Source organism: Aquila chrysaetos, chromosome 18, assembly GCF_900496995.4.
Source record: "Aquila chrysaetos chrysaetos chromosome 18, bAquChr1.4, whole genome shotgun sequence".
NCBI classification, from domain to species: domain Eukaryota; kingdom Metazoa; phylum Chordata; class Aves; order Accipitriformes; family Accipitridae; genus Aquila; species Aquila chrysaetos.
In genome coordinates, this window is record NC_044021.1 from 28,416,007 (window position 1) to 28,555,659 (window position 139,653).

At 41.5% G+C, this 139,653-nt stretch overlaps 1 protein-coding gene and 1 long non-coding RNA gene across 6 annotated transcripts; one reads left to right on the top strand and one right to left on the bottom strand.

The window, feature by feature from the left end:
• The first annotated feature begins 25,280 nt into the window (after positions 1-25,280).
• LOC115353002 lies at positions 25,281-26,347 on the top strand. The gene is made up of 2 exons (XR_003927368.2): positions 25,281-25,327; positions 25,876-26,347. It is a non-coding gene; the product is annotated as an uncharacterized LOC115353002 (long non-coding RNA).
• Positions 26,348-53,989: 27,642 nt separating this feature from the next.
• Positions 53,990-110,227, bottom strand: RAMP3 (receptor activity modifying protein 3). Of its 5 annotated transcripts, none has more exons than XM_030042120.2 (4): positions 110,200-110,227; positions 90,936-90,965; positions 88,098-88,230; positions 53,990-55,520 (listed from the first exon to the last, which is right to left on the bottom strand). In XM_030042120.2, exons 1-4 carry the CDS (start codon positions 110,210-110,212, stop codon positions 55,265-55,267), a joined length of 432 nt encoding a protein of 143 aa, XP_029897980.1. In that variant the 5' UTR covers positions 110,213-110,227; the 3' UTR covers positions 53,990-55,264. The 5 variants fall into 5 exon arrangements, with proteins under 5 accessions (XP_029897980.1, XP_029897983.1, XP_029897981.1 ...); XM_030042123.2 differs by lacking the exon at positions 110,200-110,227 and adding an exon at positions 109,467-109,750; XM_030042121.2 differs by lacking the exon at positions 110,200-110,227 and adding an exon at positions 108,776-108,856.
• Positions 110,228-139,653: the final 29,426 nt, after the last annotated feature.

Genomic DNA, 139,653 nt, shown 5'->3' on the forward strand with positions numbered 1-139,653 from the left:
TTCCACAGCCTTGCTTAGCAGTCATGACCCCTCAGCCATTCCAGCTGGAGAGGTTTTTTTCAAGGGAACTAGTCTGCACATTTCTGCTAACAGTTTCTGGCCAATTAAGTGCATTTTCCAAAAGAAAGCAGTTTTAGCTGGAAGTGCCAACTATCTATCATCTCTGTTCATTTCATTACTAGAATTTCTTAACTGTTCAACAGATACATCAGAATCAGCAATTTATAAAGTTTCTGGAAAGACTTCCCAAGTACATTGGGCTGCAGCAATGTCAGCAAGGCAATGCATAATACACCAATTCATAAGTATGAAATGAAACATGTTAAATTTGAAAAGAACATCCTAGCAGCTGTGAAAGGGCAGCTGCATTTCAAGAGTTCCCTGAAAGACAAAAGTGGCTGAACGAGAGCTAGGAAAATGTAGTCAACAGATTTGGTAATTTGAAAGTCCTATTACATCATTCTCTTTGGCTGTTTACAGTCTCTGACAGGCAAGAGACTTCATGTTAAACTATTAAAAAAGTTAATAAATCTTACCGTAAGGAACGTTAACATGATGATCAAACTAATTTTTTAGTTTATTAATGCCATCCCACAGCTATTAATGACAAGTCCTCCAGGTACCCTCAGTCATTTATTTGTGTTTTTATCTTTCCTACAAATAGTTTTTATATCTTCACTTAATCATGACTAAGTCAACAGTATAAACTCATTCCTTTTAATATGCTTCATCAAACAATCTCTCCAATCTTCAGTGATTGCATGAGACTAGAATGGGGGGAGAAAAACTGTTTTTCTGTCCGACAGAAATGTTAAAAACTTTCCATCTTAATTTGGAAGGGGAAACCAAAATCTCAGCAAAAAATACTAATGGTGAAATATCTCTTAATTTTTTTGATGTGTTTCTACTTTGCAAAACTAAACAGTAAAAATCAATTTGAATGTTTAAACTAAAACTTCAGTTCAAAGTTATCTGCATGGTCTTTTCCTGTATTTGAACATTAAACAAACAGTTGTTGAAACTAAACTTTTCCAACAGGAAATTGAGTTCGACAGATCAGCAGTTCCAAATGAAAAAAAGCTTTACCCAGGCCTGTCTCAGGTCAACATTTACCCTCTAAATGAAACCTCCTTTCTCGGATGTACACTGATGTAGAGAAGCAGACATGAAATGACATCAGGAAACAGTGTCAGTGTGGCTCCCACTAGTGTTGAATGGACTGTGAAGTCTGAGCTGGTAACTTTGGCAGATAAGTGAAACGCACTTAGAATTAATTGAAATAGGATTTGTCACAATATAAATGATGCAACTTTCTTCAAAGACTTTCAGTACAACTTCTAGTTACACAGCTAACAAAAACAAATCTCAAAAATCATTGTCACTCTAAATATGAAGGCTGTAGAAAGTAATCATAGGAGTCAAATAAAGCTGTTGAAATGTGTATAAAAGTGTGGCAGGTACACCCGCCCTGACAGAGAGCGAAACTTCTTGGCCATGCAAAAGAGGAAAAAAGCCCTAGAAGCTGTGGTTTGGGGGTCAAGCTGCCTCGCCGGTGCAAGCCTATCACCCGGTATTTTTACATGCCAATGATTAGGAAAGTTTGTGTCACCTGAAAGCAGTAATTTAAACAAAGATCCTGTTTATACTTTCAAGTGCCTTTTCTTTACGGTCCCTTTCTTATTTAATTTTTTCTCCTTTATGATGGCTTTGACCATGAAACCTGATCCACCCTCAAGCCTGTAGGTTTTGTGAAATGATTAGCTATTGTGTAGAGCTATACTTTTTGGACCTGTAGCAGGTCTGATTACATGCCCACTGGTCTGCAGTGGAACTGACATATAGATGATTCATGTAGCTTATTATTTCATTTTTAACTCACCTACTAAGTCAGCCTCTGTAGAGACATATGCAAACAGAAAGAAAAATACACCACACCCTTTTTAAGGATCCCTTCTGGGAAGCAAAGGTTTTCTCTGCTCAAGACAACTCTTGTAATATGACTAGGTTCATGCAATCCTAGCGGAAATGTACAACTAAGAAAACAGGCCAGTCTATACAGGAAATGTTATCAAACTGAAGCCAGCGGAGTTCACCCTGTCTTTGGTCTTTCCTCATTTTGATTTAAAGGGAACCACAAGTGCAGTGCTTTAATTGCCAGAAGTTTTGAGGGAGCCAGGCAAATGGAAAGGGAAGTACACAACAGAGCCTTTTGTTTGCTGTTTACACTCCCTTTGTCAGGCGCATCCCAAGAAGGAATAAGCAAAAACAATGGGCTTTCCAGCTCACTTTGGTTTGCCTATTGCTCTTTTTTGTCCATGTATATATGAATAACACTTTTTATACAGAATGAATAACAATTTCTGGCCTATATTCTAATCTTAAAAAGCTAATGCTGTTCTACTGTTACCCACAGAAGTAATTCTCTGCCTCCCTTTTGGAGAGATATTACAGAATTATACTGTACCACACACTTATTTCAGGAGTGCTACACACCTCCCCAAGGTGCCTGGAATCAAACAGCCTACTGCAAAGCACTTTTACAGTACCTTTGATTCAAAGAGAACAAAACTTTGTACAAAAATAAGTACAATCCCATGATTTGGATAGTTAAGAACAACATCCAATATTTAAATCCTCCAGAGTTTGATACAGAGCCACTTCCTTCCAAAGCCTGTGACTGTTATTAATGACTCATCCTCACTTCTTGAGGAAGGAAATAGATTTTTAGTTGGCAACACCACTTGAGTCAGAGATTTTACACTCTCCTGTAGAAAGTAAATTGAGAATGTCAGCTGAGACATCTTCACACAGACAGTGCTATCTTTCCTCCTTTTCAGAACAAGGACTGATAATTGTGTTGGGACTTAGTCCTTTGCCTTGTCCATGGATGACATGACTTTCTAAATAACATACGTCTCTCTGTGTGTGGAAAGAGTATCAGTTCCCATGCAGGAAAACATGTTCAGTAAAGATGGTGATGGACATATTCCTGGAACACATAAGAAACTGGGAAAACTCATTGCTTCCTACACGGGCTAGGAGGTAGGTACCAAAGAAGCCTGTTAGCTGGAGGAAAAAGGAAGGATAATCTGGGTATGTGTGGAGAGAACACAAAGGGATGAACTAGCATTTATTTAAGAAGTGACACAAAGAAAGTGATCTGACAGCCTCGGAAAGAAAGGAAGAACAAGCCCAACAGCAATCCTCCTGCCCTTCCTCATATCTCACCTTTCCAAACCACATCAGTTTTGCTTAGCATAGCTTTTCTTTTTCCCTTCCTTCCTTCCTGCTCCTTGCAGTTTGATCCCCAGTGCTTCCCATGTACCTTTTCATTCTAGCCCTCTTTTCCATTGCTCACCTGCCTCCCTTTGTTTCATTTGCTTCCCACAAACACTCATCACTGCAGATTTCCCAACAGCCCTGCAGAACTGCGTGACTGTGAGATGCCCTGGTTTTGGGTGGTCTCACACTCTCTGGAGCAGACTGCCTGCAGGCAACCCTGCATGAGCCTTATGCAGTGACTGGTTGCTTTTCTGCCATGGCTCTCCCAAGTCATTCCCACAGATTCACTCCGGAAGCATTTCTTAACTCATGGTTTCTATTTCCTTGGTTCCTTCCTTCCTTCAGAGAATTTTTCTTGTCATATTAACACCATAAAATACCTTAAGACCTTTAACTTGTGGACGTACTGGTGCTGCCAGTGTTGCCATACTGTACCTGCTAGCTGAAAAGCAGGACACATACAGGCACACATCTTAGCTTGGATGCCAGTCAGCTCTTACTACACATAAACCTCAGTGAGGCTGGTCCCACTATACTGACCCCACAGGGAGCAAGCCAGTCGCTTCAGGACCCTGGGTGTTCATGGCCTGGTTTAAGGTCTTCATAATAAGGAAATAAGACAGATGAGGCTTAACACACAATTTAAGTGCATTCTTAAGTCAACAGTTACTCTACCTCCTTTTTCACTGAGCTTTCTGTCACCTCCATAAAACTTTTGCAGTGTATTCAAAGTCTGACTGCCTGATTGTTCATCCACTCTTATACCATGAACCTTTTTACTTCTGTATTAAAAGGCTTTATCACTTTCTCTTGAAAGCATCTCACCTAAAGGGATTTCACTAGCTTTATAAAGAGGCTTTTTTAAAAGAAAGATTCATAAGTGACAACACCCATTCTGTGCTTTATAAAAGCATCTGCAGTATTGTTGACCTCAAGTTTTAAACTATCACATGCAAGACCTTAGAAAATGTGACTTAAAAATAAAATTAATCTGTCATTCTCATTTGCCTGCTTCTGAGCTCATAGGCTAGAGTAAGACCAAACAGGGAAGCTTTTTCTTCAGAGCAGCAGCAGCAGAAAGGGTTAGACTCTTTTTTTTTCCTAGGGACTATTAGGTTCTCATGCATTCACATAAGATCAGTAGATCGTTAATTTAGCTGTATGAAAAATCAGGAACTGGGAACTCTGCCCTTTCCTGTTACTGTACATGTTTTTCCTCTCTCCTACTTGTATGTGAAGTACCCAATAAACCAAGAGGTGGCTTTCATCATACTAGGGAAAACATTATCGTAGCTATATTTAGCCAGCTTGAATGCATAAGGAATCCTACCCTGCACCCCCCCCTCCAAAGACTGCAGTGTCTCTTTTCCCTCTAGTTCTCCTCAAAGCAATCTTAGAGCCTCCTTAAGATTTAAGTCTTTCTTTTCAAGCTGATTCCCAATACCTTTCCACTCCTTTCTTCCTTTTATCCCTGTCTGCCATGCACTACTTGGGATGGCTTTTTTTCTTCCTAGCATCACAAATATTTTGCTTCCACACAGGACATATGGTCTCCACAGAAGAAAAGAAGAGGGAATATTTTCAGAAGGAGCTTCTTGTGGGTCACTGGAGACTCAGGACTGTAAACATTCTTTCCATGTGAAAAGAGCTTTCCACATACTGCTGAAACCTCAGCCAGTTAATGAAATTTTCGCTAAAAGTCTTGTGTCTTTGACTAATCTCTTCACACTAATGAAACCAGCCAGATACAGAACAAGACCTTATCAAGCTGTACACTCAGGCTGGAGGAAAGCGTACAGCTCTGGCTCTTGAAGGATGAATTGCAGATCTCTTTTTGAAGGATTTATTTTATTTTCGTGTAGTGAAACTCTGATCCAATCCCAAGGAATGGGGAGCAGTTCAGAGCCCAAGATGTCATGGAGCAATGGAGAGAAAAATAGAAAGGACAAGTGGACAGCCCTAAACCAGTTGTTTTACATGTGTATTGCTGCTATAATTAAATAGCTCTGTGAAGGATGGAGTTATGTTATAAAGTAGAGGGAGTTTACAATTTTACAAAAACCTAAGTCCATTCTGTCTTCCTGGAGTGAGTTGTCCCAATTGGGTTTGGCAAATAGCATCTGGGTGTAAAGACTAGAACTTGGGGAGGGGAAAAGATCTGGAGGAAAAGTTGGAGGTTTGCCTTGCAAGAGATCCATGTGCAAAGTTCAGTTCTCAGCATTATACTTCTAAATGTAACAAAGTGTAAGAGTTGAGATAATAAGATTTCTTAACTTAGCTAAAGTTACTGGAAGCAGCAAGGACAATGAGGAATGAATTGCAGCCAACAGAAAGTAGTTCAGTCCAACAGTTAAACACAGCTGAAATCAGACTTTGCTACCCAGTAAGACTGACTCTGAAACAGCAACTGATCTGCAGGAGAGAATAAGCAATCAGATGATCTAGCAGCTGCCTTTCCAGAAAGTAGTGATATTGTTATTTGTTACACTTTAGGAATAATAGTTTATCTATCCTAGAGTTTTCTTTCTTCCCTTCTGTAAAAACATTGCTTGTTAGCAATTTGATTCATATATTAAAGCAGTAAAAATTATCCTGTGGAGCCCCAGAAAGATTATTACAATGTCCCCAGGTTTCTGGGTAACACCTGTTTTCCCTCATGACCCTTTCAGTTTTCATTCCAACCCTTGCTGCTGCTCATCAAATCATGGCATTATACAGATAACTGTAAGGAGGTTAACCTTGACTAAATATCCTGGTGTTCAGCCTTTGGAAGCCATCAGGACAGCAACATTTTGATATAAGCATCAGCTCCATGAGTTCACAGAAAGAAAGAAAAAGAAATGAAGTAAGAGAGAATGGCAAAATATACCTGGAGCATGCATGGAGAAGGTTGATTTACAAGAGACTTCAGGTACAAAAGAGCTTTAAGTTCTTGTACATTAAGTGGTATCAACCTGAAAAAAACAAAAACAAGTCAGTATGAAACTCTGATGGGAACTCGAATGTTGCCCAGTCAGGCCCACAGCAGTTTGAATTTAATAACGTAGGTTACAGTAGTAAACACAGAATTTGCTGCTGAAAGAAAATCCTGCCAGAGATTAATAGGTAGATTTTGCTGAAGTGTATGCTTTTGTGACTTCTATGTGTGCTAAATAGATGTCTTCCTATGTAAGATCACACGTTCAGCCTTAGCAAAGCATAACTAAACAGAGTGTGAGAAACCATGCAACACAGAGAGCTGGGCTCTCTTACCAGACATCCAGGCTGTGCAGAGCCACCTTAACCAAATGAACCTTTGTCTATTTGCTTTTCTTAAAGCAAAAAAAGTGCCTCTACACCAGAAGAAAATAAATGTGAAGAAAGCATTAGATACTCTTTGAAATTCGGACGGGACCATCAAATCAAAGAAATTCTGGGAAGTGTGAGGCCCATGTGAAGAGCACAGTAGGTAGTTCAGTAATCTGCAGAAATGTTTGTAGAGCTAGTAAGTGCCTGTAGTGATATACTTGAGAACATGGATCGTCTGTGTCTTATTCACTGCTTTATGAAAGATGTTTTTTGCTATTAAATAAAGGTTTTCTAAGTAGAAAAAGAAAATCAGAGCATGAACATAATCAGTGTCAGAATAATCATTCAGGGCACACAATCCTTTAATGGTCATGCTTTGTGCTGGTCCAGCTAAAACAAACAAGCCAGGAAAAGAAAACTTGCAATGTGGAAATTTTCAGTTAAAAATTACAATAGAGATATCTACCTACGCAAATATTGATTGCTATCTGTAAATTTCTCAATTCACAAATTCTCAGTCTAGTAAAAAAAACCCATATTATTCACATATGAATGCCAGAACTTCTTGTTTTCAGCCAACTCTTTTACACAGTTATCAAAAAAATGGCACCTCAAATATGCTTATACTTTTAGAAAGTATAAGTCCTGAAACAGTATTATATTTTCCTGAATGCCCTTAAGTATGTGCATACCTTTCTGAAGTTCTGGTATGACAAACAATCCATTTGATCATCGTACATATGAGCTAATTTCAAACAGAAAATTCTGCTTAGCAATTTGTTTTCATTCTGAACTGGAACAAAGAAAATATATGAAGAAAAGTTTTAAGAAAAAAGTTCTTCAGATGGATTGAAATACTTGCTTTGTTCCATTCTCGTTTTTCCTTATTTTACACAATGTTGTAATCTGTAATAAAAGTGTGAAGTGAAAGTCATTTTTCAAAAAAAAATAAAAAATCTTTTGATATGGTTGAAAACTGTTTTTTTCCCTAAATATAATGCTGTCATGCTGATATGGGAAAACTTATTTCAGATGAACAGCAGAATAATTCTGAGCAGAAAAATAGTCCATCAGAAATATTTTGATTGCTGCAGAGCTCCACCAAACCAGCTCACCCCTTGTCAGAGTCTATGGGAACAGTGAGTTGGGTACCATATTGTCTGGCTCTTTTGGAACACAGGATGGAACCACCCATACCTTCATTAACAATTAAAAACTGGTAATGAGCAGAACAGCAATACATTTTTCCTGAAAGAAACTGACTGCACAGAACTGAGATCATTTCTCAAAGAAGAAAAAACAGGAAACAAATAATTGAATACAAGAAAGGTGCCCATACCATGGCAGCATAATTAAGGATGAAAGCCTACAGGAAAGGAGTGACTCAAAGAAAGAACAAATGTGCAAATATTTGTTACTCACAAAAACGTGACCACCCAGACTGTAAAAATTCTTAGTGAATTACACCCCTGATCCTTCAGATATGTACTGCATGTTCTTAATTTTACGTGGACATGCAGATTTTCAAGGAAATAATTCAAACGTATTGATTTAGTTACTTATTTAATTGCTTAGAGGACTATTGCCTGAGTTTGGGATTTTTCATGAAGCCAAGGGATTTGTTAGCTCAAATCCCATTTATGACTTTGGGTTCTTTTAAAAAACTCGTCCTAAATATATACTTCAATTAGAACTCAAGTGACTCTGAGAAGTGTGAGAGGTTGAGAGCTTTGTTGAAAGTCCAAAATCAGACAGCTAACCTCTGACTCCAGAAATGGTATGGTAATAGTGGGACCAGAGTATTCCCATGAGAGTCTTTCATTTGGGAATGAAACCAAGAAATGCAAAAGAGGTGGAGGTTCAGATGATTCAGAAGTGATGCCTGATTTGATCCCATACTTTCTTCCAAAAACATCAAGTATTTGGTCATTTCATCTATGTGTGTCATCTATCATCTCATCTATATGTATTTCATCCATATGCAGGACACTATTCCCTTTATATAGCTATGAAAGTAATTTAAAACATTTTCTTGATACAATCATCTACAAAAATTAGAGGAATTGCCTGATCCAGTTTTCCAGTTTGCTAAATACCTACTCAGCTGCCTAGTGTGGCTTTTCACTAAGATTTTACAAAAAAAGAAAAAAAAAAAAAAAAAAAGTAATCCTTAGCTGGTTTCATTATAGTATCTTTCCTGGCCCCAAATTCTAGTCTCAAGAAATATTATTCCTGCAATGGATTTTTGCTCTAGACCCAGAGGGCATAATAAGTCTCAGCTGAAACTTTAAACAGGCTCTTGTATGTCCAACTACCTGCAACTGCCTACATCTATTTGAAGCAATACTTAGATCTGCCAGAAAAGCAGTATTACTGACGAGCCCCCACTGGATTTTTCCTCTATCATCTGCACTGTTGTGACAAAACAAAATTACTTTTACAAACCATATCATCTGGCAACCACACTAAGTATTTTATTACTATAACATTGAACATTTTAATACTTTCAGACTTTGCTGCTGAAAATGTGATACAGCATCCAGCATCTGGAAGGGAAATAAGGGTGTTACCTGGAGGCAGTAACTTCTTAATGCCTACAGCCAGGTCTGCGAAGGGTACCATGCCAGCACTGCAGGGCACCAAGGCAACACCCATACTAGTAAATTGTTCGGAGCTGCACATAAAAAGTGTGTCAGATTAGGCAAGATTTTAGCTACACATACCAGAGCTGAGGAGTGACAGGGAAATATTTCTTTAATTTATTTCTGTCCTGGGTTGAAGCCAGCCTTAAAGAACTGCTGAGGTAAGCGAGACTTTGACTGCATCTGCCCAGCTCTAGCTAGATGAACTAGTAGCAGCTAGAAAACAGAAGCAATAGATGAACTTTGCAAAGTCAGCAACAGCTATATAACAATTTCCTGATACATTTGAAGTGGGAGACCAGAAAGTGATTGAAACTTCAAGTGACACTGCTGATTGGCCTAGTATATAGAGAAAATCAAAGACACTGTCCTGGATCTATGTAGTTAGCAAGGCAATTTGCAGTTTGTGTCAACGAAATAATAAACAGTGGAGAGAGTAGCCCCATGGGGAGGGGCAGGAGGAAGAGGGGAAACACACATGCATGGGTACTTGACAGCATGTGAAAGGCTGAGTGCAAAGTAGAACTGCTATGCACAGGGGACAACCTACCAGCCAGGACTTTGCCACATCAAGTGCTTAGAGTAGGTGTCCTGTCCTTCAGGGTCCATGCTGCCAGGCTGAACTGGACCAGAGGGGTTGAAGCCTGATTTCTGCGACTGAGTGAAAATGTTACAGGACAGAAATCACTGTTTGCCTGCATACCCATCCCAATTAAAAAACAAACTTTGAATTTTATCTTACTTGGTGTTGGTTCTGTTCTTGTGTCTACTCCACCTAAATTCCCTTTAGCAACTTCTCCACAGAAGAAAGTATCATTTTTTTCAGACTATGAGAAATAATAAGCTTAATGGTTAACTCTGGAGGGCATTGACTAACATCCTTTGACAAAGGAAAACCTTAAATCTTAGCATGCTTGTTAGGAGAAGCAGGTATTGATATTCCTGATAGAGCTAGTTAGAAAATGTCTTTTCCCTGGATAAATTTCAATATGTCCTTCCATCTGCTTTTGCTTTTCTTCCAAAATACCTCTAGAATAGGCTGGGAGGGGGAGCGGGGGGGAGAGTTCAGCAATTAGTTTTCCACTTAGATATTTTCACTTTCCTACCTTTCCAGAAGCAAAAAGGCTAGACAATTCTCCCATCTGTCCCACTAGCTAGTGCTGCCCAACCGTTGCCACCCAGGTGTAATGGTACACACACCTCATCTGGGAGGTCAAGGTCCAAGATGACTCACATGTGCTAGGCTGTTGCTGTTTCCATTCAAACTGGATCATTACTGAGGCTCTGCAGCTTATTGACAAAAACTTGCCCTACTATTAGTCAGGAAACCAAGTTCCCTAGGGAACTCGGGAACCATAAATCAGTTTATAACAGCCTATCTTTTGCTTACACCAGTTTTAGATGTCTTTGTTAGGTTAATATGTTCCAGTGTTTTATTTTACATAATTCAGTTCATTTTGTGACACACACCTCCCCCCAAAAAAACTATTGGAGGAAAAAGAGGCTTTGTTTCCTTAATTTCATGGGAACCCCCACAGCTTCCAGTTCCCAAAACACAATGAGCGCGGGACATTGCCATTGTTGTGTGTTAGTATTCTTGCTGGACTGTAAATCCCAAGGGAGTGAATTCCCCTATTTCAGGGGAACCTGGAATAGCAGAGGAAATTGCAGCTTTTTTTCCTCACTTCTTTCACAAGCCTGCCCATACTTTGGTAACTACTGGAAAGGATTTTTTCTACTTTTTTTAGTATCTTTCCCTTTGGTGTTGTAATAATGGTGAAGCCTTTTCTGTCAGTGTTAAGTACCCTCCTGTGCAACGAGGGACATAATATGATCAGACACAGTCCTTTACCATCTCAGAAGATAAATCAGTGTTCTCAACCTTGTAACTTTGGTCTTCTTACCCCTGTATCCACAGAAACCAGACAAGTAGCTCCTGTGGCTGACATCAAAACAACAAACATTGCAGTGGATTTGTTCCCTGTTGTGACTGGACCACACCTGATGGTAACATTCAACTTGTGTTGTCAGATCTGAGGAGAGGCTTTCCTATCTTAAAGTGTTCGTTTACCTGTTTGTAGTCTTTGCTTTAAGTTTCGTTGATGACTAGGATGTTTATCCTTTAGTGGTGAAATTTGCGTGCAATTTAAAGGGGTACATGCAGTGTTCACATGTCAGAAATTAAGCTATAATTTGCTCACTTGTAGATCAAAATGTTTGTAAGTAAGTGGCTTGTCTTTACTTTTAGATGGGATTGAGTTTCAAGAAGGCAGAGTTTCATTATTAAGAACCTGAAAACGTACTAAATCTGTAGAAACAGTAGAAAGAGCAATCACATAATTTCATCAACTGACAATAGCAATAGACCACTTAAGCCCAATTTAGTTCTCTTCCCCAAATTCTTCAACATTTAAAAAAAAAAAAAAAAAATCACAAAGTTAAGTTGCTCATTCTTAAGCCTCACACTAAATGTTTCATTTTCAAGTAATTAAATTAATCACTTATTGTTTTAGAAAACTATTTTTCAGCCTGGGAATGTTGTTTTCTAAAGTGGATCACTAACATGATTAGCCAAATAACTTCTGTGTAAAAACACAGAAAGTTCACTCTTTCCAATAAGTACATACACTGAGGTGATCTTTGTATGAGCTTTGAAATAGTTCTATTCAAGCCAGCAGAGTGGTAGCAACATAAGACTAATGCAATTCAAAGCCCTCAGACCTCAGCTACCATATCAAAATTGATGTGGATTTCTTTCTTTCCTCCCTGCCTCCTGCAACCTTTTCTTCAGACAGGTACAGTACTAGTCACTTAGTGAGTGTGAGGCCACTGAGTACCTCACTACCTGGGCGACTGAGTGACACCATACCAATAGTAGCTGTTTATAGTTATACTTCCTAGCCCCAGACCACCTGCCTTTAGAGAATGCTAGATGTTTTCTATCAGCTTTACCACATCCAGTTAAACTTTTATTCTCCTTAAGTTGACAAATCGAATTGATTTGCATCACCCATCTTATAAGTCTTTTTAATCAAAACCTGTTTGGGACAGTTCATTATTTCATTTGGAAACCACAACAGCTTTACTTGTCTTTAATTTCTGGGTAGTTCTATGTAGAAGCTGAGATAACACTAATTCTAGTTTTATGAAAATTCCCCAACACTTCAAGACTCCTGTGGATAAGGTACAATTTAAGTCCTTCCTGAGTAACTTCACTGATGTTTAGATCATTCCATATGCTTACTGCGCTCAGGGCATCAGTCAAGTGTATATAGGAATTATGCACAATCTACTCATCTAGGACAATGAGATGCTTCTCTCCCAAAAAAAGGCTGTCCTATGCAGTGACCTACACTTTACGTAGATCCTCTGCTCAGAGGTAAATCTCCAGCTACACCAGTAAGGATGAAACGAAGTTTTCCTGACACTATATTGGAATTCTATCAGAGGGAGTGTCACATGACTGCTTCTTTCCTCCCACCTGAAAAAGCGACCGTTGTTTGACTAGAGTGCAAAAGGCTAGGTAGCACCTATCCATTTCAGCTCCAGAAAAAAAAGGTGGTTTCTGCAAAATAGAAGTATAGATTTTGAAAACACACACTGCTTTGCAACAAACCCTTAGACATGGCAGAGTCTGCATTACAAATTCAAACATTCAGAGTGCAGACTACAAAACACTGGATCAAATAATTTCCTTATATCCTGAAGTATCAGCTTTATACCAGGAGCTCTGGTTTTATTTAACTGTTTTCGTTAAAGCAATACTAACTTCAAAGGAGTGATTCAAAGTAGGTTACCTGAATTAACTCTTCAGTGCCTTTGGATGAGGAGCAATATGAAGACTTACCCAGTCTGCAACGGATCAATAATGTTTTCTTGTCATTCTTTTACAGCTCTAGCAAAGATTAAAAAAAAAGCAGCAACAAAAAAAAAAGAACAAAAAACTCCCATGCACTCTTAGAAGCTTTCATAAGCCAACATCAACAAAAATTACAAATCCCATCTTTGGGACATGATCATTCTTTAAGCTTTGATTTTTTTCTTTTTTTCTGGCTTTCATTTTTATTTTAAAATAAGGTTGCGTTTTGTTGGTTTTTTTTTTTTAAAAAAAGAATTTAGAACAATTTTTATCTATTAAAATGACCTATAACAAGACATTTCTTGTCTAAAATTATCTATCCAGCCTTAAGTAAGGCAAATGCTCAAGTATAGGAAAGGAAACCAAGCAAAAAAAAGAAGGAACAGTAGAAAATGTGGACTACACTATTTCATATTGTCCTGGTTTCAGCTGTGATAGAGTTGATTGTCTTCCTAGTAGCTGGTGCATTGCTATGTTTCGAGTTCAGTATGAGAAGAATGTTGATAACACTGATGTTTTCAGTTGTTGCCAAGTAATGTTTACTCTAAAGTCAAGGATTTTTCAGCTTCTCCTGCCCAGCCAGAAAGAAAGCTGGAGGGGCACAAGAAGTTGGGAGGGGACACAGCCAGGGCAGCTGACCCAAAGTGGCCAAAGGGTATTCTGTACCATGTGACATCACATCTCGTATATAAACTGAGGGAGTGGGGGCGGGGGAATCACCACTCGGGGATTAACCGGGCATCGATCGGCGGGTGGTGAGCAATTGCATTGCGCATCATTTGTACATTCCAATCCGTTTATCATCACTGCTGTCACTTTATTAGTGTTATCATTATCATTATTAGTTTCTTCTTTTTATATTCTATTAAAGCGTTCTTATCTCAACCCACAAGTTTTATTTCTTTTCCCGATTTTCTCCCCAATCCCACTGGGGGGGGGGGAAGTGAGTGAGTGGCTGCGTGGTGCTTAGTTGCTGGCTGGGGTGAAACCACGACACGTATATTGAAAGCAAAGAACACACCCATGCTGACACCAACAAGTTAATACAGCTTACATGAGGTTTCTCTAGCTTTAAGATGAGCAGGGACACGTGAAAAACAAGGCATCTACTGATTGTAAATCAATTTAGAAAGTTCTCTTTTTTTATTAAGAAACATTTCCCTATAGGTGTGACAAGGCTTGCCAATTTGTATCAGCCAGACCATAAATAACGACTCATCTGCAGTGTCTGACCTTTACAAGTCCCTGCTCCCAGTCCATCAAATGAATTTGAGGGCTGATTTTGAATAAAGACCAAAACTTTTTAATTTACCCTTCCTTCTCCCTATAGCCTTATGAGATTCCCCTGTGCTAGAGCCAATATCGCTTTTTGACTCGTAATTTATACTGGCTTCTTACTAGATCAGAACAGTAACGAAATTGTACGCAGTGCATCTCTTAATGTGAGAATTAATTTTCTTAAGAAGTGCTACAGCTGGGCAGTATTTCTTTACTTCATAGTTGCAGAATAAGAAGTGTCAAGCTAAAGAACCTGAGGGATGGTTACTGCAACTCCTAGGTAGAAATGGTGGTACTACAATTACATGCTTAAGGTTATAGCTCCTAAACATCTCCTTGGAGTACCACTCCCAACTTTGGTCTTTGGGAGGGCTGCCATTAATACTGGTGGTGCTAGGATTTCTCACCTAGCAGTTAAAGGATTAGAAACTTTTCCAGGTACAGACCTTCAAACAAATTTTGAAAAAAAAAAAATTAAAAGCAGAGGCCTGGCCAGTATAAACTGGTGTTCAGTTTACTGAAAACAAAGCAAGCTACATCAGCTGAGGTAATAGCACGTAATTCTTAGTGCATCATTCTGACTCATATCATACTTGTATAAGTAAGATTTACTGAAGCAAGCAAACCAGCCAGGAAGACTTCCATGACCATGTCTTACATGATCAGAGCCTATGAGGACTCTCTGTTTAGAGTGATTCTACCTTGATTTTACAAGCTGCAGATTAAGCTAATCTCAGGACAAAGTCCTCAGAAAGGCTGGCAGGGAGCTGCTAGACAGCTGATTTTCTCATCTTCAAATGAATCCATTTACAGAAACAGGAGAGAGGGGGAGACACACAAAGCCCAGCATGGAGGTTAAACAATACCCATGGAAGGACACAATGTGATACTGCTTCTAAGTCTTAGCCATTTGACAAAGGAGAACATACGTGTCAGATTATAGTCCCAGGTTCCTATTGTTTTCTAGTGCTGTCTAGTTCTCATTAAAACATGAGGCTCAGAGTTTACATCTGGTACAGCATAGCTGGCTGAAGAGAATGGTTAAACTTATAAATAAACACTAGGTTTCATGTATAAGTGAATCGTGTAAGTTGGTACCTGGTTGTAACAGCTTTGCAATGATACTTACACATTTTATAGTGGAAAGAGAAAAGTCAGAGATGTGTAAGGAAAATGGTTAGAGGGCTAGAATGACTCCATATGAGGAGAGACTAAAGGCAGAGACTGTACAGTTTTAGGATGAAATAACTAAGAACAGACACAGCAAATACAATAGCTGTTACTGGGATGGTAAATGATTCACTGAGGATCATTCTTTCTTATAGTTCAGAGCCAAAGACATACAGTAGAAATCAATGTGTAGGGAAAATGTGTTGCACGTTGTATGTTAATTATGTGAAATTTATTGCCTCAAGATATCACCATATATAGATTTGGGGAGGTCTGTAAAAAGAGCTAAATATTCAGGTAGGTCTTACTCAGGCAGATTATAACAGCATTTGCATTTAGCTGTATTAAAAAGACAATAAAACTTCATCCTTAAAGTAATAAATTAACCTAACTTCCTCCGTTCCCGTTATTCCCTAACACTGTACACTTCCCTCCAGCTGATGTCTGACTGTGTTAACATCACTTACTTCTGATCTCTATACATAGGAAAGCACTTTCAAGTTCCTGAAATCCAAACTGGTTAAACTACTTCAAAAACTATTTGTTTGAAGGTGCATTTGGATCTCATCCCAATCCATTTTCAAGTTAAGTCTATTAATTGACTGTACAATCACAAACCTTAGTGATGTTTAGGAAGTCTTGCTTTACAGCCCAGTTTCAGGTGGCTTTCTGTGGTTGTTTGGAGAGATATGCTAAGTTTTTACTTACCCAAATGGAATTGTTCATACCTGAAACTTATTCAGCATCAAGTTTGGGTTTGTTTCCTAATTCTAAGACTCTGTCTTTGCTCAATCAGAAACAGAATTCCAGTATTTTTCTAGCTGACTTGTATATAAGGAGTTCCAAACAGTTGAAAACAGATTTCTGCCTGGTTTTAGCACAACTTGTTCCAAGGTTCCCAAAGAATTTAATTACCAGTCTTTGATATTTCAGAAGTTTCTCATATAGCATGTGTCGTACCTCACATCCATGACGTGCTTTCATCCAGGAGATGTGATGGATTTTACAATGTCTGAATCTTCATGCCAGATGCTGGAGCTGATTTTTAGCCTCCTTTTCCTCATATTTTAGATAGTTTTGACTAATCATTTACTAGAGGAGCAAAAGGAATTTTGGCAGACATTTTTCCTTCTGTCATTCTGAGACATATAAATGGAATATATATAAAGAATACAGATGCAAAAGAACAACGATATTGTGTGCAGCAAATGGTACAAGTAGTCATGCCACTTAGGTAACTTGTGAAGCTGGGATTTCCAATTGCAAGTTTCTTCTAAATTGCCTGGCACTGAGCCACAGAAGACAAAATCTTTTAGAGGTGTTAAACAGGATCCACCAAATGCAATACTCAGGGATACTAGCTACTTTTGAAAATCCTAGGTGTTAATTGCTGCAGTGATGGTCTTGTGATTTCAGTTTGTTCCAACGTCAGATTTGAATATGTCTTTTCATGACGATGGAGTTCTATTTTTGAATGCCACATGTTTATTTATTGGGGGATGGAGGCTAATTTCTAACATTCACGCTTCAAATTCAAGCAAGGTCTGTGGATGTAACATCAAGACTAATACAGACTGTGGCTGTAACATCAAGACTAATATGGACTGTGGTTATCACTAATTTTCATTTGGAAATCTGTACTAAAATCAAAAGGTAGCAAATAGATAGCCAGTATTTATCATTTGAGAGCAAGTAATGCAGTAAACCAAGTATCTGATACCCTAAATAGAGAAGACAGCATGGTTAATTAATGTACCTGATGAACATGGAGCTCTATTTAATATTTCCCACATACCAAACACCAGAGTTGTCATGACACACTAAGACAACATCTGTCCCACATTGAAGTACTGACACTTCTACTTTATTCCTCTATGATTTTAAAAGACATTCAGGAGAAAAATATGGAGGAGCATCTGTAATATTTTTTATGTCCTTGCTAAAATTTGTATGGATTTAAGTGTACTGGATGCAAGCATAGGAGGTAAAGAAAACAATGGACTATGCCATCGTAAATTGCAGATTTTGTACCAAGGAAAAGCTGTGGAGCAGAATAACTGATACAAAACTGCTCAACTGTAGGAAAAAAAAAATCATTATCTCTTGCTACTGAGGAATACAGCAGCAGTAAGGTTACTATCTACTCTTCCCTGCAATAAGACAAATGCAACTCTTTTGAAATCAGTGGCTACTTGTGCATGTGGCACAGCTATAATTTTTCAGAATTACGATGGCTTCATTCATTCATTAATCCTGTAATAATTTCACCATTAGTAGTTAACAAAAAAAAAGTAGCTATCAGAATTGTAGACTACTGAATTTTAAAATAAGCTAACCCCACACTGAACTTCCATTGGCAAATAATACCTAACCATGGTTACCAGCTAGCCCAAACTGTGGATTTTTTTGCCTATTTACATAAAGGAAACAAAGAATTAAATATAAATTAAATACAAATGCAAGTGTATTAATCTCATTACTTGTTCTTGCCAAATCCCAGTTCTCCCTATCCACTAAAAAGGTAACACAAATAGAAAAGCTGCACACCAGAGGGCAGTAAAGAGGCAAACAATACGGAGAATTGTATGGAATATTGAAGTCCCAAAACATAGACTGTCCAGAACAGTATATCACCAACAAATGGTTGTATGTGTAAATAGATGAGAAAAGTTTGACTGCAGCAAAGAAAGGGTACAAGGTGCATATACAGTCATTGCCAGTTGCTATACAGGTTTGACTAAACTTTGCTGGGGAAATGGAACTCCAGAAAGGTCCAAATGAATAGAAGATAGATGCTTTAACATAATCGTGACAAAACTGCAACAGGCACAAATTATTTTGCTTGTAGGAGTTTTGGCACATTTTAGAGGACCACTTATGTGAGTGTCACATGAAACTCATTTCAAAAACGTGGGAGTAAAGTACATGCTTCCACTGGCAGGATAGCATACAGATTGTGTCCTGGAAAAGTCTGAAGCCTGCATGAAGGAGCCCATAGATTTTTTGCCAGTTTGTCCTTTATTTTCTAAAAGTACAAAATGTCAGAAGTAATCTAGCAGCTCAGTGAATCAGAGAGCAGCACAGAGTACAAACTGTTCCAGTTTGAAGAGTTACATAAATACTGCAAAGGATATATTTTGTTGCTATTCATCCACCTCATCCATCCACTTCAGTGATTAAAGTATTACCTACTGCACACTGATACAAGAAAACATGAGAAATTATAACTCCTTGTTAAAGCCCTTATGAACTTTTCATAGGCAATGAAGAGGCACACACAACTACACTAAGTCACCAGCTGTGGAACTTGTCCCTTTCTGTAAGCCTCTCACAACTTGATTTCATCAGATCTTGAAAGTCTCATCACCTTGCAAGACTGGACCACAAGATCTAGATTTTCTCATCCTGTTTAGTGGAAAAGGGACAAAAAGACACCTAATTTCCCTTTCTTTCCATTTCAAAGCCAGTTTTCTATATGTATAACTTTGATTCAATATGACGTAAACACAGTCAGCTGAACAAACTGAATCCTTCATATCCCAAACGGCCTACAAAATAGAAACAGATGAAACAGGAAAAATACACCACCTGAATGGCTGCAGACACTACAGTCCTGCTGACACCCTTGAGACCTAATCACTGGCAAATTATTCCTTATAAACATTTTCTCCTTACATCAGTAAGAAAAATGAAGCCAACTGGGCTCCCATATATGCAATCAATAGGCAGCACACACCCTCAGGTTATTCATTTGATAAAAGCACAGCACTGATACTATAACGTGATACAATTTATTTGCTTAGTGTATTTATATATATCCACTTACCCAATACATGGAGCTCAGAATTATGTTCACTGTACAAGCTGGCTATTGCAGGCAAAGATGTATTTGGATTAAAATATATCAATATTGGTGGGAGCATTTTCCTGAGATTTGCTCACATCAAAGAGCTGAGAGCACCAGGTAGATCTCTGGAAATCCCATAGAACAGTCCTGGGAGGGTAGGCTTTAGGGGAGAACATGGAGGAGAGCTACAGCATGTTTCTATGCTTGAAATAAGGTACAAAAACTCCACTGAGTGTCAAAGCCAGCTGAAGTCCACAGGGATCAGTGAACTGAGCTCAAAGGGGTTTGGATCAGGCCCAAAATGGCTACTCACACCAGTGTGACATTTCATAGAAGATTTGTCTGTCAGCTTCTATTTTTCAAAAGAAAGAGCTTATAAGCACTTTGGAAATGTTGGGAATCTTCCTGTAGATATTAGTAATGTACTTACTAGGCACATCACTTTTTACCTGTATTAAGCCCATGAGGTCTAACATGTATGAATCTGTTTAGAGTAACACTGCTGATTGGGACTGTATTTCAGATTCTTTAGTCAGGCAATGACATTATTCACTTCATAAATATATAAGGTCTCATGTCAAACTGCTATTCTTTTACTAATGAGAATAACTAACAAAATATTGAAAACTTTTTGGAAAGGAACTCAGACCTTACTGAAGGAAAGTCTTACTTCTTAACTGATATATAACGTTACATCCTAAGTCTGCTCCAAAACAATTCTGAAAGAGAAATCTTTATAAAGTGAAGTAGATATGAGGTAAAATATCATGCTTTGCTTTGGGATTTGCTAGGCTTCATGTCTTTGAGCTTTCATTCTTATTATAATTTGTGAATCACTGGAAGGAAGCCAGGATTGCAAGTGTTTCAAATTATGTAAAAACAAATACGTAAATATGCAGTTCCAGTATAACCTGAAGATTACAAGGACTATCTCCAGTTTGGCCCCTTTCTTGTTAAGACTGCAATTTCTTATATCTCTACTTGATAAAAACGTTCTTCAAAATGGTTTTTAGTTTTTCATGCTATCAAGGTAAATAAATTTAAGACTTATGGTACTAGCAGAAAAAGCCACCAGTCCTAAAGCCAACTGTAGACAACTAAGCACACTCAGACAGAGCACTAGTCAAAACAAGAGCTGTTCAAAACTCAGCATTGTGATTTGGGACAGGTCATCAGCAGTTGTGAATCATTGCCATCCTTGGACGTAATTTATATCACCTAAGAGCCTGGCTGGAAACATTGATCAGTTTGTGTTTAAAACCTTTCCCTCTGTCTTTGGGTTATGAAGCAAAGCACAAACTCTAAGCAGCAAAATACCCTGTTGTTCACATTATAAGCTTCTGATATCAGTGCCTTCCAGTGGCTTCCATCCAGAAATAGAGCTCGGGATGTGTTCATGTAAAACACAGCCCTCATTTGTCAACCACAGTTTCAGTGCTTAGGACTATTAGCAATAAATGATACCCAGTTTGTGGGCAGAAACCTGAGAATCTGCAAACAAGATGCATGTTGAAAGTTTCAGTGGGAGATAGTTGAAGAGTTAGAAATAGAACATGAGTACTTTCTAAGACAAGAACCTCTTCACCTTGATGTTAAGTTGCTTAATGTCTGTAAAGCAATTTGAGATGCTAAGACTGTAACATATTGCCAAAAAAGCTATTACTATTTTCATCATACTATGAACTTTGAGCTTTTCTTTTACTTTCCTTCTGTGGTTCTTTGTGTCCTTTAATTGTCTTTGTCTTTCACTGTTTTTGTCTCCTTAAGACTGTAACATCTTCAAGACAGGAACCATTACTTAACACTTCACAGCTTCAATGCTTACCACACTGTGGCCCTGACCACTACCTACAATTATGTATGTTACACATATTATATAACGTCAAGACTAACTCTCCAAGCAGTTTCTCTTTAAAATATATACATGGATAATTTTTCAGCTAATGTAAAATACTTGCTTGTCTCTATCAAGGTGTCATGGTTTCAGCCCAGCTGGTAACGAAGCACCACACAGCCGCTCGCTCACTCCTCCCCCACGGCCCCAGTGGGATGGGGAGGAGAAAATATGAAGGCAGGCTTGTGGGTCGAGACAAGGACAGGGAGGGATCACTCCCCACTTACTTATGGTGACGGGCAGAAGACAGGCTCAGCTTGGGGAAGAAACAAAATCAATTTCATTTGCTACCAGTCGAATCAAACCAAGGATAATGGGGAGTAAACCCCAACCCGAGAGCAGCTTCCCCCCCGCCCTCCCTCCCGCCTTCCCGCCTTCCCGCCTCAGCCCCACTCCCGGTTCTCTCTCCCCAGGGGAGCAGGGGACGGGGGCTGGGGTCGGTTCCTCACCCCTTGTCTCTGCCGCTCCTTCCTCCTCGGGGGGAGGAGGACTCCGCGCTCGGCCCCTGCTCCGCCGTGGGGTGTCTCCCGCGGGAGGCAGCCCTTCACCAACTGCTCCAGCGCGGGTCCTTCCCGCGGGCTGCAGTTCCTCACCAACTGCTCCAGCGCGGGTCCCTTCCGCAGACAGGGTGCAGTCCTTCAGTCACAGACTGCCTCAGCCACGGAGGCGCGGCCATTTTGGGCGGCCTCCGCTCCCCCGCTCCCCTCCACGGGCTGGGGGGGACAGCCTGCCGCCTCACCGCGTCCTCCCCCGCTCCTCCTCCTTCCCTGACCTCGGTATCCGCAGAGGGGTTCCTCTCACATCCCACTCCCCTCTCCACGGCAGGTTTCCCAGCAGGTGGGTTTTCTTGGTGTTTTTTTTCCCTTCTGAAATCTGTTCTCCCAGAGGCGCGACCGCCGTCGCGGAGGGGCTCGGCCTGGGCCAGCGGCGAGTCTGGCTCCAAGCCGGGGGAGCTTCCAGCGGCTTCCAGCAGGAGCCGGCCCTGCGCACCCTCACCCAGTAACCAAAAAAACGGCCGTTCCACACAAACCCAAAACACAAGGTTACAGAAACATAAAACTTTTTACATTAATCTGCAACTCCAGAGCACAAGTTTCATCCTATGAGCATGACCTGCATTTACCTTAGGGTTCATTTTCAGCTGAATTGCTCGTAAGTACAGCTAGAGAGACAGGTAGCTTCTCTATATGCTAGCAAAGATCACAGCATGAGTCTTCTGCCAGTTTTGCCATTTCCAAAACTCAGAAAGGGTGTGAGTGTTTAAGAGGACAGGTACTTTGGATTTGGTGCTTGCTACTTGAAGAACAGTGGTTACTACTCCACACCACATCTTTCCACCATGGCAGTGAGACCACCACGTTTACCTCTTCAAGAAGTTTGGCCAGGTTTCCATTTTAGCTCTGGCTGTTCCTCTTCCTGCAACAAGGGCAACCATGCCAGACCCACACTGTAGTCCAACATCCTTCACACTGAAAAATTTGGTTTTGCTTGCACTGCAGACAAGTTTTAACTAGCCTTTCATCTCATTATCTTTCTTCCACTTTTGCTGTCATATCTCAACACCTGTAGGTGCAATGACTTCTTATGCTGGCACATGTATGCAGGGACAATAGACTCCCAGGTCCTGCAGCATTTGAGATAGGTCGCCCTGTCTCTGAGGAGGACTTGTTGCCAATGAATGAACATGATTTTATGAGGAATCTGACTGACTATGAATATCTCCTGAAAGCATCAAAATGGAAATAGTGCTTACCTTCTATGTTTTGAAGTTTCAGCTGGTGTCAAATATTCTCAAGGGGAAATAACCACAATGTTACCTTCGGATACAACTTTTCTGAAGGGAAAACATTTTACTGGATCAAGACCACAAAAAGGGAGTTAAATCTGGACTGCAAATATGAAATATGCCATACAGATGCAAATGTTGTTGTAGTTCTCAAACATACTTTAAAAGTATGTGAATGATTTGACTATGTTGTTCTAATAAGACTGATTCTGGGTTTGTGTGCAATTGCAGAGCATTTTTCACTCAGTTCTAACACTTCCTAGACTAATCCAGTCATTTCTGCTCATAGAAAATTATGAAAATTGTGAAATTTATTAAATTGTGCCTTGAGCAACATACAGTGATGTGGCCCAGGAGGAAGGTATTAAATGAGAAATCCTCTTACCAGAGCAAAGGAGTTAATTTCTAGAAAAATACAAATGAGCAAGCAACTAAGAAAATTCTCAGACATAGAACATAGCTAATTTAGAGGTAGATTAAGGAATAATCTGTCCACACTACATCTGAAATAGTTTCATTTGGTATAGCTAGAATATCAACACCAATTTCTTAAATGACATCATTTGCTTTCTTTTCTTAAATAACCCTTCTTTCCTACATAGTTGAAGACCTCTTTTTTGTATAGTTCCATAAACCAAGTCCGAAAGAAAGGTAAATAAAATTAACCAAATAATTTCGTCCAAGATTTTTCCTAAACTAATCTAATTTTGGGATACCTAAATCATTTGGATATATCTGTGAAATTAAGTGAAAGCTTACACTTGAAGTGAGGACTAGAGTCACAGAATCAGAGCATCACCATGGTTGGAAGGTTCCTCTGGATATTGTCTAGTCCAACCCTCTTGCTCAAAACTCAGTCACCTAGAGCAGGTTGCCCAGGACCAAATACACAATCACATTGTTAGATAACTTAACAGTTTAGATGTAGTTACTTGAAAGTCTTGTTTGACAACAGATCAGAATTTACAGCTAAAAAGCATGAACTTTTCTAAAAAGTTAAATTCTGGATTTAAAATATCGATGCTGAAAATAGGTATTTGTTTTAGTTTTAATAGTCACTGCAATTCTTAAACAGAATACATTTAATGAATGTTCAAGAACTACTAATTAGAAAGCACAAAGTAATTGGTCAAGATTCCTTTGATTTTAAAATTAGGCTTCCATATTAAAAACAGCTTCTAATGTGGCCATGCTTTTGTTTTGCCAGGCCCATGAGAAAATTTTCAAGCTGCAAGCAGAAGGGAATTCATACTTCTTTTCACAGTCAAGATTCTATACCTGCACTTACAGATTTGTTGACGGTTAAGCCACGAAGCAATTCTCACCACAGAATCCAAAGGCTAAATTAATCCATTAATCCATAAAGTATTCTTCTCCTTTAATGGGATAACATGCATAAACATTTTCTATGTCAAAAAACCAGTGATTATGTTGTATTTCATACCATGTATATCTGGACTATGGCAATAGCAGGAGTTCCCTACTTGTGAACAGAGCTGCCTATAAGCACTCTGCATGCACTACTGAAAGTGCAAGTATTAATTACAGTAGCTGTTCAATACAGATATGTGTTCCCTACAGAGGAGCAGGAAGACAGTGTTTCTAATTTTAAAGACTGGAAATTTGGAGCAATAAACAATAAATGCAACATGTCTGGCCAAATCCTTGAATAGGAGAGTATATGTAATTTAGACAGGACATACACTTGCATTCAAAGAGAAGGTGTGTTATGGGTTTGTGTGGCACAGCGGTTTTTTTGGTACTGAGTGAGGGTGCGCAGGGCTGGCTCCTGCTGGAAGCCGCTGGAAGCTCCCCCGGCTCGGAGCCGGACCCGCCGCTGGCCCAGGCCGAGCCCCTCCGCGACGGCGGTCGCGCCTCTGGGAGAGCAGATTCCAGAGGGGAACGGCCCGTGAGTCGGGGGAGTGGGATGTGAGAGGAACCCCTCTGCGGATACCGAGGTCAGGGAAGGAGGAGGAGCGGGGGAGGACGCGGTGAGGCGGCAGGCTGTCCCCCCCAGCCCGTGGAGGGGAGCGGGGGAGCGGAGGCCGCCCAAAATGGCCGCGCCTCCGTGGCTGAGGCAGTCTGTGACTGAAGGACCGCACCCTGTCTGTGGAAGGGACCCGCGCTGGAGCAGTTGGTGAGGAACTGCAGCCCGCGGGAAGGACCCGCGCTGGAGCAGTTGGTGAAGGGCTGCCTCCCGCGGGAGACACCCCACGGCGGAGCAGGGGCCGAGCGCGGAGTCCTCCTCCCCCCGAGGAGGAAGGAGCGGCAGAGACAAGGGGTGAGGAACCGACCCCAGCCCCCGTCCCCTGCTCCCCTGGGGAGAGAGAACCGGGAGTGGGGCTGAGGCGGGAAGGCGGGAAGGCGGGAGGGAGGGCGGGGGGGAAGCTGCTCTCGGGTTGGGGTTTACTCCCCATTATCCTTGGTTTGATTCGACTGGTAGCAAATGAAATTGATTTTGTTTCTTCCCCAAGCTGAGCCTGTCTTCTGCCCGTGACCATAAGTAAGTGGGGAGTGATCCCTCCCTGTCCTTGTCTCGACCCACGAGCCTGCCTTTATATTTTCTCCTCCCCATCCCACTGGGGCCGTGGGGGAGGAGTGAGCGAGCGGCTGTGTGGTGCTTCGTTACCGGCAGGGCTGAAACCATGACAAGGTGCTACTCAGGAAAAGAGGATTCCTCCTATGCTAATTCAATTTCTGTACTAATCTTAAGTAATAATGTTCAACAGAGATGTGGATATAGAGACAATCTTCCATTCTCTTCAGTGAAAAATTTAGATCGAATCTAAATAAGATGACCTCAAAATAGCCTTGTTTTGAATGCCATAGGTCTTGATACAGACAGCTGACTTCATATACCGCTCAAAGGAGGCGAACCAGATTTCCACCACAGCACGAAAGGTCAATCAAGTTGGAGCGGCTACAGACTCTAACTATATCCTGGAACATCCACGTTTACTGTAAATTCAGTTCTTACGTACAGCAAAGTAATCACTTTATGGTGTCACAGTTCTACTGGAAAAAGGAAAAAGAGAAAAAGGACTGCAAGTGTAGCCATATGAAAACATGCCACCTAGGAAGAAACATGATGGAAACCTCTAGAGATGTAGCTGAAAGTATATGCTTTTGTACTGTAAGAAAGTGAATTGAATGTTTTCTTACACAGTCTGCTTCTCGCATAACCCAGAATAAGTCAGCTTGTTCTGAGGGTCTGGGCCAAATTATCAGAATGTAATTTGGTCTTTTGCATAGTCTTCTTTGCTGGTCACCTCCTGTAAAATAAAGTCAACACAAAGGGAAAGCCCTTTTGTCTCCAGTTAGTATTTTTTTTTCACTAGTTCCCCTCTCCAACACAATTTCACCTTCTGTTTTGCAAGGAGCTTCATTTTGTGTTTAAAGAGAGACACAGAATACATATTTGCATGGTGTTGCCTTGCTTCCAGCAGTAAAAACAATTATAATTCACTGTCATACATTACAGCAGGAATATAGTAATTTCATTATTCCATATCAGGTGATGCCTGATTAAGAATTATTTTACCCAGTCTATGATTTAAACATGGTTTTAGTTCAGAAGACTTTGTTCTTGTTCGCATGTTTGTTGAAACAGAACAACGGCATGGCAAATGCTTATCTTTGCAGTATTTGTTCAAGAGAACAATGGCCTTGGAGGTAATGCACTATCTGTCAAACTTGGTTATACTGCAGGGAGCAATAAAAAAAGAAAGTAGTTGTTTGAGTCTGATGAGGGAGATAATATATTGAAATAATGGTTCTTTTGTTTCCTTACTTCCCTACTAATTCCATTAGGACACAAACTTCCCCCTTGTGGTAAACAAGCATAGGCCTCTGTGGGTAGCCCAGTACCAACAGCAAGTTTGGCTTTTTGAGGAGATCACACTATCAGACATGTGGAAGAATGAATGAGTATTTCAAATAGCGATTCAATCATATGGGATGTTGCTATCCTTATCTGTAGGAGAACTATAGTTAAAACACCAAATAAAGCTGAAATGATTCAATTTTACTGGAGGTTTAAACCCTTTAGAGTTAGTTTTCATACTGAGATAAGGGCCTTATTTCCTTTCTAATTTTGTGCTAAAAGAAAATGAGTAAGTTTGTTACTATCCTTTGTAAGTATTGATTTTCTTTTCGTTTTGACATGTTTCCTTACAGCCACAGAGCTGTCCTTTCCATTTTAATGAAAGCCATTGGAAATTTTATTGTGGCAATGCCATTGTACGCATAAGATTTTTTTGGTGCTTTTGTTCTGAACCTCCTGGGATTTATAGGTCAGCTATAAACATTTGTTGTGCAACCCCCACATTCCCTAAAGTGACTGAATAACTATGGGATACTGCCTGTGCATGTGCTGGAGTTAAGTGCATTCAGAAAGCCTGGAAGGTTCACAATGGACACATATATGAGCATGTTTCCTTTTTGGAACAAAAAAAACCAATTCAAGTAGACTCAAGCTCAGAGGGATCAGAGATCACCCCTTTTCATCTACATATCCAAACCCACATATTAACCATGCAATAAAGACTAAGTATTTTGTTACAAGCAAGTTCTTCAGTCATTTAAAAATACTTTTGTCAGTTACGTTAGGGGAATCTAAAGCAGAATTTGTCTCATTCAGGATCACACAGTCATTGAGAGACCTTCCTGCAAACTACTGAGCCAAGCTGTTACTTCTTTACATAAATTGCAATATTTCCCCTTTCTTCTTTAATATCTTTTTCCATTGCTTTTATGTTGTTGTCATATGATCTCATACTCCATAATGAGATGGCATGTTCTACGTTCTTTATTACCTCTGTAATCTAACGGGTTTGATATGGATTTCTCTCGGTGTTCTTAACTCAGGCTCTTTCCATGGCTGCTCTTCTAATCTGACAATGTTCTTTGTATGTATATTTACTATAACAATGTCATCACTTACACCCATACTCTTGCAATGCAACCAAACATTCCCCATTCCTTATAGGTTGCTGAATCCTTTCCCTAGCAAACTTTATTCTAAAGCAGAGAGAGACAGCAATTTATGATAAGTGTACAGAGGTCCGTGGCCTCCTCATCTATTCTGACTTAATATCTATCCCTCTCATATTCTCAGGGAACCACAAAGGTAATCACTTCTGAAAACTGGCCTGTAGATTAGATAATGGTATAGAAATACAGTGAGAAAGCTAGAGCAAAAAGACATTCTTCTGGAACATCTGAGTATCACTTAACCAAAAAACCCCTGTGATTTTTAATGACTGATACAATCAGGTATTTTTTATTCCTACAATGGCTTGAAGTTACTAATGCTTTAGATCTTTTTCCAAGCTTCACCCTGTAAAATGCTGAATGTGTTTTAATAGATGCCAAATAATAGAATGTTATTCTAAAGTCAGATGAAAGTGAGATAACTCATCACTTCACAGAACTGATTTTTAAGACAGATCTTACCCTAAACTGGTACTACGATTCATGCATTCAGCCTTCGACTATGAATTAAAAAATTAAATTAACCCAGTGTACAAGTAAAGATATTTTTTCCTGTTTCTGAAAACTCAGCATGTGATTCATAAATAAAAATGCAACATTTCCTCTCCCTATGTGATGGCTAAGAACTGTGAGTATACTGAGGCTCTTCAGTTCCACGTAAGAATGAGCAGACCACAAAGCCATACATCGTGCTTGGATCCATCTACTCAGCAGCCACTGAAAAGCTTTCTAGAACGTAATATTTAAAGGCATGTGTTGCTCTTTGCAGACTCTGTGACAGAATAACAGTTGATCTATACTGCAGTTTTGCTATCCTCATGCAGCAGAGTACAGGATTTAAAGCTTAGCTTTACAGCTACTTCTGCTCAACTATGGACTGAAAAATATAAGACAGCTGTTTTGTCACATTTTCAAAAAAAGAATGGATTCCAAAGCAAAGATACTATAAACTCCCTGAGAACAGTGAAATATAGTCAAATTACATTTGGATCCAGCTTTTCCATTACAAATCCCATAGGAAATTTTAGTTTGCAGATGGGAGGTAAATGTCTCAATGAGATGTGATCTAAGTGGTCCAGCAAGAGGTTTTTATGAAAAGAGCAACTAAAAAAAATAACAAAGATTTTATTGCTTTTCTCTTCATTCCTGTTTCTCTCACACGCACATTCAAAGTCATACTCTAATTCATCAAAGAACCATTACTTTACAGAGATATTTCAATTACTATTGTACGGAAGAAATGCCGTATTTTTTATTAACATGATGTCTTCTGGACTTACCAAATAATACATTTATTAATCATTTAATGAACCAAAATCCAGATATGGAACTTACCTTTTCAAAGATTGCTCTACTGCTGTCTTCACAGATTCAGAGAAATCATCTTTTGTTATAGAATTCACTGTGCACACCCATTCATAGCAGTCAGCTAAGTCATATGCTAGAACCCCTAGTACTGAGAAGCTGTCAAAGAGTTTCATCAAAAATACCTCAGGACTATTTTAAGTGGAAGACCTCAGACCCCTGCAAAGAACTACTTTATTCAGAGTCTTTTAAATGTTCTTGCTTATGAATACCTTAACTTGCTTCGGGTTGGTATCACCAGTGATAAGCAGTGGCAGCGACAGCTTCTCTTTCCTCAACTATGCTCTTCAACTTTCTAATTCCTCAAACCAGCAGCTCAGCTTCAGTTGTCAATCCTTGTATTACATCTCCAAACTTTCCAAACAAGGACTCCAACCCCATGCCCTTATCTGCAGTCTCCACTGTCCTACCACATACAGCATTTCAGAAGAGCTGAATATCAACCCATAACATAGGCCACTAATGACATATATCTCCCCACCATATGCATAGGAAAAGCCATCCCACTAGGGGATGGGATAGGACTCCATTTCCCTTGAAGTCAACACCTGTACATAAGGATTACATAAGATAAATGCTGTTCATCAGGCCAAAGGTCCATCTGCTTATTCCTCCCGGGACCCATAAACTCCTGAGGAAAGTAGAAGAACTCAAGTAAGTGCAGAACATAGTTCTACAAGCTCCTCCCAGATTCCAGCAATCACTGGCTTGGTGACACTCAGAAGGTTTGCAGCAGACTACAGTATTTAATAATCTTTGATGAATATGCCTTCTATAAATTTGTCTTTTTGCTTCTTTGATCTTCATTTTTTCTGAGTAATGATAACCGATTCAAAGCATAAAGTTATTATGGTATGTAGCAAGTCAGAGCCAGCAATTTTAAGTGGCTAATCCAAGGTTACTCACAGTTTTTCATCAGATGAGCTACTGATTGGGCTTTTGACATCTCTGCTAAATCAACATTTCAACTAGTTGATAAACTACTGCCCTGTCTTTGTTCATCACTTACCTTCCCTTGACTATTGCAGCAACTTCTTACAGACTAAATACGCACAGGAGAGTATTGGGTGCATATTCATTTGGGGGGGGGGGGGGGGGGGGGGGGAGGATAGAGCAAGCATATGTTTTTCCATGTAATTACTCAAGTTTATAATTCAAGCACCATTCTAGGTATGAAACAAAGATGTATTCATGACCCTTCCAAGGAAACAAATGAGGTCAGGCAGATACAGATAGAGAATGCATCTCAGAAGCTATGTAAGACCCGACACATCCCTATTACAGAAAAAACATTGCCTTGTTTTGATGCAAGAGGAAGAGAGCATATGGAAGACTATAGCATAGAGTAATCTGTCTGTAAATAGCATACTATACTCACAATCCCCTACACAGGATTTGTCTGATGCAGGAAAAAGTCATAGTCTGTGTCAAGAAAAATAGACTTTTCCAAAGTCCAAATAAATTTTAGATTATATGTCTATCATGATGTAGAAGCTGACAATGTCTTTACAATTGTCAGGAAAAGGCCTGCATCCTGAAACACTTCCTCCCAGGGAAAAGACATAGTTAAGTTCTGCAGCAGACCCCAAACTGTGAATACCAGAATTCTGGACCACACACAGGTATAAAATGCTGAAGACAGATTTCTCAACAGGCAAATAATACGCTGTGAAGAACTGGCACATGAACAAACCTATAAAAGTCTTCAGCATGCCACAGAAGGGGACATGTTTTAGCCTAAAGCCTAATGGAAAAATGGGATGTATGCCCTGTAAGATTTCCACTTTAATTTTTGACAGAAGTGACTAATATTTTTTCTCTTGTACAGTTTGCAACATATATGTGGATATTAGCAGTTCCATGTATAGCAGTGAAAAATATCAAAGTGCCCATCACAGTCATTGTAACTGTTGTTATCTGTACATAACACTTATTATTAGTTATCTAGCACTGTTAGCTTGACTTAAGTTGTCATACCTTTACTGATTCCGAGAAGACCACATTGGTGAAGTAAGACATCACAGGGTTCTTTCTCATACATTGCAAAGAAGAGAATGTTTCATTAAAACTGTCATTTGGTCCCACTTAAATATTACTTTTTTTTTTTAAATTTTGAATTTTTTATCATCGATTTTGAACAGTCCAAGGGAAGTTTTATGTTCCTTACATAACTGTCTGAATCCATACAGCCGACTAGTAAAATACAACTGTTCCACAGTGCAGACCACCTCAGTAGACAGGCCTACAGAATCACAGTGTGGTCTTTGGGTAAGCAGAGCAGAAACCAAATGAGTGCGGCAGTTATTAGAAACATAAAGTCAGCAAGACCAAATCGCCTGAAGTTTGTTTGCAAAATTAAAAACCAATTAACAAGAGGAAGCTGAATTAGAACATAAAGAACGTATCTGTATTCAAGATGGAATGAAAGCATTGGAACTAGTAGAACAGGGGAAAAATTTGCAAAGTTGAAAGTTTAGTTGGAATATGCAATGAATACCCAAGGGAAGGTGGTCCTGGGAATAGGGCACCAGAGCTAGGCTCAGGAGGCTTGATTCCACCATTAACCTTAAAGGACCCTAGTTTTAGGAAGTACTGAGTATCCAAACTCTGAGAAGCTGGCCAATTTAAGGTAATAGGAAATCACAGACCACAGTGGTTGATTCTGGAAGGTCCCTCTTTGCTTATGGGAACAAATATACCCAAGCTAGAGTTCTGAATTCATTTAATTATAATCACTTCCCTAGCTCTGCTTCATGTGCCTCTTTCCCAAGAGATATATTCATTTATTTCCAAAGGGGTCCTGAAAGAAGCAAGAATGTCAACAGCAGTACCGCAAAGCAAATAATTCACTGAGCTATCCAATCCAACCCTCTACACTCTAATACTTTTCTTTTAACTGCTGCCAAGTTTGCATCTTTAATATTCAGGAAAAGTATGTTTCTCCTCATAGCTACTCTGTGAGGAGCGACCAGTATTTACTATATAACTTTAAAATTCAGAAAGAAAAATACCAAAGGCATAATTCATCACCACTAAGCTTTACTTCAGGGTTGCTCGGTTGAATCAGCAGAATTACAGCAGAATAAAACTGGAGTAACTTGATGAATCAAACTCGCAGTTGCTGGAAATTTCAGGTAACTTGTGGTGTATGAAATAGCAGCCACTTACAAAATCACTGTCACAATCAATTTTTTTATCTTGGTTTCCCTATGATTTACAGCATGAATAGATTTATAGGAAAGATCACAAGGAAATTTAGGAAAGTATAAATATAACAGGAACTGAGGATCATGTAGATTAGGTTATGCAAGCAAGCCTGTGACTAGGCAATAAAGAAATGATTTTCACAATCCATGACAAAAACAAATCAGTTTTCTTACTGAGAAGTTTTCAAAATGGTGAAGAAAAAGCTTTTAAGGTCAATACCTGATCCACAGTCATACAGGTTTTACATTTTTGTAAAGTCTTAAGTATGTTACCTTTCTAAACATTGTTTCATGTAACAAAATGTCAGCATAAATATCTTGGAGAAGTTGGGGGTCTGTTTAAGCCAACACAGTCCAGCAACACAAATATTAAATCATCAAAACCTTTGATCAACAAAAATATGTATTTTTTTTAAATTAAAAAAAAGAATTAAGCCAGAAAAGTCATAGAAACATAGAATCACAGAATGGTTTGGATTGGAAGGGACCATCAAAGTTCATCTTGTCCAATCCCCCTGCCATGTGCAGAGATATCTTGCACTAGATCTGGTTGCTTAAAGCCCCGTCCAACTGGACGTTAAACACTTCCAATGATGGAGCACCCACAACTTCTCTGGGAAACCTCTTCCAGGGTCCCCCCACCCTCATGATAAAAAATCTCTTCTTTATATCCTTAAACCTACCCTCTTTCAGTTTAAAACTGTTGCCCCTTGTCCTGTCACTACACGCGTTGGTAAAAAGTGTTTCCCTGTCTTTCTTATAAGTCCCCTTTATATATTGAAGGGCCACAATAAGGTTTCCCCTCTTCTGTTCTTGAGGCTGAACAACCCCAATTGTCTCAGCCTTTCTTTACAGGAGAGGTGTTCCAGCCCTTTGACCATTTTTGTGGCCCTTCTCCAGACCCACTCTAACAGGTCCATGTCTTTCTTGTACAATCATCTGTATCAACATAGTCCTGAGCATTGAGGCAACCAATCCCTTCTTAGCAAAACAAGCAAGCAAACATCAACTATTTTTTCTCCAAAGTGGCACAATTAATAGTGAGCCAAAGCCTAGGAAAGGGTAAGGAATACCAAACACCAAAAAGTGTTGCTTCATGTGGAAAATTCCTTCTCTGTATTCGGGGCCTAATCTCATTCACACTCTGTTTGTAAAATTTCTATCAGTGTCAAAGCCAATTCCTTGTGAGAACATGAAAGGCAAGATGAGATCTGAAAGGCTTTCCAAAAGCTCTGAAAAGACTTTTGATAAGGCCTGTGGGATGGTCCTGGCTGAAGCACTATAGAAAATAAAGAGGTGACTATTAGAATAAGCACTTTCAAAATTTTGTAGCCCAAATTCAGGGCTTGACTAGTGATATTGCAATCACACATAAATAATTTCAAGCCTATTAAAAGAGGTTTGACAACTTGCTCATAATTCTAGGTGCCAGATATGTTGTCACCTTAAAAGAAATGCTTGTTCTTTTTAATACTTTAATTTGTATTAGAATTTAATTTACAAGTCCCACTGAAAGTAATCATCTGAATAACAAGCAGATGCACTTTCCCTTTACAAATGTCCATGACAGATGGGATGACAAAACCCTGAGCTGCTCAGTAAATTACCTACAGTACAACATGTAGTAATTCACCCACCCTACCATTTGCTGTTCTTCATTTTTAACTAGGCTGCGCCAATCCCTTACTTACATGTTCAATATTGTTTACACTTTTGCAGCTAGGTATATCATTTCTAATCATGCCGAGTTTGCAAAGAACAAAGCACATTGCTTAATGCAGAAAGTACTTAAGAGTAGTTAGAGGTCTAAGTAAGTAGTAGCTACTTAATGGTAGTTAGCAGTCACCAGAGCCATCCAATTCCCCTTCTAGGATCGCTGGCACCTCAGTTATACTGCAAACATAACAAAGCTTTTTGGAAATTAGCTGACTTGCAACCTGCTCAGTGTGTAGGAACAAACTTCAAACTGAGTTGGCAAAGCTGACTTACATTGTTAACCTGTGAACAGCTCTGCACTGGGAAGATATCTATTCTCCTAATATGCTTCAGCTAGCTACTTCACAGCTACTTCACAGGAGACAGACTTTTTTTGCTGTCAGTAGCTTTATCTTTGGAAGAGTAGGGGAATGTTGGAGGCTGTACTTGCTAAGAATTCTTCTCCCCTTCTCTAATCTTTCTTTTCCCCCTCACAGAAATCACTTGGAGGCTCGGCTATGGCCAATGAGACAAACCAGCCCCTTCAGGGAAAATTTCACTTCAGTTTGAACAATCGTCTCCGGGCTAAATGGCAACTTGTTGTTTCCTACTCCAAGGTCATACTCAGCAAAGCTAGTACTTCTCCTGAAATTCCTTGTCAATCTCCAGCCAGCAATATGTGGATTCAAGAAACCAAATGAAAGTTGAAAGTTATACATCAAGAACAAGAAGCATACACACAATTATCTGCTGCTCCTCCAAAGCCACTCTCTGAATTATATATTTTTTAATTTCAATTTCAAGGCAGAAACCTATACTGTCTCCAAAACTGTCAGGGACTCCTGTATGCTTTAATATCATTAATAATCTTGACTTCCATACAGTTTACTCTCACTAAAATCTTGATATCAACAAATTCCTGGGGCAATAAGTCCACAATTTGACCATATTTCATGTGAAGAAGTTCACTAGATTTTGTAGAATTATAATTTTGTACCTATTAAATCTACCTAATATTTCCAGCTCCTGTGTTACACACCAGAGAAAATGTGGTTAATAAATCTAATTAGAAAACCCAAGACTTCTCAGAGCATCTACTGTATTTCATACAAAACCTGTGATGTATTCTTTGGCATAGCTCTCTCATCAGTGGTTTAAAAACCTTGGGCAGAAATATGAATGGAGATTTTCCTAACAACAATGTGAATATACTTCCTTCTAACTGAAAGGAACTGTATTTTGAATGAAATATAGCAAATTATGACTATTTTAATTACTGCCAAATCTACTGTGTGCTTTTGTTTCCGTTAACATTACTGACATCCTCAGAACTCGTAAAGACCAACTCCCAAAAAGTATCGCTGCATAATTTTTATCTTTTGATCACTAATAAACATCCCCCATTAAAATGAATTTATTGTTGGTGTCATTGTACTGTACAACTATCTGGTGCTGTGGCTTACTTACCTGGTAAGTGACAAAAATCTTACATTCCTTCTGCAGACATTTATTTTGAAATAATAATAATAGACACACAAATAATTAATTGCTTATTTTACTTTTTTGTGCAAATTTCCATCCCGTCACAGATGTGTTTGGCTAATGCATGACCTTTGTTCACAAACGTCTCAAAATTCTACAGTATTCATAACTGTGAGTTTGTTGTATGTATATATATACACACACATATATATAGCACACCAGAACTCTAATTTCTGACTGTGGTTTCTAGCTGGATAATAGTAGATCATGCTTCCTGGTGGCCATTCCAGTTTACATGAATGATGTGGAAGCAGGTGAGCGTGATAAATGTAGCCACTTTTTTTTTCCTTTATATAAGAAATAATACTGAAAGAGTACTCAGGGATATAATCAGATATCTTCACAGACCATTTAAGAGAATTTGTATGCCTCTAATAACATCTGCACTCATGAGTGACTCCTACTCTCCAGACCTGTAAAGTCAACAGAAAGTGGTATGCTGCCCTATTCAGATTATTTGCCATGGTTCTATAACCTGGGTGTCATCCTTAATGCCCTCTGTATTGACTGTATTGGCAGAGATCCAAAACATGGCACCTTTCTGCGGGAGGATCAACTCCTGAGTTTATCATTGTATTACACACATTAAAGAAAAGTAGCTTTCAGGCAACACAGTGATTAATGGCGCAAATATATCCACCAGACCAGCTCTCCATCCTGGCCCATATGGACAAACTGGTGCATAGGAAACCTGGGGAGTGCCTGGTTTGCACTTCAACATCAGTGCAAAGAGCCAAACCAGGGTAGAGGCAAAGCACATTCACATTGGGTGCCAGCAGAGTGATTTGAATGTTTATAAGAAATCAACCTAAAAAAGCCTAGGCTAGGGCATGGTAGAGTGAACTCTCCTGGGATTCTGCAGTTTCTTTGGACCCCCACAAAAATACAAGCCAGTTGAAGTAAAGATGACCTAACTTTCCTATGAATTACATTATAAACCAGCTGAAGTAAAAATGACCCTATACCATCAAGGAGGTTTCTTATGTATTGCATTGTCCTTGTCAACTGCTTAGATGACTCCTTCTCAACCTAATGCTAACCTCAAAGAGGAATATAAACAGAGCAGGGTAATCACTGCATGCTTCTGATCCACTGCAGCAGCCAGAAACCCTGCTAACTACTTAAGAGAGAAACATGAAACACAATGCTATAAATATTTCCATTTTCTTCTTTTCTCAGGCACTTTTTTCATCCCAGAGAGTGGAAATAAGACTGAGGAGGCTGATCATATGACCCTGGCAGTTACTGAAATGATTGCTCTGATATGAACAGTCTCTGGTGGGATCCTAATAACAGTATGTGTTGGTGACATAAGCAGCAATCATTCACTTTTGGCCTAGATCATGTCTCAGGAAGTGTGTGGCTTGCAGCATACTTCATAGTTACTGCTGTTGTTCTCATATATGTGTTACTACTAAAAATGGTCTTCCATTTTGTAAGACTTGTGCCTGTCTCAGCTACATCATGTTTAGTGGGGAGGAATGTAACAGGAACATATAGTCTGTATTTTCTCTTACTATCTGTAAAGCTGTAAGATAAGATACTGTAAGGGACAATAAACTGAGATTCAGTTTCAGATAATGTTTTCAGCCCTCCCTTTTCTTTGACTTCTAAATCCCATGTATTTCATTCTTCAAAACCAAAACTTTCCAAGAGGCTAGTGTCTAGCTAATGACTGCTAGCATACACATTAATCATTTCCACAATGACAAAGAGTGGTGCAAGAAACATGTATCTGGTTTGAAAGTTCTTCTGCAGCTGGCAATATCCACTTGCCTTTTAATGACCTTCACCCACCAAAAAGGGCAAAACTTCACCACAGTATTTGAGGCTTGATTTGTGATGGCACTCAAAAGTCTGAATTGGGGTTATTATGACTTTGACTGATGTTGCATTTTTGATTCAGCATTAATAACGTACTGAATCAAAAATGCAACATCAGTCAAAGTCAAACTTTATTTTGGCATTGCTCTTTCTCCTCCATCAGTTCCAGAGCTGGATCCAATTTTTGCTTTGTATAAATGTCATGGTTCTGGCATGATCCAGCCAAAGCCAGGTCAGTGGGTCAAAACGTCCATTGAGTTCACTAGGGTGTGAGTAGTGCCTTAAGTCATTTAAGAACAAGTCAGGAAAGAACCATGGAAATGTACAAGCTTAGAAGCTCATACAGCAAGCAACTGAAGACATTGAAGACACTGAAATTTTGAGCCAAAATGAACAAACTTCCCAGGTCAGGGGGTTACCTGCAACCTTAGGAATACTGACTGGTAGATTGCATTTTGATAGATGTGCACTTTAACTCAAGTTTGTTCTCTGGCTTCAATCAATTAAAACATTCCCAAATTAACCAAGTGATTTACCTCTACTGTTATTATTGCCATTAACTTACAAACATCAAGTGACATTTGCCCTGGAGATTGCTCTTAAGTCACATCTTGGTAATGCAACCCTTCACCCAGATTTGTAGTGGTTTATTTAATGTAATGGGAATGGGACGGAAGCACCTCGCGGTTGTCAGTAATGACAGGCTCGTGAAAATAATAACTCCATGTGATGTCCTTTTGAGGTATGGAAGTGTGTATAAGTTGATCAGCGTTCCCCTAGTGTCCAGGTGTCAGGGAGCAAGGCAGCAGGCCTTCATCCCTGCTGCACCCAGACAGGTGAGGTGGCATGGGGCCCAGTTGCAGCCCGGAGGCCGTAGGGACAAGCCCAGGACAAGGCCTGGCAGGGAAGCCATGCTGGCAGGAAGGACGTTGCTGGGCACGGCACGACCATGACGTGATGTGGGCTGAAACCGAGGACTGGGATTAAAGCAGCCCCCAAGCAAGCAGGCAGGCCCCAAGGCGAGTCCTCGCATCCCGCACCCACACAAGTCCTTCCAAGCCATCCTGTTGCAGCCCCATGGCTGCCCCCAGCAAGTCTGGCTGGGCACCGTCCCCAGGGTCCCCAGGGCAGGAGGGACAAGGCCACAGAGCCCCAGGAGACAACATCGATCACTCTCAGCTACTCATTTTCAGGTTACATCAGTAGCAACAAAATTTTTTTCGGAGCTTGTGTGTGCTGAATTCACTACCTTCTCTTCTTTAAAAGGCTGCCTCCCAAAACCCTGTGTGCTTCCCTGAGTAAGTGGTCAGACGACACAGCTTCGCTGAGGGAACGGCAACGCCAATACCTCGCGTGCCACCTTGGGGCCAGGGTTTCCGCACGGCCCACGTGTCTCCTCCGCTTTGCAGTAAATGAGAAGCAGCTCACATCTGATGGTAGGAGTCTTCCTCCGGGCTGGACCAAAAAAATTTGGAAGGACCTTCCAGAGAAGCTTTTACTCTTAATGCCATACTCAGTTTTGGTCAAGGATATTTACTGTCTGGGCTGATTGTCAGTGAAATGCAACACTTTACAGAAGTCAGACATAAAAAGATGACTTGGAAACCCTGGCACATGAATTACAAGTGATAATGATCTACCATAAGTGGCAGATTCATTCTCCATGTCAATAAAGTACATTGCATAAGTGTGAAATAGAGCCAATTTTTGTTGGATGCTCACCACACTGAAAAAATGCTTCATAAGAGACACCACGAGTTGTATTTTTTTTTATTCCAAGTCTTTTTTTCTGGATAGTACATTACAGAAGGGGAAAAAGAAATGAAGCATTCCATTTATAATAAATATTTGGAAGATCAACAACCACGTTTTTCCCTCTAATTAAGTATCCCCATGAGCTAGAATAGCATATATTCAACAAAGAGAATGATTCTTCTATTTTTGCCTGTGAGCTGGGTGGTCCAATTGGTTAGTGCATTGGCCTTTGTCCTCTGAACACTTTGGTTTTAATAATAGCTTTGGGCACAACAGAATATGACTATGACAAATTCATCCTACTTGTCCCTACTTGTACAGCCTCTGTACAATATTTACTTTAATACCCTGGGGGAATTTGGAAACCAAGGGAAAACATAGGTGTATAACTAACTTTGCATAAATTAATTTTACCAATATAAAGAAAATTTAAATGAATGCTTACATTGATCATATGATTTTTGACACCACACTTGTTACAGCTGCCATAAAACTTCCATCGAGTTTTACATAAGCTAGCAATTCTCTGATCATTTTTTTTCTCAAGAAAATGTGTGACTGTTTCTTTTTACTTCTCCTTATATACACCTTTCTAACCTATCTAGAAGTCAAGATAAAGGTGGATAGATAATATTTTCTCTCTGCTAACATGTTATTAATACCAGCAACTTTTTAAAAGAACCTTTAGTGCTGATTGGTATATTCTGGAGGCCAAAAGCTTTTAAGACTCAGTAGTCTGCACTGAGAGTGGAGAAATGCAGTGGTGGAGCTAATGTTTGACTGACATTTGTTTAAAGCCGTTGAGCTAAAATGAAGGTTAACCTCTTTAAAAGAGTGTGTTAAGACAGTCACACACTGAGGTTCAAACGGAGAGTTCTTGTTCTTTGAATTCTCCAGGCTGCAGAGTATCTCCATCACTGGACTCAAAGGCATTTGAGCCGAACAGAAAGTGTACTGGAGGACCAGGAAGGATCAGATCCAGAAGTGTATTTCTTTGGCTGTTCATGAGAAGACAATGTAAAATGACTGCCAAAGGATACGCTTCTCTCCTTCTTACCACGCTTCTCCCAGAACCTTCTCATCATGACCATGGGGGTGATATCAATCTGCACACTTAACATCCAGAGGAGGAAAACTTTAGAAAGCACCTTGTGTCTCCAGCCAGAGAGCTGGTCCTCCCTGTTACTGCCCTGAAAGCAAAGGAGTCCAACTCTGATCTCTTACCACGAAGTACATTGGGAGAAAATTAATATTTTCATAACACTCCATAAATACCATACACTTGAACCTGCACAATTATCCCATGTCTAACCCAGTGAAATTAAAACTTTCACATTTGAGAGCTTAAAGTGAGATACCCAAGTTAAAGGTAACTTGATTTTCAAGTATAGAGCAACTGCAATTCTTAACCAACCTCTGTTTCAACTGTCTGCTTTCAAGAAGTACTATGCAGATGATGTTGTACTCCAGCCACAAAAAATGCATCATCTCTCAATCATACTACTCTAGACCTTCAAAAAAAAAAAAGGAAAACACCAAACTTGTTCAGTATGGGGGCACAGGACTTTGCAAAGAGACTGCACAGTAAAGAAAGAACAAACTAGAATTCAGATAAATTGCTTTGACTATTGTAAGTATTTTTAAGAAGATAAATTAACAGTTTAAAAAAAACCAAACAAACCCACAACCCTCACTTACTGCATCACTGCAATGTCTTACTAGGTAGAATTTTGGAGAATTTTCAGAAGGATGGACCACAGCCAACTATATGAAGATGCATGCAGAAAACACTTATGGAACGATTATGCTTTGTTGATTTTATATGACAAACTTCTTATACCGTGGAAGATTTCGGGGTTTCATTATAGTCCCATATCATGACAAGTTTCCAATACTGTATATTGTTTTGGAGCAATGGTCTTCAGTAATATGGATGATATTCATTCACTGCACAGAAATTCATATATTAGCTACACAAATCACTACTTGAGGAGAGATTTACGGATAGATCTCAGGATCCCTATTGTACATTATTAATTTATATGCAACATGCTGTGAGCACATTTATGCCTCCTGTTAACAATTTTTTTAAATTTATCAATCTGGGAGAAGCAGGTCTCAATGTATTCTTTCTTTACCGTGACTTTTCAACTTCAGTTGTATTACATACAACTTGCAATAAATCTTTCCGTTTTAACCATGAAATATTACACAGTGTACTGTTTAAGCAAGATCCAAACCTTTATTTGCAAGTTTTTCATGCTCCTTGGAGAAGTTTGAGACATTTTTAATTAGATTTTCAAAAGGCTGTTGGTACATGTTTACTAGGATTCAAGTGTTTTCAGTGAGACACAGATTGTTTCATTCCACAATCATCTTTTCATGCTGAGTTAACACCAGTCAGACATTTTATCTAAGTTCTCAGTGTCTACAACTTTGGATTCATCTGGATACTTTTTACCCACTTCTTTCTATTGTTTCTTTCAGCTAACCAATCACATAGATTTTTTAAAATAGAATTACTGTCAGCAGAAAATTATAATGACTGACATATATTTTGGTCTAATTATACAAGTTCATTACAGAGAATAAAGGAATTATTATTATTATCATTGTCATTCAGTAGAACCTAATGTCTAAGTACTGATAAAAGAGATATTGTAATTCCGCCATGTACTTTCCACAGTGGCTGATATATTCAGATAATTTGATTTGAAAGGCTAGATGAATGTTGATCCTTTTCCAGTGTGTATCTAACTCTGGCACTTTTATGGACTGAGCAGCAGTATAATTGAAGAGTATTATCACATTTAGATACAATGTCTTCCAAGTAAATGTTGCCATTATGGTGGTTACTTACCTAAAGACTCAGATCTTCAGCTAAAGTCAGATCCTTTGGCTTTCAGATTTCACTTCAAATCAACATACATTCAGTGGCTAAAACTGTAATACAATAGATAACACTAGGAGAATGTGAGCAGGGATATTTGTGAAAAAAGAAAAAACAACCCAAGATAAGCAATGTGTTTTTTTTAATGCAGAATTCACTGCATTATGGTCTCTGGAATCCACGTTACTTAATCTGCACCCTGTTTTATAAATTTTAATTGATTAGCTGTGTTTGCTGTCTTGAATTTAATGTTCTTAAAACTTCTGGAAACCAGGACTACTAGTCGTGGTAATCCACAGCATGGCAAAAACATTTGACGGACTCAAATCAAACACTGTTTATATTTAGAAAAATTCAGAAGCTCATGCAGATCTTGGTCTTTGCTCTTTCAAGCATTCATCTAACTGTATTCTTGCATTTTACCAGGGTTTAGCTTGTGTTTATTTTTAATAAAAGCCTCAGCTGGCATAAACTATCATACTGGATCCTTGATGTATCTAAGCAAATATTGAAACGTTGTTTTTTTCCTCAGAAAAACCCTCCAGTTTCATTAGTATACTTTTGCAGTATCTGAAATATTTGTGGCCTATTACTGTCCTTTATTTCTATTTCTAAACTGTCACCCTACAGCATAAATTGACAGTACTGCATGTTACACAAAACACTGTATCTTTCAGTCTTACAATCTGCCAAATTCACTGTATGTAGCCAAAGCCATTTTCCTTCATTTTTTGCAGTTAAATCCAAATTATTCAACCTTATTTTATAATTATTTCAGATTATTGTCATGGTTTAACCCCAGCCAGCAACTCAGCACCATGCAGCCACTCACTCACTCCCCGCCACCCAGTGGGATGGGGGAGAGAATTAGGAAAGGAAAAAAAGTAAAACTCATGGGTTGAGAGAAGAATAATTTAATGGAACAGAAAGGAAGAAAATGATAATGACAATGATAATGATAATAATAATAAAAGGATTGGAATATACAAAACAAGTGATGCACAATGCTATTGCTCACCACTCACTGACCGATACCCAGTTAGTTCCCGAGCAGCAATCCCCTCAGGCCAACTCCCCCCAGTTTATATATTGGGCATGATGTCACATGGTGTGGAATACCCTTTGGCCAGTTTGGGTCAGGTGCCCTGGCTGTGTCTGCTCCCAACTCCTTGTGCCCCTCCAGCCTTCTTGCTGGCTGAGCATGAGAAGCTGAAAAATCCTTGACTTAGTCTAAACACTACTTAGCAACAACTGAAAACACCAGTGTGTTATCAACATTCTTCTCATACTGAATCCAAAACATAACACTATACCAGCTTCTAGAAAGAAAATCAATTCTATCCCAGCCAAAACCAGGACAATTATATACAGCATGCAGATGGAGAGGATCCAGTGATCAATCACCACAGTTGAAGTGCTAAAATTATGCAGCATATTGACTTTCTTATACTCATTTCAGGAAAAGAAAGTTTATATAGTAAATTTATCAGAGTATTTTGCATTAATTATTACAGCTTTAGTTATTAGAAAGGTGTTTTTAAATTTGGACTGCCAGTTCTGCTACTCTGCTAAAGAAAGTACTCCTAAAATACACTATTTTTGCTAGCAAAATCAAATTGTTGAAAGACAGAAAAAAATGGGGAGTCTGCAATTATACTGCCAATATGATTGTCAAATAGTGGTGTTTCTCCAAAGATTTTTTAAAAGTAGTTTTAATGCCCAGATTCATTGCTAAAAAGGGTAAAATTTTCTGGCAGAGCTTTTCACTTTAAAATAATCTGGGACAAATTAGGCAGTTCAAAAGAGCTGGGTTTCACTCACTGCTGACAGGAAAATTCATTGCAACAGCCTCATAAATATACTCTAAGCAAATATCTCTCCTTAGAGACTCAGGCTCATGGGAATCCACTTATTCAAAATCCCAGCGAAGGTACATAGGTCTCTAAGATGCTGATCCTATAAAATTTCCATAAACTGGGACCTCGATTATTAATAGTTATCCTTAGAAATTATTCTCTTTGGCAAAACCCAGCAAACTTGAGTCTTCCCAAGTGAGGCTTTTAAGTCTGCAGACTGTCTCCAGATAGCCCCAAGCTGAACGAAGCACTCTATTACAGTGCCCCATTAGGACTAATAAGATTTCCTTTAAAATTTGACCCAGCTGTTCCTTCAGTTCTGCTGGCTGAGAGACCATGACCCTGCCACAGCTGTCTCCAACATCTTCATCTAGACATGTCCGAGAACACTAACCAGCAAACAACAGTGACATCTCACCATTTACTAAATAGAAAGCAAGGCACCTACATTTCCAAAGCTGGGTGGGTTAATAGCTTCATGCCTTTGAAAGAGTACACTTGCTTGACCTTAAAGAAAGTAATGTACTTTTACACAAAGTCTACATGGCAGAGTAAACCAAAACAATAATAAATAAATAATTTATTTAAATAAACAAATAAAATTCTTGCTACTTCATAGAATATTTTGGCATTTTTATTTCTCTTTCTTCTTTACCCTTCTCTCTTCATTCCCGCTAAAGTTCATGGAAGTGGTGAAGAATCACTTAAAAATCAATGTGTAACTTTGCATGCATCATTTTATTTAGAAGTGAATATTTAGTTTAATTAAATTTCTACAGCTCTCTCAAATCCAAGCCTCTTTCCAGTCATTTGGAATAGGAATGATTTAATGTGACATTGCCTTCAAAATTGTTTCCCAATCAAGTTCCTAACAAAACCACTTGTTTGTTCAATTCTGATAAAGTACCTATCTTTGCTTTTACAGCAGTTGACTGAATATAAAAATCCTAGCAGCTGTCTCCAGCTCTATCTGACAAGACTGGTAAGCCGTAGGTAACGGCTTTATAGGAGTCTGATCAGACACAGGCATGCTTCAAGACTTGTATCAGTTGGTCCCCCCTGAGTATTTTGGTTGTAACGATGCTTGGCTCTGTGTTCTTGCTAGTGGCTGAAACACGCTGAAATAGCACATGTGCCTCCAACAGCTTATCACACAGATAAACTGGTGGGATTTCCTCTTTGCAGTGACAAGCACACACACAACCCTGACTGTTTTGTACAGAGTTTTTTTGTGCATCAAATATTGAGCAGATATACCATTCACACACAATTGTACACACACAATCGTACACACACACAATCACAGAAAGGAGTCTCCATAAGGTATACACAAACTATTAGCCCAGCTGGAAAATAGCAGCTCATCCCCTTGCAGCTATGTTACAGCCCTGTTAAAGGGAAGGGAGAAATAAGGTAGTCTCTTACATACATGACGGAGATGGTTAGGCTTTCTTCAGTTGTTTTTGAATGACTAAGCTGAGGTGTTTATATGACGTGAGCAATTAAATGTATCATAACTTCCTAGGATTTAAAGTAAAGTTGTGCAAGTGGAATTATCTGTGTGTTCCCACTCACTGTCTGTATATACACATACGCAGTCCCCTGGTGTGCTCTCCAACACTTCAGTTGGTTTCCAAGTCAGTCAACACATTTCAGTTTTAAGCATCTATGTGCGAAAAAGCTTTCACTGTTGTCATTCTGCATCTTTAGTGATACTGAAACTGTCAGACAAAAATTGCTGCTCAGAGCAGCAGGAGAATGAAAATGACGATAGACCCATGCTAATGTTAATCATAGAGGGGAAATACAATGGCATTTTTCAAATATATAGGGCTGTGCTTTAACAGGAATAGGCTCTTATTTCTCCCTTCTAGTCCATTTATTGTTTAAAAAGAATAACTGCAAATCAAAGAAAAATAACAGCAAAGAAAAAAAATTAGCCAAATGGACTGAATCCTGAAAATTCTCCCTGCAGGTATTTCCCATTCATTTTTTAAATTGCTGTTGTTTTGAATTGTTAGATTGTTGTAAATATGTTCTACGTACTCAGTATTCTTTAAGTAATTTGTGATCATTCCCATTTTTATCCTCATAACACCCCTCTAAGATTATTCCCTTTTCAGACAGGGCACTGAAGAATAGAGGACTAAGGTGCTTAGGAGCATGATTAACATCCTCTATGTTTTAGATGTCTACTTTGTAGCTGAGGCTACCATGAGACTGTCACTAGGATCCATTTGATGGTTCCTAGAGAGCATTTCTGACCATTAATCTGACCAAAACCAGGTGTCTCCCTTAGAATGTGATGAAAGTGAGATTAGAGAGCCTGCTCTCTTGTAGGTACCTACACTCTAGATATAAAAATTTACAAAGAAAAAAATATCCCACCCAGAAGGATTCAGACAGAATTCAGATATCTCTGAATGGCAAATCTTAAGGAGTAATTCCAGCTACACTGCTGCCAGCCCTGCAGGTTCGCCAAAAAAGTTAGTAATGTGCCTGGTAGTCTTGTCTGCATACACATACTCTCAGGAAACTCTACAAAGGCACATCTTCTCCAGCCCCATGTTTCAAGCTGTCTCCAGTCCAGCAGTCAGGTCATTGCATTAGTAAGGCTCCATGCATAAGGCAATACAACAGGGCACATCTCTCAAAGCCATTTACAGTACCACGTTAATGTGGTTCCAGACACTTTAGAGCAGAGTTAGCTTTCACAGCGAGCTCTAAGTAGATTGGTGACTATATGTTGCCTGTGACCACCCAGGATCCAGAAACATGGCATTTTCTGCCTCCATTCCCTGAGTGTCTTGGCCCAGTTGGTGTTGACAGAATATGCCCATTATGCACCTATACTATTTTTTCTCCTTTCCAAATGTTCTGCTGAGAGTTTACCTAAAGACAAGGTAGTAGCCTCAGTGCTCCAGAGCCTCTAGTATTCTCTAGCTCTTAGTACCTCAGATTTCCTATTTTGCAGAAAATCTGCTTTTCTTATCAAATTCACAGAGCTATCTTGGGGTCTCAGCTCATTCTTGCAAAGTTCTATTTTAAGTAGCAGAAACACAGATTCTCTAACTGAAATTAAATAGCTTGTGATATGTCCTGAAGTACTTCTCAGTATTAAGGTAACACTGCATGCTTCAGGTAGTTCTAAGCACCTACAGAGCTTCATGCTTCTTATATTCAGAAGCAATGGCAGTCATTAATTGCCCTTATCCTCCCAACACACCCATGAGGTAAAAAAATGGAACTTTTTTTGTTTTCCCTTTGGAACTCAGACACTGCAAATTCAGGTCAAGATCTTTCATTCTCTGGGAATGAAGTACCCTTTTGCATAAGCAAAATGATGTCCAGCATTGTAGCATTGACTACATGTTGTCTTGCTGCCTTGCAAAATTCATACTTCACATCGGGTTCCAAAAGATCCAAACAATGTATTGGAGCAGGTAGACACCTGCTGCCAGGATCCACAGATGACATTTAGATAGGCAGAGACACCACCTACACCAGCCAAAGAAGGGGATGATCCTAGGTCTCATTCCCCAAGGTAGTAAATGACAATCTGTCAGGCAGAGATGTTCTTGGCCACAACTGACCTGCAGAAGTTACTAAGCCAGGCCAGCCTGAAACAGAGGCTCTTCCCAATTCAAAAAGCTCTGTAAAGACTAAGTAAGGCCTATTTTCAAATCTCTACTTAGTCTTACCAGGATTGCAGATTCAATACAGGGTTCAATAAAGCACTGCTGGATTTTGTACCTGGGACAGAGTAAGGCCAGGCACAAGTCTAAATTAGGAGAGGAGTGGCTGGAGAGCTGCCCTGCAGAAAGGAGTCTGGGGGGTGTGTCGACGGGGAAGTCACGGACACTGCACACAATCAATGTGATTAAGCAGATGCCACTTTATTGCCCAAATAGCTTGGTTTAAGTAGTAGTTCTAGTTCCTGCTCATGTGCAAGCCATTTGTTGATTGGTTAGCATGTGCTGTCCACGCGCCTAAAGCAATAGATTGTTGGATAAGGTCTTTTGATCACGCGAATGGTTCCCTCCGTCTGTGTCCTGTCTTGAATCCTGCTTTCAGTCACGTATACCCGACCTTGTTCTACTTTTTGTGCTTGTTTCATCAAACTTGTAGCAACAGTTGACCTTCACTACATCCTTGAGGCCTGCTGCCTGCAGAGGCCTCTGGCTCACAGATGAATCAGTTCCATTGTGTCTGGATTGTTCACTATGTGTCCATTGCTTTCCAGATATCCCACAGGGGTGCTGGTCGACAGCAGGCTCAATAGGTCAGAAGCGTGTGCCCAGGCGGCCAAGAGGGCAAACCACATCCTGGGGTGCATCAAACACAGCATAACCAGCCGGTCCAAAGAGGTGATTATCCCACTGTATTTAGCACTGGTGCAGCCTCACCTTGAGTATTGTGTGTGGTTCTGGGCCTCACCATTTAAAAAGGATGTTAAGATACATGAATGCATCCCAAGAGGGGCAACAAAGCTGGGGAAGGGGCTGGAAGGCATGTCCTGTGAGGAGCGGCTGGGGACACTAGGTTTGTCTAGTTTGGAGAGAAGGAGGCTGAGGGGCGACCTCATTGCTCCCTACAGCGTCCTGAGGACTGAGGAAGGGGAGAGGGAGGTGCTGAGCTCTTCTCCCTGGCACCCAGTGCCAGGACGTGTGGGAATGGATCAAAGCTGTGTCCGTCAGGGAAGGTTTGGACTTGACATGAGTCCAAACATTTCTTTACCAAAAGGGTGGCTGAAACCTGGAACAGGTTTTCTAGAGGGGTGCTTGATCTTTGGTCAGTCCTAAAGTGGTCAGGTAGTTGGACTACATGGTCATTGTAGGTCCCTTCCAACTCAACTCTTTATTCTATTATATTCTGTTCTGTTCTGTTCTAGTCTAGCCTAGTCTAGTCTAGTCTATTCTTCTTCCTACCTCCTTCTTTCCCTAACAGTACATGCTGAAGAAATGTCTGATGACATCTCATCCCAGCCCTGCACTAGCAGAAGGGATTGCAAGGGCAGTCATGTCCGTCCTAGGCACTGGCTGTCACATTGTGGGAAGGAGGCATGTACCTTCTGATGGGGGTGAGAGCTGCGGATAGCCTTGAGATAATTTGACCATCTGAACAAATTTGAAAAAAGCACGCATGAAGTGCAGTTTTTGAAAGTCTTCTGTGTTCATCCAGTTTCGCAGGGTTTCCACAGGATGTCAAAACTCCACATCTCTGACCCTAGAGAGGCTCAAAGATCAAGACCTGTGTGAAGCAGGACGGGCTCCTGAACTAAATGGTTGCAAATCTTTTTGAGATGAGCAATACCTGTTCATTTCCCCACGGATTTTTTTTCTCCTTGTACTCATTTTTAGAAATGCCTGAGCTGTTTCCCTTGGAAAAACATACTAAAACACAAGAGCCTGAGAATAACAGTACTCCCTCAGAGCAAAGGTCCATCTGGCCAAACACTCTGTCTCCAATGTGGCCCAGTGCTTGTCTAAAGGAGAACATATGAGCAGTACAGGTCTACTTCTACCAGGGTCCTGGGGTGCTCATAGGCCTCAATGGCTGGGATCGGCCTCCACTGGGACCCCCACCCTCACCATCTCCTGCCAAGGGCCTGGGGGACAAGGTGTCTCAGCTCAGCCTCAGGCCTTCAGTCCCTGCCTGAGCCATGTTGTAGGTGTGCACGTCTCTGCCCCTGTCTCCTGGATGGGCCTGGGACCTGCACTGCAGAGAGCTGCTCTCCTGGATGGAGCCCACAGACCTGGGTCAGAGCTTTTCATGCAGAAATATAGGCATAACATAGCATAACTATTCTCTTCTCTTCTCTTCTCTTCTCTTCTCTTCTCTTCTCTTCTCTTCTCTTCTCTATTCTACTCCCTGTGCTCACCGTGAGTCAAATGACGAGACTGTTATTTGCCTGAAATGCCAGGGTTTTTCAACTCCAAAAACACTTTCAAGGACACCTATCACAGAGGTTACAAGATTTGATTTTATTTTTCTGAATCCATTTCATAGCCGATGCTCACAAGCATGAACACTACATGCATGTGTAGCCAGGAGCATGATGCATTCTTCAGTTGAGCTTGAAAAAAACATCCCTTGCAGTCTAGCAAAGGAAAGCCACAGAGACACAGAAAGCAGCGGCACGAATACAGGCCAAGCAGTCCCTGTTTCCTGAAGAGTGAGAACCTGAAGAATGAGCATTGGTACCGACCACACACAAATGTAGAAGAAGATGTGTGTGGTGCTGTAGGGTATTTTCAAAACTATGTCACATATCGATGACAAGCATACTTTTTGCCTTCCAAAACTTGCTCCGCTGTGCTTCTTGGCCAGGACAGCTTGCATGCAGGGAGAGGTGAAAAGTGGCAGCTCCTGATGGGGCAGTGAGCCTGGAGCCCTTCCAAGCGCAGGCTGTTTTGCCCAAGCCAGAACCCCTGGGGAAATGGAGCTAAGGGAGGAGCAGAGCTCGCTCCCGCTCCAGACTTGCACTGGGCAAGAGAGCCCGAGAGAGCCAGGGCACGAGCGGTGCCTTGGAGGGAGGTGCAAGAGCAGCAGGCAAGGACCTAGGCGAAAGGGCCCGGGGAGCCCTGCCAAGGGGCTGTGCTCAGTGCTACAGAGGACAAGAAGCAACCCCCCGGGAGCATCCCTTGGAGCCCGCTGTGGGAGTGAGAAAGCTTCCTCCCCCCGGATGCGGGGCACGAGGGCCACCTTCGTGGAGCACGAGCAGCGGGCACCTAGCCACAACGGCCCAACGGAGCCCTGGCGAGGGGCCGTGCTCAGTGCTGCAGAGGAAGGCAAAAAACCCCCGGGGACGCTTGCTAGCCCACCGTGGGGGAAAAAAAGCCTTCCTCCCCCCAGCTGCAGGGCACGAGAGGCCATCTTCGTGGTGCACGAGCAGCAGGCAGTAACCTAGCCCCAACGGACCGGAGGAGCCCTGACAAGCGGTCCTGCTCAGTGCTGCAGAGGAAGGCAAAAAACCCCCGGGGCCCAGTGCCAATCTGCCCCGGGGGAAAATTCCTTCCTGACCCCAGAGCCGGCGATCGGCTATTCCCTGAGCACGTGAGCAAGACCTGCCTCCCGGTCCCACAGGCTGGTCACGCCTCCCAGAAGATGCCCGAGCCCTGTTCTCCCTCAACCTGGAGCCATCTCAGGGGCTTCCGAGAGTGGCCAAATGCCCGCGGCCTGATCGACCTTGGGGGCAAGAATCCTTCCCGCGCCTTCGGGCCACCAGCGGGTGCTCGACGGCACTGGGACCCCGGCAGCATCTCTGCATCCCGCTTCTTACGGCTGCTGCCACTGGTTCCGCAGGGAGTGAGGACGGCGAGCTCCGCGGTGCTCCTTAAGAAGGCATTCCCTTGGTCTTGCCACAGCTCTCCATCCAAAAAAGCCCGATGGCCTGGGGCACCTCCAGGGCTTGGTGGTTCTTCTCGTCTCCAGCAGCCTGGTGCAGCCTCCGGTGGTCCTCCCTCAGCCCCCTCCAACTCATTCCAGCGGCTCCTCGCGGACTTGGTCTCGGATGTCTCTGGGCCGCCTGCCAGGCAGACTGGCGGTGGGACAGGGGAGGCTGCCCCTTTTATACTGCCCCGGGGCATTGTGACTGCTGCGTTGCCGGGTGGTGGCACTGCGACACGGGGGTGAGGGGGCCCCCGTGCGCAGCCCTGCCCGCCGCCCCTCGGCCCAGCATCCTTCAGAGCAAGGCCTTTGGGGCGCTGGCTTCGAGGCAGTCCCTGTGCCCAGGAGGGGTGGGGGTCTCTCCCTGCCCTTGGTGGCCATGCCCTGGTCCCAGCTGCTGGGCATCCCTGTAAATTCATCTGGATGTCCAGACTATGTAAATAAGGGCATTTATACCATATACATGCATTTGGTTGTGGGGGTGCCAGAGGTGAAGGAAAGGCTTTTGGTTCCCTCTGCATGAACTTTGCAGATGTAGAGAGCGTGCAGGATTTCCTCGCTATTCCTTACCAATGCACCAAGGGATAGTTGCTACTACCCTGCTTATGGTGAGGTCATCCTCTTGGAAAGAAGTCCTGAATTGTTTAGTGTTCTTGACCATCTTTTTCCCTGCACGTCAGTAGCTCTTTTCCTCCTTTGTCCTTTCCCCTTGCTATCTTTCTTGAAAGAGATGGCAGCCCTCTCAGCTCTTCTCTTGCTCCTGCTAGTCATCGTCTTCTGTCAACTCTTTGCTGAAGCTCTTATACTCCATGGAAATACACACTTTCCCTTTTTTTCCTGAATGCAAAAAATCCCACAACTCCCAGCAACTAAGCAATGTCAGCTAGCTGCTTAGCAAGCCTGTCACTTTTCTTCTGGTCTACTCATTGCGTGGGATCAACCACTGTTCCAATTCTGGGAAGGATTTTGAACCAGTTATTTTCTTTCTGTTTGAATCTCTGCCTATTTTCCTCTCAGACTCTGTTGTAACATAGAATTAATTCGCAATTACAAAACAAGCCAGATTCTTGGTCCCAGATGTGATTTTCTTGGCAATGGAAACAGGCTTTGAGGGAAAGGTAGCAAGCTCTATGCAGTAGAAAATAACCGCTAACTCTCACTAACACATAGTAAAAGTTATGTCAAAAGATCCAACAGTTACCATTCTGGTTCCCTATTAATGTACACAGCTGTTAAGAACTGGACACTGTGGTTGCTTTTTTCCTTAAAAACACTATAAATGTTTCTCCAGATTTAACTACTGAGGCTGCATTTAATTAGCAGTGTCATTTCCCATGCACTGCTTCAACTTCTCTGCCCTTCTATCAAGTATATAAGAAGAAGATTACACTTTGGATGGGGAAGACACACAAAAAAAGATTGAATTTTCACATCCAAAGCACCCAGCAATGACAGAACCCTTCCCCCTCCCCCACAGCACATGAAGGAAGATCCACTATCTTTTATTCTTTGAATCTTACATTTCTTAGACCCTTTGAAAATAAAATCTCGTGTGAACTTTTCAAATTAAACAGAAACTGTTTAAACATGACATCTGTTTAAAGACCACAATACATATCTAGTAGTATGATGTCATCAAGGTGACAGTTTCTTCTCCATTTAGTGCCCAGGCCAATCTGGTTTATATTACATTAAGCTGGCTGATATCTCTCAGATGACCTGTTGATCAGGTGAACACAGTTTCAAAGGAGCCAGAACTGGTCAAGAATTTGCACCAAATATGGCAATTATATTGAAATGAACATGTTTTTGAGAAAGTAAAAATTTTTGCTATGTGGTTTCCAAACTAAAGTTTTGAAACTTGCTTTGAAGCTTGTTGAAATTTAATGTAAAATGAGGATTAAAATGAAACACCATGCAGAAAATAAAATTATTTGGTTTTGGCCACACAAAATGCATAACAAAATAATCTTTCGGATCGAATGAATGGGTTGGTTTTTTTAATTCACCACTAGTTTTGGTGAAACAAAACATTTTAATGCAGAAAATAATAGTCAAGTAGAAAACTAAACCAAAATCCTCAGTACAGATGTCATCATTCCTTTACAAAGAGCAATTTTCTGCTAGCATCTAGAGAATGAAAAAGTATCTTTAGAAAAACACACAGGAAACACCTTAGAAAAAGAATCATTCAAACATTAGGGTAATGAAAAAACAAGCCGGTGCCTTCAAGCTTTGTGAAAGGATGTGAAAACAAACCAGTACAGCTACAGGTGTTCTTTATCTACATACAAACAATTCTAGTAAAGGGGGCACTTCTAATTTGATTCAAGCCTGGAAACGCTTCTCATACACACAGACCTAAGTCTCAAACACTGGGCCAGAATCTTAGAGAAAATTTAACTAGCAGAGATATGAAACACCATTACTTGGCCATTCAACCTGTATTTTATTTGTGTGCATAAGGTATGGAAAAACAAAGAGTCAGATATTGCTCACTTACAATAGAAGAGCATTCAACTGAAAGGCATTTTGTGAAATGACAGAAAAGAAAGGTTTACAGCACAAATTTATTGTTTTATTTTGGGTATATGATCTTTATTTAAACTGTTACATAGGAATAGCTTTATAGAATAAGATTTCTGAGCAGAATTTTTTCTCTTTCCTCCTAGTCTGTTCCAAGCTTTGATGCTCATACTTTACTTCCCACACTCTTCACGGGATGAAGAATTATTTATGTACAAAACTATACTCTGAAAGGCACCTCAAGCAACATGACACTTTTATATTTATTTGTAGGATATCACTTACACGAACTGAAGTGAGAGCAGGGAGAATACAGTGAACAAAAGTTGTCAAGAATAATAATTATAAAAGAGGAAAAATAAAGAGTCTGGCATATGAAAGTTTCTTCATTACTCCTTAGTATATTTATAATCAACCAATTTCCTCCCACGTTTTCCAGCTCTGTAAAATAAGACTTGTATATCTTCACAGAGTTTGTTTGTAAGCCATACAATTCCAAGTAGCCATGCTTAAAGGCATTTTATAAACTATTTTATAACGTGGCATGATAATTTCCCCATGGGGATAGTCACTGGACACTTAAATTTTCCTTTGCCAGGACAATACTTCCAGTTCTTGCTAATGATGTTTTTGATTAGCTTCCAGGAAAAGCTGCCACTTGGTTACATCCATGTTCAGTTCCTTTGCCAGTGATCTTCTATACAAGTCACAGGGTTCACAGATGAAAACCTCAAGTGTCCTGCACAAAAACTCAAGAGATATCATCTCCCCTGCAGTCAAGGTTACACCATGTGTACATACACTTACATACAGTTTTGCAAAACTTAGTTCACCAACCAGCTTTACCCATGGGAAAGTAACTTTGCCCTTTTTGCAGCTAAGGGGTCCATTTGCCTGGGGACTTTCCTGTTTCTGGAAGCCACCTGTGAATTCCATGATAATGAGGCCTGATGGAAGTAGAGAGCTTTGCACCAGCAACACCAATGGCCAAGCTCAGAAGGAGTGACTTTTGGCAGCAGCAGCAGGCAGCAATTTGTTCACCGGAGCATTGTCTCTGTCTCAGTATCTCACAGGTTCCATTTCAGTAGATCTGAAAACTTTGAGTTTCTCTTGTTATCGTCCTTTCTCAGTGTTTTTGGAAGAAGGAAATGGAGAAAAAGAAAGCCCAGAGGAACAACTTACACCAGGATATCACTTCTCTTGCTGCACCATACTACCAGTGTTATCATGGCACACGTCAACATGACTGGGATCAAGATCAGAGTTATGAGAATTTCATCTGGTGGATCTTCCCAGTGAACCTTTTCTGAAGTACAGTTTGAAAAGAATTGTTTATGAATTCCAGTGATAAAGCCCTCTGCGAGGGGGTTTGGCCAAAAGCAACTCGCGTTGTTGGCTTCACGTTCTGTGCACTGGGTAAAGTTGTCATAATACCTAGGAGAAGAAGAAAATGAAGAGAAGTTTAAATAGAACACATATGCATATTACACTTAGAGAAAGCTACATAGGGTGCCATATAGAATCTACAGGAGTGGGTCTATCATGTAGATAGTCTGCTGAAGGACCTTTCATGGAAGCTGTGGGTACCAAATACTACATAGTGAGCCAGAAGAACTGACTCATGCAACTGAGAGACTGCATGTGAAATCCTGAGATCCCAGATGGACAGTGGTCAAAAACCTGTCTTTTGGGTGCTGTTACCACAGCCGGGACCTCCTAATGCCACTTAAGTAGAATTAGAATTCCCTCACTAGAGACATCTACAGTATCTTTAAAAAAACATACACACAAATGTGCCAAGAACAGAACAGTTTGAGCAAAATATGGATAATTTGTGCCTCATCTGTCATCGGACCTGATGTTGTGGCAAAAATGAAGATGTGACACTGGGACCGAGCCACAACATCCATTACTGTGTAACAATTTCAGTTCTGTTGTACCCTCAGGCAGTAAGAAGATGATGGGAAAATAAACACACAGAAAGTTAGCTTTTGATAACCTTTATTCCCCAACTCCAGCAAATGCCCCGCAGGGAAAAAAAAAAAAAAAAATCATTCCTAATTACACATGTTCACAATGCTCATGAAAGATTGGGAACCCCTTGTAATGTCTAACACTTGATTTCAACACAGCATGTGCTGAAATTTACCTGTCCAGGGGTAACTTATATTTATGAGACTTGGCTATCCCTCAGCAAAAAAAGGAAACAATAAGCCTAAATGAGTAATTGGATGGGTTTTGTGGTATTATCACAAGCCAAAGAAATTCAGGAAGCGAATGGAGTATGAGGGAGGAGGACGGAAATTAAGACGACGAAGAGTGTCTGGTCAGTATATGAATAGGGCAAGAAATACGGAAACTGAATTATTGTCTGTTGCATTTTAAAATTTTTCTTTCAGTCCCGCATGACTCAATAAACTGACTTCAAAGGGAAATTAAAAATAGAAAGGAGAGAGCAAGAAACCACATGACACCTCAAGGGATGGCATCCTGCACTATTATCTGAAGGCCCTAACCTCCCTTTTAGTATGTATAAATATGGTAACTCCTGATGAATGACTCATTCTGACATTAAGTACCACAGGGGACTAATGCTGGCTCAATCATTTGCTGTGAAATAGTGGAGGGGAGAAATTCATTATTTGGGTCAAGACTGAAGTCCATTGTCTATTGCGTGTCTGTCAGGGGAAATGTCTGCCTGCCCATGCTACAAGCACATAGGTTGAGAATACAAGCTGCAGAGCATCTACGTTCTCAGGGCTGTGTTCACAGAAAGAGAAAAAGCCTCACAGAAAGGTCCTTCTGCAACGTCCTCACAGTTCTCATTCTCAGGGTGTTTGAGCTGATGCCAGTTTATTCATAAGCAAATACAGTGGACAATCTGATAAGTCCACACCCAGATGCTCTGGCATGCAGATGCATAAATGCACAATGTATGTATATTTTAAGCAAAGCAACTAGAACGGAAGCTTTTGTGACAATGTCAGCAGCCACAGGAAAACAACAGGAAATAAGCTAAAAATAAAATACAAATATTAGCTGTTTGTTATTTTAATAGTGTCATTCTTCCATGTGACCTGGTAGCATCCATTCTTTGTGTCCTTGAACTAAATTAGAAGCTGAAGATGTCTAGCTGAATATGGGAGAGACAGTCCCAGAGGACCTGAAGAATAATACATCTAAAGGCATGCCTACAGGGTTCAACAGACTACAATGCAGACACGGCAGAGATAGCATGCACTTGCCCAGACAGGTCAGTGCTCCGTCTAGCACAGACACCAGGCAGGGATCCAGTGAGTGTCAGGCTCTGCTCCAGCCCTGCTCTGGGCCACGCTCTGGTGAGCAAGCTTGTCCCACCAACGGCTGCTTCAGCTCCCCGCTGCCACAGCCACCTCAATTTGCCCATCTGTTCATGCAGAATAACAAAACTAAAAATAAATCCTGGTGACCTGAGCAGACTTCAGATAAAACTATCCTAAACTGAAAGACTTAATGATATAAAACCTTTCTTTTTACCTTTTTTTATTTTATTTTTTCCTGGGTGTAAAATCCTATAGAAAGTTCAGTGTTCTTCCAAGAATTCTGTAGATATTTTTCATACATGTTAGATGGTGTAAACAAAAACATTTCCCACTGATTTTGCATTTCAAGTACAACATAGCTAGAAAAATCTGGTTAAATGTTGCCAAAAGGCCAGATAAAAATAATTAGGGAGTTATATTGTATTTGAAAGACTGAATCCCTAAGAGCCAAAATAGAATAAAAATGTTATCTTAATAGTTTGAATTCCTTAAAATTTTCCCTTAATACCCTCTCTGTCTCAAAAAAAGCTACTTGCACTATAATGGTTTTTTTTTCACACAATTGTGAGAATGTAGATAAGAAAAAGTCTTAATTATTTGAGAATTACATCTCTGCCAGTAAAGCTCAAGTCACTTAAATATTTATGTAATTTAGTAATTTAGAGTTTATGCACCGCAACAGAAAGTTCACGTTAAAAAAAAAATCCTCTGCATGGTACTGTGTAACAGCTGTCTCAGAAGGGAATAACTGAATCCTCATTACTACAGCACGGGCGTTCTGTAGTTGATCAATTGGTTTGCAAGTTGTTGGGGTTTTTTAAGAGGGGGGTAGGGGTTTACAGATATTTAATTCCAATTTGATTCTCCTATGCTTAATTCTCTTATGCCTTATGTAATTCTCTTTATTCAAATGGTAAATGCTAGAGTAGGAAACCTTTTCATTCTGTCCAATAAAATGACTATCCCAAAGACTCCCTGGCCTCTAACTGGAGGTACTTCAACACAAATGCATAAAAATTACACACTTTGTGAAAGGAAAGAATGAGAAATGACATTTTCTACTTATTCCCAGTACAAGTAATTGGAGAGCAGTACAGTAGCACAAGCTCCTTCACCTCTTGGATTATAAAGAGGTGTGGGAAGATTATTATTCTCTGTGCTGAGTCACATTTTCATCTTTTCCAGGCTAGCTACAAAGACCCTAGTTAGTAAATACTCAGGAAAGGTATATTCACAGGCAGTTAGGTCACAAGCTTTGTGATCGGTGGACTGAAAAATTAATGTATCTGTGAGTTCCAACTCAGTTCTATAGGCCAGTACCAAAACCCAAAAACTAAGCATAGTCTGAGCACCAAAATTCATATAAATATATGCTTTCTCCTGATATCCTCAGAAGAATCATTGGAAGTTTTATTGAGGAACAAACTACTTGGTCATACTGTGTATTATTGAAAATACTCACTTTCAGAGAACATGAAAAATACTTAATTCCATTTTGGAGTAATCTCTGAGCTGTAACACATTTGTCATGAAAGATGATTTTCAATATTCTAGAACAATACTTCATTTTCAGAGCACAAACACTTTTTCTCCCGTACTTTGTGTTTCCACTAAAACAGATAATAACAATTGTGTAGTTAGTTTTTGTAAAAACTGTGGAAAATTTTATTTTGTGAGTTATTTTACCGTGAGAAAATGTATTTATATATATTACCTACAACCAAGAACCTGGACAATGGGCAGTTATTATCAGGAATGCTAGTGCACACATTTGCCTTAATGGGACAGTGTTTCATGGAGTGTCCACTCAAACTATTTAAATAGACAGCTGGATGTATTACATCTCACCCATCTCAAGGTACCCAGTTGCCTACCACTCAGGGCACTGCTCAGTCTAAGTGGGGGCTTGAATCTCATCCATAATTTCCCACATCCCCAAGGAGGAATGTGGTAAATTCTTGCTCTTTCTTCCTCAACATCCCCACACAGAAAAACTGCAGAGATGATTGGTTCACAAACAAAAAAAATACAACTCCCTCCAAATTTACATGAGACCAAGAAAACAAATAGATTGTTTCATTAAGAGTTTCAACAAATGAGCACTTTCCAAAGAAAAATTCTTTCAAAAAATTCCCAACAATTCTCAAAAAGCAGAGTACCATGTGTACCATATGTCATGTTACTGAAGACAAATTTTTGAAGGCATTTGTCTGGCTGCAGCCAGTAGACCCACTGGCAGTTCCAGTAAGAGAATTTTGCCACCTCTTCAGCACTTATGGATAGACCACCCCAGAGACACTCTGCACACATGCAGTCATGGATGTTTTGCTATTGCTTAATGAGAGGGGTCAGGAATTAAAAACCAAAATAATCACTGCACTTTCACTGTTCCATGTTACATAAATCAGCTTCATGATTAGTAATATAATTATGGAAGGGTACAGCAGGGTATGTATATTATGAGTTAATTTTTGTTATTTTGAGTTAATTTTTGTTATTTTGAGTCCACTAAGTATTCAGAAAATACGGGGAAAATTCTCTCTAGCATAAATGAGTCTTGATGTAAATCAGGTAATAGTTACTCCAGGGACACTCACTCCTTCTGCTACTCTACAATCCTAGACAGGAATCTAGAGGCACTGTTCCAGGATACTACAAGTTATGTGGTGTATTTTAATAAAGATGTTTTAAAACTCTTTTTTTTCACCCAGATGGTTCAACCAAGGAATTTCTTTATACATAGTCGTATATTAAATTAGAGTTCAAAGAATGATCATCCTTGTAACTTCCACCCAGTCTGGAATGAGAAATGCTGAAATAATAATAAATATAAATATCATACGAAGAGAAAGGCTTTTCTTACAGCATTTCCAGATGAAGTGGAGGCAGGAAGTACCAACCTCAAAAAAAAAAGCCTATTCTTGTACAATATGCAGCCAGATTTTATAGAATTTAAGGGTGTAACAGTCTCGATGAACTTCAAATAAGGATCCAAACCTTAAGATGATTATCTCCTGAGGTTTCATCATCACATTAAAAGGAAAGCTTTAGTTTTATAATCAGCTATGATCCTACAAATATGGTGGAATATTTCTGAGCTTTTTAATTCAACATTCTCAAACAGATTTGTGGCTGTATCTTCACCATTCCTTTAATCACGTATCTTCTGCCAAGAGGAGTATTCTCACAGACACACTTCTACCTCCCTAATCAGATCAGATCTGCTGTTGTGCATCTCCAATATAGATTCAGCCAGAAGAAAATAATGCATTACAAAACATAAGGGAAGAAATGAATGTGTGTGTGGGGAAAAGTCAAAAAAACCCTTGCTGGTTTAATGACGACATTATAAAGTATAGTTTACTCTCATGCCACTAAATAATGGGCATTGTGACAGATTTACTCACTTGGGTTGAAAATAATGAATACATTCTGGTGTCCTTTGAAATAATTACAGATCTCCACCCTTGGCTTCACATCAACAGCTGTCTGGAAAATGAAAAATGGTTGAATAAACCTAACTGAAAACCCTAAAATGCACGATTATTACTAAATTGTTGTTAATTTCCTAAAGATACAGCAAGAAAATGTAAATATAAAGAGCAATTGTAGATGTATGCAGTAGTTTATATACCTAATATCCATCTCCAATAAGCAACAAAAACTACTACATTAAGCAAATATAGAACAAGGAGGGAAATGTAGCTTGACACCAGGTACTTTGTTATAAAGATAAAAAATTTAGTAGCACTGGAATTTTACCAAGCCAAAAGCTTCTACTAGCAAGTGGGCTTTGCCTTCTACCACTCCTGAGGTTATTTTAATGATTATTTAGTTGTAAACTCAGCCCATTATTGGGAACATGAGTTCAGAGGGGAAGTATTCTCTGAAGCTATCACTATGCCATGCCTACAGCAGCCAGTCCCATACCTCCCTTGAATAAGACAAAAATCAAGAGTAAGTGAAGGCAAATCCTAATCCCACAAAAACTTAAGCATATGCATCCAACTTCTTATATACACTGCACCTCCTAAGTAGTCATCACCATCAGTGATGATGTGAGGAAAAAGATTAACTTAATACACTGAAGAGTCTGCACTGGGTCTCAGATGCTGTCAGCCACTTCACAAATTCCCACTTCTCCAGCTGAGAGAGAAACATAGATAGAGGGAATGCACTGCAGAGGGCACAGGAAAATGCAGGATGCAAGAGCAGCATATGGACCTGGCATCCTGCAATCCAAACGCTGAAACACTCTGCAAATGTCTGGCTTGCAAAGATTCATTCATGTACTGTATCATCCAGATAAGAGTTTGTTTTGCTCCTTAGAGATGATTACAACATTGCAGTGTTACTCTGCATTATGCAGTGATCTGGCTCAAGAGCTGTGGCTTTAATACAGTTTGTCTTAACCATCATTTACTATGCTATTGCATGAGCAACAAATTATGTCAGAATACCTTACTTAATCATGAACTCATCAGGGACAAAGACTAAAATGAAGAAGGCCGAACTTCTCCAAAGAAATACTTCTTGAGCTAGCTTTCAGAGTAGCAATGAAGAAATATGTGCTATTTTAGTGGTGAACATGAATTCTCCTGGAAGTTGCCAAGTTGAGGCAAATCCCTTCACCAGTTTGACATAACAAATATTAAGCTGCTATGTTAAACACACACATCAGACACTTTGCATTTCTGGCTAAAAATTTTACATTTCTTTATCATAAGAATAGGGTCATCTGTGACTCACTGCTTTTAAATCATCACTGCCCAGTTTCTAAAGTTGACTTGAATTACAACTTTGATGACAGAGCAGCTGATAGAGACCACAGTTGCAACCGCAGCTCATTTCTGTGTAAGCTCCTGCAACATAGCAAAGTTGCTTGTTAACAAGTTCCTTGGTAAACAGATGTCCCCAGGTTTGCAGCAGCAACCCTGCCATCTCAATTCAGAATGAGCTTAACATGTAACAGTGCAAACAGGACTGAGGATTCGGTACTAATTTAGGAAATCTAATGCCTGCTCTCTGCCCTGGTCCAACAGCAGCAGCTATTGTAGTAACACTGACATTTGATGGAAAACAGAGAGAATGGCAAGGGGTAAAGAAGGGCTATTTGTTATTCACTGGAAGCTGAAAGAAAGCACAGTAAGTTTTAAACAGACTTTGGTGTGGAGGAGAAAGAAGATTAATTGAAAATGTACCTTTTTACTATATTGTACCTTTCATTTTAGAAAATATGGTATTATAGCTAATGACGATAACAGTAATTCCAATGTATTTTCCCCACTTTTCCTCTTTCTTCTGTCTTGTGTGAAGGGTTGTTTGGGTCATATTTGTTTGTTTAATATTTTGTGCTTAATTTTATTTTATGAGGAGAGCTTAAGTGTGTAGGGTGGGCCTGGAGGGACATAAGCCCTTATGAGATCTACAGCAATTGTTTAGAGACAGATTTTTACAACTAGTGAAATCCCTAAAGACAGTCACTAAAAGCCCTTGAAATCATGTGTGTTATTTTGCAGTCAGTAGAAAATAGATGACTGGACACACAGGAATTCCCTGGGACGTATATGTAAATCCTTTTTCTTTCCTTTTCTTTTGGTGACTAGGAAAGTCTCTGTAGTTGAATTTCAGCTACAATCATCCCCAAAGTATTTGGAAATTCAGGTCACATGACCAAAAAGAAAGGGCAGTTCACTTTGGCACAGATGACAAGGTTTCTACACTCTGCTGTATTCCTCCTCCTCCAGCACCATGATACACACTCTTCATGAGTTGGTTTCTGAACCATCATGCTGTACAGCACGATGCTGGAGCACCACAAGGAACTGTGGTGGTTTGCCCTGCAGATGCTTATGAAGAAGAGGTGTTGCCAGCCCAATCTGCATGTGCTCATCAGTTAGACATCTCTGTTCCTTATTTGTCCCTCTGTAAAATGAGGCTAAAGTAGCATTGTCCAACCTCATGAAAATACTGTGTAATAAAAGACAATACGGTCTCTAATGACTACCTTAATAGGGACCATATGTGTCATATACAAATAGTTGGCACCCAGTTTAGGTGTCCAAAAACTTCCCAAGTATACAACAATCCCTGTATTATTTGATTGATTGCCTTGTAAGTGTTAAAATAAAGCCTACAGTAGCTGTATCTGTTTCTCATTCTCAATCCTGTTTGCTGTGCTGCTCAAACTGTAGGTAGCATGTTAAACAAAGCAATGAAAGCCTTCCCTTTACAATTTCTGCTATAAAAGAGCGAGACAAATGTGGCGTATTTTCTGTATCACTTCACAACATCTGTACTCAAAAACTCATGCATACAAGTATCCCTGCAGTGACAGTGAGAGACCAGATACCACTGAAAAAGGAATAAACAAATAAAACCAGCATGGATAACTGTATAGTTTTGCTTTCAAAATCAGAGAGCAGCTATGAAATGCTAGCTAAAATAAAACAACTAATTTCTAAGTAAAGGATAGTAACACAAAAAAAGCATGCCAGACTGCTATTTCAGACATTGACTTCTCGACGCAAACATTCTAGTAGTTTGTATTTTTTACTAAGGGATATAGGCAAAAAAAAATATTGCTAATAACACCTGTGTGTCATCTAATACATTTCATTCATTAAATTGCAAAGAAAACAAATGTCCTGATTGTTTTCTAGATGAGAAAATAGAACCATAATACGGAATCACAATTTGCCCACAGCAGAGTAGTTCATAGCAGAACTGGCAATAGAGCTTGGGTCTTCTGGGCTCAGGACCAGGCTCTAGATACAATCTACACTGCTTATGAGGACTCTGATTCTTATCTTGCAACTGGGCTACTGAAAACAACTCTCTCCTTGTGAAATCTCCACTGTTGGAGCTACACACACACATGCACATAGCATGACTAAATATGACTTAATTCTTTAGGAAATCAGGCCAGAAAGTGGACTGTTTTTCCAGAGAAAGTGGAGCTCCAGAAAAGCTGTCTTTGGGGATTACTTGGACAACGGAGCACCAGGTCTGCCAGAACCTGACAGAGGGGAACAGAAGGATGCCCTGAACTTCCTTCTGCTCTTTCCTGACATACAGTCAGGAAAGGAAAATGCTGTCCATGCTGAACTCAGGGACAGAAAACAAAGCGCAAAGTTACAGTTGAGCAATTATCTCAGAATATACACAAAATCGCAACAGCCTGAAGGAGATACACAAGTGACAGACCTGAGCTGCTCATTTGCAAATAAGGAATATATGAACTACCATCTTTAATTTAAAGTATAAAAGACACCCTGTACCTCAGTCCTGAGCACATCCAAGAGGCTCTGCTCCCACAAAGTTCATGCAAGCTTTGATAAAAATTCCAGTTTCATTTATGTTACTGAAGACTGCAACACAGTTTCCAGGTTAAGGGGAACTCAGTTACAAACGAATGCTGCACAGTTACCCACCTCCTCTCTCCCTTCATTTCCACAAAAAGCAAACCTCAGCACACAGGCCAGATGAGACCCCTGACATGCTTCAACAGAACCCTGATAACGGGCTATCAGAAGAGAAAGCTTCTGGAGCATTGCACAGCAAGTGAACCACTCCACAATACTAGAAATCAGACACAAAATGGAGGTGGGACTCATTACATCTTGCTTCATTCCCCTACAAATGCATCAAGTTTGTATTTTTCACCCGAAGATCAAATCCCTGTCCACATTCAACAAATGGCTTGCCAATTTTAAGTTCTGCACAGTTCCTGCAAAGCTCACTAAAAGAAATTTATGTTACATAAACTTGCATATCCTGACAAACTGAAATCATACTTTTGAGACATGCTGCAAGTAAGTCTGTAAAACAGATTTAAGAATTCTCAATACTTTTGTGACTACTTTAAACTTAATTTTCGCACCTACTGTTTCTCACTTCCACAGTTTCTCATTAAAATGATGACCTCATCAAAGATATTTGATGTCTGGGAAAACATACATTTCATAGCAGAAAAGAATAAGTCAGGAAATAAATAATTTCATTTAACAATAGACAAGACATCTGCTCAGCTCAGCCGCACAAAAAGAAATCTCAGTGTTCTTATATAGATGGAACCAGGAATGTTCTTAAGAGACAAATAGCATTTATGTGCCCTAAAGAAGCTGATCTTTCAGAATAAACTCAGGGCACTGATTCCAGTCTTAAACACAGAAAGACACCTGATAATAGTTTCCTCCCTAGTGAGAGGCAAAATTTTGCTCCTGGCAATGGTTGCGCACCAGGCTTGCTGTCACCTATGGAATTTTGTCACTATCAACTCATCTGTGACCACTCATCACTTCTCCAGGTGCTGCAAAAAAGGGAACATGGTCCTTGACAGGCAAAAAGCAGGTTTTGTACTTGCTCATGGGTAGCTAGGTTCTTCTGTATTTTCAAAACATCTGTCAGACTTCTCACAAGATCTGTTTCGTAAGCCTGTTTGTCCTAAGATTATATGAAGTACTGCAGTGGTGGGTGTTACCAACTGATACTGTTTTCTACTCTCTCCAAATGCTATTGGCTTGGGTTTTTTTCCCCCACAATGCAGAGGAAAGCTTTGCTTTTGGAAAGATATACTGTGCTGCTAGCTTTAAAGTAAATAAAATGATGCATGGGAGCAGCTTAAAAGACAGAAGCCTGCATGAACAGAGTTTGCAGTTTGGGGGCTCTGCTTAGAGTCAACTCTCTTGAATAACTAAATCTCAACAGCAAAACAAATGCACACAAAACCACCTTCCCCAACATTTTGGTCCCCAGCAAAACTCCTGCCAATTTGCAAAAAAAAAGATGTGCTCCTTTCTATCAAACTCTACAGCAATGAACTAGCCCCTAATCCTTTAAGAATTAATCCTACTGTTAAACCAAACATATTAATCATACTATTATTAATCTATTTCAAAATAGAAATTAAAATCTAGATGAGTATGGATATTAACTGCTTTACTGGCAAACCAATGTGGCAGTGGTTACGGCTAAGCTGCAGCAATGTTCTGCTAAACTTAGGTCTAACAGAATGTAGTGTTCCAGTAGGAACAGTGTTCCTTCTCCAGCCAAATCACTGAACACACTGAAAAATCCTAACCCTCATATTCAGCAACAGGAAAAACAAAATTGCAGCTAAACCACAGACCTAGAATGGAATTCCTCAACAGTAATGTTTCATTGCTATTTAAATCATCACTTCCAGACCCAGATAAATGAGGTGGTGTTCTAGTGGGAAAGCAGTAAAAAAGCCTCCCTGTAAACAGCCCACATAATGTTGTCAAAGAACTCTTACCTTTGATACTTACTATAAAGTGGCAAGTGGCTGAACAGTATTAATCTGGCCAAGCAGCAACAAAATAATTTCTCACTAATCATTCCCTGGAAAGAACTTAGGTAACTCTAACACAGCAACTTTCCCTGTAATTACAATTATACAACATTAGTCCATAACCTTCATTCCTATGATAAATGAATCACAAATAAAAAGATTTCAATCTGTAGATCACTTTATACTTGAGCCACTAAACCAACGCAGTGCAATACAGTTACACCACGGTAACTTTCAGTTAGCCAGCCTGAATATTAGAAACAGTTTAGCCTTACCTACACGCACCTCAGAACAAGCCCATGTATCTCATTTTTGCAGACAGCTTTGCTCACCTCCATTCTCCCATGGAGTGGACTGGTATTGTTCCCACCTACCTGGTTTTAAAGGCAGGCAGTTGAGCTGACATTACACTGCAGCTAGCGCTGCAGCTTTATGTGGACACATCCACCTCAAGACTCCTTTTCTTCTGAAACTCAAACCTCAGGTCCCTACTCAACTCCAAAAGCGATAATTCGTATGAATGAGAAGAAAACCTGTTTGCTCTCATTTGAAGAATGGTGATCTCATTTGCAGAATTGTAGCAAACAGTGAACATCACATCTTAGTAAACATATTTTCATGCTTCTGCAAAAATGAGTTGTGTTTTCAGCACTACTTGGAAATGAAGACTAGCAAGTGCTACGGTAAGTGCCCTTGTTGATCAAGTCCTATCCCATTTATATTCAAAGCAATATCACTGAAAGTCTAAGGAATGCCATAGCAACATTTGTACAAGATTACTGAGCTTCACTGTTCCAAGATTTCTATAGCCCCTCCATCTTCTTTCAAGAAAAAGAAAGCTGAATGTAAATGAATTTAACAACTGAGGGAAAGGGGGCTTGACATGTTCCTTGATATCTTCAAGTAAGCAGAGTCAGAGATAATAAAACTAAAGGACCCTGAACAATGTCCATGAAGGCTAAATTTTGAGTTCTTACTGTTACAAAATAGATGTTTTCCTTCCTGGAGTATTCTGACTGCACAAAGCACTGTCTGTGTGTAGAAAACCTCAGTTGTGTCAAGTTTACAAATCAGCTGGTGACACTGCATTGTCAAATACCACCACCCCAAACTCAAATGAACTCTTACACTTGTCACTTATTTCCTGCTCCGCATTGCTCTTTACCTCCCAGTTGAAATGCTGTAACAGGTGGCTGTGGACTTCCCATGCACAAACAGGTATTTGCTTGCAAACAGTCAGTAGAGAACAAAAAATACAACTTAACAGCATGTTGAAAGGAGAAATTGTTCAAAAGCAGAAGATACCTCAGTGGCTCAGAGAATTTAATTGCATTAAACATCCTATGTGAGGACAGTTTTCTTGATACAAGAGCATTATACTGAGCAATTCAATACTGTTCAGCAGTGATTCTTCTTTAAGAAAAACAAACAAAACCCACACTTCCCCCAAAAATCAGCCTAACTAATTCATATTAGAGTATTACTTTGAAGCAGAATGGGTCTGAATGCTAGATTTTGTAAAAGCACTAAGTACTTCCAAACCTGAGTAACATAACATAGTTTTTAAGGAGAAGAAATATTTCATAAGGACAGTTCTCTCAAAAAAATAATGTTCTAGCTGTATTTTGCCATCTCTAGAATGGGAAAATTTTATCAGTAAAAAATATCTTCAGTGCATGCAAGCAATAAATTTTCAGTTTAGCAGCAAGGACACTACATAGAATTGTGATTTTATTTGAGGCTATATCACAGGCTGCCATTTTGTTAGACATCTCTGATGAAGGGGAATTACAACAGCCAATACACAGAACAAGTTACAGGGAACAGAATTGCTGCAGAAGCCTGTTCTCTCACTTAACATTTAACAGTCTCCAACCACCGAATACTTTTCCTGGGGAGCAGGTATCACATTTCTGCTTGGCAAGACTTAAAAGAAAAGCTTTTCTGCCAGCGAACCAAACCTCTTTCAGAAAGCTGAAAGGACTGCTGCTAGAAAACAGGTTTTTTGCTTACATATCTATATGACCTTCTTTCCATTTGTATGGGGATAATTAATGTCCCCCTAAAATTAAAATGACAAAACAGGTCCATGTCATTTGTCACCAGTTTTCCTGTCTTATTTATCAGGTGGGTACATTTTCTTTAATCTTCCTTTTCTCACCAACATGCCTGTAGAAGGCCTTCTTATTCTTCGCATCCCTTGCCAAATTCAGCTCCAACTGTGCCTTAGCTTTCCTGATTGCATCCCTACACATCTGGGCAGCATCCCTATATTCTTCCCAGGATACATGTCCCTGGTTCCACCGCCTGGTTCCACAGGTGGAACCTCCTTCTTATGCTTCCATTTGACCAGGAGGTCCTTACTCAGCCATGCTGGTCTCCTGTCTTCCTTGCCCGATTTCTTATACATAGGAATTGAGAGTTCTTGTGCTCCAAGAAAAATGTCCTTAAAGAGCTGCCAGCTCTCTTCTGCTCCTTTACCCCTGAGGGCAGTTTCCCAGGGGGACCCATTCATTAATCCCTTAAACAACTGAAACTTTGCTCTCCTAAAATTCAGGGTCCTGACTCTACACTTCACCTGGCCCTTATTCCTCGAGATCATGAATTCCACCAGGGCATGATCACTGCAGCCCAGGCTGCCACCAATTTTGACCTCTACCTCTCACATGAACATTTCCCAGACTGTTTCCAAAAGCCTTGTGAGCAGCAGAACAATCAGAGCAGCTATGGGGACAGCAGCAGGAGCAACACTCTTTGTTAAACAAAAAGCAAGGGATGCAATTCTCTTTTCAGAGAAAAGAGAGTAAATCAAGAGTTGCTTTACAAAGGCACTCAAGCTACTGCCTGTTTCAGCAGCCTCCTAAGTATTGATATCTCCTCAAAGGCTGAGGAGGTGCCTCCACTTAAGGTTCTTTTTCTTCTAAAGTTGACTAGATCCTCAAGATAATGCTGTATTTCAGGCCCTCACATGCACACCTGGAATGCTGACATACAAATAATATAAAAATAAATATCAGCACCTTGACAGAACCACACAGGTTTTGCTTCTAAAGCGGTGTTTTAATATGGCTGTTTATCTTCCCCTTTCTAGTTTGCTTTCCAAGACCCATGAAATGCTAAATGGTTAATCAGCGTGCCTAGTCCCTTAATCCTAAACCCTAATATCTGCAGTTTGGATAGAGCTTCCAAACAACTCTGTCAAGAATTAAGGCCTGTGTTTCCAGCGCTCATCAAATACCTTGTCCACTACTCCTTAGTGTCTCTTGTTCCTCTTATCGGGTACAAGCTTGGCAACACTTTCTATGTAACACAGCAACTTCTAAAGCTGTGTTGGGGCCTGGCCCATGTCTATCAAGCTGCTGTCCAGCACCCTCAAAGGGGCAAGGTCTCCTGCTCTGAGGCCACACAACCAAGGATGGAGAAGAGGGTCTCTTGCTCTGAGGCCACACAAAGAGGTACTGAGACTAAACCAGAGACCTAACCCTCAACTATTACAGTTGCTCCTGTAGTCAAGTAGAAACAGTGGAAGCAGAGGTCAACTCGGTTAGTAAGAGGAGAAGAAGCTCATCCTGAGAGGGGGAGAGAGGAAGAATCAGAAAAGGCAGCCTATTCTGCAGCAGTACAGGAGAGGAAAGAGATAGAAATCATAAAAGAGCCCCAAACTATCTTGTCCCTATCCATGACCAAGCTCTGAGACAGGCAAAAAGATTTCACCCATCAGCCAGGTGAGTGAATTTCTACCTGGTTGCTCTGATGCTGGGAACATGAGTGAACTCTTTACACCTCGATGGTCCCAGGTAACATGAGGACATCCAGGGAGAGATGCAACATACATTTGGGCTCGAGATTGAGGGGTGGACCTAACCACTGAAGCCATTGCACAGGTTATTCATGAATGTGAAACATGCACTGTAATCAAGCTGAAACTAGGACAGAGCCACAGGAGTAAAGCCTCTCTGGTATAAAGGGTGGTGGCTACAATATCAGTAAGGGGAGACCTCGCAGATTGATTATATCACACTGCCACAAACTTGCCAAGGCAACCATCATCTGCTTACCATAGTAGAAGTAAAAACTGGATGGTTGGAAACATACCCTATAACTCAAACCACTGCCCAAAACCCCATCCTGGGCCTTGAAAAGCAAGTTATGTGGCAACACAGTACCCCAGAAAGAATTGAGTCAGATAAGGGGACTCATTTCCAAAACAACCTCATTAGTATCTGGGCCAAGGAACATGGTGCTGATTGGGTGTACCACATTCCCTATCATACACCAGCCACCAGAAAGACTGAAAGATACAGTGGACTGTCAAAGACCATACTGAAAGAGATGGGAGCTGTGACATATGGGGAGCAGGATGCAAATTTAGCAGAAGCCACTTGGCTAGTTAATACCAGAGGATCAGCTAACTGATCTGGGCTGGCCTGAACAAAACCTCTGCACATTGTAGAAGGAGATAAGGTCCCTGTAATGCATGTGGGGAACTGGCTGGGAAAGACAGCATGGCTTGCTTCTCCCTTGGGAAAAGGCAAACCTGTTCATGGGACTGCTTTTGCTCCAGGACCCAGTACACTTGGTAGGTAATGCAGGAGGATGGGGAAATCCAATGTGTACCTCAAGGACATTTAACCTTGCGGGAAAATAACCCATGATTTCAGCTGTACATTTTAGGAGGAACCACAGCAGGAATCACCTAAAGCAACAGAGAAAGAGCTTTGCAAAAGCTGAACAAGTGCAGTAGTGACCTAACCTGAGCTGATTTTGACATCCAGTAACTCAACACAACATGCCTCTCTGGTTCAGAGTGACCACCATAAGAGAGAGAACTCATGGACTAAATGAACTCTGTGGACATGTTAGGGACATTTCACAGGGATGACCCATAGACTAAGGGAATGAAATCTGTGTATAAATCAAAGGACAGGAAGGGGTCTGGTGGTTAATGAGGATGTATTGGATAGTGTATTTCTTGAGCAGGACATAAATGGTTTAGAATATGGGGTAGAGATTGTACTAGGTCTGACTAGGACAGAGATAATTTTCTTCATAGCAGCTCATATGGTGCTGTTTTAGAATTTTGACCAAAACAGTACTGATAACACACTAATACTCTAGCTTTTGCTGACCAGTGTTTGCACAGCATCAAGGCCTTCTCTGTTTCTCACTCTGCCCCCGCACTGAATAGATTGGTGGGTGTGTAATAGGCTGGCAGGGGACAAAACTGGGTAGATGACCCGACCTAACCAAAGAGATATTCCATACCATATAACATCATGCTCAGAAATACAAGGGAAAAGAGGTTTTTAGGGGGGTTAGCCACCCTTTTGCTTGGGAACTGGGTGGGCATTGGTCTACCCAGGGGAAGTGGTGAGTGATTGCCTTTGCATCACTTGTTTTGTCTTCTCTCTTTTTCCACTTACCCTTCACTTTTCAAAGAATTTAATTTTTTTATTTCTTTTACCTTGACCCCCAAGTTTTCTTGCTTTTATTCTTCCTTTCCTCTTTCCCTGCCCCACTGGGGTGCAGGGAAGGAGAAGTGAGCGAGCAGCTGTGTCGTGCTGAGCTGCCCACCAGGCTTAACCCACAACAACCCATGATATCTTTCAGATAAATTTTCCCCTCTGGTTTAAAGTGGTATCTGAATTGAGAGCATTTTCTTTAGAAAATTGTTTTTAACTTTACAAAGACATATATCCACAAGACACCTTGTATTTTAAGTACAAGAACTGGAAAATGGAGGAAAGGCAAAAGAAAATTAGGTATGATTCTGAAATTAACATGGTTAATGTGCGACAATTCCTGCCAGCTGTACAATTAAAATATCTCCTAGGTAACAATACAACTGGCCAGACAACATACTAGGGAACACTCTGCCTTTGCAGACGTGTACTCTCCACCAGACCACACACATACCTGTCAAGTGACATCAGTTGACTACAAGTAGCACAATTCATTACATACCTATCCCTTACAGTCAAACAAATCAGGCTCGTGTCTATGTAAGTTAAATGCAAACTTCAAAAGCTCTTACTTATGGATCAAGTTTCAAACTTTTTGTCAAGTTGGTCAACTAGTGAAAGCCCTTCATCTTCTTGGGCCTCTCATGAAAGGAGTCAGCATGTTTCTAGGGCAAGCATTCAAACACATCAAATGTTTTTGTGTTGCTATACTCATCAGTATTTAAAATTTTACATCTAAAATTTTAATCCTTGTACTAGAACATGTGAAGGGAAGCAGGAAGTACTCCAAAATTCAGACCCAAATGATCAGACCATCTTTTGATTTCTAGTAAATACTTCTCAGTGCTGACAATCACAGTTGCACAATCTCTGCTGCCTCATCTGCTTTTTCTCTATTACAATGAGCTATTTCTCTATTCAATTCAAATTATTTCACAATATGTCAAGGCAAAGGCAAAACCAGACTAAGGTCTGGTATTTTTTTCTTTCCCATCAGCTTTGCCTCTCTCTTCAGTCTCATTAAGAAAACCATTAACATTTTCTAGCACATATCCTCCTTCAAAGGCCAAGCATGACAGAAATGAGAGCCCTGAGAAGCTAATAACATCATCTGAAGGTGCATTCCCACTCTTTCTTGTCAGGTTAGATTTCAAAGCAAACTTCTGCATGCTTAGAAATTAGGCTGCCTTTATAGTCAGTGGAGACACTGGAATAATTGTAGGGTATGATGTATATGACATCTTTTAAGACACCTTCCTTAAGTTTCCACCGACTAGGAAGGGAGTCCAGGACAACTAGTACATTGGACAGATGAATCCCACACCTGTTCTGTGTAGCAAAAAAAAGCATCATAAAAAAAGCAAGCATGCCACTGTCAGTGATGGAGAAACATGCAATGAATATGCTATCCTTGTATCTACCTAAGCTCAACTTCCCAAAAGCATTACCCTCAGAGTCACCATTGGTTTGCACAATCTTCCCTCCAGTCAGCCTGAGTGCAAATGCTCTTGATGCATGCAGGTATTCAGGTAAGTCACTATCATCAGTCATCTGTTGACACAATCCTACTTTCTCCCAAACACATCAGTCACTTTGTTCATTCACCTTGTAAAGTTTGCTACAAATAACGGCTTATTTGTCACCACTTTCCTCAAAACATTCTAATTCCATGCTAAAACCGTTATTCTACCACTGCTTCCAAAATTAAATGCTCAGCCGGCTTCAGTCCAATCCTTGAACACCTGCGGAGGAGCCAGAGTCAGGAGGGAAGAGCCAGTCCCTCACCCAGAGCTGCTCTGAGCTAGTCAGTCACAGCTCATCCTCTGTATCATCTCAGCAGCTCAAGGCTTTTCTTTCCATCTAGATGAACCAAGCTGACACGCAAGCAGAGAAAATGTGGCTCTAATCCAGATCAGTTCTACACAGCTGGGCCTCCAGACAGCTATTCAAAACAGGCACCTGTGAACATAGTCATTTTTCTGACCAGGAGACAAAAACTCACAGGGAAAGAAATAACAGAAGAGCTCTCCTCATTCATTCCAGCTTACATCTACAAACAACTGCTTTGGATTCCATTTTTAAGAGGATATTAAAGTGTCATCTGCTGAGTGGAAGCTGTTATTAGATTCCACTTGGTCCAAAGTAGCACAAGCCTTTTATAACACCACAGCATCGTTTCTTAAAGTGGAAACAGGGGACAGAAATATCTGATGATATCCAGCTGTGAAATAGAAATCACAGGTCAACCAGGCTTACACTTTGAGAAACACCCACTGCAACATGTGCACAGAGCGAAAAATAAATAAAATAAAAAACCAATTCATCTGCTTCTAAGTTGAACTTTCCTTCATAATTTCCATACCCCTCCTTACTTACTTTTTATGAGCATGCCAAGAATGTAGATTTTTTTTCTGATTTTTTACGGAAAATGGGGTTTATATAGACTGATAAAATTCCTGTAATTAGAAAATCCATTTGCTTTGGGATAGGAGTGGCAGTTGTTTCCTCTCCCAAGCAGAACACAAATAATGGAAGTGGAAAATCAGGCAGTTAATTACAGATCTTAAACTTCAGATCATGTCAACTACTGGACTAGTTAATGAACAAGTGATTTTTTGCAGTTTTGAATAATAAACATATCCTTTAAAATTGCAATCTGTACACGGACAGTTCACAAACAAGACCAAAATTGATGAAAAATTAACCACAGAATCAGAGGAACAGTAACAGCGTTAGAAAAGAACTTAAGGTATAGCAAAAAGATCTGAAAGGGGAAGAGCCTTGTATGGAAAAGTCCTGCTTAACTACTATTCAGGTACATGATTATGTTTTAGCATGACTCTGATGATAGAGCCTGTACACCATAGAATGTGGATTTTTTTCCTTTCTTACATCTTCCCCTCTTACTCGTGGAGGCAAAGACACATGCCTTCTCCTTAAATAACTTCTTCTTGTGCTTCGTGGCTTCTGGAGTCTGTTCTGACATCTCATACAGACAATGGAAGCAAATGGTGGACCTGAAAGGCCCTACTCCTTCTCCACAACTGTTTATGGAAGACTTCAGTGTTGCAACACTCCCTGGAGTTGCTTAAGGAGAAGCCAACAGCCTCCTAAGCAGGTCCAAAAAATACTATGTCAGGAGATTTTGTAAGACTGGCTGCAGATCAGAAGAAGGGGGACCCAGCATCTTGACAGTGTCACCCAAGAAAGGCAGCTCCTTCTCAGCCCCTGGCTCTGCTGAGTTTACTCAGCTTCTTGGGTCCTGCTAAGCTCTACCTTAATTTGAGAAAGAACAGTGTAATATGGCACATCACCTGTGAAAGACTACAAACCCTTGTACAAGAAAGCTACTATGGGGTCTGTTAATTTTTAAGCACTGACTAGCCAAGTAGTGGTTTTACTTTCTGAGCTCTTTGGATGATGAAAACAATTACTTATTTTCACAGTGATGGTAAAAAACCTGGTTTTTTTCCTTGCACAGCAATACTCAAAAGCAGGAACAATCTTACATTTTTGTACCTATTTTTTTATAAGTAGTAACACTAATACCTTACACCTGTATACTAGACTCCAGCCTAGATATGTATTAGGTATATATACTCCCCAGTAATATGATGTAAAAATCCATGATAGATTACAGTGCAACATGATAAATTATACATAATAGAGACCATCTTAAAATCATCCTGCTTCTTAAGCTACCTTCCTGCAGATAAAAATCAGATTCAGGGCTTCAGCGAAAACTCCCAGTCCCACAGGCTCCATAATGGAGGCAGATACAAAACCCAGTTCTAGATGCCAGAATGCTCATTTTAACATTTCTATGTCTATGTTATAATCTGATACTCACCTTAATATGAAATGGTACATTTTAGCGGTCAATGAAATGTACGAAGGACATTTGTATACCTGAGAAAAATGTAAAACATCAGTTTCTTGAAAGCTGAAAAAAATGGTGCTCTTAATTGTTCACCTATGCACTATGCCTTGGCAACCTTTGCTCTTTCCACCCCTTATACACTCAGCTTTTATCACAGAGAAAATCTTTAATTTTACAAAGCTGCTGTACCTCTATCATTTTTATGTGTCTGCCCTTTGCAAATTACACAATAGGCTGAAGAAGGTGACTAATCTCCTTAAGAGTGCAGAACACTGCATTTCTTGTCTTGGAACTACTTTCCAACATTGAATTACATACTGTTTTGCAAGGATAAATAGAAATGCCAGAGTCTTGTCAATTAACCATGTAAAATACTTTTTGAAAGTATCTTTATATAATAAACTTCTGTAATTGAAACAAGACCCCGAATACAGGACAAATGGGTAGTATTAATTCATACCTCGTTGTGCTGTCAACAGTTAACCACATGACTAATACCACATGTAGCTTGAAGCAAGAAAATCTATTTTTTTGCCTCTGCTGAGTTAATCTGGGTTATTATATGTTTGTGGTTGATCCATTTACAAAACAAGAATGTAGAAACTGTCTTGCAAACCAGAACAGAAGAACCACAAAACCTTGTATTAAGTATTCATTTTCATAACACATTTATCTTCTTTTCATTTTCACTGCCTCTAAAAATACACTGTCCATGATATTTGCATTGCATAATTGATACTACTCTATCAGTTATGCCATACTATTTTACCACCAAGTAACTTTAGACAGAAATCATATGTATTGCTTATTTTGAAATACAACCTTTAATAATCAGCTCCATGAAGATTGTTTTCTATTACTGATCTTGCCACAGTAAAATTCAAAGAGGGCATGAAAGGTGTTGAAAGGGCATATCAGCTGACAGTCATGAGATTTAACAGCAGAGTGCTTTCTAACATCACCTCTAAATTGCTTACATTATTTATTTGCAAGTGACTTTACTCATTAGGATTATTATATTCTTATATCTTGAACTATTTTTTAATTGACTTGATAAAGTAAGCACTGACATACTGATCCCACTTTGTGAGTGCAAGCTACAAGCCATTAGTCCGATGCATTTGCTGCAGTACACATCAATTTGACTCACAGCACCCTTGCTAACATATTCTAACTGGTGTCTTCTGGTGACCTTAACTTCACCAGTGATGAAAACTCTTTCAGAACTTTAAGAAGAAATTATTGATATTTACATTGGTGACCTTTGGGCAAATGCCAGATTTCACTCTCCTTCTGAAAACCATGACTCATAACAAATAAATATAACAGATGTCAAAACTTGTTGAAAAAAGCACTTGAAAATTTGAAATGTGATATTAAAAATTGAAGAGTTTTCAGCTATTGGTAATGAAAAAGTGGTTTTTTTCCTACTTAAGAGCAGGCTCAGAAGATCCTTCTCTTTTCTCACATGGATAGAAATTTCACAAAGATTTGCAAAATTCTTTGTAAATTGAAGAACAGGAAGGTTTGAGCTCCTAAAATCCTTGAAGAGATGGAGAATGGGTTGCAAAAGCACACTATTTTGGCATGATACAGTCATCATCATTTTCTCAATGGCAGACCCAGAGTCTCCATTGGTTTAGCAAGAAAGAAACAGTTATCCTTTATGAATAACAAACTCCAATTGTTCTCTCTTCTCCCCATTCCTCAGCACTGGTGTCTCTGAGTTGAGGCTTTTGTAGACTGTGATTACAACAGGTGTTGTGGTATAAATAACAAACAACCTTGTTTTAGTTCACCAAATCTGAGCTCTTGGAAGTTTGTGTATTTAATTCAGCAGCCTCTCAAAAAGATTGGCTAATTTCTCCTTATCCTGTTCATTCAATCCATTTACTGGTTTCAAGGAAGCTCTTTAAAGCAAGATTTTCTTCGCAAAAAGCAAGATTTTCAGTGTCTAAAGTGCAAATCCAAGAAATCTCATCAGACGAAAAGCTGGTAAGGCTTTGCTAGTTTGTAGCATAGCGATTTCTACAATATGCTGCAGACCAAAGTTATGGCTCTGCATTTATAAGCAAAATGGTCTGCAGGTCTTCACAGAATTCATAAATGCCAGTGTCCTTAATATATCATTAAAATTCAGAAGTCATACTTAGAATAATTCATTAAAAATTCAATGTTCATGTATGTTTTTCACCACCTTTCTGCATTGTGTAAGGTGGCGACAGCAGACACAGATTTAGGAGTGCATTGCCATAACTTTGCACTAAAGAAAGAAAAAATATTAGAAACGAGTTTCCAAAGCCATAAGCCTATTCAGGCCCTCATCTGGAATTATCAAATACAGATTTCATTTTCACAGCCATGGGTTGTATAAAATGTCTTTCCCTCTCCTATGTAGTAAAGGAGAAAAAATTGTAACTTCATTAAGCAACCATATTTCAGCCTCTGCATCTATCAGGAGGAAAGCAATTATGCAGTAATGGAGTATTCTTGCCTCATGTGGAATCCTGGTCTCTGATTTCAAACTAACCACTTTATTCACATTCATCAGGACATACTCCTATCTACACAACATAAAACAAAGCTAATATATTTCATATGAAAGTAATGGAGATTCACCCGAAATGCAGTTCCTCTTAAAGATATTCTAATACAGCTTCATTCAGGGACAAGCTGTGCCTTTGCATTAAGTTCACAGCAACCTTGTGTCTAGAACAGCTGATCCCAAACAGCAGGTGAACATACACATTTTCAGCACAGCCCGGCATCTCGCAATCTGGCAAGACTTTATAAACTGTAGGGTTCTTTTATTTCCAATTTTATAAATAATAGATGGCAAACATTATTATTTCTGCAATGAAAAACTGCTATTGTCAGCTACCAGCAACACAACTGCTCAAATACGACGTTCTTTTCCATTGTTTTCCTAGCTCACACCTAACTGATTTATAAGCTGCTTTTCTTTGCTTTTGAAAAGAAAGGCATGAGTCACAGAAGGAAAACAATAGGTTTTTGGGGGAGATTATTGCCAGCCTGGTTTTGCCACTGCTGCCATGACCTCTAGGAGTTTTTAGAAGGATTTTTTAATACAAAATTACTGTACATTTTGATATGTGAAGAGATGAAAGAAATACACATGTAGAATGGATGAAATATCAGTATTACCTGCATTTCACTGAGAGCTTAAAAAAAAGCAGCAACTGTATCTGTATGGGATGCCCAAAGACCATCCTATTAAAGAAGAAAATGCTAGCATCTACCACAGAAGTCCTTGTTTTTCTATACTGCACCAAACACTTAAAGGTAAATAAATTTCAGTGACATGAGGCCACATAAAGTATAGGTTTCTACAACCTTCCTTCACAGAGAAACTAAGCTGACAAAGAATATTTTCTTCTACAAAATCTGGACTGACAAAACTGGAAGGGGTTACAGCAGGCTAAATAAGGAATTTTGGTTTACTTCCCCAGTAAATCTTTGGGCAAAAAAGGGACTTACTCTTCACATATAGACACATACAGAACATTATATGAAAACATTGAAGAAGATAACCTTGAGACAAGGCAACAATACAGTGAGCTTTTGTCCTGCAAGTACATTTGTGATTTGCAGCACTTTACCATTACTTTGTCCAAGACAAAGCATAACCAATGTACTAGTCTGTCTGCCAGGATATAAATCCTAACACAGAGACACACACCCCTACATGGCACAACTGAGGAAGAGTGGGACTCCCTTTAATCAGTACTGTTCTGGATCTAAAATCACATGTGTGCTGGCCACTCAAAGGTCCAGCTCCAGGCAGCTCCAGTTTGTCTTTTCTGTGAGAAAATCACATGCAAAAATCCAGAATTGAGGCTTTCCTGATAATGTTGAAAAGAATGAGCCAAAGGCGTCTGCTTTCTAATTGTGAGACACATTACTGTAGGAATGAATTAGCTCACACGAATTAGTGCCTCACCTTAGCTGCAAAACAAATTCAGTGGTTTGTCTGAGATTTTCACAGTACGTTGCTCTTCTGCAGATGTTTTGACATTAGCAGCTGGATGCAATCACTGATCAGCATCTAGATCAGACTTCCTGCAGCAGTCAATGGGGAAGATGAAAAAAATCTTACACAACTGACCAAGAAAATGACTCAGTTTGAAGGACTTACATACACACTCAGCCAGCAGAGGTTATTGGCTCCAAGCTTTAAGAACTGGGGGCATATAATTTCGTCTTGGATTGCACACTTTTCTTCCACACTTGGTTTTCCCATTGATCTTAATGTCATCTGGCCTCCTTTTCTTTAATATTTTACTATGTTTCTTAGAAAACTAGGAACTTTTATGATCGGTTTAGTTTAGTTTAGTTGGGCCAAATTGTAACAGGCAAAATTCCTATTGACTTTAAAATTAAGCAACAGCTTTAGGATTATTTTTCCAGAAGATTAGATCAAATTTGGCTCTAGTCATACACATCTTTTTTCCTTAATTCCTTTTTTCAAATCTTCAACATGTGAACAGAACGTGGGTGGACTACTTTGTCATATTCAATGGGACTGAATGCTTCTGTTTATAGAATTCATTTTTGATGTAAAGGTTTCTGGGAAAATTACACTGAGGCTGTACAGAAAATAAAATGGTTGTTAAGCGTGGGGACAGATGTTGGACCATGCTCACAGCAGAGCAGGGAATTCCCCCAGGTACACACATACTTGCAATGAATCAGCTTCAGACATATAGTTAAAGAAAAATTTTGCCCTCTCTTGTTCTGCTAAGGACTCAGATTTAAAACTTTGGAAAAATAAGAATTGTAACATCTTCCAGGTGCCACAGAGCAGTGCCACACAGTCACTGCCTCACAGCAAATTAGGGGCCCTCTGAGCCATGACAACAGGCTTGATGAGGTAAAAAAATATAGGGACTGCAGGAAGAAGTCTGTTACAATCAATTCTTTTTCTGAAACAGAAAAGCCAGATCTTACATGTGTTGCATGCGCTACTTTGCTAGAACTCTTTTCCAAAACACAAACTGCTATTTCACCCTTGGCCTCTCGATCCACAGCTATTCCTTGGCTGGTAAACACAGAATGATTGGCTGGGAGCTCCCAGGGTAGCAGGTATGTGACCTTATACACTTGTGACATGACTGCTGTAACAGTAGTATTGGCTTGAAATAACAGAATGCCTTACACTGAACTAGATGACACTTGACTAGATCAGAGATAACAATCAAATCCTACATTTCAGTCCAATAGCAAATGAATCTTACTGAGGCTGGTCTGTTCCCTCAGGAAATGTTTAGAGGACTGGAAACACTGGAAATTACTTATCAGCACTATCTTTTGGATATTAAGTTATCAACTGTTATTTCATTTATTGATTCAGCTAAAGAAAAGCACTCTATAGTTTGCTTTGGATCCAAGAGAAATTAGTCTGGGGATGTGCTCCTTAGACAACTCCAAGCTGGCACGTCTATGTGGAGACTCAGTTTAAGAGAGGACTGTTGGAGTAACGAGATGCATAAGGATACAACTGAGTAACTGTGCAGCAAAAGACATGTACAAAACATGTAGGCATCCATTTCTCTTTGGTGAAAGGAACGTCTTTGAAGGAAGATCATTTTCTGGGCTTGTTTGCCATACCTGTCCCTAGTGACATCAGAGAGAGACTGATCAGCTCTGCTCAGAGACAGAAGGATGCTCCCTTTACTACATCGTTCCCTGTCCAGAATCATACAGCATCCTGCCCTCATTTTGATTTCCTGATACACTTGCCTGATTGATGGCAATAGGGTCCTGGTCTTTAGTGGCATCTGCTGCCCAGTGCCCCAGACACACAATGTGCATCTTCTGCCCAAAACAGGTTCCTTCTGACAGCTGAGAAAATTAAGCATCAAATCTTAACATTTCAAAGAAAAGAGGTGGCCTATAACTAAATACCTATGTTATGGTCATCTTCGCTCTCCCAGTAGTGACCCCTTGATTATTTCTCTGTTACAGCCTAAGAATTTTTACTGCAGAAAAACTACAAGCCCAAACCAATGATAAGGAGGTCCACATACTTCTAAACAGAGGAGGTGCTTGGTGGTATGTCAACAAAAAGAGTACGTGAATATCAGGGAGCAATGCTGTTAGCCCTATTGCTACCACTGAAAATACTTTATTTCTAGATATAATGATGTAGTAAGATCAGGAAAGCTGACTGGCTTGTGCTACAGTATAGTTCAATTTGGACAGGTTTTTTTTAAAGTGCTTTCTTTGAATGGATGCCCTTGTGAAAAAAAAGTAGTATAACTGTCTATAAAGAATGCAAAACAGGATTAACCAATAGCAAAGATTAAAGTTAATCTAACAAGACTTGATATCACATACTAAGTAAAACTTTCTAATTAATCACAGCTCTTTACATATGTCTCTTTTTTGGTACACTTTGATACTAAAGCTTTTTGCCATATAGATCTGTATTTTTTACCTCTACAGTGTTTGGTCTCACAGCAGCCAATCAACCAGAAATGCATACATGGAGTCCAAAAAACACTTTTATGGATTTTTCAAATTAATCTTTTGGGACTTTTGTGTGAGCAGATACCACATGCTTCCTTATAATCACTGTATTTCTTTCATTCATGTTTAAAGACTGAATGTTTTATCAAACTTTGTTTAAAACATTTCAATGAAAAAAAAACCATTAAAAATCAATGGTAGTCCTTGAATTAAAAATAAATGGAACTTGAAAACTAACTATAAAAAAGTAATTGCCATTAATAGAAGGCAGGTGCAAAAGTTTTGGCCCAATATCTTAATCAACCAAGTGAGGCAAAAAAATAATTTTTGCTGAAGTATGCAAATAGCATAGTAAATAGTGAAGAAGGAGTAGAAGATGTAGGTGTAGTTACACAGACTGATTCGGATGACTTACAAACATGGAGTTACCTAAATCATATGCATTTTAACACTGGTGAGTGCAAGATGATAGATCCAGAAAAAAATAATGTATGTCACACTTACAAGTCACTCTGAGAAGGACTTAAAATCATGTACAGCTTGTAGAGCACGTCCTCCTGGAATTACAAGGTAGCTAGGAGGGTTAATGCAATACACAAATATTTTGGCAGAAGAAAAATGCTGAATACCCATTAAGATTAGAGGAAAAAATAGGGAGTCCATACATAATACTATGCAAACTACTGCTGGGTGAAATGTTCAATTCTAGACTGGAATCCACTCTACAAAAGAAAAACTGCCAAAACTTGCAAAGGGTTCAAGAAATCTGAAATACATTCATTATCATGACAAGCTGTAAAACTTTGATCTTAATTTATAAAAAAAAAAAAAGTGATTGAGAGGTGACTTAAGTGTGACTTATTTGTATTTAATTGGGAAAAAAGGATTTCTGACAAAAGAAGGAATTTTACTGTATCAGGGAAATATGTAAGAAGGTATGATCACTGGGAATTGGAGTCAGGCAAACTAATGAGAAGTAAGACACATTTTCCTCTGACTGTGAACAGTGAACCCTTTGGAACAATCTGTCTATAGATGTAAATGATCAGTACTAACTTGATACCTTTTAAATGAAGAGTCAACCGCAACACCTTCCCATAAGATACTCACTCACTCTTACAGGGTTTTAAATAGTGACTACCGAGCAGATTGTGTAGCCTGTATTATTCAACAGTGCAGACCAGATGGCCATAGCCATCTCTCTGGCCTCAAAATCACTGAAATGGTAGTAACTACACTCAGAAATGTTTGGAAAATGGGGACACAGAAGAGAGAGGAGATACCGATGCTTGGGAGAAGGCCAAAAGCTTAATGAGCTGCTGAGAACCAGCATTAGCACATTTCAGGCCTGTATTTCCTGGGGGAAAATACAGGGAAAATAGGGCTGGGAGAGACATGGAGATTTGTTTAGAGACTGTTTGTTCTAGCTAAAGTGTTTCCAGGATCTAGTTAGAATTATTTAGAAAACACTTTCATTAGCTAAGAATAGGAAATCATCTACACAACTACAATAAACAACATTTTTTCAAGTTCATGTAAGACAGCTCTGGGTACTCCTATCTTCATCTGGCCACTGGCTTCAAGAATTAGTCCTGGCCTTTCAACTACAGTCCCACTGTAACCAGACCAGGATTTATCTCATAGAGCATGGTGAAAAAAATCTGACCATTAATAATGGGCTTAGGTTTGTGGACAGTAGCAGCTTTTACATATTTAGCTGCAGTTGCTAAATATTAAGAATATAATATAGAAATATTATATATATGTTATTTTATCAATAACAGTAATATATAACATATATATTATAAATATATATAATATAACAGTATTACACATTAAGAATAAAAAGCTTTCTGTAATTTCCAGTCTTCTAGCGAACGAAAAGCATATTTGCTTTTGTTAAGTCCCCATAGCTTTCACCCACACTTCAGTCTCTGCTTGTTTACTTGCCATGTACCATAATTTCCTGTCATTTAAACCACCTAGTTGCATTTTCATCTTCAGGGCTCCCTCTGAATAGCCTAAAAACATCAGCAAAACTGTGAACAGCTGATCCCTTCCTCTTTTGTCAATGAATGTCTCCAGCTGTTTTTTGAATGTTTTACCTTTCTTGAAAGGTGTTTCTGGTTGTCCTTCATATTCTAGTGTCCGACAAGAGCCACTGAAACCCACCACAGCTAAATGACTTAAGATATTTTAAAATCCCACTTTGATCCCTCATCATATTTAAGCTTTCAAATACCTTTGGACAATCTGACCCAGAGTTTTGTATCCTAACTTCTGCATGAATCCTCACAGAAAAATGCTAAAATTAATAAATAATAGGGAAACTGTCTCCTGATAGTGCTTCTGTAACACTTTACCTGAAATTTTAAGGCTTATATGTGATTGTTATACATTTCTAGCAAGATCAAGATCAGCTGTGGAGGCTAAAACTTTTATATTGGTTTCCAGTACCAGCTGCCACACGAGAGCCTCATCTGTTTAAAATCAGTCAAAAGGCTGCTTTTAAAGAACACAAGTTTGTTAAGTATAAAGTTAAGACATAAGTAACGGAGCTGTCAGAAGATCTTACAGTATAATTAAGTTACAGCAAATTGAAGTCACTGAAATCTCTCTCATGACTGTTTGGTGAAACAGCAAAGCAACGCAGATAATTGCTATTTACAATCCCATAACCAAGGACAGCCATTTACTCTGAAGAGCTAAAACTCCTCCATAAAACAAAGAGTTGAGAAAAGAAGCAGTTTTCCATAAACGATTACATTTTGATATAAGATACGACAAATTTTGCAAGATCTTTGTAAATGAAAAGCACCACGCAGAAATTACCGTATGAAGAAACAGTTTCCTTCATACAAACCTCACAGTTTTAACCCACTATTTGATCCAAGTTGACTAAATTTTACTGCTAGAGGCTAGATGTAAAATCAGGGTAAACTAATACTACCAGGTTTAAATACCTGAATTTAAGTGACCATGGCTAGAAATACCATTTTTTCATTAATTTGTCAGAATACTCCAAATAAAGAAGTGTTTCAGTCCCATCCATCAGGGTTCCTCCAATGAGCTGGAAAAAATTAGCTCTTATATAAAGCATGACATCAAATCACAACGTCTGTTCGCAGAAGAGTAAAATTCTTAAAGGTAGAGGTAAATGTGCTGTTCCTTCAGTGCAACGAACCCTTAAGATAAGTTTGTAATCAGATTGATAATGCTTGATTCAGGAAATAAATTCCAAACAAATTCCTCCTCCTACTCTCTCCCAAGCTAGAACTTGAAATGTAAGTGATAGAAAGAAGTTTTAAAAAACTGTGTATCATTGAAAAATGTAAAACATTTTTGTTTTGGAAGAGGCTGGAATTCTTCTTTTGGTACTGCACATGGGGAAAAATGAGCTAAGCCTCAGACTGACTGATTTCTCCAGACAAAACAATCTCCATAGATAGGCAGGAATTTTCTTGTACAGGGAATGAAAATGACACTAAAGGGGAAGTGCAATCGGAAAGGATAAAAGCAAGGTGGATTCTTAACTCTACGTGAAAGTCAGTAGAACTCAGAGACTTCAGTCACCTCCAAACCTTGGAAAAATCTTGCACCAAAATATTCAAACTCTTGAAGAAACTTTAGCACAAGGCTTGAGAAAAGCTGCCTGCTTTTTCACCTGCATTAGCAAAGGCAGAGTCTAATATTTTGACTCCTGTAGGTACCTTATTCTGCTGCAAGTAGTCCCATTAGTTGAGGACACTTATCAATTATGAACAAGGTATCAGCAAAGAACTCTGCTTTGTGATTATAATACAATTGTAATGAAGATCAAATGGAGCAAAATTAAAATGCTTCCTTCAAAATAAGTGAAACAACTTGTACCTAGATGAGTTGGAAAATTAAAATTATTGCCCCATAACATACAGATATTTGTTAAATAAATCTAGCAGTACCTGCATTGCAAGGATTTTCTTTTCCTTTGTATACACACATTTCTCTGTCAGATATGAATGCAATTTCTGCAAGCTGGATAAGAAGGGCTTACCTCCTCTTGCTCTTCCCCATGGTTGGAGAGAGCTGCATGAGTGCACGTTTCACTCCAGTGCCATAAGTTTTAATAATCTACCTCTTAAAAGGTTGCAAGGTTGTAAAGTCATCTAGGGTGTGCAAATAAAAGTGCTAAGAAGGAATAGCATCTAAGTTGTTAATATGCTGTCAGATTATGAAACATTATCAACAGGTGGGACATCTCAACAGAGGTGTCAGTGGCGAGAGAAACATGGGGAATTGCTGCAACATAGCACATCAGTCCAACATTTCGTTACCCATCACGTCTACTGGTGATCAGCTAGGTAAAATCTTGCATGAGGTGACTGCAAAATCTTGCATCACATGAGGTGATACTAAATAGGAGACAAGATCAATTATCATATGAGACAAGAACATATCTGGGGCTAAATGATGCTGTAACAGGTGTGGTGACAGCTAGCTTGTGGCTGCCCTGCCTCAGGAGCAGCCCCTGAAACAGCACCAGCACAGTTTCAAATCCAGAAAGATGTTCTGCTGCAGGCTGGCTCATACCACACCAGCGTTAATTCACTTGAGTCTCGTTTTCTGAAGTGCGGAACACCTGCCGTTTCCTCTGATTTCAGTTGGTGTAGAGGGTACTCAGTGCTTCCGAAAAGCAAGCATTATGCATGAGCAGACATGCTCTGAAGAAGCAGATGCTCCACAAAGCCAAAAATACCACCAATTACACAAGCCCTGTGAGTTTCCTCCAGAGCAGAGTTTGAAGTGTGCAGCTTTATAATAGAGAGATGTTTAAATACCTCCAGCAACTACAGAACAGGAATAGAGGTAAGAAAATAATAATGCCACCCTCACTACTGTCAGTCTTGCAGTATTTTAGACATCCAAACAAAATGGGTGGTGCTCACTCTCTCCATTCTATCTGGGAGGCAAAGAAACAAACTCCAGCAGGATCAATAGGACAAATCATTTTACATTTGGACAGGATGATCTCACACAAGAGGTGGATTTCTGAAACAGTGTATGATGAAATGTTCCTGTCATCTTACTGAAAAAAGAAAATCAGAGGAGGGAACTGCATTGCTGCCAACAGAGAAAACAGAATAGCATGATTCTAAAAGCATATTGCTTCAGTGGTTTCACAGAAAAAAAAATTGACTTAAGTAACATTTGCCTAAAATGCACAGAAATATAGATTAAATATAAACACAACTGTCTGAGCTAAAAGCAATAGCAGCTAGTATTGATTAGCCCACTGGTTAGTTTTCATTAAATTGGTCTATTTTGTGCACTCTTCGAGTTAAGAGCTGGGTCTCTGTGTGCCTGTGGCCATATTGCAGAGACTTAAGAGCTGCAGCTTAGGCCTCTGCAACTGGCAACCAAATACAGGAGGATTTCAATTGATTCAGAACACAAATATTTCACATGCATTAGGGATCTATTAAGGATGTAGGTATTACAGTGTTCTTGGTATTTGAGGTGATCCTTTTTTTAAATGACAAACACCATTATAAGGTGAGAACTACCAAAACCAAAACTAACTCTTACATGATAAATTCTGTCAGGTTGCACCATTTTTTAGAGTCCACTTTCTTCATCATCTCTTCAAAGGATTTTCCACAGGCAGGCAACTTTTCTAACATGAGAGATTCATTGCAGAGATTAGTCTGTTGACGTGCACCTAGGTAAAATCAGAAAGCACCTTAAATCTCAAACATTGAAATAGAAGAAGTGTGATCACATCACTCGCAAATTCCTTCACACAACTCTGATTGCCACTTACGTTGTTGTAAACCTAACATTCAACTTTCTAAACAATTTTAGAAAATAGATAAAATATACCTTTACATAAATTTATTAAAAACATAACAGTATATAATACTACAGGTTACTGTATATAGTATCATCTTTTAGACCTAGCATAGAGCAACCTACCTAGTCACTTTTCTAATCTTACTTAGCTTCTACTCATACTAACTTACTATTGCCCATTTGCATTTTTACTTAAAAGCTGACTGGAGTTACTGATCATATACTTCAGTGTAGAAAGCAATTCTCAAGCTTACACAGATGCATCCCATTCAGCTAACTGTATGACTAAATGTACTTCAACATCAGAAACATTTGTATATCTTACCAGCTAAAGGGCTGGAATTCACAATTAAGCTTTTTCTTTAGGATATCCACTAAAGGCATTATCTACCATTATCAGATGTTGATGTTACAGCATACAGCTACTTGCAAAGAAAGAGTTAACCTTTACTTGAGCAAGTCTGTATCTTTTGCAACCTGTAATGGCAACTACACAGTATTTAGAGTCAAAGTCAAAGTTTTTTCTTGGCCAGCCCATGCCTGCATTGGAATACAAAGATAGTATTTTGGTATTTCTTATAAAATTAAAATTCTGAAAAAATTCTATTCAGACTAACTAAAGCATTTTATTTTGATAAGGCTGAAACATTTTGGTTTTATTAAGTAGTTAAATACGTCTTGCTTTACCTTTGTAAATGCCACTATTTTGATTGTTCTTCTATATACAAAATGCATACATTTTGTAGAATATTAAAGATTACCTGTAAGTATATGTATGTCAACATATTTAATACAAATGCCTAAATTAAATCAGTCAGAAAAAACCTAGGATGTTTTCTTCTCTTTACAGCAGCACAAATCTGAGAAAAGGCTTTACCTGAAAAAAACCTGCAACCCTAAAAAACCCGTGTGTCAGGCAACCTCCTGAGAACTCTGGAGGAACAGCTTTTTTTAAGAATAAAGCCAAGAACAGACCACTTCATCCTTTTTTAATCATAGAGAAAAGAACTCTAAGTAGAATCAGGTCTTGCACCTTTTCCTTCTGAACCTACATTTTCACTGAGACCCTATTTACACCAGGGAGAGGAGGTATTTCTTTTCCTTCTATTAGTTACATTGAAAGCAGGATCCCATCATTGCTGAACAGAGCTGGTGGTTCTAATTTTGTGTGGTGACAGCCAAACATGCTGCCAGGCGAAGTGAGGTCAAAAGCATGCAAGCCTTCGCTTGATGAGAAGGTCAGGCACAGCCCTCACTCTCAACAGGGCACTGTTCCTTACTATTAGTCCAAAAAAGCCTAAGGCAAGATGGACTGGTTTCAGGCCTCACATCATGACCCAGCCATCAATCAGAAATGTGAACATCTCCATTTGAAATGGGGCATGTGATTGTAAACCAGGCTCGAGTGCACATTAAGTGTCTCACCCACGAAGGAGATGGCTCCTTTGGAGCCCGGGCAGGAGCGCTTTGCAATTTAACTCCAGCTATCACAGCTGACTCCTTAGCTGGGGAAGTCACTAACTCAGTGATGCCATGTGCCAAACGAGAGACAGCCATCACATCTGACCAAAGAAATACTTGGCTTTCACATACTTTCGCAGAGCAGCAGGCCCATAACTGGACAGCCTGTGACACACCGGAGACCCTAAGCCCACTATTTCACTCAGAGCACAAACCTCTCCAGGTGTACGGCTGACTCACTGCAACCTGACCCTACCTCCTTCATCATGTCTGACTGCCAGAGCTCTTAAAGCTGATGCTAAGCTTTCATCCATGTCAGAAAAAAAACAGAACTACAGTTAATCACCAGTGATAGAAATGGTGAAAGTTACGAAACAGGGGCAGCGTAATTTTGTTCTTGGGAAGTTAACATGATAGCATGGACCCTGCCTATTTAAGCACTCCTGCCAATTCATTTGGCAGCTGCAGCAGTTGTAAGTTATACTTTCCACAGCTAGAACTGCAGAGGAACACTAAAGCTGGGCAGAATTCAAAACCAGATATGAAAATTGCATAGCTGGCAACTTCAATCCTGCATTGATGCTTTGACAAAAGTTAAGCAAAGCTGCCTTCCCTGGCAGGGTATTCTAAACAGCCAGCTATCACTTGATTTATAACCCTATAAATCCAACAGAATACAAGTTTCTCCTCCATTACGTCATGTGTGCTGACAATTTACTCCAGATCCTTCCCAGCAGGGTGTTTAAATGGATTTTCCACGGCCTTGGTGGTTTCGGTTGGCTCTCTTTAAAGCTTCAGTATTTTGCAGGGTTATAGAAAAAGCTCTGATAGAGTTATTTGACAGGAACAATCTGACAACACAAGAGTTTCTGTCTAAATCCCTGGCCAAAGGGGTTCAAAATTACAAATAATTCTACAATTTTACCACCACTATTGAGACTGACCTTTACAAAACACAACACCACTCTCAGTTCACACAGCTGATGAACAAGACCAGCTGTAAAAAATGCATGATGGTTGACTAACCGAAATCAGATAGTATGGAAGCATTTCTCCAATGGCCGCCATTAACAAAACAGAAACAGAAGTTTGAATTTTAGAAGTAAAGCTCACCTGTGAATCCAAGCGTCATTAGACCATTAACTAGGGGGGTGAAAAAAGAGAGAGATGAGTTAGATACCTCCATACTATTACATAAAAGAATTAGTGCAGATACAAGCAAACTTGAGCATAATTTAGGTTTCAACAGAATACTCAAAATATTCATTCAAACATTAGTTTCAGTTTTATTAAAGAGTGTGTCTGAATGGAAGAATGAACATTCAGAGAACATCCTGGTTTTAAATTCTTTTTTATTTATCCTTTAAATGGCTGAGTAATGCAGACTGGTTATGGGTCTGTCCACACCACTCTTTCCTGTAGGTTCCAACGTTAAGGGTTAGGGACAGTGAAATTATTTTTGATGTCCCACTGAAAAAAATTCCTGACAAATCTTTATAGTGTTAACCTCACATCAGAAATGAGTAATTTCACACAGATGGGTGCCTCTTGCTCTTTGTTTATACCCTACGCGTCACTCCAGTAAAATGAATCAAGATATACATAGCAGAATATCAGCCCCAATCATACTGATCTAGACAGTGCGGTCATGGAGGTATACCACGCTCTCAACTGAGTTAACTGCAAATTGTTGTGTACATACATCTGAGAACAATTTAGATCCTTCTAATGAACATATTTTTCTTACAGACAAGCATTAATCTCTGTCTTAGTTACTAATGAGCCAGAATGTACTGAAACTGTGAAGAGCAGGAATCCATGTATCAGAAAATTGCGTTGCATCCAAACACACAGAGCTGAAACTCCATTATACACTCTGATGGCTGTATCTCTTTCGCAAATAGAGCACTTTTCTTTCCAGGCTATTAGCTGTTATACTAGTAAATATACTTGAGTCCCTGGGTAGGTTTTTCTTTAATCCTCACTTGAAAATGTACCTTATCAACTGCAGAAAACTGAAGATCAAAATAAAGCATACACTTTACGAGGAAGCCAACCCCATCCATTCTGAGGAAACAGTCTAGATGCCCATAGGTGCCCTAGATGCTCCCCTCAAGGACCATAGACTGTACCTCCAATTCTTATTCTATCAATTCTTGTCACTGATCTCTAGATCCTTCACAGTTATTGCTGCAGTAGTCCTCGTGAGATCATGGTGAGGCAAATAAAACAGGATTTACAATGAGAGAGAACTGGTAGGAGAAAACAACATGTCCATGTTTTACAGACAAGAGGTTGAGTGACTACCCCAATGTCAGGCAGGGAAGCTGTGATAAACCAAGTACCGAATAAAGTTTGTGCTCACAAATCCCCCAGCTCACAGGAAAACGTGCTTTTTGCATTTTCTGATCTGCTTATAACAAAGTAACACAGGATGTTTTGCACCTATCCTCAACCAAGAGTCCTTCAGAGAAGGGTGAAACAACAATCCAGACCACCATGTGCTATCATGCCCAGCCCTCTTTGTTTTCTTTACTCCCAGATATTCAACTCGGAACAAAGATTTAATCAGGAGACTACAGCTTGTTGGCCTTGACAGTTTATACAAAAAGTATGACTTTTCCAGCAGCTTTTTTAGGAATGGGCAAGTTCAGCTTATTTCTTGAAAGGTTGATGCCATCACATCTCATTAGAAGATACACAGAGGAAGCAAAGTGAGTCACAGTGTTGGAATATGTTGCCATAATCCCGCAATAAACAGTTGCCATACACTCCTACCTGAACCAACATTTAAGGGATGCAAAAGGAGGTTCAGTTTAACTGTACCAGTTGCCTGCAAGTTAAATCATGTTAATAACAGACCACAGCAATGACCTTTAACTTTTATTTTCTCCATACACTCTGGCAGCATGTATTATCACCCCTAGCATTAGTGGAATCAGATGGAAAGGGACCAACCAGCTTGGAGCCAAAGCAAGAGGTGAAGAAAAGCACCATCGAATGAAAGATGGGTAAAAATAGGTTTGAAGAGCCTTTGGAAAGAAAAAGAAAAGATAAGCAAAATAGGATAAAGTAATAGAAAATAAGAAAACCAGGAAAAAAACTAGTTTTTATTAACAACCTACTTCAAAATCTTGTATATGAAAAAAAAAGAAAATCTGATCCTAGACCTTCACTGCAGCCTCTTATTATCTAATCTCTACTATCCTTTTGTAAACAGACATCATTCTGACATTAAAAAGGGAATTCAGAATGGGATTCACAGCAATATGTAAATTCACTATTGGGATACATGAGAGGGTAACTGTCCTATAATTTTTCAAGTATATATACTCCTGTTTTTCTGTGAAATCGATATGTATTTCTCAATGTTTATTTTTCTGCTATATTTTCATTATTCACTGTTATTTTTTCCCAGAGGCATAACAGTAGCACTGAAAGTCTCTGTATTGCAACTACTTCATAAATCTGAAGCAGCATATGAATTGCTGTGTGTTCTTCCTACTGCACCTTCATCCAAACACTTTGTAACAATAATTCTGAAAACCTTGTATAAGTATATGAGGGAAATGTTAGAATATTATTTTCCCTTGCCTGAACATTTCTTCAGGATGCTGCAATTACTGACAGGAGAGTAAGATTTTTGAGCGGCTCCAATACTTTCTCAAAATACAGATATCAAGTAATTCTTGTTTGTATGCAGTTTTTCACCAGCAATTACATCAGTGTAATCCTATATATATTCTTCAAAATTTGCAATGTCTGATTCAAAACCATATTTTTATCAATCATAATTTTTGTAAGAAAAAAAGAACATATAATGACTTCAAGTTAAACCTCAAGACCTTACTTCTTACCTCTTTTTAAAGACAATCCTGCCAATTACTATCATCTGATCTTTAACTATACGTCAGGACATCAGATCTATATTGGAAGTTATGCACTAACCAAACATCTGCCTCTCTGCAGATTCTGAAGTTTTACTGATAGCAGCAAGACCTGCTCTGACATACAGTTCATGAAAACAATTAAAACCGCAGTTTGAAATGGCAAGTGTTGCTCTGCAGTCATGCATCTATGATTTGCTGGAAACACAGGAGAGATTAATACTCTATTACTATCATTTTTTCATACTGATAAATCTTATTACCCACATTTCTTTTATAAATCTGATTTTAAATACTGAACAAATTGATGTTACAGAAGTGTACCAATGTTTCTCCAAGTATTTAAATGTTACATAAAGTTACCTGTTGCATAGGTGGTATTAAAGATCATGTGACATTCACCCATCTTTTATGTAAACCCCAAGTTATACCATTACAGGTTTTCTGGCAGGAATACACAGACACTTCAAGGTATCTAATGCATGAGAAACTCCCATGGAAATAACTTCATCTATGCTCTGACACAATGTCAAGAGCCATCCTACTGCATCAGAAAAACACTGGTTACAGTTGGGGCATGGTTTCTCTATTATCTGTCTTCCTGGGCATTTATGAGCTCAAAAGCCTCATTTCACTAGGGTCTGTATGAAAACAGAAGGAAAAGATAAGCTAACACAAGCATCACGTGGCTGCCTTCCAAAGACTTCTCTAAAAGCCCTCTATGGGGGGCCAGTCAAATGTATGTGGCCAAGACACCTCAGACTCTGAAGATGCTGAGCAATCCTGAAACTTGATGGGAAAGCCCACAAAGGTCCCACGAAGGTCTGAGCTCTCCTGCTTTGAATAATAGGACTGTAAGACAAAACAGTTTCTTCAAATATATTTCATCAAACCCACTTCTTTCCCTGCATAATCTCTATACCTAGCTTCAGTCAAATACCATCAGCAAGCACTTCTTGAAGGCACATCTCTCTCTTCCAATTTTGCATCACATTAGGGCACACAGTTTTGTACCACCAACACAAGCACAGTTCTGGCAGGAGGGGCGGAGGTGGACCAGGTAAGGAGATGGCCACAGAGCTGGGAGTGCAGAAACTGGTCCTGACAGCAAGAGAAACACGTGAAAGGACTTACCATTTCTGTCCTTTCAGCTAAAAGCCAATGTTTGCTATGCCAGCTCTTGGGAGAAAAGGGGCTGATCCTTAGCTACTATAAAAGAGCATTCATTGAGTTTTGACCTTGTCAGTCCGCTGAGGAGCTGACTGACATACATTGACTTACCAGACATGATAACCAAGTATTGTGGTTTAACCCCAGCCAGCAACTCAGCACCACGCAGCCGCTCACTCAGTCCCCCCCTGCCCCAGTGGGATGGGGGAGAGAATCAGAAGGAAAAAGGTAAAACTCATGGGCTGAAATACGAACATTTTAATAGGACAGAAAGGAAGAAAATAATAATAATAATGATAAAAGAATTGGAATATACAAAACAAGTGATGCATAATGCAATTGCTCGCCATTCACTGACCAATGCCCAGTTAGTTCCCGAGCAACAATCTGCCCCACCCTGGCCAACTTCCCCCAGTTTATATATTGGGCATGATGTCACATGGTGTGGAATACCCTTTGGCCAGTTTGGGTCAGCTGCCCTGGCTGTGTCCGCTCCCAACTCCTTGTGCCCCTCCAGCCGTCTTGCTGGCTGAGCATGAGAAGCTGAAAAATCCTTGACTTAGTCTAAACATTACTTAGCAACAACTGAAAACATCAGTGTGTTATCAACATTCTTCTCATATTGAATCCAAGACATAACACTATACCAGATACTGGAAAGAAAATTAACTCTAAGCCAGCCAAAACCAGGACACTGAGTTACTGAAACAGAGATGACTTAACACCCACAGTGCCACTGCCTGCAACTCGGAGAGAAAAGTCTTAACACAGATAGCTTCCTACAGGGCTGCAGAAGCTTGAAGCAATATATTTCTCAACAGCCACACAAGACACCTTGCTCAACTCTTGTAGGGAGCTAGCTGGTCCTCCCCCTGCTGCAGCCTGTGCTTAAGGATCTAAGCCTTTATCCTTACTGCCCTTACCAGCCTACTTCGTACCCCCACAAACTGCAGCTCTGGGTTATTTTTCAAATGAAAAATTACTTCTGTGAGCCAAATTCTTATTCCAGCTAATCACACTAGGATGTGAAACCCTCAACAGACACAATGAAGTGATAATTTAGCATGAAATTGCTATAGAGATGGGCAAAGCCTAAACTTCTGCTATGAAAAAGTCTGAAACACACTTGGGAAGAAAAAAATTGGTGATGACTGGTGATGAGCTGGGGTGACCCCAGCGGCGTCCCCTGAGGCAGGCAGGGCCACGGGTGGGAAATGGGCTCCATCAACGGCTCCGACATGGAAGGGGATGAACCAGGGAGTGCAGACAACAGAAGGAGATAGGGCCAGATACAGGATGGGAGACAAGGCGACCCAGTACGTAGGTCCAGAGCACATACAGGAAAACAGCCAGTAAGCCAGGACCGCTTATGATGTAGCTTAGGGAATGATGGGGCACCCAGGCAGGGGGCAAGGGATAACTTGGTGGGGCTGTTCAGGGTGCTGTTAATGCATTGAGAGTCCTGACAGCAGGTCAGCAAGTGGCCAGCAAAGCACAGCCTTCTACCTGGGCTTAACAAAGATGATTCAAAAACTGGTCCAGCTGGAAATCTCTACCTGCTACACAGTGAAATGTATACCTGCATTTATGGGGAAAACAAAGCACATCTCAGGTGGCCCACCCTCAGAGAGAAAGCTAACATGAGTGATCGTATTGTTTCATGTCTAGAGGCTGTTGTAAAAGTACAGAAAGAAGAAATAATGCTATTGGTACAAAAACTAAAGTCCCACCTGCCAATCTTTAAATAACACTTGCTACAATATATGTGCCTCAGAAGGTCATCTTTTGTTTGCAGCTACTAACTGTCCCTTTGACGCTTTTCTTTATAAGAGGAGCGGGACCTGGAGGGGGGGACAGGATGCAAGAACATCATCACATAGTGTGAAAGCAACCGAGGAAATGAGGCAACTGAAGTTCACAGAACTAGGCAATGACAGGAACCCAACACAAAGGAAGGATGCTGGGAATAAATAGAAGCTTGCAATAAATATAGTATTTGAAAGAACTGTTACACTTGCATTCAAAATTGGCCCAGAAAAAAACATGCCTCAGCACATGGAGAGGCAGGAGCAAGGTAAACCTGTTGGCAGGGTGGATTGATCTCTCCCTATGTCCAAGAAGAGCTAGCGTAACACAGAAGTCAGCTTTTCATTATCCCCTGCTTTGATGCTGAATCCTTTTTAATGCCTTTTTTTTTTTTCCCTTGTGTCAGCTGCATGGAAGATGTATATTAGCCATGGAAATCTAATATTCAAAACTAAAAGTGCAGTTCAATGCTATCCTTTATCAGTTTGAGGCATTACATTATTGCTTTGAATTGGCAACGTAATTTTAGACAGTTAACAATTTTGGACATTAGAGTCTTCTTCCTGCAGAGCAAGAAAAGCATGAAAGGAAGCAATTTAAGCTTTTTCATTTCATCAGTGCAAATCAATGGAGAACATTACAGAGGGCATCAACTATTCAGTCTCACATTGGTTCAGAGTTCCTCAGCTTTCCAGTGACTGCTGGAAATGTGACAATTATTCTGAACTCATACTTCAATGGGGAATTTTTCAGAGCAGGAATACAAATTATTGTTCTTTACATTCCTTTGTGAAGTTCTTAAATTACTGCTGGCAGTATAGAAATAATGCTTCGCAATTTCTCAATAGCCTACGTCTACTTCCAGAGGTGTTGGATGGGTTTTCTGCTATTTTGTTTGAAACCAGTATGTTTTATTTAAATAAATATATAACCCGTATTTTTAATTAGATATTTATTTATTAATTACTAATTATTTATTTATTAAATAAATATTTAAATAAACCATACTGGTTCAACGACAGACTTAAGGAAGGGATTACTTAGCAATCGACCAAATGCTAAGATCTGTATTGTAATGAAAGTTCATGACTCAACCTGAAATGTCACATAATGTTTTCTTCACTTCTTTTTTTTCCTGTTATGTTTTTGATGAAGCACTGTGTACTTGAAGTATAAAACAGGTTTTTTTCAGCTACTGACTTTCAGACAGTGGATGAACTAAATATTCCAACAGCAGAATCAATTGCTTGAAGTAAACTCTCTTCACACTCTTTTAGAAGAGTGGTATAGACAAATGTGATCCTTGACAGAAATCCCAACTCAAGATCCAGCCTTCCAGAGAGTAAAATTGAAGAAGAATAAGAGGAGTACATTTTTTTCTAGAGTAGAAAGAAATCTGTGGCTTTAGAAACTGTTTAAAGATTACATTCAGCAACAATACAGGGACCACAGTCTGATTTAAAGTGGCTGGAAGAGACCTCCAGAGGAGTACACTCCTCAGGAGGTGTTACAGCCTACAGCCAGCAGAGACAAGCAGAACAGCTTTCCTAACAACCCCAAATTGACCGAATTCACTTCTGTGGGTGTTCCCCAGGTCGTTATGAAAAGATTGTTACTCAGGATGTATCTACAGGCCTTCCAAAGGCTTCATGCTCCTTGTTTTCATCCAACTTCTGCCTGTGAGACCTGGTCTTCTGGGTCTTGGGATACAGTGGTTGTCACACAGATGTATAACCTCTAAACCAACCAGATCATAGCTCTTAATAATTTATGATTACAGATAAATACACTTCTAGCAAGAGAAAGTGAAAATCTTTTTTTTTATCCCCGAAACTTCTGCACTTCTTCAGGTTCATTACAGCCTTGAGGTACCGCTACTGCAGTCTCCATTTTATATGAGCTATGGAAATAATGACAGAACTAGCAAAAAATTGGTCTAAGGTCACAAGCAGGAACCAGCATCACATCGAGTACAGTGTGAGCCAGCAGCAGTCTGGTGCCAGTGCCAGGACCTCTGTCTCACCACTACCTCCTTCTCTCAGAAAATGTTAACAAAGCAGCTAAAGAACATGACAATCTCTCTGTCTAAAACATAATTGTGAAATGTGTCTGCTGTGCAATTTATGGGAAAGGTACATCAACAAATGAGGTGGCATAGTTCAGATTTATTCCCCCTAAAAGGCCAGAGAGCTTGCAGTTACTACGGAGAGACATACACCGCCAGTCCTCATGAGAACTGTGACAGCCCCCGAAGTTGGCCATCTGCATCCAGGACCTCAGTCTGTACCACCTGATCACCTGCAAGGACATATTTGATCTCATGGGTGCTCGTTATTGTAACCCAGCTGTCTGTCATTAGTCAAAAAGGCAGGAAAACACAAAAGAAAATGTGATGTGACATAAGATTTCCCTATAATAAGGAAACATAAGGTCAGCACAATACTGGCTTTACTCTATACCTAGCCACCTGTGAATGAGTGTAAAACACAAGTTCCTCAAGGCAAATAAGGACTCTAATCTGCTCCTATGGAGTAGTCTGAAAGAGAAGTCAAGCGACTTTTTTTTTTTCCTTTTTTTTTTTTTTTAAATAACCTTGGGAAGGGGAAATGACCCATGAAGGTCTCACAGATGAGGGTCACGGCACACTCCCTCCTGAGGAAGTGTTTAAAACCATGGGATACTTGAAGACATTAAAAGTTTCTTCTTCCCTTGACAGGCAGAACATTTAAATCAAGATACTGCCATCATAGAAGGCATGGGAAAATGTTTTTTTCCTTTTCTGACCAGACAACAAAAATCCCCACCCTGCACATCTACCTTCTCTTGATGCCATGTGTACTCCTCTCGCAGACTCCTAATGCTGTTACATACCATGTCGAGGCACTACATCAACATAATTGCAGTGGAGTCATATTTTCAGTTAATTCTACACCTACCATGAAATAATAAGTTGGCCTGACCATTCAAACATGCGTTGTTTTTCTTCAGTAGCCCAACTCACCTACTAGTGCTCCAGAGCACTGGATACACAATCACAGAATATTTTAAATGACATATTGCCACAAAGAACTCACAAGAGCATTAAAACACTAACAAAACCTCAGAGCTTCACATATCTACTTATGTGGCTACACAGGTGTGCGTGACTCTTCACAACAGCGTCCTTGCTCCAAGGAATAAACACTGAAAACAGATCCTTGCCAGCCTGGCATGGCAGCATGATCCCTGCACACCGCAATTTTCCCTGGATGGATATCCACACAGGAAACTTTGCACAGCAGCAGATTCTGGTATAGGAAATTACTTAGGCCAATCCTGGAGTAAATTGTTGCTCTCAGTAGATCTGAGGAACAGAACTGAACCCCAGAGGAGCACAAATTCCCAGCTATCCCCCGTCAAGGCATGCTGCCCAGCCAGCAAGGCAGGGCATATCTAGCTGCTCATGCAGAACCCAGTGCTTCTCAGTTTGCACTTTCTGTGTGTACTTCCATTTCACATTTCTTAGCACAGTTCTTTTGCTTTGTTTTTCAAATAGCATGTGCCACTAAAGGAGTAAGAGGATATGACAGTGAAAGGTTTAAACTTCTCTTTCTTCTTTCCACCATCTACTATCTTCATACATTAACATTGTACTGAAAGTTGATGACAATTACTCCTGAATAATAGAAACAAGCATTTACTAGCAAGTATTCCATAAAAAACTTATAGTAACAAAGGTATACATAAAATAACAAGACAGTAAAATCTTTAAATTAAAGTTTTCTTTACAACCATTAATAATCTCTAGCCTGTTTTTCTTTCATGTCAGTGTTTTATTAAGAAAATTTAAAGAGAGGGTAGTATGTCTGACCTTTTTTCTCAACCAGCCCAAGACCAGAAGACATTTCAACAACAGCAGACCACTGCTTACATTTACATAGGAAAAGGAAGACTGTGCTAGGAATATGCCCATTGACAAGTATGGAAAACCAAAAAAAGTAAACACGGTACAGAAAAATGTTATACTGTATTTCTTCCTGAGCTAAGAGAATTGCTAGGGCGTGAAGAAGAAATCATTCATTGCTATTTCTGGAGCCAGGTTGAAAGTGAACATGACCAACAATAAAGAGCAGGCTGCTAAGATGATCTTCAGGTCTGCACATTTTTCAGCTCTGGGATGGCTGATCCATAGCCCAGAGTCCCCTGATGCACAGCCACCCTATTGTGGTCACTATCCAAACCTTCTTTGCAGAGGCTTTTTCTCAGGCTTTCACCCTATAAACAATAAAAAGGCCTTCAATAATTTGAAAATGAAACTAAAGCTCCTTTTGGGGTTTACAGAAATAAACATCTGCATAAAGCCAGCTGCAAAAAAATTTATGTCCCACTATTCAAAAAAAGCATCAGAGCTAACTGTATTATTGCGTGACTGACTCCTCAGCTAACACTTCTCTTTTGCAACGGGGTGTGGTGGGTTTACTTTGGCTGGACGTCAGGTGCCCACCAAAGCCGCTCTATCACTCCCCGTCCTCAGCTGGGAGAACATATAATGAAAGGCTCGTGGGTTGAGATAAGGACAGGGAGAGGTCACTCAACCAATTACCATCACGGGCAAAACAGACGTGATTTGGGGAAATTAATTTAATTTATTGCCAATTAAAATCAGAGTAGGGTAATGAGAAATAAAACCCAAATCTTAAAACACCTTCCTCCCAGACCTCTCTCCTTCCTGGGCACAACTCCACTGAATTCTCTACCTCCTCCCCCCAGCAGTGCAGGGGGATGGGGAATAGGGGTTGGGGTCGGTTCCTCACACCTTGTCTCTGCCGCTCCTTCCTCCTCAGGGGGAGGAGGACTCCGCACTCACTCATCCCCTGCTCCACTGTGGTGTCCCTCCGAGGGGACACAGTCCTTCACAAACTTCTCCAATGTGGGTCCTTTCCATGGGCTGCAGTTCTTCACAAGCTTCCCTGGTGTGGGCTCCTCTCTCCACAGATCCGCAGGTCCTGCCAGGAGCCTGCTCCAGCGTGGGCTTCCCACGGGGTCACAGCCTCCTTTGGGCATCCCCCTGCTCCAGCATGGGGTCCTCCCCGGGCTGCAGGTGGAGATCTGCTCCACCGTGGACCTCCATGGGCTGCAGGGGGACAGCCTGCCTCACCGTGGTCTTCATCACCACGGGCTGCAGGGGAATCTCTGCTCCAGCACCTGAAGCATCTCCTGCCCCTCCTTCCACACTGACCTGGGGGTCTGCAGGGTTGTTTTCTCTTACACATTCTCACTCCTCTCTTCCAGTTGCTGTTGTGCAGTAGGTTTTTCTCCCTTTCTTAAATACGTTATCCCAGAGGTGCTACCTCCGTCACTGATGGGCTCGGCCTTGGCCAGCGGCGGGTCTGACTTGGAGCTGGCAGGCATTGGCTCTGTCGGACATGGGGGAATTTTCCAGCAGCTTCTCACAGAAAGCCACCCCTGTAGCCCACCAGCTAACAAACCTTGCCACACAAACCCAATACACCAGGGCTTTCATTAGTGGCATTAGAGCTGGCTGCTTAGTTTTGCATAAAACCAACCTTCCTGCATTGCTTATGGGAGCTTTTACATAACTTTTTACTGATGCCCTGAGGAGTAAGTGGTGTGCTTTAACTCACCCTTGCAGAGAGAAAAGAGCACTCCATACACTTCCAGCCACTTCATTGCATATTCAGGTCTTTCAGCCCAAAACCCAGGAACTAAAATGCAACTGTAGACATAATCTGAATATGGGTTATTCTCCATTGATCTATAGAACATAAAGGGTTTGTTTAGCTCAAATACCATCAGTGAAGCTGCAAAACAGTTTATCTAAATCTGCCTGCTTTCATGGTCTTGGAGACATTCTTCTTCGGCTGAAATTTTCCATAGTTTTGCTCCCATATTGGGGTGAACTTTTTTCCCCTAAAGTCTGAGGAAAATCCTTCTCAGGATTTTGGAGTCATGCAAGAAATGAGTAGAAAGGGGAGTAGGGAAGAACGAGAACTTTCCTCTTTCTCATTTTGCAAATGTGTCAACAATTCTTTTCTTCACAAACTTAGAAACGGCTTTATTTTAAAACCCTGTGGAACGATACACTCCAAGGTCAGAAGGAATTCCTTCGATTATCCAGATCTACCCCTTTTGTAACACAAGGTAAAGAAAGTCTTCCAATAAATTCTGTACCAAGCCAATAACAGCTGTTCATATGACAGGATATTCTTCATAAACATTTCCAGTGTAGATTTCAAGACTGCAAGTGATGGAGAATCCCCCACTTCCTACAGGAGGTGTTTATTTTGGATTGTTTCTGCTAACACTTTTTATTTCTTTGACAAGGTTTTTTATAATTCATTGCATGATAAAGTATGAAGTAGCTGGGAGGAAAAGAAAACTCAAATATGTCTAAGGCATACTTGGCGTGCAACAGCCAAAATCTTCAGCAGAGCAGTATAGGATCAAACATCCTTATGATGTTGCAATGCACATTCTACCTGTTCTGTACTGCCCTACCAGAAAGGTAAGAAACAGAAGAGTTGGAACCCACTTTAATTAAAACTCACTGAAAATACCAGGCTTAAAATGTTACATTACTACACAGAAGGAGCTTTTTTCCCCCATTATTAAAAATATTTAATTAAATGCAAAAGAGCATTAACATTTCTTTCCAAAATCTTAAAATGCAGAAAGACATGAAAACACAAATATTTTGAGGAGCTTAATTTTCCTTTGACCTTTCCTTCACATTGCTCTGACTTTCTTGGTGTTTCTGGTTTACACTAGAGCTACTTATACAGAAACCAGACCAATGGTTATTCCAGCAACACTACCTCTGCTTCACTGTGCATCACTAAGTATTTTATGGCAGAACACTTCCCACCGCAAACCTACCCCTGGAAATATGTTCAGCAGCAACATTAACTAACAGCAAAGGCTGGCTTCCCTGAATGCAAATCCAGCCTAGGTCCACTGGTCAAAAATAAGGAAGGACATTTCCGTGATATTTTAATATGATACAGCAACTTCTGACTTTGAGTTATCTTGAAGTATGTATTTAGCTTATAAAAAACTATATATTGATCTGCTTTTCTAAAAATAAAATAGGAATAGAGGAGATTTCATACATGCTGTATGACAATCAATGACTCCATAGAAATATTAGCTTTGAGCATCTCCTCACTGAAAGCCAAAACAAATTTATTTTTCCTATTTCACTTGAACATGTAAGCTTAATGCTGTATCATAATAAGTGTACATCACACATTGCTAAATACATTTAAAGAAACCTCTTCTGATACTAAATTGGACATGTTATGTTCTTGATACATGGAGGTCCTTGAGGAGTAAAGCTGGAACAGCTCATGGACTCAAAGAGGTGTGGAAGGACAGCATAACATTTGCAGCCACTTGCCAAAAACAAACGTGAAGAGAAAAATCTGTTCCACAGTCCCGTGTGGCTACCAGGCAGCAAAGCGCTAATGCCCTGGCCAAGATACCCTTCGAGCAAAGGGCCCCCTCCACTCCAAAGCTGCAGAATATGTCCAGGTACCCCAGAAACAGCCGAGTCTCTTCAGATGATGAGACTAACTGCAAGCACCCATGTGGCCTTTGCACCACTGCATCAGGAGGACATCTTCCTCACAGCCCTGAAGATGTTCTCCAGTGCACAGAGGGTGAGCAAGAGAGAGGACTACAGACCAAAGTTAAAGTCCGAGAGCTTAAGTCTTGGAAGAAACCTGGACTTTTTGTCCTATTGATGAGTAGTTGAACAACTTCTACAAGACGGTATTTCTGTCCCAGTATCTCCTCATCTCTTCACAGTACTGTATGGCTGTGAACTCTCTTTTAATTTCTGCTGAAGACAGGAGGGCTACACAGACCAAGAGCTGCACACCCTGTTAAATCTCAAACTATGTATTTTGAGACAACAAAAATGCAAGAATATTTTCTAAAGATCAGAGTCTCTAGCATCAATCTCTCTGCACAAAAAGGGATGCAAAAGAAATCTGTCACTTCCAACATTTGGAAACAAAACTCCAAGTTCCCATAAGAAGTGACAGTCATTACTGGCCAATGTGAATTACAGTATTTCTTCTCACACTGCCCACAGAATTTTTCCCCAGATCATGCTCTCCAAAATAAGGGCAAATTAGTCACATTTATTAGGGTGTGAAAGTAGTAAGACAGATGCTTTATTGTAGGGTGCGGTGCTTCTGCATAGTCCTTTGCTTACTCAGCTTAATCTGGTTAGATGCAAACAAGATGTGCTTTCGTCAGCCCAGTGCTGTGCAAGGGCCCCAGCAATGCCTATCACATTGTCCTCTTCAGATCAGAGTCTCCCTGGCTTGGAGCATAGGTGAAGCAATTGACATCCCATCTGCAGAAGGCCATCAGTCTGGCTTCACACAGACAAAATTCTGTTTTCCAGAGGGTAAACCAAGGCCACCAGCTGTTATGCAGACATGGCCCTTGTTCAAGCCAATATGGGTAGGTCACATCAAGCTGTTCTCAAGACGAAGGCTGGGACCCTCTCTAGCTGTCAGACCACTTCTAACAGTGCCATTGCATTTTCTTTTAAAGCCTTTAGAGAGGAACAAAGTTGCCTCCTCCTTTCAGACTGGTTTCAGGGAAACCAGCGTATGAACGGAGATCAAGCCTAAAAACTTGTGGAAAAGAAGGCTTTCTCCTATTCTGCTTTCCTACTCCTTTATTTCCTCATACCCACACATCTTCCTCCCAAATGAGCCAAAAGTTCTTCAGGAAGCTTTTACGTTGTTCTACATATACAGTCACATTAAAATAATGACTTTTTTTTCATTTACATTTTCTAGTTTATCTCAATGCAAGCCTGGCTGTGAAGAGACTCTTATTTTAGAAAAAAGCACAGGCTGTTTTCATAAAACACAAAGTAATACACTTCTATTCTGAAATAAGATGGTTCATGTGACAGCTTTTGCTAAAATAAAAAGGTGCGAATTAAAACAGGCTTCATTATGTTTGTGAAAATTAATCTCTTTACGAGCCCTAAATGAGGACACAGTTTGCTTTCTTCATACCTCTCTCTCAAGCACTAATTTCAATAGCAAAGACACAGATGGTAGCAAATGGTGTTTTGTAAAGGCCCCCCTCACTGCATTTCTTTCCTTGGTAAGAAAAACTGGAATTTGATTTGTTTGCCTCCAAGCCATGAATCATATCTGTTATCAGTAGAGAGGTGGGAGAAACCAAAACAACAAACATACAAAACCCACTGGTGCTGCAATATTTAAACACAACTTAATTGGCAAAACCTCCCACAGTTCCCCTTGAGCCAACCCAGTCATGCTCAAGACCCTTTCCTTAAAATCTCATGGTTTTTCTGTATCTGCACCTATAGCAATCCCTGTCTATCTCAGTATAGACTTCTAGCTTCACTTCACAGCCTCTGAGGGTTTGCCTGACAGGTTTGGCTAAAATAAACCTAAAAGCTAAGCCATCAGACCTCAAAGGTGTTTAAAACCCTAACTACTATGTATGTAGGGAAATCTTACAAATTTAAGAGAGTTTGCTAGCTAAATGGTTTCCAGGATTGGATCTGATTGGTGTAAATCGGGTTCAGAAAACCCATTTTCTTCCTTCCCACTTTCAATCTGGAGTTACCTTCAAACACCGAGCGCCATTCCTCCCGGCTGCTGGGACCAAGCCAGCTGGAGATGGCATTTAATGCTCTGTGCTACCACCTGCAGTCCACTTGCAGTCACCACAGACAACTGAACTCGGACAGAAAATTCGCCCTGTTAAGTGTATGTAAGGTGAACCTGTCCCCTGCTGTACATGCAGACCTCAGGAAAAGGGCAACATCTTCCCGAAAAAGGAATCGGGAGACACAGAAAGGGTGAAGGATGGTGGGAAGGATATCTGGATCCAACAGCAAGTTGCAGCAGAGGTTGCATTTACACTCAACGCTTTGCTTTCAGGGTGGGATGGAGTCTGCCGTCTTCCTGTTTGCCTGGTGTTGAAAATTGTGTCTTTAGAAAACGAAGCATCGTTTTGGTAGAGAAGCGTTTTTGTTAAAACTCTTTGGTCTGTCTCAAAATCAGATGTTCTGCTTTGCAAAGGTTTATTTGATTTACATGCACTCCTGCCTGGGTCTATTAAATTCAGGACTCCTACAACAGTCTTCCCTTTCTTTGTTCCACCCTTTGCAGCTGCAGAACAGCATGACACATTCATAAGAAAATAATGGAAAAAAAACTTGATTTAGTTTTCAAACTTTAACCCAATAAAATTGTTTCCTGCTTGTTTTTTTTCCTCATTAGAGTCCAAACTCCCCGGGAGTTACAGACCCCATGTTCCATGCAAGGGGAGCTCCTGACCTTACAGTATATGGACTTCAATACACAGCTTTTTCATTATTGTTTGCAGGATGAGGTATGGTCTTTAAAATAGAAAGTAAGAACAGCGGCCTGGAGCCAGGCTCTGTTCCCAGCTTTCCAACTGTCTGGTTGTTCACCGATGGCCAAAATGCTAAGCTTCGCTAACTGCTGTGAGACAGGATTATGAAATGTGAACAACTATAGACAGTCTTTGAAATCTGCATAGGAAAACTGCTCCAGATAAGAATCACAGCATCTCTCTCTATATGGGTATACATAAACATACTGATAAAGATTACTCCAGAATTTAAAAAAAATACCTAGCTTCATGCTGGTAGCATCTTTCAACTCATATACAAATAGTACAACTGAAATGCAGGCATTACGTAAGGGATGAAGGAGCGAATGTTTGGACAGGGTTGCCGAAGCGCCAACTTGTGTAAAAAGCCTACTTAGTCCATTAAAAGTCTTGGTCAAGCCCTTAAGTTTCTCCTTGACTTAGTTTCCATACATTGAAGTGGAATAAAAGAATCTGGTATTATGGTAAATACATCATTATTTCTGAGCCACTTAGACAGGGATTCAGTGAGAGCTAACACTGAGGAATCCTGGAAAGAGTTTTACCTTAATGAGAGAGGTCATGGGTCTCTGGTTAATCAAAAGAAGCTATTAGGAAAAAGGGAGGAAAGTACATTCAATTCAAGTAAAAATCCTTCTGGAATAACTGATATTAAAAGTGTGCTTGTATTACTCGAAGAAGAAGTTTAGTTTTCTACCACTTAAGGCTTTCCTTATTAAAACCCTTGATTTCACATCATAAAACTTTCAGGGCTTTTCTACTAGGAAATCAGCCTAATATCATTAGTTCTTGATTATATTTATACTTCTCAATTTCAAGCAAAAGTAAGGCATTATCAGTTAACAGATATCCTTAAAATAATTTTTTTGGTGTTACTCTATTATGAAAGCAACTAGCACAGTCAAAAAACGTCTAGCAGAACTCATTTACCTGTGTCTCTCTGGTGAAAAATGTCTTTATGTAGCTTTCTGAGCTACAGGGACGTTGTCCCTCACTCCACCCATTCTCCGAAAAAAAATCTCCAGTGAGCAATTTTGCTTTGTAAAAGTCACAGTAACATAAGGATGTCTCCCCATACAAAAAGATTACTGCCTGGTTCCCCAAGTTCAAGACTGAATAAATCTTCCACCTGTCAAGACAGGTGTTGGCCATTTTTTTATTCCTTTTCAGCTGGGAAATAACAAAAAATCTGAGCGATTAAGATAAGATTTTAGCAGTCCTCCAGCCACAGAGAATCAGAAAATTTATGCATTTGACACGTCATTCTTTTGACAGACCACGTCAAGATGATGCTACCGAACACCATCAATACAACTATCCATTTATTTGTGGGCCTTTTCATAGAAAGATGTCCAGTGTTAACCAGCTTTGTACTTCGGAAGGGGCATAAAGTTAGCAGACAAAGTTATAAAGTCCTGAGATAAACCTTCTAAACGTACAAGGCCTGATTTTCTTCTCCCCTATCCGTGGCTCACGGGGAATTAACTACATCTCTGGGTTTACTGGTGAGTGAAGAAGATCAGAACTGACTTCTCCCAGCAACTTTTGACCTGACTGCAACACGTTTAAATCTGGGAGTCCTAAACAAGCTACCTGACAAGGAAAAAAACAAAACAAAAAAAACCAACAAAAAAAACCCCAAATGTTTTCTAGCAGTAGAGTTACTCTTACATTAAGTGAAAGATCTGAAGGGTATCTGCACTTTTACAACTGCCTGTAGCTCAACCTCTCTTAACGGGAGCCAACCCCTCGCCCGAAGCCGAAAACCTTCCCCAGAGGCCAACCCTGCCTCCCCCGAATCGGAGCCGCGATCCGGGACCGAAAGCGGACTAACGCTAGCAGCCGGTGAGGTGGTTTCTGCGGGGGGGGGCTGCGCGCCCCGTGCCGCGTTCAACGGCCCCCCGCCGCCGACAGGCAGCTGGCGGCGGGATGCCGGGCTGGACCGGGCCACCGGCGCAGACGCTGCGCCCGGCCGAAACGCTCCGGCCGCGAAGCCGCCGCTCCGCTCGGGACGGAGAGCCCCGCGGAGAAAGCAAAGCAGCCCCGCCGCAGGGAAAGCAGCCCCCCCGCAGCGCCGCCGGAGCCGCCCGCAGGGCCCCGCCCGCCCGCTCCCCGGAGAAAAGCCCGCTCGCCGAGGGATGCTCTTGCAAAGCGGGGCGGGGAGGGGGGGGACGGGGACCTCGCGTCTCTCCCGAACTGCACCCCCGCGCCTCGGCAGAAAGCGCTGCCCGCGGGGGCCGCGCACACGCCGCGAGAAGGCTCGGCCGGTCCCCGCGGGGCAGCCGCCGGCGTCCCGGGCAGGCAGCGGCGAGCCCCGCCGCACGGCTGCCGGGTCGCCCTCGTCCAGCCGCCCGCCACTTACCCCACAGCAGCAGGACGGGGAGCTGCCGCCGGCGGCACCAGCCCGGCGCCTCCATCCCGGCGCGGGCGGCGGCGGCGGCGGCGACGGGCCGCGGGGGGACGGAGCCCTCATGGGGCGGCCGCTCCGCCGCCGCGCAGGGCCCGGACCCGCCTCGGCCTCCCCGCCGGGGAGGCTCTTCTTCATGCCTCGCCGTCCAGCCCCGGGCGGCAGCGGCGGGGGCGGAGGGGAGCAGCTCCCCCGCCCCCGGGGTGCTCCCTGCGCCGGGGTGGGGGGGGGGGGGCGGACCCCACGGGCTGAGGGGCGGACCCCACGGGGGGGGGGGGGGGAGGCACGTTTGAGTGTGAGCGCGCGCGCGCGTCTCCGCACACGAGGGACGCCGCTCCCGACCCACGGGGCCGGGGGGGGCCGGAGGGAGGAGGACCGCCCCACACACACACACACGCGGGGAAGGTGCTGGTCCCCAGTGTCAGAGGGGCTCGGGGACTCCTCGGTCCCCGCCCTGGGAGCCGGAGCGGCTTGTGCCACCCTGCCACGGCACCCGGGCAGCGGGGGCAAAGGCGTGAGTTAACCTGCGTTAGCCCACCCGCAGCCCTTTCGGTTCGGCTTGCGTGGCACCCACGTGTCGTCGCGCTTAATCTTTATGGCTGAACGCGGGCAGCAAGCTAGCCTAATCCCACGCAGCACCAGAGCAGAGCAGCCAGGAGCTCTAAGAAAACGCTTCATCTATTCTTACGCTGCCGCTTCATCGCTGCCTGGCTCTTCGCAGAGAATGGTACGGCTGCTCATTTTCATCAATATTTAAAAGATGTGTTCCTGGAGCTCTCTCTCTAGGAAATGAGCATCTCCAGCAAGAAACGCCAGACTGAGGAGCTGCTAAAGAAGCCCCTTCTTAGCTAAAAATAATTGTGCTGCTCAGTAATGAAGAGCCGGAGTGTGTTTCTAGGTACGTGGACACTCCACCTTAGTAACTGCCTTTTGGCAGAACATTAAATCACTGCCATTGTTAAAGGTCAAATGTACCAGGAATCTTCAAATTTCAAAAAGATTTTCACACCGTACACAAGAACAGAGGGTACTTCAATGTATCAGTCAGGTTGTTCACATTGACGTTGTACACTTGCATAGCACGGAGCTTTCAAACTCCTCTGGAGAGTGGGACCCCAACACAGTAGCAGAATTACCCATTGCACCTGTCTCCGAAAGCAAACTACTCAATCCACAAAATCTGTCTGATTTATGTTGTTATCTAGGCTGAAGGAAATGGAAAATGGGAAACTGCAGGTCCCCAGCCTTGGGAATCCACAGTGTTGCAATAGCTCTGCAGACGTTTAAGTGTGTCAGTTGTAATGAACCTCCTATCATTTGTGTGCCACTTTTTCCTCTTGGCTGAAAGCAAATCTTGTAAAATATCATAAACCATAGCTCAGGGAGATCATCCTTCAGTGGAGGGGCTGCCACTTCTGCTTTGTAAGGAGCGTTTGCGAGCTGTCCCTGCCAGAAGGGACTACAGTGAAGTGACAAGTGTGAAGGCGCGTACACCACAGATGTGCGATGGCATCCTTCCTTACAGTAAGATCTTGATTTCCCTCATAAAATCTGTTACTGGCAATATCTGAAGCTACAATTAGTATATTCAAGAATTTGGACTGATCTTCAGGAGGGTTAGGACCTATTGGGCTTTATGTGCAATATTATACATCAAACAATATACAGTATATTATACAATATACAATATACAGGCAACATTTTTTTTCACATAAGAGACAATGTCACGTATGGAGATAATGCTGACTATTTCCTTTACATGTTTTGTATTTGTTTTCTCCTCCTGTTTCAAATGAGAAACTGGCAAATTTTAAAAGCGAATGTTACTGCTTCCAACTATCAAGATTCAGCAAGCACTTCTCGTTTTATACTTGCAGCAGGTAGTATGAAGGTCCAAACAGTATCTCTGAGGTAGAACAACAGCTAAAATTTATAGGTAAATGCACTAATTTGGAGTGTTGTATTGAATCACAAACCAACTATGCTAGGTGGTATCTTTAGCAACGTGATCTAAAATGAGTAAGTCTGATTCACAGGTGTATCTGAACAAAACTGTCACAGCATTAGAACCATCAGCAAGAGGCAACTTTGGCTGTTTGAAGGTTTTCATTAAGACTGCCTCTCCCCCTCTGTTGCAGTAATGCCAACAAATGTACTTCAGAAAGGCTGCAAACCTTTTTATTCTGCAAATCTGCCTTAGTAGCATCATGTCTCTACACCAGCAGCGGAAACCTGATTTACTTTCAAACAAGAAACACTGTAAATGCCCTTTGCTGTGCAAAGCTCTGAATCCCATCCCTGACAACATGCGGTAACAATAACCTCAAAACCATAGACTGTTGTAATTTCCCAACATACAACCTCCAGAGATCACACTAACCCCTTTTCAGGTACCCCTGCAGGCAGTGCTGCAATCACATTACTTAAGGCATTGTTTTAGAATACTTAAATCTGCCAATAAGCCATTGACTAAAAAAAAAAAAGATAGCAATAGACAGGTAGGTAGTTGTTTCAGTATGGAAAGTTCCCAAGGAGTCTGAGATGAGAAGAGGTGGAAGGAGTCAAGCCATCCAGGATGGGTATTATCATGAGCACTAGAGTGTTCAGGGCAGTGTGAGGTAAGGTAATAACTCTCCGGCTCCAGAGGTTAAACTGATCCAACATAAACTAAAAAATAAAAGTAAAAAATAATAAAATAAATTAATAAAAAGCTGAAGACCTTACACTATGGAAAGCAACATTGCCTTTCCTTGTCGCCTCAAGTATCAGCCCGGATAGAGCAGCCGCTTGCCTGCCTGGAGAGGCCTGGTCCAGTGTTGGATGGAAAGTTTCCTTCTTCTCTTCCTAGCACAGCAACTTTGTATTAAAGATACATTAAGATTTTAAGACCACATTTTAACGGGATTGCTTGCTGGAGTGAGGTTTGAAAAAGCAGGTTCAGTTCACTTGTGGTTTTGAACTAAAGTAGGTCATCTTTCCCATTCAGTGCTCCCAGGAGCATGCCTTTCCTGCTCCAGAAATTTAAAAAACTAAAAGGCACCTGCAGGTCATTAAAATAATTTCCTCCCTTATATTCTGCTTGTGTAATTCCACACAAATCTTTTCTTCTGTCTTTTTACCATCAATATAGGAAATGTACAAACACACTAAAAAAAAGATAGTTAAAAAAAAAGGCTTCTTCCTGTGACTCAAAGGTCACGCTATGGTATATTGACTGCATGTAAAAGCCAAACTGATTTTAAGTCCGTCAAATTTGATGAGCTGAAACGCTTTATGCCTGTACTACCTGAACTGAAGGGGGAGAAAAGGAGGACATTTTTGTATGTGAACATCTTAATTTTTTTATGTAAGGGCAGACATGGATTAGGGAACTGCACAAATATTTTGCCAGCCTTCACCTCCTAAAACTTTGGTTTTTAAGCCGTCTGTGAACGTGTTCTGTGGTTTCAGCAGAGTTCCCATATTCAGAGCAAAGCATCTAAGCAGTGTGTACATGTTTCAAATGGCACTCTATTTCAGAGGTGCCAAGCTGTGAGTATTCAGCACCTCTGAGACCATTTTATTTTACATACCTAGCTATGACATGACAGCCTTCCCACCAGCACAGCATGTGGGCTTTGTTTGAAGGAACTAGAACATTCAATTACTTTGTTTCCATACTAGTTTCTAGTACAGTAAATTGTCTCGATGCAAAAAAAAAATTCAAGCTACATGTATATCCTGCACCATCAACATCAATACCTACGACTAATAAAAATGGTTCCGCATGTGTTGTGATGGAGATCAAGGGAAAGCAGACAGATTTTATGGGAGAATGGCAAATGCTGTCTCCTCTCTCTCTGCTGAAGGGAAGCTCCCCAGTCAAGTGTCCTCCACCAAGATGTCCACCCCTTGTTTTACAGCCGGTGGTACAAAATGCTCTCATCAAGGGACCTGAGCGCAAATCCGTAAGAGCTGGGATGTCTCGCTAATTCCTAGCTGTCTTTCTCTTATCAAAAGTAGCATCTCAAGACTGCTGGTGACAGTATGTCATACACACCGTGATCTTCTCTTCCTGTTGCACACAGCTATTCTTTTTCCCTACCGGGCAGAAGCTTTGGCGTAACAGAAAGGCTTTGTAATTTGGCTCAGGCATGGGAAACAAATCATGCCTTCATTTTTAATGTAAACATTAGCAAAAGGCACACAACACTCTATTCCTTCTAGACTAAATAAAGCCAAAATTAATTTATGGGTTTTTAAACAATTCACTGTCAGTTACGTTCTAGAGGCCCTGAATTTTTACTCAGAAATTGCATTTATTTTTTCATGACAGGCTGTCTGAGCACTCTCGGAAATGCCAGCAAGGGAGTATGTAGACCGTCTCCATGCATGGTTGTGTCTCTGAGAAATAACTCAGCTTGGAAAATCAGGGAGAAAGATACAAGAAGAGAGATGGAAACACACACCTATATTTTTTTCTTTTTAGAAATAACACTGTTACAATTTCTCTTCATACAAAATCTTACATAGCTGAAGTCTGAAATCTTGCAGGGTTGAGTCATCAATACTCTTGCAGCCATCTGAAGGAATATTCAAGGATCACTTTATAACCTTTGAAATTCAGCTGACTCTGCAGAGATTGGTGAAGCAGCACACAGTACCAACATAAACCTACCTGCAACAGAAAGCAGCAAAGCCTATGCGAGTTCAGTATGAGCCCAGGATTTCTGACTCCACGCATGGGTTCTGATCAGTGCAATTATGAACCATCCAGCATCTCCTTAGCATGAAAATGGACTAATTGTCCTTCTCAGGTGCGTGAAAGACTGGCTTTAGGGCTGAGCAAGACAGATCCTAGGACACTTCTTAGATGGGAATTTTCATAAATTTCCATTCCATGGAAAAATGCAGCACTACATAAAATGGAAGATATTGCCATAGTAAATAAAAGGTTATTTGGAGGCAGAAAATGAGTGCAATACATAACATTTGTAATTTTCCAGTCCTAATTCCTACTGTAGTTCTCCTTCTAAAATAAAATAGAAAATAAAAAAAACCCTCCATGTTTTCATTAAGGCTGAGTTCAACCCGCTATTACAGTCACGCAGTTAGATTTCTACCATGATAATTCATCTTATTTTAATCTCGTCATCTTTAAAGCCCAAAGGCAACCCTGGTTCATGCACAGATCACTTACACCTCCTTCCACAGACACATCTCACAGCATGTGCTACAAATTGCATACGACGTCAACCCAGGCGCAAAGATTGCCTCGTCGTGTTTTACTTGGCCATTTTCCTTTGCAGTGCAATGGTGCAGAGCTCCAGCTTCCATTACTCGAGGAGAAGACCCAGAGAGCTTCCCCAGTGTCACGCATCTACTTTACTAGTACTACCTCCCTTTCCCCTGCCTGAGAAGTGATGCACAGTAAATACTTTTACTTCTTAATGGGAAATTTGGAGAAAATTCGTTGGCAGTGTGCCTAAAGCACATCACTGATTGTCACTGCCGTTGAAAAAGGGAAGGGAGGAAAGAAAGGTGATGTGTCAGAGACACATCATTGCTTCTGTTTTCCATCACTGTATAGATCTTTCCAGGGATCTCAAATGTATCCATCCATGAGGGTTTTTACACCCCTTGAGCACATACTTTCATAAGCCTTGGGATTCCCTCCAAATGACTTCAATAAAGGAGACCAGTTATTTCCCCCACATAACAATGAAACTACTGTTTGCATTTATGCATGCATCAATTAAAGGTTTAATTGAGTTTATTGCACTTACAGAAAAGATGGCATCTGCTCAGTAGCTCAGTGTGCCAAGTGACTGTAACTCTCATTTGAGAAAATGACATGTCTCAAACATCTGGAGCAGCACAAAAATAAGAACAGGACATGGGTAGGAACAGTGAGTTGAAGATTTATCTTGGTGGCACTTGCTATCTTTGCCCTACATCAAACAGCAGCATATGCTGCTGAGCCAGGCGTGCTCAATATCTGATTCACTGAGAATTAATCTACAATTTAAGGAAATTCCAGCTATTATTAAGAAAAGTAAAGTGTGTGTTTATGGGTTAGTTAACATGAAATAATATCTATCCTCAAATAAAAGTATAAAATATAAACAAAGGAAAGCTTCCCTTTTCAAATGTTTGCTGTTTATGAAAGGTTTTGTTCTTCATAAAGTTACCTTTAATAGAATATAGAATATCCAGCCCTTCATATTTAATTGATTTTCTGTAAAAATCTCTCACTGTTTTAAACTCTAGCAGTACAATGTTCTGCATCTCATGGAATTATCAGCAAAATCTTAAACAGGATCTCTTCTTACTGTTCCTTTTTGTTTTCAAAATAGAAAAGATCGGAAACAACAAAACAAGATAGCAATAGTCCCCATAACGAGTTAAATTTACCAGACACTAAATTGTTCCATGGAAGGGAAGTGAACAACTAGCATAGATGAGCATGAATACTTTAAATAACTTAGATTAATTGAGATAGGCAGCTATTTTGCTGGTTGATACAGATGTAAAATATTCCAAAGGCAAGCTAACTTTACCATTGTCTCCTGAGATTTCTGCATCAGAGGAAGGACGTGAGTAAGTGGATGACAGGCACAGCAGGTGGTGTACCGCCTGCATGCATGCACACTCACCATCTCCATCTACTGTATCAGCCAGTTGATTAATTAGTGGCAGCTCCATGATTTCAGGTGGAATTTACTGCTTGATGTTGGTGAGGGTAACAGCAATACTTGAAGTAAAGCCCAGTGTAAAAAGTACAGTGCTGCACTAGGGGAAGCAAGAGGTATCAGAAAACATGAAATCTCTCCCAACCCAAAAGCCATACCAAGATTTAAAGTTCACAGTAAAGTCAGACAGTGTTGAACATGTGCAAGGCGGGTTTTTTGCACTGCTGTTGCAAGTGTGTTGTTTGCATCAATCATCCATCAGAGCTTAAATAAATGGGATTTTCAAAACCAGCTCCAAACAGAATAACCCGAAACAAAAATACAATTATACTTACCCAGAAATGCTTAAAGCTGATGCGGGGGGGTGGTGGGTGGAAGAGTAGACCTGTGCACACCATAAATTAGGCAACTACTTTTAAAAGACACTATTACCTCCAAATATTTTTAACTTGCTCTGTCTTCGGCACAGGTGTCCCAACTATTCCTCTATCGGAACAATAGCTGTTTATTTTTTGTCTACTCTTCAGAACATTGCTATTCTAATTCTGAATAAAATAAATGCCAACGATTGAGCTTGTGAGGAAAGCTGTGTTCATGGGTTGAGACAGCAATTCCAGCTCTTAAAGGAATACTTTTCCTTTAATGGATTTCTTGTAATATTTCCTCCATTCCTGGAGGAAATGAAGACAAAGAACATAATTTCCTGAACAACATTTCTTCCATTTGTTTGTTCTGCTGAGTATGAAACCAGCATTTTGGGTAACATTGGGACAGTTTGTGAGATGGGCTCAGAAAGCCTGAGCGTGAGGCACTTCCTCAGCTGAATGCTTCCATGGATTTGCATGAAATTGGTCTGTGTAAGAGATGGGCACAGATGTTTCCTGTAATAATGACATATAGATTTACTTTTCTCAATTAATTTGTTCTGGAACCTAGCAAATATTAATTAATTGATAGAAGGGCTTCCATTAAATTAAACTTCAAAAGACGCCGATCTTCCTTGATAACTATAGAAAAATGTGCTGTCCAAACAGTAACTGAGAAGACTCAAGCAAAGAAGCATTAATATTATCTAGAGACCATATTAATGGATTTGCTTAATGAAAGAAGTCCTTTGAAGGGAATTATCTTGACCAAATAAGAGAAAGTAATTATCAGCCCGGAGATTATATGGGTCATAACGGATAAGATGCCAAACTCTACCAGTGAGAGACACCCTGTGGTAACAGCCTGAACTGTCACTCCTGCAGGTGCCTGCAGAGAAACAGCAGAAGAATGAATGATTTACGATGATTAAATAATAGATTGTAATGCCAGCTCTTTCAATAATACATGCAATAACAGCATAAATCTGACGTAAAAGTGACAATTTCTGTTTCCAAAATGCTGTTCACAAATTTAAGCTCATATTTAAGCTCACAAATCAGTGTTGATCTTTTTCATGCCTTCCTCTCCCCCTGCCTGAGGTGTGACTGTACATGCAGCTAGAGCTCTTGTTCTATCAAATCCCCCATTAATTCAATTCACAATAACCACTTTTGCCATCAGTTCACACAATCCCACCAGCTCATCACATTAAGAAAATCCTACAGCTTAAATTTGTTTTTTCAAACTTCTTGTCTTCATTTACAAGATCCTTCAAAGCCGTCGCCCCCTCCGCCTTTTGTCAACATATTTGTGCACTACATTACCCCTAGACCTCTTTAATCCTCAAACAAATAAAGGCTATGAAGGAAAATGAGGCTTCCCTGACTGTAAGAGCCATAAGGACTCACACCCACAGAGGTCACAGTGGCTTTTGTCAGATGTGGTATCATGATGTGCCCAAGCTGCTTGATGAAGTCTCCTTACCTCCTCTGCCCTCTGCTCTACTCTGCTGCTCCCACCCAGGGGAGGCCATGCAGCAAACATGCCCCAAAAGGCGGCAGGTTAAGCTGGCCCCTCTCTGCAATTAAGGAAGCAGCTGAGCTCCAGCCAAATTGGTCGAAAGGCGTTCTGCCCTCAGCAGAGCAGACACTGCCCCGTGTTCCTCTGCACATGTTCAGAAATGCCACCGAAACGGCAGGATCAGGTAGGGCTGCTGCCAGGCACGTCATTTTTCTAACACAGCAAAGGACAGTGAAGAAAGTGGGGCATTTTGTTCTTTGGAGGGTTTCCTGATCATTCCCATACGTATTGGAAATAAACACCAGTCGAGGGACTTTTCATTAGAGCATGTGTGGTGCCTGTAGCTCGGGGAAGGCAAGAGAGAACACCGGTTTATACTTTCTTCCAGATCTACCAGATCAGCTAAACATGCAGCCCCTCCCTTGCCTGGTTTTATCAAAATGGGCTTAGCATAAATAATCTTATGGAGGTGGGAGAATGAGAGGTTAACCTGAATCATTTTCACAAAAACAGGCTCAGGGGCAAGTACACGTGTCTTTATACTTGCAGTTCTGATGGACTGAGTACCGGGCTTGACTGAAACCAGTTTGACAGCAACTAAAGTACATAGATGATGAAAAAACCCTCAACAGTTAAAGAATCTGGAAAGATTATTTAATTCTCAAAGCATAAAAAAGTAACTGAAAAATTTCTCTTATACATATATATCTCATTTAGATTGTTCCATTAAATGAGTACTTCTGAATGTAAACAGCATCAAGGTAAGATGTAGTTTAATAAACTCAGCTGCAAAGCATATGATTGAGCAGCATGTTGCCTCTACTCTGCTGTCATGTTCTGCATGGTAGTGTTCCCAGGTAAGACCATTAACACCACTGATTTAAAATCCTCTGACCCATTTCACTTAATAGCTTGGAATAAATATCCATCATCTTCCTGACCTGTAATGCTAAAACCTCATGCATCATTTCACCCACATTTCTCATCTTTACAGGCAACACCACCCTGAATATATTTTTTAAACTTTCAGCTCCCTCTGCTGTGCAAACATTATTTTAGGAAAAGAAGCTTAGGGTTTTCTTATTCAAAACAATGTAGGAGTGAAAAGATTTAGACCAGAAGTAATGTAAGAAAATACTCAGAGTTATTTTCTTGTTTTCCCTGTGTTGAGCAGCTACGTTTGAGCTTGTTCTGTGCTGATATCCAGGCATCATGAAGCTAATCTTGAATTACCTTAGAGCACGACATCCCAATAGAGGAAGTGGCCAAGCCTCACCACAGCCTCTGTGTATGCCTTTAAAAGCTCAGTCAGATGCACTGGACAAAAATAATTAACTTCATGCAGCAGTCACTCTGTGATGGGGCCACATCAATTTCCTTCAATATACATGTTGCGTCTGTGAAGAACTGCCTCTATATATCATCACAAAATACCAAAACCCAGCAGAAAACAGCTCTAAAAACACTTTCAGGGATACAGATCAAACAGATTACAAGTGGAAACAGTATTTTATTTTATTTTATTTTATTTTATTAATTTTTCTGAATCCGTTTCATAGCCAATGCTCACAAGCATGAACACTACATGCATGTGTAGCCAGGAGCAGGCTGATGCGTTCTTCAGTTGAGCTTGAAAAAAACATCCCTTGCAGTCTAGCAAAGGAAAGCCACAGAGACACAGAAAGCAGCGGCACGAATACAGGCCAAGCAGTCCCTGTTTCCTGAAGAGTGAGAACCTGAAGAATGAGCATTGGTACCGACCACACACAAATGTAGAAGAAGATGTGTGTGGTGCTGTAGGGTATTTTCAAAACTATGTCACATATCGATGACAAGCATACTTTTTGCCTTCCAAAACTTGCTCCGCTGTGCTTCTTGGCCAGGACAGCTTGCATGCAGGGAGAGGTGAAAAGTGGCAGCTCCTGATGGAGCAGCGAGCCTGGAGCCCTTCCAAGCGCAGGCTGTTTTGCCCAAGCCAGAACCCCTGGGGAAATGGAGCTAAGGGAGGAGCAGAGCTCGCTCCCGCTCCAGACTTGCACTGGGCAAGAGAGCCCGAGAGAGCCAGGGCACGAGCGGTGCCTTGGAGGGAGGTGCAAGAGCAGCAGGCAAGGACCTAGGCGAAAGGGCCCGGCGGAGCCCTGCCAAGGGGCTGTGCTCAGTGCTACAGAGGACAAGAAGCAACCCCCCGGGAGCATCCCTTGGAGCCCGCCGTGGGAGTGAGAAAGCTTCCTCCCCCCGGATGCGGGGCACGAGGGCCACCTTCGTGGAGCACGAGCAGCGGGCACCTAGCCACAACGGCCCAAAGGAGCCCTGGCGAGGGGCCGTGCTCAGTGCTGCAGAGGAAGGCAAAAAACCCCCGGGGCCCAGTGCCAATCTGCCCCGGGGGAAAATTCCTTCCTGACCCCAGAGCCGGCGATCGGCTATTCCCTGAGCACGTGAGCAAGACCTGCCTCCCGGTCCCACAGGCTGGTCACGCCTCCCAGAAGATGCCCGAGCCCTGTTCTCCCTCAACCTGGAGCCATCTCAGGGGCTTCCGAGAGTGGCCAAATGCCCGCGGCCTGATCGACCTTGGGGGCAAGAATCCTTCCCGCGCCTTCGGGCCACCAGCGGGTGCTCGACGGCACTGGGACCCCGGCAGCATCTCCGCATCCCACTTCTTACGGCTGCTGCCACTGGTTCCGCAGGGAGTGAGGACGGCGAGCTCCGCGGTGCTCCTCAAGAAGGCATTCCCTTGGTCTTGCCACAGCTCTCCATCCAAAAAAGCCCGATGGCCTGGGGCACCTCCAGGGCTTGGTGGTTCTTCTCGTCTCCAGCAGCCTGGTGCAGCCTCCGGTGGTCCTCCCTCAGCCCCCTCCAACTCATTCCAGCGGCTCCTCGCGGACTTGGTCTCGGATGTCTCTGGGCCGCCTGCCAGGCAGACTGGCGGTGGGACAGGGGAGGCTGCCCCTTTTATACTGCCCCGGGGCATTGTGACTGCTGCGTTGCCGGGTGGTGGCACGGCGACACGGGGGTGAGGGGGCCCCCGTGCGCAGCCCTGCCCGCCGCCCCTCGGCCCAGCATCCTTCAGAGCAAGGCCTTTGGGGCGCTGGCTTCGAGGCAGTCCCTGTGCCCAGGAGGGGCGGGGGTCTCTCCCTGCCCTTGGTGGCCATGCCCTGGTCCCAGCTGCTGGGCATCCCTGTAAATTCATCTGGATGTCCAGACTATGTAAATAAGGGCATTTATACCATATACATGCATTTGGTTGTGGGGGTGCCAGAGGTGAAGGAAAGGCTTTTGGTTCCCTCTGCATGAACTTTGCAGATGTAGAGAGCGTGCAGGATTTCCTCGCTATTCCTTACCAATGCACCAAGGGATAGTTGCTACTACCCTGCTTATGGTGAGGTCATCCTCTTGGAAAGAAGTCCTGAATTGTTTAGTGTTCTTGACCATCTTTTTCCCTGCACTTCAGTAGCTTTTTCCCTCCTTTGTCCTTTCCCCTTGCTATCTTTCTTGAAAGAGATGGCAGCCCTCTCAGCATTTGTCTTGTTCCTTCTAGTCGCCTTCTTCTGTAGATCTTCCATGCCCCTAATCAACTGCTTAGTCTTTGTTTGCCTTCATCCCAGATAGAATTTATCTTTCTTGAACCTATGGAATGAGAAAGGTCCCTCGTGGTATGGGTGAGTTCTCACCAGGACTTTGCATGATGCTTGCCTTTCTTATGGAAAGCACTTCAAAAATTTCTTTTGCATTTGTTACAGATGGTGTTTAGAAATTTGCTGGTGTTTAGCAACAGTATTTAGTGTCTAGTTTGGGGGGGTTACCTGTTGTATTACTACTATTGATCTTCAATGCAATACTTCCCTGACTGCTGCTTAATTTCATGTTGTTGACGAATCAATAAAGTGCTTGGATCCTAATTTGCTTTAAGCCGTGTGGACTGAGCAGGTTTTACCTGGAACACTCAGAAAAAACAAGTAACTGACTCAGTTGTGTAGATCAGTTTAAAAAACCTCAGCTAAATATCACTGAAGGAAAGGGTACTCTAGAGAGGGTAGAGTTTGCGAGATTGACAACAAATCACCCTAGCAAGTTTGTTCATATCCTTGAAATCCAAAGTCACTGTTGTTGTCTCTCCCATAAGGCTTATTTCTTGACTTGTCTATGAGGGAAAAGGGAAAGCCACTGAGTTTATTGGAGATGTTGCTGTAGGCTGCAGAAGACAGGCCCAGCTGGGTTCCTATCTGAAATGAGGAAATGTTTATGTCTATCTGAACAAACTGTACTTTTAGGCAAAATACGATCATTTACTTTGAAAACAACAGTAGAAAATGCTACTGCCTCCTCCCACTCCTGTTACAAAATGAGCATAATAACCACTTAGAAACAACCAGGAAATAATAATACACACACACACACCCCTATACCTATACCTATTCCTGTACCTATATCTGTCCCTATACCTGTCTCTTGGGTTAGTGCAAACAAACCCTTGCATCACAGCAGTACTGGTAAGTCCAATGGAGGGCATGTACTGCGGACACCAGATAGAAACAGCAGAGCTGCAGCCAGGGCAAAAGAAGACAAGCTGGAGGGAACTGCAGAAGCAATGTTCTTGCAAGAGCTATTCATAAGCAAAGGCAGGAGACAGGAGAAGCCATGAAGGGACAGTGTCGCAGAGGCTCACAGTTACGTTAAACAGGAGTTAAACTCAAGAGAAATTTATTCTTCAATCAAAATCGTTTAGAACTCCAACAACATTAATAAACCACAGGTTCAATGATGTAAGGGAAAATTAATACTGCACAACCACCTTAAGCTTAAATTTTGGAAATGCTGGCCCAAAATGCACATATCACTGACCTAAAAGATGAGGGCTCTCAACCTCATGGAATTTCCTTAGGCAGCATCCCAGCTCAAGGGTAGAGGCCCCAGCTGTAGACCCACTGCTCCAAGGAGGACTGGCTCAATTTGCCCTCTGGCGGGGCTCCATTTATACCCTAGTCGAATTTGATCTGTGGTCACATATGGTCAACAATTGAGAAGTTTCCTTCAACCAAAATGTTTCTTTGGCTGAGGGTCTTGCCTTTTGACTGAAGTGTGTACGTGATGGTTGTCACTGGCCAAATTGTGTATGTGACCACAGTCACCGCACAGGCCAAGCGGCTTGACCCCCAAACCACAGCTTCTAGTTCTCTTCTAAAGAGAAGAGAAGAAGAGAAGAGAAGAGAAGAGAGGAGAGGAGAGGAGAGGAGAGGAGAGGAGAGGAGAGGAGAGGAGAGGAGAGGAGAGGAGAGGAGAGGAGAGGAGAGGAGAGGAGAGGAGAGGAGAAGAGAAGGGAAGGGAAGAGAAGAGTTGGAAGGACCTACATCAATCACCTAGTCCAACTGCCTGACCACTTCAGGGCTGACCAAAAGATAAAGCATGGCATTAAGGGCATTGTCCAAATGCCTCTTAAACACTGACAGTCTTGGGCATTAACCACCTCACCAAGAAGCCTGTTCCAGGGTTTGACCACCCTCTCAGTAAAGAAATGTTTCCTCATGTCAAGTCCAAACATCCCCTGACGGAAGCAGCTTTGAGCCATTCCCACATGTCCTGGCACTGGGTGCCAGGGAGAAGAGCTCAGCACCTCCCTCTCCACTTCCTCAGTCCTCAGGAAGCTGGAGAGAGCAGTGAGGTCGCCCCTCAGCCTCCTTCTCTCCAAACTAGACAAACCCAGCGTCCTCAGCCACTCCTCATAGGACACGCCTTCCAGCCTTCCAGCCCCTTTCCCCCCAGCTTTGTTACCCATCTTGGGACACATTCATGTACCTTAACATCTTTTTTAAATGGTGGGGCCCAGAACCATACACAATACTCAAGGTGAGGTCGCACCAGCACTAAATACAGTGGGTTAATCACCTTTCTTGACTGGCTGGTTATGCTGTGTTTAATGCACCACAGGGCGTGGTTTGCCCTCTTGGCTGCCAGGGCACATTGCTGTTGAGCATACTGCAGCTCAGAACCAGAGCCAGACCTGAAACCTCATGCTTAGCCTCACATTCCCTTGGCAGCCTTTTCATAGCACCACCAACACTGGGACTCTACACATGCTCAGTCATCTAACAGTCCCCTCACTTTCACTCTCACCAGAGCCCAGCTCTAAAATTGAAAATATCTAGCAACTGCTCCCACACGGAAGGTACCAGGACTGAAAGTTGTTGCTGGCCTTCACCTTCCCTTGGCAACCCTTTCACAGCCCCCCCAAAGTTACAGGTCTCTGCTTGCCTAGCCACCTAACAATGCCGTCACTCTCTCTCACTCTTTCCCAAGCCTAGCTCCAAAATTGAAAATGTCCAGTGACTGCTTCCACATGGAATGTGCTAAGACTGAAATTTCATGATGGCCTTACCTTCCCTTGGCAGCCCTTTCACAGCCTGCTGTGGTTTAAGCCCAGCCAACAATTAGGCATCATGCAGCCGCTCACTCACTCGGCTCCCAACCAGCGGGATGGGGAGGAGCATTGGAAAAGGAAATTAAAACTCATGGTTTGAGATAAGAATGATATAATAACTAAAGTAAAATAACCAATAATAATAATAATAATGATGATGTTGTAATGAAAACAAATATTATAAAATTTATAAAAAAAAAAAGGGAGAGAAATAAAACCCAAGAAAAGACAAGTGATGCAAAACACAGTTGCTCGCCACCTGCTGACAGATTCCTAAGCAGTGATTGCCCCTCCTGGCCAACTCCCATGGTTTATATACTGAGCATGACGCTATATGGTATGGAATATCCCTTTGGCTAGTTCGAGTCAGCTGTCCTGGCCATGGTCCCTCCCAGCTTCTTGTTTGTGTACCTGCTCACTGGCAGAGCATGGGAAACTGAAAAATCCTTAACTTAGGATAAGCACTACTTTACAACAACAAACACATCTGTGTGTTATCAACATTATTCTCACGCTAAATCTAAAACACACCGTACCAGCTACTAAGAAGAAAACTAACTCTATTCCAGCTGAAACCAGGAAAATATCCACCCTTTATTCTATACCATTTACATCATGCCCAGATCCCACACTTCCTGATACCTTTCCAATTAATCACCATGACTTTTCCTGTCTTTAAATATATACACACAGATATCATTCCTGCAGTCTATGGGTTGTTTCTATCAAATGTCTGTTGAGTTCATTCAGTCCATGACTTTGGGCTCCATCTGTCATAACAGTCTGTCTGGGCAGGAGGGATCATGCAAAGTCAGCTCAGTCAGGAGAACTGGATCGGGCTTTGGTGCGGTGCAGCGGGTGGGTGACATTGGGCGCAGCAGGAGGATGGTGTGTAGTGTTGGATTGTTACAGGCTGAAGTCAGTCCCGGTTCCGCTACCACTGTGCTCTGCTCGTTTTTATCAAAGTTCATTCTTCATTAATGTAAGTGATTTTTACTGTAATACCATGGATATAGTATATAACAATTATAATAATGATGACACAGAGTGGCAGGATTATATAGCAATCATCATAAAATTTAATCTATTGGCTTTTCTCACCTAAAATCAAATCTGCTTGGGGCACACATCGGACTTCCAATCCTCCACGAGGTGCACTCAGGTCCTTGAACAAAAGCAATCCCATGAACGGGTTTGCCTTTGCCTAAGACAGCAGTAACCCAGATGGTTTTCCCTAGCATAATTTTTACGTGCACTACAGGGACTTTACCCCTTCTACAGTACATAAAAGTTCTGACTGGGCAGGGCCACCCCGATTGGCAGATCGTCTAGTATTAACCAACGAGGTGGCTTTTGCTAAAGGTGTATCCCAATGTTTGAAGGTCCCACCTCCCATTGCCCTCAGTGTAGTTTTCAGCAGTCCATTCTATCCTTTGATTTTTCTGGAGGCCGGTGCATGATAGGGAATGTGATACACCCACTCAATGCTATGCTCTTTGGCCCAGGTGTCTATGAGGTTGTTTCGGAAATGAGTCCTGTTGTCTGACTCAATTCTTTCTGGGGTACCGTGTTGCCATAAGACCTGCTTTTCAAGGCCCCGGATAGTGTTCCAGGCGGTGGCATGGGGCACGGGATGTGTTTCCAGCCATCCGGTGGTTGTTTCCACCATTGTAAGCACATGGCACTTGCCTTGGCGAGTTTGTGGGAGTGTGATACAGTCAATCTGCCAGGCCTCCCCATAGTTATATTTCAGCCATTGTCCTCCATACCACAGAGGCTTTAACTGCTTGGCTTGCTTAATTGCAGCACGTTTCACATTCATGGATAACTCGTGCGATAGTGCGCATGGGCAGATCCACCCCCTCCATTATGAACCCATCTATATGTTGCATCTCTTCCCTGATGGCCTGAGCTGTCGTGGGCCCACCGAGCTATGAATAATTCACCCTTACATTGCCAGTCCAGGTCCACCTGAGCCACTTCAATCTTGACAGCCTGATCCACCTTCTGGTTGTTTTGATGTTCTTCAATGGGCCAACTCTTGGGTACGTGAGCATCTACATGACGTACTTTTACAACCAGATTCTCTAGCTGGGATGCAATATCTTGCCACAGTTTGGCAGCCCAAATGGGTTTACCTCTGTGCTGCCAGTTGCTCTGCTTCCATTGTTGTAACCACCCCCACAGGGCATTTGCCACCGTCCATGAGTCAGTATAGAGATAGAGCACTGGCCACTTTTCTCTTTCAGCAGTAGCTAACACTAGCTGGATGGCTTTCACCTCTGCAAACTGACTCGATTCACATTCTCCTTCAGCAGTTTCTGCGACTTGTTGCATAGGACTCCATACAGCAGCCTGCCACCTCCGATGTTTTCCTACAATGCGACAGGATGCATCAGTGAACAAGGCATATTGCCTCTCATTTTCTGACAGTTTATTATACAGTGGGACCTCTTCAACATGCGTCACCTCCTCCTCTGGCGACATTCCAAAATCTTTGCCTTCTGGCCAGTCCATGATCACTTCCAAAATTCCTGGGCGACTGGGGTTTCCTATGCAAGTCCATTGTGTGATCAGTGCAACCCACTGTTACCTTAAAGGGTAAAGAAGTTTGGCAGAAAATAAACCCCCTTGCATTCCAGCTTGTCCTCAGATATCAGAGGGGCTGGGGGCAGCTAGGTTTAATTTCTGAGTGATGTCCAATTCAACGCTATAAGTCCGGTTGTGTTCAATATGTTGAACTATCACGATGAGAGATGCACTAATAGCACACTGCACTCTCAGCTTAGCTGCATTCAACACACTAGAATTACCAGAGTTAGGGAGTTTGGTCACGTTAACAAACTTTCATAGCTAGATTAATGAGCAGTGCAGTTTATTAAAGCAACAGTACAGGTTCTTTTGGATTGCCCGTGATAAATACGGTGTCTGCAAAGCACATGCAAATAATAATACAGTCAACTACAAGTATGTTAAATTATGGAAAAATTCTACAGAGATTTCTAAGTTTCCCGGGGAAGCTCTGGTTATAACCAAGGGTTCGAATCTTACCCAATAGGCATCCCTGTGCAGGGGGAGGATAGCTTCAGCCTGTCGACTGATCCCAGAAGTCAGCGATGTCCTCCCAACTTGTCTATGGTGGTATCTTCTCTAGCATTCCTACTCTCTTATACCCTTTTATATTTTCTTACTTTTAGGAGGAGCTTGAGTGACTCTAATCACTCTTGACTAGAGCTTGAGTCACTCTAGTCACATAAATGTACCTCTGTTACGATTGGTGTAAGGTCTCCTTGCTTTACTTTTCAAGGCATACACTAGAGAAAATTCAGAGTGCATGCTCAGTGAGGGGTAGTTGCACCTTGAAGGCAGGTAGCTTCTGGGATGGAGGTGTGTTTTGGTATTATAATGAGATTATAATGAGCAAAGTTCCGTGTCAGTACTCCAGAATGGGACACTTATGATATAAATCAGAAGTAGGGCAGTAGGTTCACAGAACCCCCATTATTTCACCTCCTTGCTTTAGGTGAACTTGATGCAGAGAACTTCTGTTCTTGTTCCTATTGTTCCAGTTCCCTATCCCTGCGATGATATGACAGAGCCTGGCCACCGAGTCTCCACTCTGCTCCACCCTCCGTGTTGCTTCTTTTAAGGTCAACATACCAAGCTCCCTTGGTGTTGCTAACATCTAAGGTTGCAGGTTATGTTGCTTAGGGAATTATTATGGAACAGATTCTTTGCATATTGTCGTGGTTTAACCCCAGCCAGCAACTAAGCACCATGCAGCCACTCACTCACTCCCCCCCCACCCAGTGGGATGGGGGAGAAAATTGGGAAAAAGAAGCAAAACCCACGGGTTGAGATAAGAACAGTTTAATAGAACAGAAAAGAAGAAACGAATAATGATAATGATAACACTAATAAAATGACAACAGCAATAATGAAAGGATTGGAATGTACAAATGATGCGCAGTGCAATTGCTCACCACCCGCCGACCGGCACCCCGCTAGTCCCCGAGCGGCGATTCCCCGCCCCCACTCCCCAGTTCCTATACTAGATGGGACGTCCCACAGTATGGAATACCCTGTTGGCCAGTTTGGGTCAGGTGCCCTGGCTGTGTCCTGTGCCAACTTCTTGTGCCCCTCCAGCTTTCTCTCTGGCTGGGCATGAGAAGCTGAAAAATCCTTGACATTAGTCTAAACATTACTTGGCAACAACTGAAAACATCAGTGTTATCAACATTCTTCTCATACTGAACTCAAAACATAGCACTGTACCAGCTACTAGGAAGACAATTAACTCTATCCCAGCTGAAACTAGGACACATAGCCACTGCATTCCACCCTGGAGGTTTACCTTCCCTTAAGGGGGGGGGACACACATATCAATAAGTCACCTCCATCAGTCATTCCACACCTGCTTACTCCATGTAGCATCAGTTGCACGATGTGTAGAAGGGACCCTACCTTTGAACATCCAGCCCAGCACCGGCAGTCGGGGTGCTAAGAGGAGCTGTGTTTCAGTACCAACCACTTCTGAGGCAGCTCGAACTCCTTCATATGCTGCTAATATCTCCTTTTCAGTTGGAGTACAGTGAGCCTTGGATCCTCTGTATCCCTGACTCCAAACCCTAAAGCCCCAGGGGACAACATCACATCTCCCTGTGTGCTTACTGCCAGAGACTCCAGGTAGGGCAATTCTCCCCAGCTGCAGTATAGAGCACATTTTTAACATCTTTTCCTGCCCAGACTGGCCCAAGGGCTACTGCATGAACAATCTCCCATTTAATTTGTTCAAAGGCTTGCTGTTGCTCAGGGCCCCATTTAAAATCATTCTTCTTCCGGGTCACTTGATAGAGAGGGCTTACAATCAGACTGTAATTTGGAATATGCATTCTCCAAAAACCCACGACACCTAAGAAAGCTTGCATTTCCTTTTTACTAGTCAGTGGAGACATAGCTGCTATTTTGTTGATCACATCCATTGGGATCTCATGATGTCCATCTTGCCATTTTATTCCTAAAAACTGGATCTCCTGTGCAGGTCCCTTAACTTTACTTTGTTTTATGACAAAACCAGCTTTCAGAAGGATTTTGAATATTTTCTTCCCTTTCTCAAAAACTTCTTCTGCCATATTACCCCATACAATGAAGTCACTGATGTATTGCAGGTTTTCCAGAGCTTCATGCTTTTCCAGCACATTCTGGATCAGTCCATGGCTAATGGTGGGGCTGTGTTTGTGGGAGAATTTGTGGGAGAAATTGCGGGAGGACGAAGGAAACTGCACAAGGCACAACTGTTGTTGTAAGTTTGCTAACTGCACAAAGGCACAATTATTATGAGCTTGCTGAAGAATGCACAAAAAGTAGAACAAGGTTGGGCGTACGTGACTGATAACAGGAGGGCGATGTGACTGAAGACAGAGTGCAAGACAGCATGCAGGTGGAGGAAACTATTCGCGTGATTAGAAGACTTTATCCAATTAGACTATTGTTTAAGCGCGTGAACGACACATGTTAACCAATCAACAAATGGCTTATGCGTGAGTAGATACTAGAAACACATATAACCGAGTGTTGCGCAGTTAATAAACAGAGAAATAGTTTGATCCACAGTATCTGTGCTGGTCCGTTTCCTCCCCAGGGCGAGTCCCTGGCGATGTGTTGTTTTCCCTAGATTGTCGCAGCGGAGAAAGTGCGACAGTGTTTCCACCCAGGGGCAGTCAATTCCAAGTGTACTGGACGCCCCTCCAAGTGAAAGGAAACTGTGGCCAGCACTCTGCTGCAAGAAGCACTGAGAAAAACACATTAATGATATCAATTGTGGCATACCACTTGGCTGCCTTTGACTCCCATTCGTATTGAAGTTCTAGCATGTCCGGCACAGCAGCACTCAACAATGGCGTGACTTCATTCAGGCCATGATAGTCTACCGTTAATGTCCATTCTCTATTAGACTTTCGCACTGGCCATATGGGGCTGTTAAAAGGTGAGCGGGTCCTACTGATCACCCCTTGGCTTTCCAGGTGATGAATCTGCGTATGGATGCGAATCAGGGAGTCTCCGTGCAATATTGCTGCCGGTGCAACATCATGGTAGCAATTGGCACCTGTTATTCTTCAACCCTCAGCAACCCCACAACAGAAGGATTCTCTGAAAGACTGGGCAAGATGGACAGCTGCTCAATTTCCTCCATCTCCAAGGCAGCTATACCAAAGGCCCACGAGTCCATCACTGCCAATGAGTTGGCATACGACAATGGTGCACTCTGTGTAAACTTCCACCATGTGGGTTGTGTGCAGTGGACTTCATCCAGATCTATGGGTAACTGTGCATTATCTGGGTCATAATAAACCATCTGCCACATGGCTAATTCCCTCAGGTACTGGATACCTTTCTCCATGGTAGTCCACTTGCTTGGAAGACATACAATATCTTCCTTAAAGGGGTACCTTTCCCTCATGCCTGACAGGAGTCGCCTGCAGAGGCTGTGGGCTTGTGCCTTTTTTCCCATTGCTTTGTCAATGCCCCATTCCCTAGACAGGGATCCCAGCTTCTTGGCTTCCCTACCCTCTAATTCCAAGCTACAGGCTCCGTTATCCCAGCATTGGAGCAGCCAGGTGATAATGTGCTCGCCTGGATGACGGCTGAAATCTTTTCTCATACCTCGCAGCTCACTCAGGGATAGAGACCGGGTGATTACCTCTGGTTCTGCCTCTTCCTCCTGTTCTTGTGATGACCCTGGTTCATCTTCATCCCTCACTAAGCAAACTGATTTTTTTATATTTCTTCTTCTCTGTAGGGGCAACTGATACTGGCACTGGTTGTTTCTCTGGTTCAGCTGCAGTGCCTGTCACCGGGGTCTGAGTAGCTACAATGCTTGTTGTGGGGGTTGAGTAGCCACAGTTGCGGAGCTGTGAGTGGCCACAGGGTCTGCCACCAGAGTCTGAGTAGCTATAGTACCTGTCGCGGGGGTTGGTCTCTGGGTGGTATTTTTCAATACTTCTTTAAACCTAAACAAGACCTGAACCACATTCAGGAACATGCTGGTTCCTAGCAATAGGACCATACTGGTTTCAACATCCCAAGGATATTAAAAATTTGCAAAATTTTCAAACGCTATTGTAATTAGCCTGGTGGAGAAGGTATCTCCCCCATAGTTTAGCTTCCCGAGTATTAATAGTTTCCACTAGATGGCTCCCGAAGTACGGAGGTGACAGAAATGCTGAGTACAAATACCGGATTATTTCTCAGATGGTTCATCTCTTTTTCCCAATTTGCTGGTCCTGGCAGGTTTTAATCACAAAGCTCAGCAGAACTTAAGGCTTCTTATCTATTTGTGCATATTGTTAACAAACTTCAAGGTTTTCTTATATGTTAGAAGTTTCAAAGTCGCTTAAGCAAGCACATATTAAAATACAATGGAGTACTTTAACTCCAGCCTTTACTCAAGGCATCAAGTTGACTACAAAATAGTCTTCCAGGGCACATATCAATGTTTTTGATGTCTCTTGCACCTTCCTCATATTTCATTCCTGAGTAAACCTTTGGCCCGTTTGTCTTCTTCCTTCTCTTCCATAGGTGACAGAATCTAAGCAGCATTGCCCACGTTTGGAGAAAAGTTGTCCTGTGCTTTCAGGTTCCCATGCCATTAACTAGAGCTCTTCCCGTCTCACTCCTTTGTGTTAACATTAGCTGTAGAATCACAGCGGGATGAGAACTGGGCAGCTCAATAAAGCAGTGCACTGGCTTGCACAGCTGAGGCAGGGATGACAAGGGAGGACCTGGGAACAGTTTTCTAGCTGCCTCCCAGCCTGTTCCTCTGAGTTGGCTGATGACTGCTGCCTCTTGGCTTGAGGCAGAGATCTCTGTCTGTGGCTTTCTGTATTGACTTTGTGTGGCAAGGTTTTGGTAGGGGGGGGGGGGGGGGGGGGGGGGGGGGGGGGTTACAGGGGTGGCTTCTGTAAGAAGCTGCTGGAAGCTTCCCCTATGTTCGAGAGAGCCAATACCAGCCCTAAGACAGACCCGCCACCGGCCAAGGCCGAGCCAATCAGTGATAGTGGTAACGCCTCTGTGAAAACATTTTTAAGAAGGAAAAAAGTTGGGACAGACAGAAACGGCAGCCGGAGAGAGGAGTGAGAACATGTAAGAGAAACAACCCTGTGGACACCAAGGTCAGTGCAGAAGGAGGGGGAGGAGATGCTCCAGGTGCTGGAGCAGAGATTCCCCTGCAGCCCGTGGTGATGAAGACCATGGTGAGGCAGGCTGTCCTCCTGCAGCCCAGGGGAGGACCCCATGCCGGAGCAGGTGGGTTCCCAAAGGAGGCTGTGACCCCGTGGGAAGCCCACGCTGGAGCAGGCTCCTGGCAGGACCTGCGGATCTGTGGAGAGAGGAGCCCACGGAGCAGGTTTTCTGGCAGGACTTGTGACCCCATGGGGGACCTACGCTGGAGCAGTGTGCTCCTGAAGGACTGCACACTGTGGAAAGGACCCATGCTGGAGCAGTTCGTGAAGAACTGCAGCCCATGGGAAGGACCCATGTTGGAGAAGTTTGTGGAGGACTGTCTCCCGTGGGTGGGACCCCACGCTGGAGCAGGGGAAGAGTGTGATGAGTCCTGCCCCTGAGGAGGATGAAGCGGCAGAAAATAACGTGTGATGAACTGACCGTAAACCCCATTCCCCGTCCCCCTGTGCCGCTGGGGGGGGGGTTGGTAGAGAATCCAGGAGTGAAGCTGTGCCCGGGAAGAAGGGAAGGGTGGAGGGAAGGTGTTCTGAGATTTGGTTTTATTTCTCATTACCCTACTCTGGTTGATTTGTAATAAAGTGAGTTAATTTTCCCCAAGCTGAGTCTATTTTGCCCGTGACGGTAATTGGTGAGTGATCTTTCCTGTCCTTATCTTGACCCACAAGCTCTTTGTTATATTTTCTCTCCCCTGTCCAGCTGAGGAGGGGGAGTGATAGAATGGCTTTGGTGGGCACCTGGCGTCCAGCCAGGGTCAACCCACCACACTTTCACAGAACCATTGAGGTTTTGGGGACCTTTGATATCATCGAGTCCAACCCCTCCTGCTCAAGCAAGGTCACCCAGAGCAGGTTGCCCAGGACGTGTCCCCTCAGGTTGTGAGTGGACTCCAAGGGTGGAGACACCACAACTTCCGTGGGCAACTGGTTGCAGTGCTTGACCACAGTTTCAGTCAGAAAGTTTTTTTCTTGTGTTCAGCTTTAATTTCATGTTTTGCAGTTTGTGCCCTTTGCCTCTTGTCCTGCCAGAAGGCGCTGCTGAGGAGAGCCCGGCTCCCTCTTCTTCATTCCCTCCCATCAGGTGTACATTGATAAGAGCCCCCTGAGCCTTCTCCAGGCTGAACAGTCCCAGCTCTCCCAGCCTCCCTGCATATGAAGAGTGCTCCAGTCCTTTCATCACCCTTGTGGCCCTTTGCTGGGGTCACCCCAGTCTTGTCCTGGGGAGCCCAGTCTGGATGGAGCACACAGACTGGCCTCAGCAGCCCAGAGCAGAGGGGAAGGATCACCTCCCTCGAGCTGCTGGCAAAACTCTTCCTAACGCAGCTCAGAGTGTTGTTGGCCACCTTCAGCGCGAGGGTGCAATGCGGGCTCGTGTTGGCTAACTGCAAGCTTAGTTCTTGATTACCTTTCAGAGGCAAGGCCGTTCTTAGTTATAGTCTGGCAGGCTTCTTTCTTTCATGGAGCATAGCTTTTAAAAACAGAAGATTCACGTCTGTACTTAATATTCACAAGTATGTGGTAGAGAGTCCCAGATCCAGCATTGTGGTCGGAAGTGTTTATTCTCACCTTTCGCCTTCCATGGCGATGCACAGACCATGTCAAATCATCTCCCTTGTTGCCTTATATTCTACTCAATTCCCATATGTATTTCATGCAGAGAATATAATGGGAGAAGTCGGAAGCCAGTTCTTTTCCTGCTCATACAGATATAGTCTTTTCATTCCCCACCCCCCGATCAGTTTCCAGTCACAATAAAACTGCTGGACATGAGTGAAGATTGAGACCAGTATCCAGAATGCTTTCTTATCTCTCTTAGCCAAGGCGTGAGTTGTAGATTCATAAAATACAAGGCCAGAGAGGGCTATTTCATGGTCCAGTCTGGCAGTTCTCTCTTAGTCCTGTGTCCTGTCCCAGCAGTTACGTTATTCTAGAAAAGATTAAAACAGTTAATAATTCTAAAGTGTATTCTTGATTTCAAAATTAAACCAGTCAGGCGTCAACTTCAAGCCTTCTATCGTTTTTTTGTGATTACTCTGTTAGACTGAAGAGCTGAGCATTCAGTCTGAGCATTCCTCCCACCCTGGGAAGGAGTTTGCCTACTGTAGTCAGACCACTTCTTGATCTTTTTTTTCTTTTTGGACAAGCTCTTTTGCTCGTAAGTCCTCATGAGACATTTGGATTTGGGTTTTCTTGGAGCGCTATTGAGTGTTGAGCTATTGGAATCTCCAGGTGACGCTGATCAGCTCCAAGAGCGCTATTTTGTGTGTGAAGCCAGGACTGTTTTTCCCCATCTGCATCGCTTCGTACCTCTCTGCCATTTTATTGCTCCACGACCAAGTCTTGTAAGATCTTTCTATGGTTCTTTGCTACCTGCCCTTCTCTTTGTGTCAGTAATCTTGTAGGATTTGCAAGCTTTCTCAGCTCGCTGCTCATCCGCCTTTCCCTGTCACGTCACGCTGTTTTTCTCTTTTTTTCTCTCTGTTTTTTCAACTGCTTGTTGGGCTTACTAGAAAAGCAGAAAGCCTAATACTGGAGTGAGTGCCTATTTTCATTTTTGAAATGAGACTTTGAAACATGAGTACAGATTAAGGGTATCTATCTTGTTGGCTAGAGGGAGGTACTAAAACCCTGCTTTCTAATGAAATACTTGATTAGCCATTTACAAGATTGCTTCCTTTTTGTGGCTTTTGGTAAACTCAGTTCTTACCCTGTTTGACTTATTTTTAGAACTGGAGCCAAGTGTGTTCGCCATACGAGTAAAGCAAAGCACGGATTTGAAACGGTAAGCTACAGAACATTCAGAAAGAGACAACAGCATCTGTTTAGTCCTAGATTCTTAAAGTGGCATAAGAAGCATAAAATATGCTTCTTAAGAAGCATAAAAATGCCTTTCAGGTAACTTTTTTCACCTTTTCACCTGCATGGAGACATTTGTGATTCCTGCTCATCAAGCTTAGCCACAGGATGAGTTTTACCAGGAGCCGACACAGGCTTTTCTGACTGTGAAGCGACAAACTCTAGGGGTGAGCTTAGCCTCTCAGAGCTGAACCTGAAGGATGCCCTGCCTTGTCTTCAAGAAACTCCAGTCCTCTTTTACCTCACATGCCCCATTGTGCAGAACTCCATGAAGGGCCAACAGTGGGTGCTGACACCTTGACACTGGCTTCGGTGCGAGTACTTGCCACTCCTCACCAGTGTCCTTCCTCTGTGCAGATGGCCTTGCAGGCATCTCCCTCTTCTTGAAACAGTGTCATGGTTTTTCTCGCTATGTCATCAGAAGGCAGATTTACGACAGGATTGTTCCAGAGGGATTGGCAGTTGCTTTCTAAACCCACTGTTCTCCAGAGACCTTGTCAGGAGGGCGAGATTCTTTCTCTTTTAGCCCACAAGCTAAAAGGCTGCTCTGACAGCACTGCTGTTAGGCACACCCTTTAGGTAAGAGGGTCTTCCCTCACCTCCCTGTTCTCCTCCTCCTGGCTGTTGCCCATCCTCCCAGTGCATTTCATCCATTTTCTGGACCCTGATAGCCATTCTGCATTTAATTCAAACCCCTGCCACACTATTGCCTTCCTGGCTGCCTTCCCTCTCCAGCTTTTTGGAGAGAGTCTTCTCCGAGGAGGCAAACTTACTCCTCTTGGGGTTGTGCACAAAGGAAGTTGCCTGGTAGTATAAAAGGAACAGCTTCTTCTCCCACCATTCCTTGGGAGGTGAACAGTTGCATCAGATGCCCAGATTTCTGCGTGTTTCTGCATGATGACGTGCTGCCCCCATTTCAGAAACCTTTTGGACCTCTCCACAACTGGCTGAGCCTTTACGCAAATATCATCTGTGGGCTTGCTGCCTGCTGGCCAGGGCATACTGCCTGCTTGCTCCTGCAGGACTGGTTTCAAAGGGCCAATCTCAATGCAATTGCTCTGCAGGGATCCCCAGCATATACAGTGGCCTGCAATTTCAGGTGCTGCTAGTTGCATGGTTACCTTCAGCCTGCACAGGTAAACTCCTGTATTGAAACAGCCCTCACCTTGTTGTAAGCCCAAAACTTTCTTTCAGAAGAGGGGTTTTTGACAGGTTTGTTGGATTTTCAAGATAGGAAGGAGACTGCCTGATAACTCCTCAGGCGCCTTCAGTACAGAAGAACTTCTCTAAAACAAGCAGGCTGATTTGTCTCCAAAACCTGTATCCCCTTTTTTTCCCCTCAGCTTACCTTTGCAGGATTAGTGACAGGTCTCTCTACCCATGCCCTTTCTGGCTTCTTTCCTCAGGTGTTCCAGACACTCTGTTGGTGGGATAAAGGTCATCCTCTGAAAGATGCTTTTTTCTATTCCCCGCTTTGCTATAATCGCTGTCCCCAGAATGCCTCCGCTCCTTGTACAGTGGCTGAATTTCCCAAACATTAGGGTCCTTGGAAGCTGGAGCTCTGGGTTAGCATGTTGGACCCTGAACAATGATGTGGTAGGTGGCAGACATCACCGTAACGTCCTATTGTGTTAACTGATGTGGGAGGACATGTCCTGAGCTCTTTCCAGGTAAACTGGAACTATGATGAGTGAATCATCAACTCGGCAAATACCAGTTCAGGTGAGAAGAACCTTCTCCAGAAGAGATGCTTGTGCCACCATGACTTGTACCTGCAATTTGCACTAGTCAGGGCACTGTTACACTGAGAGGGAGCTCCAGACACAAACTGGTGTCTTTATGAATACCAGACCAGATGTCAGGAGCACCGCATGGAATACTGAGCAGATGACCTCTCCCTCATGTGCATTTTTAGGAGATCAGAGCCAGGTGCTTCTGTGACATGCCTTCCATTTGGTTTGCTTTCCATTTGTTTTCTTTTGGTATTCAGGATGAGAAGAAAGATCAGGTTTAGGAAAAAACATCTCAGTAGTGCCTGATCATTCCTCTGGGGCTCTTGTTCAGTTTATCAGCAGTGTATGACTTTGGATCCAAATCCAGCTGGTGTTTTAGAGTGCATCTCGAAAAGGGAAGGGTCTTGTTAAAACATGAAGGAAATCTGTCTGCTTAGTACACGTAGGACTGACTTTACAGCACTGGCAGTCGATTCAGAAGGAGGAGCATGGAAGTGCCGCAGTCGCATGGGTGTTGAATAGATTGCATTTTCAGCTCTCATCCAAATGCCTTCTAGGCCTGCGATTTTGACAGGAGGCTGTCTGGTCAGGATGATTGGAGTTGAGCCTGTGCATCTTTCTGCTTACCAAGAGCACCAGTAGAAGTCCAAGGAAGAAAGAACTGGGAGACTAAACTGCAAAGATCTCTGGCCATCTGAAGTTTGGAATTTCACGTGAACCTGAGCTTAGTGCAAGAGAAGCACCATCAGGGAGGGATCTATTCTTCTCTTATCTCTGTGACAAAGTTGTTTTACCTCCTCCTGAAGAAGCTTACGTGGTGGTTTTGTTGTTTGTGGTCCTTTGTATTGCTGATAGCCTTGCTAATGTGTATTCCTGGCTCACCTCTTGCTTCTGGCACTTTTCACTTTTGTCCCTGCCCTGTTACTCTGCTTCTTATGAATGTGTGTCTTAGCAGGGCTGATGTCTAGGGGCCTGTATTGTCCAGCGGCTGTTATTTCCCACAGCACCTCTGTCGATGTTTTTTAAAATCTCTGTCTGTGCCATAGCTGCTGTTCCTCTTTCACTGTCTACCTGCTATATTAAAGTCTAGTCAATGAATTCCAGCTTTATGTTAGGCCTGGGAATGTCCTGAGGAGGGAGGGGTAGAAAGATATTGATGAAGAAGGTCCTCACAGTAGCAGGAAAGAAAATAAAGTCACAGAACAAGAGAGTAGACCTTGCCTTTTAGTTCTGCAGGCAAGCAAGCAAAGAAACAAAGATCTCCTGTAGAATAGAATTTTACACGGAGTGACAGTTCTTGGGTTCCTTTTCCTTTCAGAATTCCTCCAAAGAAAATGAGCGTGAGTTTAGTCCAGCATCCCTTACTGTGGGCTGTAACCGAGTTAGTTTGTGTAAGTAAGGAATTCCTGTCTTGTTTCATTTGAATTGGTCATATGAAATCAAAAGCTGCAAGGATGACATTGGTATTAGTTTTCCTTTAAAAGTGGTGTTTGGTATTTTCCAGCACATGAGACTAGGAATTAGAACCACCATAGGGCAGTAGGTCAGCAATGATTTTGGCTGTAAGCAATTCCCACCCATAGAGCCAGGCTACGTAGCTCTTTCGGAGCTGGGCTGTGAGATGGGAGCCTACCTCCAAACCAATCTGCACTGTGATTGCTTTGAAAACTGCCAGGCTTCACATCAGTCAGAGTCTGGACCCACCTCTTGGTTTCAGGGTCTGCCGTTGAGCCTGCAGGGAGTGTGGAGAGAGCGAGCTTGTGTTTTTGTTCTTGCTGCTGTTTCTTACAGGGGCACCTGTGGGATCTAACCTTGAACAAAGAACAGGAACCGGTCAGGCTGAGGGTGCGGTGCAGCTACTGCAGCAGCTGGAGCAAATGGTAAACAAGGGAAACGTGGAGTCAGAAGGAAGAGGTCTCTCCAGGTTCTGGAGAAGGTACTGATACTGCAGCTACGAGCAGATGCAGTCCTGGCTCCGTCCGAGCCTGTGCCTGATTCTGGCAGTTCAGGTGATTCTATGTTCTCTTGAAGAATAGGTACCTCTTTCCTGTGGTTAAACCAAAGTCTGCCAAGGCAAAGGAGCATTCAGGGATGTCCTTTTGTGTTGTGGTAAGGTGCAACATTCCCAGGAAATGTTCCTCTTCTGAGCTGTCTTTGGGGAAAAAACTCCTCACGGGAGGGTTACTGACCACAGTCACAGCCCTCATAGGATGTGGCTTTTATCAACTGAGGAGTGCCATCTCCAGCCCAGTTTCTAAAGGACTTACACACTCCCCCTTCTTGCAGGGCCTTCCTGGGAAGGACCTTCAGTCTCCTTAAGGTACGTATGGGCTTTATTTGGCCATT

Coding starts and splice junctions, on each gene's coding strand:
- RAMP3 (XM_030042123.2), bottom strand. CDS start 109,521: ATGGAGGCGCCGGGCTGGTGCCGCCGGCGGCAGCTCCCCGTCCTGCTG. Junction 90,966..109,466: donor CCCCGTCCTGCTGCTGTGGG/GTAAGTGGCGGG, acceptor TCACCCCCCTAG/TTAATGGTCTAATGACGCTT. Junction 88,231..90,935: donor AATGACGCTTGGATTCACAG/GTGAGCTTTACT, acceptor GATTTTACCTAG/GTGCACGTCAACAGACTAAT.